We start from the raw sequence: 144,179 nt of genomic DNA, 5'->3' as shown, positions 1-144,179 counted from the left end.
TTTAGTGACCTTTAATAGTAAAGTTAAGCCTTCTTTCAGCTGATTTATATTTATTATACACTATATAAAATAACCTCCAATGCTACTTACTACACATTTAACATTCTTTTATGATCAACAGTAAGGTTTAAACATTATACACTATATAAAGTTTTTTACAAAACCTACTGAGATAGGATTGAACCCATAAACCTCTCACTATAATACTATTAGTGGTTGGTTAGATTCGAACCCGTGAACCTCTAACATAGGTTAGATTCGAACCCATGAACCTCCAATGATAGGTTAGCATTAAACCATGTTAAAATCAAACCTCCAATATTTACACACCCTGTATATAGGTACAAGGTGTCATTTACCAATATAAAACCTATACCCATAACACTGCTGTTGTAGCTCAACCAGCTAACGCATACAACTACCATTCAAAAAACCCGAGTTCGATCCTTGGTCAGGCCAACACTTTTTATCCATAATAATTTATTTAATACAAACACCTACTGACGTCACGTGGTCAGCTGTGGTTAGACCAGCTGATCATGCACAAACAGCTGAGAGTACACCTGGATCATCTCAAGGTCAATTTCTGCCCATTCCCCGGTACGCCTACTTATAACCTGTATACATAAAGTATTGAACCATCGTCCTTTGCTAAAACTTCCACTAGAAACCCGTCACAACACAGACTAACACACTCACGTCACTAGTAGAACTGGCAACGTAAATTTTAAATGTAAACATCGCATCACTGTAATATTTACACTACACACGACTCAAATGTAACTAACGAATGGACTAGAGCTTTCCAACAACAATGAATGAACTTGCAGGTCATGCGAGAAGAAGAAGAAATCATTCACAAATAATGGTGACATGATTTAACAAAAATAACATACTGTAACATGATAATTGTTGGAAAATATAATAAATTCGTTATGAATGCAAAGTGACCGCCTGATTGAAGCCGGATGATATGGTGGTGAAACCAGATGCCGAATGCCATTGAACTTCAAAAAGTCATTAAACTCTTGAGACGTGAACTGGGTACCTCCATCTGTTACCACAGTATTTGGTAAGCCGTAAGCTGCAAAACAGGTTCTTAGCTTTTCTATTACTTTAGCAGAAGTTGTAGATTTCATGTGGAATATTTCGGGCCATTTGGATCTACTATCAACGAGAATGAGAAAATCTTTCCCCTCATAGGCGGCAAAATCTAGATGTAGCCTTTGCCAGTTGCGGTTTGGCCATGACCATGGTTGTAACGGGACCACTGGCATTGATTTCCTAGTCTTCTGACAGATACTGCACTTCTTCACAAACTCTTCAATTTCAACATCAAGTTTTGGCCACCAAACGAAGCTGCGAGATATTGCCTTCATACGCGACTCACCAGGGTGTTCCGTATGTAACAATTGTAGCACTTCTTCTTGATGAACACGGGGAATTATTACTCTTGAGCCCCACAGCAAGCAGTCTTTTTCTACTGAAAGTTGCAATGCTTTATCGGAATACGGTCTTAGCTGTATATCATTCGTGTATGCAGGCCAGCCATTTCTAGTAAGGTCTAAGACCTTCGACAGGATCGGATCATACTTTGTCACAACCCCGATTTCCTTGTAGGATATAGGAAATTTCTGACTGTGGGCAAAAAAGTTTATTTCACCTTCTATCTCCTCCTCCTCTTCTCCTTTGCATGGCAGCCTAGAGAGGGCATCTGCGTTTCCATGATCCCCGTTCCCTTTTTGTACACTAAATCATATTGGTATGTTGCCAAAATTAATGCCCACCTCTGAATTCTAGCAGCTGCCAGAGTGGGTATGGCCTTGGTGGGACCAAGCAAGAATGTTAATGCTCTGTGGTCAGTCACCAGTGTGAATTTCCTCCCATATAAGAAATTATGGAACTTGCGCACAGCAAAAATGAGAGCCAGTGCTTCTTTTTCGACTTGTGCGTACTTAATCTCACTCTTGCCTAATGTCCGCGATGCGAATGCTACAGGCCTTTCAGACCCGTTGGGTAACACAAGTGCTAAGACAGCTCCTAGACCATAATGTGATGCATCGGCTGAGACTACAATGTCTAGATTTGGATCAAATGGAAGCAGAACATTGTTTTGCACTAACATGTTTTTACTTGTTGTAAAAGCCTCTTCACATGTTTGACACCATTTCCATTTAACATCTTTATTTAAAAGCTGGTACAATGGATACAATATACTAGAGAGATTTGGCAAAAATTTTCCATAATAGTTAACTAACCCCAGGAATGAGCGAAGCTGTGACACATTTTCTGGTTTGGGTGCCTTTACAATAGCTTCCGTAAGTACCTTAGAAGGATGAATACCCGCTTCATCCAACTCATGCCCTAGGAAAGTGATCCTAGTCTTGAAAAACTCACTTTAAAATACTCGTCGCCATGAAATAGTTTAGTATTCTTTAATAATTGCCTAATCATAACCTATACGATTCAGACATAACTATCCGGTCGAACACTGAATTTAACCTGACTAACGCACTATGTTCAACGTACCTTGGCATAACGTAGACTGAGACTCTCTCGTCGTTCGTCTCGTCTCTGGGGTTGGACTTTGTACTATTTGTACTTTGACCTTAGGTCCTATTGTATTTAACTTAAACTGGCTTCTTGATATATTGTAATAACGAAACTAAAATATTCTTCACTTTATAACACAAAGGAAAATTTATGGATGGAAAATTTTGGATTATGTTAAAAAATACTTTCTTAGGAATTTACATTTGCACATTTTTTTTAATGTTACTGTATTAAAAACAGCTGATATTAACAATCTGCAGTTTGATTTAATAAATAGCTGTGTAATCAACAGTAAATAGACTAAACCAAAATAAATATTTCTTCTTTTAAAATAACATTGTAGCTTTGAGCTGCAGAAGAAAGAAGTGAAGTCAGAGTTGTACTATTTCAGATTGATACCTTCCTATAATTAGGACATTACTATGACCTTTCCAAATTTCGTGCGGATCGTTTTGAACCGTTCAGGAAAAGTATTTGTCAACAAAAAGCCAGAGTGTAGAGCAAGAAATTAGCTCACTCCCGTGGATTATTATTACGTTTTATGTGCTTTCATACTATATTAAGTTCTTAACGTTATTTTAAGAAAGAATTTCCGTTCTCTAGCAGTATACTTGGTGTTATTTAAATGCCCAATAGAAAATACTATTGTTAAGCTATAGGCAAATAGTAAATGATTATAGTGAGTTAGCTTATGAGTGAAACTATGAATGTGCTAAAACCTCATGGTGGGGGATATAGTATGCATTATTTTTGTTTTTTGACTTCAAAGTGTCGCCTATATACCTGCCTAAAATATAATCATAAGGATGTATTTTACATTTTACTATTTATGAAAGTTGTGGTCGGTAAATTATTAGGAAAATACCAAAAGGTCATTATTTCTAAAACTGCGCTTTCAAAAGGAGATTGCAACCAATCAATCCCTGCCAATTAGCCTCTGATTACTGGTCAAAGCCTTTGAAAAGTCTCTGGCTTTTTGCCTACCTTCTGAAAAGACTCTTTTGTTTGAAATAGAAATCCTAATTGGATTACATCTATGGTTTTCTCCATTTAAACAAAGTTAAAACATGACAAATATCCTAAAATCAAATTCATTACAATGACCAACCATTTCACGAATATATTTCCAGAATTTATTTTTTATTTGGAAGCCTTCTTAAGATTTTGCTGTGTTTGTAGCGGGTATAACCATTGTATAACTATTATGCAAATTCTTAAATTGAAATCTCGACTTGGATTTAAACTATCCGAGACCTGAATATAAAACAGCGCACGTAAACAGCTCCAGGTTTAACATACAAAACAACCGAGAGAATCTTTTATCCCTCATTGGCTTCATCTGTCTTCCTCTGTTTTGCATGAACTCCAAGCTTACAATTTGTTTTCTCGTCTTGCAATGATGTAAACACAGTCTTTCCCTGTTTACAACCAAATGTGTTTAAAGTTCAAGACCTGTGCTGTCTAAGAATACAAATAATAGTTCAGTGTGAAGATATAAGGTTGAAAGTTACCATTGGGATTATTCACATCGTTTAAGCAATCTGTTGTTAGCGAATTTCCCATATAGGGAATAAGCTATTACCGTATTACTCATGGTGAGACCTGGGCCCGGGACCGATTTACTTTTTTCGTTTTGAGGTCCCTTGAGGCCAAAAACACCATACGTTCAAATTCATATATACAGTATACGTGTCCGCTAGCACGATAACTCGAGCAAAAATAATCTGATTTTGATTAAATTTTGTATAAACGAGTAAACCTAAAATTTATTCGAACGAGTTTGCGATCCAGCATGATCGGACTATGGGGTTGGGGGTTTATAGAGAGGGGTAAAAATTAGTTTTTCCCATTTTTGACCAAAAAAACATAAAATTTAGCAATTTCTTTTCAAACCACTTTGTAGAGCTTAAAAAACAAATTATTTAGTACATTGAAGCGTTATTATGTGCCCAATGGTTACGGAGAAAATTCCAAAAAATTGTAAATTTAAAATTCACTGTTATGAATAAGTAAACTGTTGTAGTTTGCTTGTTTTAACATACTTTGATCAAATTTGGAAAATGTATCTATTTCTTACTAAACTATTAATATTTTACAAAAAAAACACTCTTACCCTCCCTGTTGCAGCAAACCTTAGTACTCGTAAAAGTAATTATATTTAAATAAGGAATGAATGTGATATTTTTTAGGAGACATTTTAGTGTAAATCAAATCAGGCAAATTTAAATTTGCTTAGCCTGCAGGTTTGCTACAGCGAGGTATTTTTATTTTTTTCAATTCTTGCGAAGCATTCCCTATTAATTCACCTGATATTTTTGAAGAGATTATTTATGAGATTTCAAAACTTAACCTTACAGCTTGAATACACTCAAATTAATTGAACAAAATGTCGTACCGGTATTCATAAGTAGGTACAATTTATTATGTTTGAGTGTTAGGTTGATTGAAATTGTCTCCACGTTGTGGGAAGGATCAAATGATCAACGTCGTCTGACTTTGTTTTCGACATCAAAGCAGCCAGATTAATTGCCCTAGCCTGATAAAGCTCTCCCTAGGGATATTGCCAGGTCCGACTGCTCATAAATGGATCTTTCCTTTCGTCCCGGAACTTATTCACTCGGAAAGCAAACTGTTTCTAGGTTACTTACAAACCTTATTCCTTTCTTTCTCCTATACAAATTTCAGCTTCTATGAATGTTTTCATATTATACATTTTGTTAACACGTAAGATAGGGCCATAACAATTTTTCCCCTGTGACTTTTGCTTCCAGTTGCACATTATCTAAATAAAATATCTACATTGCAACTACTCTGACACTAGGTAAAAATTGAAGTTGTTTAAGTGAAATGATGTGCAAACAGTTTCCAATCAAAGGCAATTTATGCTTAAAGTAAACTTAAGTATGTTTAACAACAAACTTAAATAAACTTAACTTATATATTTTTTAAGTCAATGTATCAATGTAAAATTAGTCGTTATGTTAGCCTATATCTTATGAAGATTGATCAAATAACAGTTTTTTAGGCTTTCTCAACTCTCTTTCTAAGCTTAGATTAGGTTAGTTCGTTAACTAAAACTTTATTTTAGTTTACACATTGAAAACAAAATTATTTGAAATCGTCCTTAACTTTTAGATAGGCCCTACTAAGTTAACCTCATATCAAGTAAAATCTTAAGAGTCCTTGGAGGCTAGCGGCCATCTTGGATGGTTTCAAACAGCTGCTGAAGAGTTATTTATTGTCTAAAAATATTTTTTCACTCACCAAAGTGATCATAATAATAATAAGGGTCCATGGAAACTAGCGGCCATCTTGGATTTGTTCACCATAAGATCAATGTTAATTTCGTTAATTTCAACAGCCGCTGAAAAATTATTTACTCTCTCAAAATATTTTTGTCTAACACCAGAGTGATTGTAGATTAAATATCTAGTACTGGGTGGATACTGCGAGATTAGAAATTGTCTTTGTAGTTTTTAATTGTTTAACGAGTTAGAACGTCTAGGCTCCAAGGACTCTTAGGCCAGTTTTACTGATGTAAACTGAATATATTATTTTCTCTCTTCCTGGTTGGTTTTTTTGTTCACTTGCCCCACTGCTAGGAGACACAGCGGAGTTTACAGTTCCTGTTAGAAGTTATAAAACAACTCGAAATAAATACGAATCACAAAGCAATTAATTATAAAATATATATGGACGTCAGGTGCGTATTTTAATCAAAATACTATAGCTGTTGGCCCGTCCCAGACCCGTCATCCGCACGGGGATCAAGTATTAAGTTGGGTCTATATATAATTCAGAACAGCTGGTTTACATATCATAACAGCTGGCTTACATACAGGGTGATTGATATAAGTGTGCCAGCCGTTTTATTCGAAAACTATAAGAGATATCAAAAAAAGTTAAATGGTAAGTGCCTTAGATTTTTTATTTAAAAAATTGTAGTCACGTCAAAAAAATTATTTTAGCCACCATTTTTCTAATATGGCCGCCAACTTTGATTTTCTTATGGTACACCTTGTATTTTATGATGTATTCTGGTAGAAAATGTAATTTTAAGACAATTTTATTCTTGTGATTTTTTTCATAACCCTAACCGTTTCAAAGATAATATTGGTTAAAGTTTTGTAATTTCTGCATGAGAAAGAGTTTCGAAAAAGGCCTAAGCAAGCATGCCAGCTGTTTTATTCGAAAACCATTCAAAATTTCACAACTTAAACCATTATTATCTTTGAAACGGTTGGGTTTATGAACAAAATCACAAGAATAAAATCGTCTTAAAATTACATTTTCTACCAGAATACATCATAAAATACAGGGTGTTCCATAAGAAAAATCAAAGTTGGCGGCCATATTGGAAAAATGGCGGCTAAAACAATTTTTTCGACTTGACTACAATTTTTTAAATAAAAAGTCCAAGGCACTTACCTTTTAACTTTTTTTGATATCTCTTATGGTTCTAGAATAAAACGGCTGGCACACTTATATCAATCACCCTGTAGACTTTTTCAAGAGCTGCAGACAAATACATAACCTACTTAAAGGCTAATTCTCACAGTTTTGATGTGGAAATTCACCTTTTAAGCAAATGTCGCGTCCCGCGTGGCCACCATCCAATTATAAACTATACCGTATTCATTATAAATCCAACTATTTTACAGTATAGTAGCAATTTTGTCTATATGAAATGCCCTTGATTAACTCAATAACTCCTTTATTCAACCAAAGTAACAAAAACAGATTTGCATCGGTCATGTCAAACAAAATACATCGTTACGTCTAAAAATTGAAATAAAACCATTGTTCTTAAATCTAACAAGATTAATGAATCACAAGCCTCCTCAATCTTAACTAAACCCATCAACGACACATTCACGGACACTGTAGCAACTCTTGACCAGGAGTTATTTTTTACTTGCCTTTTGAAGCGGACCAAGTCCGGCTCCAGCTGAAGGCAGGGAGGAAGTAGATTGAGAGATGGTAATTTAAGATGTGAATTGTTACGTGGTGAATATGAATGAGTAGGCGAAGTTTCATACTGGTGCAGGTTCTTCTAGATGAGAATCAATTTTTCCAAAATGTATATTGAGGGAAATGTTAAAATTTGTGATGAAGAAAAGTACTGTCTGCAAGATGTTCTTCTATTCAAACCAAAGATTATCCTAACTGCCTTCTTCTGAAGCCGGAAGAGGATGAAAGACGTTTTCCCACTCTCGCACCCCCACACCGGCACTGCGTATATCAGGTGTGGATAATTACTCCGTTATATGCTGTAATTAAAACATCACATTTTGCCAACTTAGAAAGTTGGCAGAGTAGAAAGATTCCTGGAGAAATCCCTCTACACACAGGGTCAATATGGGCATGAAAACGCAGGTTTCTGTCGAGCACCAATCCCAAGAACTTGACATGATCAGTTGCCTCGATCTCAACATCATTCAAAAGGAAATAGTTCTTATTTTTTCAGCTGAACTTAGTGAAAAATTTACAAATTCAGTTTTTTTTTTTTATTTAAACTCAGTAACTCTTTTACAGTGCAGTGAGCTGCGTTGTTTAGATACGGTTGGAAGTTGTGTTTAGTTTAGGAACTTATGAAAAAATAAGAAAAAAATCTATCTGACGTCTTTCTTTGATAGTTTGCTAAATGTTGTTTTATGTTATCTTGTTTGTTATTATCATAACCTAAACTAAGTAGAACGTACGTAACTTAACCACCGCAGCGAAGTGTCATAAAAATCATACAATCGATATTTATGGCACGTGAAAAGTATATCTGAGTCAATATAATATCAAACTAATATTTTATCCATTAAAAGTTTCTCTTTGGAATCTGTAACCAATTATGCTAGGGTTTAAATAAGCTAATAATATGTCAACATGTTTTTATTTAGTTGATTAATCTTTTTCATCAGATGAGCCTATCCGAGAAACCCAGTAAATCTTGTACTAAGGCACTCTTGTATCTTGCACTTCCAAGGCTGCGTCACTAGTCCAATCATCTGGACAATTGACTCCACCAGGAGCGTACCGAGTAATAACAACATCTTCGTTAATACCATTAATAAAATAATTAATGTCCATTTTAAAGCGGTTTCCATCTCTTTTTTTAAACACAAGTGTAAATATTTTTATAGAATCTTTGTAAGTCTTTATTTTTCTTCTGTTGATGTATATTCCTTCAACTCCGGTCGTACAAGTGTCAAGGGATAACTTTTCCAATATTATATCTTCATCATACATTATAAATCCTACTGCTATTGTAGAATCTTCGGCCGGGATCTTGTTGTATTGTTGGCACTTGAGCTTGAGGTTTTGATCAGTTTTGAAATCGGTGAAGACAGGGTTTCCAACGGGATCACCATATAGGTGATATTCTATGACTTCATATTGGCGCGATGATAATAACTCCACTATAAAATACGGCAAATTTATTTTAATAAATTGAATAAATATATCTTTTAAAGTGTATTATAAACGTTCCCAATTATAATAACAGATCTATAGAACCCAGAAGTTTACAAGAAATATATTAAATCTGAAAAATGAAGAGCACAATTTCTCAATTATATCCTTACAACAATTGTAGATGATAAATCTAGTTTGACTAAAGGTATATTTTGTGTGAAGTTCCAGTCCAGGGCTCTGAAATCCTACTGCACTGAGGCTTTTCCAGGACTAAGTCCTATTCAGTCAGGGAAAGGATTGCGGCCATGGCAGCTACGTGTAAATAATGAAAAAGTGTAATAACAAATTGCAATTCTGCCGCAGCGGCTGATTAGGGGAAGGTAGGTTGGGTGTTGTTTTTGAGACAGCATGGTTGTGGGAGTGGTTCGAGGTTTGTCAGGTGGTTTGTTGTGGTTGGGTTTAGTGGTGTGTGTTTATTTATTAATTATGATTGGGGGAGGGGGTAGCTGGATTTATTACTATTGATACCATTCTAACTTACAAAAGACAGGGTGCTACAATACATAAATAAACAAGTAGACCGTAAACGTTATATTTGACTTCTTGCCCAAAATAGTGTTATAATTCTAATCGTAAATACTTACCACTTTCTTTATATGCTTTTATCTGAAAAAAAAAATAAAATGACAATTTTTGGTAAGAGGTAGGCTGCTGTAATATATTATATGTATAACAAAATATGTCTAAACATGATAAATTATAGGAAGTTACCCAAAGATAAGTATTGTAAACCAAACGTAGATTATTAGACCTATTCTTTGTAAAGAGGGTTGTTCGATAGTGATATTTGCGACTCTGGGCCCATTAATAGATTGTTTGACTAAGCGAACGAATCTCGTTGACATTTATGTTAAATAACTTCTTGATTAGCATTGAACGTGTTAAATTTACGGAAAGTAAATAACAGAAACGTCTTATAACACTTAAAACAAATATTTACTCTTATACAGCTACACACAAGACGGTAAATATACGGTAAATATAACCACTTACCATCTTGTTTGTAAATTTACCGTCTTGTGATAGTAACAGTATGTATAATAGTAAATACAGGGTGTTCATTTGAAAACCTTCCATATCTGTTGTGTGCAAAGGTAAGGCTTTTAACACTACTTGTTTGTTCTCATTTCCCCCTAATTTGGACATGCCAAATCCAATAAAATTATTTTAATTTTTTTTTTAATGCCCCAAAAGGGCCCAATTTGGGAAGTAGGGGTGCTTTTTGAGAAATTTTCAAATGTAAACATGGGTTGTGTGATACATCAATTTAAAGGTCTGATGATCCAAATCATTTTGGTGCAAAAATACCCCTCAAATTGAGCCCTTTTGGGGCATTTTTGAAAATTGAAAATAACTTTATTGGATTTGGCATGTCCAAATTATGGGGTAATGAGAACAAACAAGTGTAAAAAACCTTTACCTTTGCACACAACATATATGGAAAGTTTTCAAATGAACACCCTGTATATGTTTTAAGTGTTATAAGACGTTTCTTTTATTTACTTTCCGTACATTTATATTGCATTTTAGCGAATTTCCCATATAGGGAATAAGCTATTACCGTAGTACTCATGGTAAGACCTGGACCCGGGACCGATTTAATTTTTCATTTTGAGGTCCCTAGAGGCCAAAAACACCATCCGTTCAAATTCATATATATATATATATATGTGTCCGTTAGCGCGATAACTCGAGCAAAAATGATCCGATTTTGATGAAATTTGGTACAAACGTGTAAACCTACGTTTACTCGAACGAGTTCGCGATCCAGCATAATCGGACCATGGGAACGGGGGTTTGTGGGGGGTTTTATGGGGTAAAAATGGGTTTTTCCCATTTTTGACCCTAAAAACAAAAAATGTTGCAATTTCTTTCTAAACCGTTATGTAGAGCTTAAAAAAAGAAATAATTTAGTATATTGAAGCGCTGTTGTATGCCTAACGGTCACGGAGAAAATTCAAAAATAGTGTAATTTAAAATTCCCATGTTATTCTTATGGAGAAAATGAAAATTGTTGTAGTTTACTTGTTTATGGATATATATTGATAAAATTTGGCAAATTTATTTATTTCATCCTATACTATTGACGTATGGTCAAAAAACACTTTTTACCTTCTCCGTAGCAGCAAACCTAAGCACTCGTTAAATCTAATGTTATTTAAATAGTGAATAAATATGTCTTATTTATGGAAATATTTTAGTAAAAATGTAATCAGACAAGTTGAAATTCGCTTAGTCTGCAGGTTTGCTGCGGCGGGGGTATTTTAGTTATTATAGAAGACATCCCATCTATATGGATCAGCTGTCGCCAATTTTTTACTAAAAAAGAATGTAGTTGTGTGAGCCAGTCACAGATTGCGCTAGTGTCTAAAACTCTATTTATTTGTGCCTTATTTTTTGTTACCGACATAGTTGCTTGGTCACAACAGTTGCTATAGCTCATAATAAGTCATTCCATCTGACTTGGTAAAAACCATCTTGTACCTAATAGGCAGAAATCAGTAATTCAGATTAGCGCAATCTGTAGGTGGCTCACATCAACTAAGACAAATTTTATTAAAAACCTAACTACAACTTTAACATGGGGATGGAATGTCTATAGTTCGGCCACTTAGAAAGCGACCTCCTCCAGCATTGGTTTAGCATTAGCGTGCAGGTCGTTTTCTAAGCGGCCGAACTATAGTATTAATAGTCAAAGGTTATTATATTTGACATTTAACAGCTGGAGTAGTGCGCGGCTTTGCCAGTTTGGAGATTGCTGGCTATACATGGCTACAAAGCACTGGCTTGGCTATAACGCGCTTACTGAATAGAAACGAGAGTATACAAACAGTTAACAAATGACTAAATAAATTAATGCCGACTGTATTTTATAAAGGAAGAGTTTTAATAAATGAGAAATTCCATGTTTAAACATGTTTTAATGACGATTTTGAGTGTATAAAGCCTATGGGTTTTTACCGTATCATATGCAAATACTGTTGTGTGCTTTGAAGAGGACATCGGAAACTCATTGGCCACTCCCAATTGACCTGTACAGTGTCAGGATAACAAGACAAACTTACACCAACAGCTATATTTACCGATTATATATTTAATTATTAGTCACATAATATAGTGGATACATCACTATGATGCTTCCCTATAACTGCCACAAACTACTTTAACTTCTTACTCTCTCAGAAGTCCCATTTTTTTACAATCATTTTGGTTGACTGGCTTTTGGACGCTGCTATGCACTTTACAATTTAGAGAGATATCTTAACCAGCCATCTTGTCGCAATCGAACTACAGTACTGGTTTATGGCCAACTCGAGACCCGGATTAGTGTAGTTCCAATTGTCGCAATTGAACTACTGGTTTATGGCCAACTCGAGACCCGGGTTAGTGTAGTTCCAATTGTCGCAATTGAACTACTGGTTTATGGCCAACTCGAGACCCGGGTTAGTGTAGTTCCAATTGCCGCAATTGAACTACTGGTTTATGGCCAACTCGAGACCCGGGTTAGTGTAGTTCCAATTGCCACAATTGAACTACTGGTTTATGGCCAACTCGAGACCCGGGTTAGTGTAGTTCCAATTGCCGCAATTGAACTACTGGTTTATGGCCAACTCGAGACCCGGGTTAGTGTAGTTCCAATTGTCGCAATTGAACTACTGGTTTATGGCCAACTCGAGACCCGGGTTAGTGTAGTTCCAATTGTCGCAATTGAACTACTGGTTTATGGCCAACTCGAGACCCGGGTTAGTGTAGTTCCAATTGCCGCAATTGAACTACTGGTTTATGGCCAACTCGAGACCCGGGTTAGTGTAGTTCCAATTGTCGCAATTGAACTATTGGTTTATGGCCAACTCGAGACCCGGGTTAGTGTAGGTCAAATTTTCGCAATTGAACTACCACCTCTTTTACATATTCCCCTCTTACTACTTAAGTATCAGCTTTGATCAAAACTAACTATTATTAGTTTAAGTCTTACACCCTAAACCATCAGTTAACAGACTGCTCATAGGATTGACTTTGAACAGTAAAATGCAGTTACAATTTGGTATAACAGTTCGCAAAGCTGAAAAGTTATACTATAAATTACCGTTGAAGCCTCGTGGATTTATTTTAATATTAAATTAATCTAACTATAAAATTACGACAATATTCAACAAATTCCTGAATTTGATTACACCATATGGCTTGGTTAAGATATATTTTGTCACATGACGTATTAGTTTAAACTTACATACTCATCATCCCTGCAGTTCGTATATATTGCTCCTAATCTCCTTAATATGTGATAGTGAAGAGTGGTGGTAATCTCGTAAGATCTGCTATAACACCGACCACATGTCTTAGGTTTGAAGAAGAAGAATTTGCAATGTTTACCCTCCACATCAAACTTGTAGATTATGTTGAATATAAACACTTTACCTCTAAAAGTCTTGCCTACAGAAATGTTATCAACCAATTGTGCACAATGCATATTACTTTTTTCTAGCTTCAATCTATCTATGAAGTAACCTTCTGAGCCGTATACAAACGCATTAACTTCATTGTCACCTTCTACGCATTTAACAAGCAAATTTTTGCCTGTTTCGAGTTTGAAGTTTTTTTCAGTTATTCTACCATTTTTCAGTTTATTCTCTGGGTCGATGTTCTTCGGCAAGACTTGACATGAATCAAAATCCTCGGGCTCATCTCGTTGTAGAGGAAAGTCCAGAACTGAAAGATAAAAATACAGCTTTATTAAATAGTATATTTTGTACCTAGGGAATGTATAAAACCTACGTTTTTATACAACTCATTGAACCGTCATTCATTAAAAAATTCTTAAATAGGTTAAACAATGCATCTTACAACCAATAACAAATATTACATTTCTAACTTTTGTTTCAGACCCCTATTAGTCTGTTCCTTTTGATCAGTAGAACTGGTCATTAGAACTGTGACATATGTTATACTGATGTAAGGGAAATGTTAATTAAATTTAAATTATTTTAATTCACAGAATATATAATGTACATATAATATCATGATCAATGGCTAACTAGTTTGACTGTTATTACACTTCACCTTGTTGGCAGAACTGGAGAACAGCTGTTAATTAACTAAAGTCATTCTTGTAATGAGCTGTTTCTTCAAATCTTTCTTAGTTGGCTGATTCCCTTAAAAATTGTACAAACTCGTGAAAATGTAAGTAGAAAACATTTTAAAAATAAGAAATTGATTTATGTGGTATTGTATTGTTAATAATCTTGTTTGCCATGTTTTTACCTATGATTATATATATTCTTTTGATTGTCTGTCAGTTAATAACTTTGTAAATGTCAAATATTAAATACTCAACTTTCATGTTACATTTGGATGAAAAAGCACATGTTCTGAGAATATTTTATAAATTGTAAAATCACCTTAAATTAATTATGTTTGCCTCAATTATGTGAAATTAGTATTACTTTGGTTTACCTGTTATTATTTCTTTTGAAATTGTTACAGACGAGTTCAAGCATTAGGCCTACTGTACTTGAAACAGTCATAGTCCGTAGGAACTGGGAATCACAGCCTATTTAAGCCAGTCAAACCGTAGGAATTTTACCAAGTAAGACTGTTGCCATTTAATTACTGATATAGTAATATTAGGTATCATTTATAAGGAAGATTATAAAGCATTTTCATTATTTTGAAGAATAAAAGTATAATTTGTTATAACCATGCATTGGAGTAATTTGTGCAGCATCCTACCATCCGAGGGGAAACACCAAATGATAGGTTATCTCAGCAAACACCATCTTAGCTGTTAGCTTGGTGTTGAAGAATAATAATTCTAAATTAAATCTTGCCTACCTACTCTCCGGTGATTGGCCATACAGGGGTACTGGGTAGCGTAAAGAAGTGCGCGACTCTGCTATTTTATTATTAATTTCAACCCTTGCGCCTATTTAAACCAAGACATTGTGGTGAACTTTGCTAACCTCAAGTTAACTTTGCTAGCATACAAGAAAATTTTAAGAAGTGACATAACTTCTGCCATAAAATTAATTTGTTTCAGCAAAGTGATTCATAAACTGCCAAATTTATTCTGTGTAGGCCTATAATAGGCCAAATAATTTCCGACAATGGAAAAATTCAATTTAAATTATTTAAGTAAAGATGAACTTAAATATGAAATTTTAAGTAGAGGAGAAGATTCTACCTTTGACAACGTAGAAGCACTCAGAAAACAGCTCAGATCTATTTTACAGGTTCAACCAGATGTAAACCATCTTAGTGGGAAAATAGGCTTAAGTACTGAATTTCAAACCGTAGAAACTAAGGTAGATCAATTTCAGCTACTCATAGAGCAATGTGACACCCAACCAAGCAACCTGTACATAGCAAAAATGAAAGCTAAATGTACTCATCTGCTTTTTAGGATAACTAATTTAAGTGCATGTAAATTAGATCCTAGCTATTCCGGTAAGTTAGACAAATTGAAGGTCAAGTTACTAGAACTGCAAAATAAATTTGATGAAATCAAAAACCAAGTATCTTTACCTGATCTGAACCAATATGAAGAGGATTTAAATAAGTCAATCATCGATGAAGAAAACCTAGTTGAACAGTTAACTAGTCCGACAAAATCAAATAGGCCTAACCTAAATCACACTTCAACACCGGAAGAGACAAATCAAGAAAATACAACAAAACCTAAAGAGCCTACTGAAACTAACCTAAATGAAAACCCAAACATGCAAAATAATATGTTATATATGCCTACAAATCCTAATCACTCGCAAATACACACCATGCCTATATACCAGTTACCTAAGCCTAATGAAAATGCGAGCATTTTCAACAAGTTGCCTAACCCCGTTGAAGGTTATCTAAATAAATTCACTGAATGCAACGGACTTGAATTAAACCCCTTGCTTTCATTTTTGAGAGATTTAGTAACTATAAGAAATGAAACTAACCTCACCGATCAGCATTTATATGAAATATTGCCTAGCCATACTAAACCACCCTTGAGTACAAAAATATTGCAATGTAAAGCTGTAGGATTTACAATGGATAAATTACATGAATCAATCATAGAAACCTACATTCCTGTGACTTTAAAGGAAAAATTAAAACAAGACTTAGTGTATCGCCCACAAAATCCTACTGAACCGCTGTCACTGTATGTAAATGACATTAAAATAAACAATCAGATCCTAAAAACTGGATTATCCGAACCTGACTTGGTATGTTTTATTAAAAATGGCTTGAGACCTGACATCAGAAACCAAATTACCTTCCAGAACAATCCTCGATCATTTAATGATCTAGATCAGTTGTGTATCGAATTGAACAATATTAAGTACAATGATTACTTACGTGAACAGATGTATTGTGGTCAAGGACAACCTCAAATGTACCGGCTACAACAGAATTCAACTGTTACTGCGAACGTAGCACGTAGCCCTATCCATTATACCAGAAATGTATCTCAAACCAACGTACGCCACAATGCTCCACAAAATCAAAGCCACCGCAACGATGCTTATTACAACAGAACCTGCTACAATTGCAATAGAAAAGGTCACACTGCTAGACAATGCTACAGGAACCAAAAAAACTCATAGACGAGGGAGTTACTGGTCCTAATCTCAAGAACACTAGTGCTCCCGATGACGATGAGCCTACGAAACCTAACCTAACTGCTACGCAACCTCATTCACCAGAATATAAAGCTGAATTAAGACGATTAGTCAGGGATTGGAACAAATTCAAAAAGGTCAAACACAATAAAATAAAGGTTAAAATTAATAACAATTTACCTTGTATCCAAACTTGTATAAATGCAAACATTGTAGTAACAACCTTAATCGATACTGGGGCAAGTAAAAATTTTATCACGCACAAACTCTATCAGCAACTTAAGAATTTGAAAATGATTAAGGGTATTGAAAACTGGGGAGGCACTATGTTAGCCGCAAATGATAGTGAAATAACTGTGTTGGGCAAGTGCAAGTTTAAGATAAAAATTAATAACTTCTCGTGGAACGAAGAATTTTTAGTAATGACTGAAAACAAGTTTGACATGATCTTAGGTACTCCTTTTATTATGAACACAGGATTAATAATTAATTTAAAGGAAAACACATGCTATTTTAAATTTAAACCTGAGCATAAGATTAGCCTAGATAGGACTTCAGAACAAAGTCAGCCTAAAATAAATCAAATTTTCATTGGTTGTGAGGACATGACAAAGGAGGTGAACCAATTAATAGGTAAATACCCGAATGTTTTTACCGACAAAATTGGATCTGCACTCAATCTTAAGGTGAAACTACAAGTGACTGATAACACACCTGTTTGTATAAGACCATATTTTCTGAGTCCACCCAATATCAAAAAGGTTAAAGCAATCATTGATGATCTACTTCAGCAAGATATTATCGAACCATCCACCAGTCCATACTCTTCACCAGCGTTCTTAACAAAAAAGGATCGCCTAGTCATTAATTACACCGAACTCAATAAAAAACTTGTGAAAATGGACTATCCCATTGGTGACCTAAACAATCTGTATCAGCATCTGCAAGGAGCCAGATATTACTCGGTGATAGATCTAAATAAAGCTTTCTTGCAATGCCCTTTGACTGAAGAGAGCCGTCCATTAACTGCTTTTTGTACGACTTTTGGCAAGTATCAATATAAGCGAGTAAGCTTTGGTTTGCAAGTAGGTAGTAGTGTGTTAGCGAGTTACCTAGATGGAATTTTCCATGATATCAATTTTGTATACCTCATAAAATTTTTGGATGACATTGTTGTGTACAGTAAAGACAAACAAAGCCATATATCCCACTTAACTGAAGTAATCGACAGATTATCCAAGAATAACCTAACCGTCAACCCAGAAAAGGTCAAATTCTTTTGTCAAGAAATAACTTTTCTAGGCCACAGAATAAAACATGATTCAATCACAATAGACCCAGATAGGACTGCTGCTATACAACATTTCCCCATCCCGAACAATCTGAAACAGGTCAGACGCTTTGTCGGCATGTGTGGTTACTGGAGTCGTTATATCCCGAAATATGCGGATATTTGCGTGCCGCTGCATAACCTAAAGAAAAAAGGAGTAAAATTCAAATGGACTACCGAATGCCAGAACGCCTTTGAGAAGCTCAAACTAGCAATTAGCAACCCGCCGTTACTTCAACTGGCAAATTTTGAAAAATCCTTTGTGCTAGAATGTGATGCGTCAAGTACTGGCGCAGGTTCTGTGTTATTGCAGGAGAATGACGAGAAGCAGCTACTACCGATAGGTTATTATTCACACAAATTTACCGAGGCAGAACTCAGATACTCTATATATGAAAAAGAAGCTCTTAGTGTGATTTTAGGCATGGAACACTTTCATCAATACCTTGAAGTTAAGAAATTCAAGTTAATCACTGATAATCAGTCATTGGCTTTCATTTTGTCTCATAAAAGAAAATTAGGCCGTTTGTCCCGATGGATTCAACGATTATTAGTCCTAGATTATGAGGTTGAACACAGAAAATCAGAACAAAATTTAGTAGCTGATTGTCTATCACGCCTATACAGTGAACATGCTGAAGAAGAGGGAAACATCACTCAAAACCAAACAACAAACCTAGATGAAGTGAACACTATAATACAGGAACACAAAAATAAGAAGAGAGAAGAACACACGAAGCAAACTGAAAAACAAACACACTCTAAACCTAGAAATGAAAATGCCTACAATGTAAATAGTAAATCAAATGAACAATATAAATCGAAACATGAACAAACTTACTTCTGGAATTTAGTGGATGAAATACCTGTTGCTTTCACTAAACTTGAGGAACAGCAAAGAAACGATGAAGAATGCAGGAAAATATTAGATAGCATCAAGAATCAAACTAACAGTGATTGCTATTTTGTGAAAAATGAAATTTTAATGCATAGGAATTCTAAAGGAAAGTCCCACATATATTTGCCGCAACGATTGTTCAACTTGGTATTCACTTTCTACCATAATACCATTTTTGGAGGCCACTTCGGCATTGCTCGAACAACTGGAAGGATAAACGAATATTTCTATCACCCTAAGTTGAATGAATTTGTCAAACAAAAGGTGAAAGGCTGCAAGACTTGTATGATGTCTAAAAGTACACAGCGTAAATATGAAGGCAAATTAATTTCCATCCCAATTGAAACAGCTCTCGATACACTATACATGGACGTTCTTGGACCGATAACCCGTACTAAGAAAGGAAATAAATATATCTTAGCCATACTGGATGCTTATACTAGATATACTTGGCTTTATCCAATCAGGGAATGTACCTCCAAGATAATAATTGATAAACTGAAACAAACTTTTGCTAACTTCTCAATACCTAAAACCATAGTAACCGATAACGCAAGTTATTTTGTATCAAATCAATTTAAGGCCTATTTGTTCCGCCAATACATACAGCACCGAACCACACCGGCATACAAACCTTCAGGCAACCACACTGAAAGATTTTTCCGGGATCTTGGACCTCTTCTAAGAAGTTTTTACCACAATAAACAAGACCAATGGGACGCAGAAATCGATTTAGTTCAAGTCAGCCTAAATACTGCCATCAATTCATCAACGAAGACTTCCAGCTTTAAATTGATGTTTAATCATGAGCCCAGCTGTGCATTAACCAACCTATGGGACATTAAGAAGCTATTATCCAATGAACTGACGATGGAAGAACGGAAGGAAAATCTGAATAAAGCCATAAGAAACGCCAGGAATAGCGTGAAGTTCAACAGGCAACGGCTGAGATTCTCACCTACCAGGGCAAAGCATCCATTTAAGTTAAATTCCCATGTTTATATCAGAACCCACTACTTAAGCAGTAAGGCTAAGAAATTTTGTAAGAAATTAGCGCCTAGGTATGTTGGCATTTACAGAATCATTTATTGGTTTACAGATGTAACTTGTTTAGTTCAGAAGTTAGATGACACAAGTGATGTAAGGAAGATTCATATAATTGATTTGAAGTTGTATGAGGCAAATGTTTAGTTCAATGCAACCCATGAGTGTAGGCCTAGTTTGTTTGTTATTTCAGGTCATAATTTAGGTCACGGGTTTTATCATGAAAGCAAAGTTCAACTTGTAAATACTTGAATGGAATGACTAATCCAGGGATGCAACTTTAGTAGAAAGGGAAACGTTATGTTATTATTAAGATTGATGTATAATTAATTAAGATCGTAGGGACAGAAATTTTTGTTATTTTAATATTGTTAAGTTAGGCCTAGTGATTTGCAATGAAAATTTTATGGAGTTCGCTAATAAGTTATTGCACCACAGTATGATTGTATAAGTCCGTGAATGTTTGTGACACGAATGGTTAGTATGTTTGTATGATTTGAATGGTAAGTTACTTTTAGATTTAAGGCACACTTTAACTACACTAGACACTTTCACACGCAAAAAAAAAAACACAAAACTATAAATTTAAAATAAAACATCACACGACACATAAAACACAACACACTCATAGCTATTCAAAACTGAAATGGCGATTTTTCTTTAAAACAAATCACATGATGCTATTTTCCAGGTTGGCCAACACAGAGTTTTTTATTTGAGATTTTGAATGTTGATAAAACAAATGAAAAATGAGTTCTATGATCTTAATGTTATACAATTTTTTAATTGTCAGGGTATATGATTTAAATGTATCTGTAAATAGTTTGTTAGGATAAGAAACATGAACATTTTGAATTAATTAAAAAGATGATTATTGATTATCAGTAAAGATTTTTTTTTTAGAAAGTTGGCAAAACTGATGTTGACGGAATTGATTATCTTGTTTGATGCTGCCATCTATTAGCCTCTGTTGTAACTATGTTGGATAATAATAATGTGTCTGTTCTGTATAGCTATCTCGCGGTGAATTTTGGTACTAAATACTCATCGCAAAGAACACCGCATAGTTATAGAAAAGTTCACAGATGGGAAATATATATTTTTTTTTTTTTCATTTTGAGTTTGAATTGTGTAGATATAAGTGAAAATTTTGTTGTGAAGATTAGTATGTTTATTTCTTTGATTTGTATAAAGAGATTTTAGTTGGATTTTAAAATAATTCAAATTTAAAAAGAGGTAGAGGGATATTTTATACTGATGTAAGGGAAATGTTAATTAAATTTAAATTATTTTAATTCACAGAATATATAATGTACATATAATATCATGATCAATGGCTAACTAGTTTGACTGTTATTACACTTCACCTTGTTGGCAGAACTGGAGAACAGCTGTTAATTAACTAAAGTCATTCTTGTAATGAGCTGTTTCTTCAAATCTTTCTTAGTTGGCTGATTCCCTTAAAAATTGTACAAACTCGTGAAAATGTAAGTAGAAAACATTTTAAAAATAAGAAATTGATTTATGTGGTATTGTATTGTTAATAATCTTGTTTGCCATGTTTTTACCTATGATTATATATATTCTTTTGATTGTCTGTCAGTTAATAACTTTGTAAATGTCAAATATTAAATACTCAACTTTCATGTTACATTTGGATGAAAAAGCACATGTTCTGAGAATATTTTATAAATTGTAAAATCACCTTAAATTAATTATGTTTGCCTCAATTATGTGAAATTAGTATTACTTTGGTTTACCTGTTATTATTTCTTTTGAAATTGTTACAGACGAGTTCAAGCATTAGGCCTACTGTACTTGAAACAGTCATAGTCCGTAGGAACTGGGAATCACAGCCTATTTAAGCCAGTCAAACCGTAGGAATTTTACCAAGTAAGACTGTTGCCATTTAATTACTGATATAGTAATATTAGGTATCATTTATAAGGAAGATTATAAAGCATTTTCATTATTTTGAAGAATAAAAGTATAATTTGTTATAACCATGCATTGGAGTAATTTGTGCAGCATCCTACCATCCGAGGGGAAACACCAAATGATAGGTTATCTCAGCAAACACCATCTTAGCTGTTAGCTTGGTGTTGAAGAATAATAATTCTAAATTAAATCTTGCCTACCTACTCTCCGGTGATTGGCCATACAGGGGTACTGGGTAGCGTAAAATGTCACTGACATACAAACTAACCAATACATATTGAATTATGTCTTAGACATGTGGCCGAAAATGGGGTTTTGCCGGCTGGAGATAGTTTTTATGTTCGAGACTAAGTCGAGAACTTAAAACGATCAAGAGCTTCAAAACCATTTCGGTCCGTTGTACGAAAGCTATTTTTCACCACACTATACCCTATTACCATTATTCACCACAATAATAGTAGGGACAAAATAGCAGAGAGACACGACTTTGACCATTTTTTACATAAGAATAACATGGGGATCAATGTTTGGCCACTTTTTCAAAATTCCTTATCTTTGCCTACATCAATATCCCTAAATAATTGTCCAACCTTATAAATATGACGAATCCATTTATCCCCTATATATTTTCAAAACCAAGCTTAAAAAGCTAATTCTTTCATTTATTAACCCATGCAGGTGTAAATGTAAAGTAGAGCAATATGGCAATATGACGGCACTTGGGTCGTTTTCCCCATAAGAATAAAATGTTGGGCTTTTTTAGTCACTTTAAAAAAAATCCTGCCTAGGGCCAATACATCCCTATATAAATGTTCCATACTATTGTCTAACTTTATAAACATTAGAAATCGATATCCATTACCACGTATAATTTCAAAATCATGCGAGATTTGCATGAGAACTCGGGCGCGCTCACTGCCGCGGACATGGCCATACTCCCCGCTCCCTACCCATGGTCGGGCTTCTCGCTTCTCGTCCCTCAAAGCTTGTGACCCTCCATGATTGAGTTCTGGGTGGATAACCTTCCAAACTTCATCTCTTGTTGAAATTATTTATAAATTTGTTAATTTCTAGTTAACAATTTTGAAATTTAAAAAAAGTCTATATATAGAGGTGACATCAGCCCGAGACCTCATTCCTAAACATGGAAGCAGTCATGTCAACACTGCTCCGTGTCGCTCTCCAACAAAAACAAACTGATTCGCCACTACAAGTTAATACATCAAATGAAGGTGAAACTATGAACTATCATATGAAGGTACAACGTTTGTGATTTAATCTGTGATAGCAACATAGCTCTTAAATCCCAAAAAAGTCTTAAAGTCACAGGACTTGTAATTTTGTAAAACAAATTTTGTTGGTCATTTAATAAGACATATAAATGTTTACAACAATTGTCCATATACAATGATTAAATTCGTTGGTGAATCGTCTAGAACTGAAATTGAAAATACTCTTAAGTCTTGTCCTCAGCCGATAAAATGGACTTTGGTAAGGAGAATCAAATTTATGAAATATCCAACGGATCAAAATGGAAAATTAATTAATGAAAACTAATGTATTGCAGATTTATGAAGCATTACCATCCTACCATTAAGAAAAGAGATTCAAAACCTCATATTGAAAATGCTCTTTTAAAGATGACGCATCGATGCAGAAATATCAAGCCCAAGGTAGTGGATGGATGCATGACCATACTAAATATAACTTAGACAGTTGCATAGTTACAAGTATAAGCCCCTAACACCAAAGTCATACATTCCCACACCAGAAAGTATTAAATCGAAACATTCAGTTTTAAATATTAAAAAATCGGACAATAAATGCTTTCCTTTGGTTGATTTTAGCAGTTTTATATCCAAGGAACTCTAATGAACATGCTAACAGAGTCTCTAACTATGTACCCTATTAAAATCAGTTGAATATGACAAACATAAGTATCCTGTGAAAATATCTGATATAGATAAATTTGAAAGACAAAATAATTTAAGTGTTAATATATTTGGGATCGAAGATGAGAAATGCATATATCCATTTAGAATAACCAAACTAAACAGTAATACTAACTTAGATCCATTGTTATTACAACAATGTCGTAAACCACATTACTGTTTAATTCGTGATTTTGATAGGTTAATGCTACGGTCTACAAAATATGACCATAAGAAGCATTATTTGTAAGTTGTTTTTACAACATTTTTTCATAATCATAAATTAGAACGTCATATAACTTATTGTAAAATATGTGATGCCCAAGGAGTGGAAATGTCTAAACAAAATACATTACAATTTAAAATTATAAACATCAACTTAAAGCCCCATTTGTAATTTATGCAGACTTTGAATCATTTATAAACTTTAACAACCATACTCCATCTGGATTTAAATTTGTTGTAGTGAGATATTCTTTTCTGATGAGTTATACAGTGGCGAAAATGTTATGGACGTTTTTAAGAAAGATTATTTGAGACTTTCCATCCAGTAGAAGCATTTTACAGTACTCTGACTAAAGAACATATTTCTCCCAATAAATAATGTACGGTACCATATTGTTTTATTCGTCTGTATAGTTTTCCAATATTTTATTATATTAGTAGACCCCCTCTTAACCGACCTCGTATTAACCGACAATCGGATTATCCGCCTTCGATCGTAAAATAATACAGTTTGTTTTAACCGACCTTGCTTTGAGGGCAAACACGTGCGAGTGAGCTTAACCAGGGTGAAGCCTGCCTATGTGTTACCTGACAAATGTAATCATCCAACAATCAAAGAGCCACAAAATATACAATCTTCGAGCACATCCCTCAAACCTCCAAACTATACAACTCGATCTGGTTGAAATGTAAAGCTCAAGCTTCCTGGACTTCCAGTCTCTGCGGGGGGGCTGATGTGGCATCAACTTAGCCACCACTGTGATGCCTTTGGTCTTCACTTTATTTTAATATTTATTATGATACAGCTGTTGCTAGATTGTTAAAAATGTTTAGTTTTGACCATGTCATGATTCAACACTTTTCTTCATTCGTTTGTAAATAACACTTATCAAAGAATTCGTTCATATAGTGGTGATATTATTTCATTCTGATTAAACATCGCTATAGTTTAATTTGGTTTTAAGCTGGATCAGACTTACACTCAAACAAACAAACATGCATACATGTTGTTACCTAAGTTTTAAAATAACTGCTAAATTAAAGAATAATGATTAAATGAACATTGGTTTTACCATGGCCTTTGATTTCCGCCTCCTTCTCCGAAAATGATAAAATATCAGCTAAGCTTTGACTAATCTGCAACAGAATAATCCCATTTCAGATTGAACAAAATCTTTTTATCCTGATTAATTGTGTAAATGATAAACATAAACATATTGATCACAAAAATTTTGAACCAGCAAGATGGGGTCATGGCAATCTCGTGTTATGGGGTTTGAAATTAATTGACTGTGTAAAGTTGTAGTGTACTTCTGTTTGAAGTTGTAGATCACATTATATAAAAAGTATCCAGCAAATATTATGAAAAATTAGAGTTTTCATAATCTTTTAAAACATAACGATGCCAAATTTTCTTTGAAACCAGTGGGGCCCAAACAAAGTGTACAAGGAACCGTTGTTGTGTAAATAAATATAACGGAGAAAATAAAAAAATCCATGCTATTTTCATGAAGAAAAAGTAAAATGTTGTAGTTTACTTGTTTATGGACATATCTTGATTCAATTTGGCAAATTTATTTATTCAATACCAACCTACATTTCACTGAAAACACCCGTTTACCTGCTATTTAGAAGCAAACCTAATAGTCCAGTCAAGGAATGAGGTGTAGAGTAGCAGGTAACTAAGCGATTCCTTCAGAAACTTGTTCAGGGGGCTTAGGGTGTTAACATACCAAAAGTCCTAACTCCTAGGTATTGAGCCAGGGGGTGGAGGGGTGAAAGGGGGGCAAAGGTACGCATTTTGGGTTATTCGATTATATATCGAAAACTATCATCTTTGTGTATACTATACTAAATTATGAAGTTGAAGAAGATGAAATTTTCTTCAAGAAAAGTATATAAAATGTTTATTTCGGTTAAACCATTTACGAGTTATTTCTAATTTAATTAATATCTTAATAAAATACTCTTTCCATAAGAAATGCATGTAAATTAGTATGCAAAATGGGGCAAACCCTATCCACCCAAAGGAAATATAACCGATATTCTGTAAATCTTGGTAAAATATCCAGCAATTTGACACTTTAATCATAAAATTTGGTCAAAAATTAAAGCGAGGGTGAGCACTTAAAAACGGGATGATTTTAGTTTTTTTCTTTATGATTCTTAAAAAAAAAACCCAAAACACGACATTTTTGTTACCTTGCTCATGCTCTAATTTTGGATCAATTTTTATTATTAAAGTGTCAAATTACTGGAAATTTTGTCAATTTTTTAAGAATATCGGTTATATTTCTTTTGGGTGGATAGGATTTGCCCCATTTTGCATACTTATTTACATGTATTTCTTATGGAAGGAGTATTTTAATAAGATATTAATTAAATTAGTAATAACTTGTAAAGGGTTAAACCAAAGTAAATACATTATGTACTTTTCTTGTAGGAAATTTAATCTTCTTAAATTTCATAATTTAATATTATATACAAAAAAATGATTGTTTTCGAGATATAATCGAAAAACCCAAAATGCGTACCTTCCCCCCCCCTTTCCCCCCTCCTCCCCCTGGCACAACACCTAGGAGTCAGGACTTTTGGTATGTTAACAACACCCTAAGCCTCCTGAACAAGTTTCTGAAGGAATTGCTTAGTTACCTGCTCAATTCTCTACACCCACTTTTGGATCATTCATTGACTGGACTATTAGTAACCTTTAGATCTGCTGTCGTTTGAAAGGAGAATAAATATGACCAGGTGAAGGAAAAATAATCCAACCAGACAAATTGGAATTCGCTTAGTCTGCAGGTTTGCTGTGGCAGGGCTGTTTGTTACATGGTGCAGTGTCAGTGTTTAACTCAGTGTAACAAAATATTTTTCTGTTATACTTATCATAAATCCTGTATAGGCTGGTATGGATTCTCTTATGCAAAAAGCTGTGTGAACATTATTAATGCTAACATCATTGAACAGATGACTTTTTTAATAGGCCTACTTTAGATTTTTGACTAGCATTTGAGGACAGCACTGTACATTTAAATTAAAATTCAACAAGATGGGTGTTCTAAATATTTAAATAATTGTAAAATTACAAATAATCTCTGTCACATAACGTTTTTGGCTATCCTGTTTAATCGATGTTTAAAACTGAAGAATCATTTGATACCTTAGGCCTTATTGTACATAGCATTTGGATGAATATAAATAAAAATACCCCTGCCGCAGCAAACCTGCCGACTAAGCGAATTTCCATTTGTCTGAATTGAATTTTCAGTTAAATATATTTTAATAACATTAGGTTTAACGAGTACCTAGGTTTGCTGCTACAAGGAAACTAATAAAGTGTGTTTTTGAGTAAAATATTGATAGCTTAGTACAAAATAAATAAATTTGCCAAGTTTGATCAAAATATATTCATAAACAAGCAAACTACAACATTTGACAATATTCTCCATAAGAATAACATGGAAATTTTAAATTTACAACTTTTTTAATTTTCTCCGTTACTGATAATCGAACAAAAATACTTTTAAATACTAAATTATTTGTTTTTTTAAGCTCTTTAAAAAGGTCTAAAGAGAAATTGGGAAATTTTGTGTTTTGAGGGTCAAAAGTGAGAAAAACCAATTTTTACCCCATAAAACCCCCCGTAAAGCCCCGTTCCCATGGTCCGATCGTGCTGGTTCGCGAACTCATTCAAGTTTATCCCGCTTTACACCTTTAAACCAAATTTCATCAAAATCGGACAAAAATTACTCAAGTTATCGCGTTTACGGACGTATATATATATAAAAATTTGAACGAATAGTGTTTTTGGCCTCTGGGGACATCAAAATGAAAAAGTAAATCGGTCCCGGGTCTAGGTCTTACCGTGCCACCTACGGTAATAGCTACTTCCCTATAGGGAAATTCGCTAAAAGAGTTTAAGTACTAACGTGTTATACCGACCACACCTAATCTAACCTGATCGTAAGTGTAGTCAGGTTAGGTTAAAACAATGTATTGATTCGATAGACAATACAATTCAATTAGTATGTGTTATTTAAACGAATTAAAATCTTATTTGGAAGCTAATTTTTCGGTGCGGTTGGTGTATTATATAAGTACCGGAGTGTGCTTTAAGACTTAACACTACCGTTTGACTTTTTTCTAGATTTCACTTCTAAAGGTTCAGCGTTACTTAAAAAATTTGTTTCCCTCTTATAAACAGAAAATACAGCCGTTTTAAAACACTCGGTGCGGGACTGAATCAGTTCACGTGAATGACGTGACTGGTGACATGGCTGGCAACTTGGCTAGAAGCGTGACTGGTGACGTGGCTGGTGTCGTGGCTAGCGATGTGACTGGTGACGTGGCTGGTGACGTGGCTGGTGACGTGACTGGTGACGTGACTGGCGACTTGGCTAGGGATGTGACTGGTGACGTGGCTAATGTCGTGGCTAGCGATTTGACTGGTGACGTGGCTAATGTCGTTGGCTAGCGATGTGACTGGTGACGTGGCTAATGTTGTGGCTAGGGATGTGATTGGTGACGTGGCTAATGTCTTGGCTAGCGATGTGACTGGTGACGTGGCTAATGTCGTAGCTAGCGATGTGACTGGTGACGTGGCTAGTGATGTGACTGGTGACGTGGCTGGCGACTTGGCTAGGGATGTGACTGGTGACGTGACTGGTGACGTGGCTAATGTCTTGGCTAGCGATGTGACTGGTGACGTGGCTAATGTCGTAGCTAGCGATGTGACTGGTGACGTGGCTAGCGATGTGACTGGTGACGTGGCTGGCGACTTGGCTAGGGATGTGACTGGTGACGTGGCTAATGTCTTGGCTAGCGATGTGACTGGTGACGTGGCTAATGTCGTAGCTAGCGATGTGACTGGTGACGTGGCTAGCGATGTGACTGGTGACGTGGCTGGCGACTTGGCTAGGGATGTGACTGGTGACGTGGCTGGTGACGTGACTGGTGACATGGCTGGCAACTTGGCTAGAAGCGTGACTGGTGACGTGGCTAATGTCGTGGCTAGTGATATGATTGGTGACGTGGCTAAAGTCGTGGCTAGCGATGTGACTGGTGACGTGGCTTATGTCGTGGCTAGCGATGTGACTGGTGACGTGGCTGGTGACGTGACTGGTGACGTGGCTGGCAACTGGCAACTTGCCTAGGAATGTGACTGATGACGTGGCTAATGTCGTGGCTAGTGATATGATTGGTGACGTGGCTAAAGTCGTGGCTAGCGATGTGACTGGTGACGTGGCTAATGTCGTGGCTAGCGATGTGACTGGTGACGTGGCTAGCGATGTGACTGGTGACGTGGCTAGTGATATGATTGGTGACGTGGCTAAAGTCATGGCTAGCGATGTGACTGGTGACGTGGCTAATGTCGTGGATAGCGATGTGACTGGTGACGTGGCTAGCAATGTGACTGGTGACGTGGCTGGTGACTTGGCTAGGGGCGTGACTGGTGACGTGACTTATGTCGTGGCTAGCAATGTGACTGGTGACGTGGCTAATGTCGTGGCTAGCGATGTGACTGGTGACGTGGCTAATGTTGTGGCTAGCGATGTGACTGGTGACTTAGGGGCGTGGCTGGCGACCCATATAGAGTAATATAGAGGCAAAAAACTTTTTGAAAATTCATTTTTAAACAGCGTCATGATAAACCTTACAAAAAGCAAATATTATAAACTCTGCAATCAGACACTAACTATCGCCACTATTATAATGGCATTGCCAATTGAAGGGCTTAAAAGTTATTTAAAAAAACAACATTTATCATACGTTATTATTTATTCCAAAGTGACATATTAACTGTGATTAAAGAATGGGATCAATACAAAACTATATAATTTTCTCATAAAATGTTTTTTGAAAGAAGAAGGAAAAGTATATATCGGTTAATGATTTAGACCTTAACTCATGATATTAGATTATGAATCTCGATACAGACATGTAATTCGTGATATTTAATAAACAATAAAAACAACACATAAAACACATAATTTGTATTTAATCAAATGCTTAGAAATTGGGAAATGGGTAATTAAAGCAAATTAGTTCATACGGATGAAATCTTACCAGAAATGATCCAAAAACCACAGTAAATATTAGTTTCATTTTAAAGGTAGAGCGAGACGCGCACATACATTTGGATCTCTGGATGTACAGTACGTAGTTTAGTTGTAAAATTAGTTAGTGACAAATTACTAGGCACCGTTTATCTAACATATGTACGGCTATGTAACATATGTATGGCGCGAATTAATAATCATAAATATTACACATGTTTTAAACTTTGATCATAACCCTCTTACGTGCAAATATAAGAAAATGCATATTCTTAATCTTAACAAATGAAATAATACACACAAACATGGGTGGAAACGAAATTCCAGACTGTGTGAAGATTTGAAACTGGAAAATTAATTAACATTTTTTGCAATAATAAAGTGTATTAATTTTTATTTTAATACTAGCTGTACCCGCGGGCTTTGCCCCGCTTATCTTCATAAGTATTCCCATGGCTCAATCACGTCTTTGTTGAAGTTCGTTCGCTACGCTCACTCACCTTCAGGTTGGAAATCGTTGGCTGCGCTCACTTGTTTTCAGGTTAGCTCGTTCGTTACGCTTACTCGTCTCCAGGTTGATGTTCGTTCGCTACGCTCACTCACCTTTTGGTTGCATATTTGCTGTTGTCATAAATTTAAAAAAGTCATCCCTTTTATTGTTTATAATACTTTGATAAAGGTTTTTATGTTTCTAATATTTAACATTTGAGCATTTAAACGTTGTTGAGTGCATAAGTGTGCTGCGATTGGGGTTTAATACATTTTGACTTATTCAAAAGTAAAATAGTTTTCTGTGCTGCACTCTGTAGAAACACTGTGGCACTATTTCAAATCATGACTAATGCTAATACAGAAATGTTGTGATTATTCAAACCTACAAAACAGTTGATGAAAGTAAACATCTGCTTTTAAATTAAATTTATTTGTAAACATTGTAGATATAAAAGTCTAACATTGGCCCACTTAAAACCCTCTGGGGCAGAGCCCTTTTGACGGATCTGCACCAAACTTCACTCGAACCATCCTTGAAAGATGCTTAATAATGCCTGAAAGTTTCATTACAATCTGTCGAGCGGTTTTGGAGTCCATAACGTATATACACACTCACATACATACATACATACATAGTTCCTCTTTTATAGATATAGATAACCAAATAGCTTAAATTATTAACTAACTAGGAAGTACAGAAAAGATATTGAGTGGTTGTTTGGTAACCTTGTAACGGTTGTAAATATCAACCGGTCAATATCTACAACAAACAGAACAACAAGTTCTGCAAGAAACATTTCGGGCAAGGCCCCACTAGAAAAAAACAGGGCATGCTGCAGCACGGGCAGCGCAACACTACGTCACAGTAGTGGATAGTTGTACTAAATTCTCACCATTAAAAATCTTACAAACAGCCAGCTTATTTATTTACCTAAAACATATGGGAATGGCAATGGCAATGAATTTATCAATGAAATCTATCCACTAGTGTGATGTCATGGATCCTGTAGCATGGCCTGAATGGGACGAAGCATATTGTCATAGACTAACCAACACAAGTAGACTTCTCATCCCATTGTAAATTTTGAAGCACTTTTTCGTGTCTAGTTCATGTACGTGACACAAAGGCGCTAGTGTCGACGAAACTTTGTTTCTATTATTTTAGGGTTAATTTCTTGATTTGTGCTTTACTGTTTGGTTATATAACTAGGGGACAAGTTATTGTTTATGTTTAGATCGTATTATTTGGTTAAACGAGGTTTTAAATGGCTGTAATAACGGGAAACAATTTGTAAACAAAACACGACCTCTACATAAACCGTACAGAACTAACAATAAAATTTTCTTCAGCTGTTCCATAAGGATGAGAAATCTACTAAGGGAGTATGTTTTATCTATATTGTTAATCACAAGGACAAATAAATGGTATCAGCAATTTGACACATACTTTCTCCAATTAGCTTGTCAACATCAACCTTTGTAGTAAAAAAACATGTGACTTCAATTCTTTATTATTGTTTTGTTGTGTTTGTAAACAAATCCATTATAATTCAATGTAGTATTGTTCAAGTTATTAAAAACCTTTCTAAAGGTGATAAAAGTTCTTTTTCATTCATTCTTACTCTCATTACAATTTTAATAACTTGATATTGTGAAATGAATACGATCCTAAAGCCAGACAAGTTTAGTGTAAATCCAAACTCATCATCTGCAAGTAAGGAATGGACACATTGGCACAAAACGTTTCAGAATTCTGTTACCAGCATCACACCACAACCATCCGACTCCGAAAAACTCAAAATACTTATAAACTTTATTACTCCGGAAATCGACGAGTACATAAGTGAAAGCGGTACGTATAACGATGCTATATCTTTGCTAAGAAGTATCTATGTAAAACCTGTAAATGAAATATATTCCAGACATAAACTATCTGCACGTCAGCAGCAACCTGATGAGACTATTGACTAATATCTCCAGGCTTTAAAATTACTAAGTAAAGACTGACAGTTTAAAGCTGTGACAGCTGAAAAGAATAGGGATGATTATATCCGTGACACATTTATTGCAGGAATAAAATCTTCTGCAATTCACCAGCGCTTACTAGAAAATGTTTCGTTGACACTAGATCAGGCATATAGTCAAGCCAGATCCCTAGAACTTGCACATGAGCAATCATTAGCTTTTCAATCTTTCCAATCTATAGTAAATGCAACTTCGTCCCAAGATACTCAAGCGAGCAATCAGAATGTAGATGCAACTTCAAGCAGTTTAGAAAAGTGTTCTCTAGCTACTGTGACTGAAAAATGTTTCTTTTGCGGTAATCTAAGACATCCTAGGGTCAAATGTCCAGCTAAAAATACAATTTGTCATAACTGTGGTAAACAGGGGCATTTTGCTAAGGTCTGCAGGGGCAGGTAAACTACAAACCAAGCAATTGGATAAATCTAAAGAAGTAATGAACTCTATTGACCTAGCAGCTTCGCCTGGTGGGTTAACAAAGAGTACAGTACAAGCCATAGTTAATGGTAAAACTGTCTCCCATTATTTTTCATTCATTCTTACTCTACAACCTTTATCGTGGGTAAGCGATAAGAGTAACTATCTATATCTATAAAAGAGGAACTATGTATGTATGTATGTGTGTATATACGTTATGGACTCCGAAACCGCTCGACAGATTGTAATGAAACTTTCAGGCATTATTAAGCATCTTTCAAGGATGGTTCGAGTGAAGTTTGGTGCAGATCCAAAAGTATTTAAATAGTCAAATAATAGTTGAACCTAAATAATTTCCCAAATATTTACTAACCTTTAACTTGTATGGATAAAAACAGTGCCAGCTATCACAAATCAAACAATTATATACGAACAACTAAATTAAATTATTATGTACTAACTAGCTGTAACCCGCAGGCTTTGCCCCGTTTAACTTCTTAATTTTCAAGATTATCTCGTTCGCATGGTTCAATCACGTCCTGGTTGAAGTTTGTTCGCTACGCTCACTCACCTTTGGGTTGGAGCTCGTTCGCTGCGCTCACTTGCCTTCAGGTTAGCTCGTTCACTACGCTAACTTGCCTCCAGGTTGAAGTTTGTTCGCTACGCTCACTCACCTTTTGGTTGCAAATTAGCTGTTGTCATAAATGTAAAAGAAATAATAGTGCTGCACCCTGTTGGTAATCCTTGTAACTTTAATGCTATTGAACATCACAGAACAGAACCAACTTGTTTAATTGAAACAGCTGTTAAGATTCAAATAATTCCATTTCTCATAAGGTTAACATGGGAAACTCCAGAGCCACTGGGGCGGAGCTCGAAAGGATTTTTGAAATAAGAATATGCCTATATGTTAATCGGGAATGTGAGCTATCATCATGCCAAATTTCAACCCAATCTGACCAGTATTTTTCGCGTTCACTTGTCACAAACATACATCCATACATCCATCCATACATCCATACATCTAAACTTTCTCATTTATAATATTAGTAGGATGAAATCAAAACAGAGAATATCTCAATTAATCAGCACAACAATAAAAGCATGTCGTCACATGTTATCTAGACGGAGGTAGAGAGAGAAAGAAAATAATTCAACAATCAGCTGATTAGCGTATGGCTTCTGATATTGCTTAGCAACTCTCCTTCAAAGGTCAGATTGGGTTAGTTCGTTAACTAAAACTTTATTTTTTGTTTACACTATACACATTCACACATTGAATACAAAATTCTTTGAAATCGGAGAATTCTGTCATTGACTTTTGGATAGGCCCTGCTGCAAGTTAACTTAACATCATGTACAATCTTGAGTCCTTGCCTTGAAGGCTAGCGGCCATCTTGGATAATTTCAAACAGCTGCTGAAAAATTATTTATTTTCCAAAAATATTTTTTTTAATCACCAAAGTTATCTATATCTATAAAAGAGGATGTTTGTATATATATTTGTTTGTTTGTTTGTTTGGGGGTGATAAACTCGGACACCGCTGAACCGATTGCCACGAAACTTGGTACATACGTGTAGAATGTCATGGAATAGGTTTATACACCATCAATTTCGTGATCCGTCCAATAGGCTCCGCCCCAGTGGCTCTGGAGTTTCCCATGTTAACCTTATGAGAAATGGAATTAATGAATCTTAACAGCTGTTTCAATTAAACAAGTTGGTTCTGTTCTATGATGTTCAATAGCATTAAAGTTACAAGGATTACCAACAGGGTGCAGCACTATTATTTCTTTTACATTTATGACAACAGGTAATTTGCAACCAAAAAGGTGAGTGAGCGTAGCGAACGAACTAACCTGAAGGCAAGTGAGCGCAGCGAACGAGCTCCAACCTAAAGGTGAGTGAGCGTAGCGAACGAGCTCCAACCTAAAGGTGAGTGAGCGTAGCGAACGAACTTCAACCAGGACGTGATTGAGCCATGCGAACGAGATCATCTTGAAAATTAAGAAGTTAAACGGGGCAAAGCCCGCGGGTTACAGCTAGTCATAATCTAAAAGGCAAAGCCCTCACTGACTGACTGACTCACTCATCACTAATTCTCCCACTTCCCACTTACCTAGGAGGCTGAAATTTGGTACACTGATTCTTTAGGCATTAAATAGGAAAACTGAGTGGTTTTTATTCTGATCGGACTCTCGGGCTCCGCCCCAGTGGCTCTGGAGTTTCCCATGTTAACCTAATGAGTACTCATATTTAAATGGAATTAATGAATCATAACAGCTGTTTCAATTAAACAAGTTGGTTCTGTTCTGTGATGTTCAATAGCATTAAAGTTACTAGGATTACCAACAGAGTGCAGCACTATTATTTTTTTTTAATTTATGACAACAGCTAATTTGCAACCAAAAGGTGAGTGAGCGCAGCGAACGAACTTCAACCCGGAGGCGAGTTAAGCGAGCTAACCTGAAGGCAAGTGAGCGCAGCGAACGAGCTCCAACCATAAAGGTGAGTGAGCGTAGCGAATGAACTTCAACCAGGACGTGTGAGCGCAGCGAACGAGCTCCAACCTAAAGCACGGGTCACACTAGGCTGGCATCAGCGGCGAATTGAAAGAAGCCGCGACTGTCAGCTGTGACCACAAAATTCGCAGCTGGCGTCGCTAGCCGGCGAGTATTTGTCAGCGGCTGGCAAAGTTGGACATGTTCAACTTTTGGTAGCGAGGCAGCGGCGACTAGAGGTCACGTGACCATACTCGCACTCGCTGACACCAGCGAGCAGCGTAGTCTGACCACCTCTAGAAGCGTGCCAGCGGCGACGAAAGGTAATATGTGTAGATATAAAGTCAATGGTAATGTGGTAATATCCAGCTTGGTTTAACACAAAAGGACAAAAGCAACTGTCTCAATTTTTTAATTAGAGGCTTAACTTAATTCTAGTAATGCCTGGAATGTATGTGGTGACACTGGTGACATTCGAAAAACATTTTGGTATGTTTCTGATTCTTTTTTTAGTGCGTTTAAAAACGTGGTATTTTTAAAAAGTATTTTTATTTGTAAATTATTTGTAACCAAGACCTGATCCACTAACGTCTCTTCTTGCGGCTAAGCATCTTTTAATAAAATTATATCTCTTTCACACACATCCTCAATATTAAGTGCTGGATGAGGACCAAAAAAAGGACACAATGGCAACAAGAACTTAGCTTTAAACTTTAAAGTAGTATTGTAGCATAGAAATTACTGAGCTTAGGTGGTCGGGGAAGCAGGTTATTGATTTCTTATAAATTTATTCCAAAACTAAACGTGCTTGTGGTACGTTTCTTAATAGCGAAGTAAGAACATACATAAGCTAGCTTACAGTGATTTGTTACAAAACCTCAAAGCTGTTCTTTTCCTTCTCACACATCGTTAATATCGTGATCACCAGCGGCTGACAAGCAGCCTAGTGTGACCCGTGGAAAAGCCGCTGCTTGGTGATGCTGGTGCCAGCTGCTGATCACTAGCGGCTGGCGAGCAGCCTAGTGTGACCCGTGCTTAAAGGTGAGTGAGCGTAGCTAACGAACTTCAACCAGGACGTGATTGAGCCATGCGAACGAACTCACATATGAAGTTAAACGGGGCAAAGCCCGCGGGTTCAGCTAGTTATCTATATATATAAATCTCAAATACCACTGACTCACTCACTCATCACGAAATCTCAGAAACCATAAGACCTAGGAACCTGAAACTTGGCAGGCATCTTCCTTTTGGGTAGTAGACGCTCACTAAGAAAGGATTTTACCCTCCGACCTCTGGGCTCCGCCCCAGTGGCTCTGGAGTTTCCCATGTTAACCTTATGAGTACTCATATTTAAATGGAATTAATGAATTTGTTTAACGAGTTAAATGTCTACGCTCCAATGACTCTTAGGCCAGTTTTAACTTTTGATGTGTTTGACATCCGGCACTGTTGAGTAAACTGAAATTATTATTTTCTCTCTTCCTGGATGATTTTTTTGTTCATTCACCCCACTGCTAGAAGACACAGCGGAGTTTACAGTTCGATCAGAAGTTGGATAACAACTCGAAATAAATACGAATCACATGCAATTAATTATGAATGATATATGGACGCCATTTAGGTGAGTATTTTAATCAAAATGCTATAGCTGTTGGCCCGTCCCAGGCCCGTCATCCGCACGGGGATCAAGTAATTAGTTAGGACAGTTGGGTTTATATATATTTAAATAGTAACAGCTGGCTTACATAACGACTTTTTCAAGAGCTGCAGATGAAAGCATAACCTGCTTAAAGCCAAATGCTCACAGTTTTAATGTGGAAATTCACCTTGTAATCAAATGTCGCGTCCCGCGTGGCCTATGTTTACATCCAATTATAAACGACACCGTATTCATTTTAAATCCAATTTTTTTACAGTATAGCAGCAAATTTGTCCATATGAAACACCCTTGATTTGTAACAAGTTGGTTCACATTAATAATACTGACACTTGTACGGGCCTATGTGACAATGCATTGTATATTAGAGAAGCAGTGGCCGTTCTAGGACCTTCTCAAGGGGGGCCATTATCAACTTCTATAACTGTGTCTAAAAACCTGCCGTTGCATTTTTATTTTGAAATGTATGTTTAAATTGATATTTTCAGGATATTTCAAGGGGGGTTTTATGCCCTATAGCCCCCTTCCCTTGGAACCGCCACTGGCTATACATGCGCATGTTCTATGTTTTTAATGTCACATATTTTTTAGAAGTCAGTTACTTGACTTTTCGCTTACTTTTATCCTAGTCTAAATTTACATTGCAAATTATTTTTAAGCTTGAGAAATCCAAGGTTTTAATTTCAAACCCCTCTTTTTTTAAAGTGCTTTGATTTGGTAATTTAGGCTTCATGATGTTTAATCTAACCTGCTTCTGTTGTATGTGAACGAAACTCAAACAAACTGAAAAAAAACTAACTTCATGTCAGTGTCAGTGCGTGTGTTTGTTTATAGTTTATGTTAATAGTTTTCTCTGCAATATTTCGCAGTAAAGATTGTGAAAGGTAAAGAAATACAGAATTTTTCTTATAAATCAATGTACTAATGAGCGGTGGGTCGAACGATGTGAGAAAAGCGAGATTCCTAAATAAACAAGGGCTAACCTAAAACTCTGATTTGAGGAAAACAACCATTTTGGAATAGGCTCATCTTGAGTAGATGCATTAGACAACAAAGGTAAGTTAGGTAGTTAAGCATAGTACCTACTTAGCCCTATGTTAGCCTACTTAGCCATCAATAAATTTGGTTGATTTTGTATTCTTGCTTGACCTCACTCTAAATAATAAAACCAGTCCCTTCAACTTACTAGTAGGCCTAGCCTAACCACTAGTCATTAATTTCTATGGAGAGTAAATAAAAGAACCGTTTAATAACACTTAGAACATATATTTACGCTTATACTGTTACTCACAAGACGTTAAATAAGTTATAGGCTATATAAAAGATGGTAGGTAAGTGGTCCACTTAAACTTACCATCTTTTGGTATTTATTCCGTACAGGTGCCTCCAAACGAATTTTTAATTTTGATATCTTACTTTATAGTTTTTTACCTCCTGAATCCAAATATACCATTATTTTTCACCGCTAATGAATATTTCTCAAGATATCGCCGTAAAAACATACTTAACATTACAATAAACAAGATAGGATGGATAACATTTCAAGTGATTCTGTAGTCAAATAACTTAATGTTCTCTATAATAGGAATTTTGTCACATTATGGAGATATAGATGGACTGCTGGACTAATTACATGTAGTTCTTATTTAGGCACTAGCTGTAACCCGCGGGCTTTGCCCCGTTTAACTTCTTAATTTTCAAGATTATCTCGTTTGCATGGCTCAATCACGTCCTGGTTGAAGTTTGTTCGCTACGCTCACTCACCTTTTGGTTGCAAATTAGCTGTTGTCATAAATGTAAAAGAAATAATAGTGCTGCACCCTGTTGGTAATCCTTGTAACTTTAATGCTATTGAACATCATAGAACAGAACCAACTTGTTTAATTGAAACAGCTGTTAACACGTTAGCTGCCACGTCACCCCGATCGGGGTGCCACCAGTTGTCTCGTATGTGAGCACTGTCACCCCGATCGGGGCGACAGTTGTAATTTGTAAGGGTTTTTTTCTTTGCCGCTATTTGACAGTCTTTGATGTTCAACGGCAGTCAAACATTGTGGCTTATAAATACATACTCCAAGCTAACTAGATATCAATGTTACATTGCATTCTGATGTTTATAAAATGTCCAAACTTACGTCACAAAGTACTGAAATGTTGTCACCCCGATCGGGGTGACGCTATTTTTTTCAACAATTTTATCTACTCTTTATTGAAATATGTACCATAAAATGACGTACCGGTAACGTTTATCTTATTCAGTTGGTGTTTATATTTTATACGGGTTTTTTGTATTTTATGACTGAAATTATGTCCTTAACCAAAACATAAAAGTAAGTACGGTATTTCGGTTATACTGATGAAAAACAGATAAGAAAGAAAACAAACATATTTTTTTAAATCTTTTATGTCAAACTGTAAACAATATTACATTGCTAAAAAAACTAAATATATGTATAATAATGAATAAAAACATGACCATTGTTGCTGTGCTCGCTCTCTGACATTGACAGGAGGGTAGGTTGAAAGTCAGGGTCGATGTCCATTTCGTCGTCCCTGTCTGACTCATCACTGTCTTTAGCACTACCTCCCAAAAAACCATCACTCAGATCTCCAAAATCTAGTTCACTTGACATTGGTAAACCCAAAAAAACGTTTGATATTGTAACGATTTTCGTTACAATAAATCTGTTAGAAGAGTTTGATCTAGATAGGTTTAATATTTAACATTCGCAGACGGGTTTACATGTTATGTAGGTGAGCTGACGTTCAAGGACAAAAGACAAGGCAATGGTCACCTATTCATGCGACGGAGGGGGGAATTAGTTTCATGGTTTGCAGACAGATAGAGTCGCTGTAGGTGTACGCCGAAATTAAATGAGTGAGGGCAGACTACGGTAAATGCCCACATTCGTCATTGTACTGTATGTCATGTTGGTCGCATCTGGAGAAGCAGATCATCTTACATGTTATAACCCTCAGAACGAGGTAAGATTTTAAGGAAATTTTAGTTTATTTAAAAAATTACAAATTTATTCCAGGAAAGAGCGTTAATATATCGAGAAGTGCATTGTTAATTGTTTTAAGTGAATGTTTTAAGTTGCAGAGTAGTTTGAATAGACAAGTTGTAGATTGCAGGATCATACCACGTGGTGGCAAGATAGAAAATGTATAATTTTGTAATTTTAAATTCCATCTAGGCACTCAATCTTTAGTTTTAAGTAATTTGAAGTATGTATCATGGGTATATTATTAATTTCTGAGCTTAATTTGTACAGTCTGAATCATGTTAGGGTAATAGCTTCCTTTCAAAAGTATGTAACTTAATCGAAGTTTATTTAATTTAATAATAATTTGAACAAATGTGTCACAAAGTCTGAGTAATAAGTGTATTTTATAATAGAAAAATTCCCATAAAATAAAGATGACAAATTAGACGATTTTATTAAATGGCCTTGATAAATGTAGTAGACTAATTACCTTTGCACTGGAATGGTTAGATATTTGTACCTATCGTGAACTGGGAGGAGTACTGTATATATATTGTATACAGCAGTGAGTGTGATTACTGAGAATGGCGAGTTTTCACAGGGTTCACGTCTACCCCTGGATCTGAGGCATTAGGCAGGCTATTGTAATCTACGGCATCGGGAGGAAGGCCTATCATCTTTGAAGGTCTCGTCTTCAGATCACTGATTTTCTTGGATCTGCGCAGACTTCCACATATTTTCAAGTTAGATGCTCCATGGAGATCACACGTCTTCAGTCCAGGATACCACGTCGCGGGATGGAAGTGATGAGTACCATTCCAGTGCAGTTTATTTTGATTTGGGGCCTATTTTATGTAATTTTAGTTAGATTTTGAGGCGTAAAGACTTAGAGATAGTTTGTTAGAGTGTGTTTTATGAGATTTTGTGTAGGAGAGGGGAGAATTTACAGGGTACTTAATTTGTTTTTAGTAAGTGATTATTTTATTTGAACAGAGAAAAATTACTCGGAGTTTCCAAGTAAAAGAGTCAAAATTGTAATGTATTTTATGGTCATATCTAAAATTCTATAATTCTTTGTAAACATTACGAATTGTTGTAATAAAAATCTTTTCTGGAGTAAACTGTTTTATTTTGCTTCCAATCTATGTTTGGGTGCATACTGTCTCACTATTGATGGCTTTAAGCTGAAGAGTAGCATCTCTCATAATGAGTTAACTGTAGTACATAAAATATGAGGGACGTTACAATATCTTCATCACCAAGATTGTCACTCATATTGGACAAAAGCCACTATGAAACACACTATGAAAACCAACACGAAAACTAGGCTATAAATAGCTAAAAAGTACAACACAAGAAGAAGTAAACATAACACAGTCGAGTAATAAGCAGGTGTTGTTGTCTTCACACGCCGAAATGCCGCTAATGCCAACCGAACAAAATGAAATACATCCCAAATGGTCGAATTTCAGTGTCACCCCGATCGGGGTGACAGCGGTTTTTTCCAGCAAAGTTTGACTGAAACAATCACTGTCACCCGGATTGGGGTGACACTTTTTCCGCCATTTTCTTTTAGGTATTTGGACAGATAACATTATAACTAACCTAGATAAGTATAAATAACATCATATAACTAAAATATTACATGAGCATTTAGTTGGCAATGCAACAATCCCCCCCGAAAATAGCCTTGGCAGCTAACGTGTTAATATTCAATAATTCCATTTCTCATAAGGTTAACATGGGAAACTCCAGAGCCACTGGGGCGGAGCCCAAAAGAATTTTTGAAATAAGAATATGCCTATATGTTAATCGGAAATGTGAGCTATCATCATGCCATATGAGCCCAATCCGACCAGTATTTTTCGCGTTCACTTGTCACAAACATCCAAACTTTCTCATTTATAATATTGTAACGAGCCAATTTTTTCAAGATACTTTTTTCCTTCCTCCTTAAACCTTACGACTCCTTTCCGCCGTTCCCAGTCAACTTCCGCCGCACCACACCACCTTCCGCCGCCCCATATATCCTTTCGCCACGGCCCCCGCCCTTTTCCCTACCTCACGTCTCCTTTCCGCCGCCCCTAGTCAACCTCCGCCGCCCTACATCGCCTTCCGCTGCCCTACCTATCCTTCCGCCATGACCTCCGCCCATCTCCTTACCTTACGTCTCCTTTCCGCCGCTCCAATCAACTTCCGCCGCCCTACGTCGCCTTCCGCTGCCCTGCCGATCCTTCCGCCACTATCACCGCCCATCTCCCTACCTCACGTCTCCTTTCCGCCGCCCCTAGTCAACCTCCACCACCCTACATCGCCTTCCGCTGCCCTACCGATCCTTCCGCCACGATCTCCGCCCATCTCCCTACCTCACGTCTCCTTTCCGCCGCCCCTAGTCAACGTCCGCCGCCCCACATCGCCTTCCGCTGCCATACCGATCCTTCCGGCACGATCTCCGCCCATCTCCCAACCCCACGTCTCCTTTCCGCCGCCCTACATCGCCTTCCGCCGCCCTACCGATCCTTCCGCCATGACCTCCGCCCATCTCCTTACCTTAAGACTCTTTTCCGCCGCTCCACGTCTCCTTCCGCCACCCGAAACCATCGATACCAATACCATTATGCCAGTTCCTGATCCTATCCGCCGAACCTAACCTCAATTTACATCCCTATTTGTTTCTATGTTAACTTAGGAACCGTTCAGCTCTCCATGACAGCTGGGTTGCAACTGAGCAAAAACGCACTCCTGCGCATGCGCGACTTTCCCCCTCCAGGTGGACCAGATTTTCGCATAAAACCGCGGCAGCTGGGGACCTCAGTCTCTTTCGCTCCCGGGCAGTGGCCCAGGACACTTCATGGGAGGTGCACTCTCCTAAAATCCGTCCCCATTGCTAGAGCAATCCGAGCAATCCGTCCCTATTGCTAGAGAAATCCAAGCAATCCGTCCTTATTGCTAGAGAAATCCGAGCAATCCGTCCTTATTGCTAGAGCAATCCGAGCAATCCGTCCTTATTGCTAGAGCAATCCGAGCAATCCGTCCTTATTGCTAGAGCAATCCGAGCAATCCGTCCTTATTGCTAGAGCAATCCGAGCAATCCGTCCTTATTGCTAGAGCAATCCAAACAATCCGTCCTTATTGCTAGAGCAATCCGAGCAATCCGTCCTTATTACTAGAGCAATCCAAGCAATCCGTTCCTGAGTGCTAGAGCAATCCGAGCAACCCGTCCCACGTGCTATAGAAATCCCAGCAATCCAAGTTTATCCTTTGGCTATGATGAGTCAGGGCCATTTGGGAATCTGGTGATTCATTGCCAATATTCTGAGCCAATTCCAACTCCTTTTAACATCGACCCCTGGAATCAAAAACCCAGCTACGACTTAGCTATCAAGGACAAGTGTGCAAGCTGCAAATCCGCTCCGTTCCGAAAATTCATCACACATTTTGGCGCCCGAACAGGGACTCCGTGAGTCATCGATTCGTAGAAAAAGAATATCGAAAATACCTTGGAAAACAATTCGAATCTCTCGTTGGAAATGACGAAAGACAAATTGGACAACAATGATTTTCCTCCGCTCACTACAAAGGAATCCACGGCTGACATCTTAGCGGCAGTCTTTTCCCCCGGAAAAAACAATGAAGTAACCCAAGTTGAAACCTCAACTACTCAGGGGATTCCTGCCACTCTTAGCCAGGCTAGTCAACAGGACCAGCGTGTAAGTTGGGTATATCAATTGTCAAAGTCTCAAATTCAAGCTGAGCTGGAATCACGAAATTTAGACGCAAGTGGGAAGATGCAAGAGTTAAGAAGTCGCCTCGTCGAGCACATTCGAACTCCTGGTGTTACTCCAACGACGGAGAAAAATCAGTTACTTTTCCCCCCAGTGGACACGGTTGAAGGTGGGGCTTCAAACTCAAATCTGGACTCCAGCCTACTCAACAATATCATGATGATCGTTGGTTTACCCCCAAATTCTGAGGTCAACACCTTAAGAATGAGGCTCGCAGACCTCGCTGAGAAAGAAAGGTTTGTTCAGAAGGCATCGACATCCAACGCCTTTCCCGAACTTCAAAGATTTGTCAAGGAAAGAGCACCGCAAGAGTTGAAAATAAACCATCCTCCGTTTCCGGTGAAATTGAATTCAAACAACCAACCTCCCACGGATACGGCTAGTCTCTGCAATCAAGTAAGAAAGTGGAACATTCGTTTCGATGGATACACGGACCCCGTCTCATTTATGGAACGACTAAATGAACTAGTGGAAGCTTACGATATACCCCTAAATCGCATACTACAAGCGATGCCAGAAATCTTCAAAGGGAATGCCCTCCTCTGGTGGCGAAACAACAAGGAATTCTGCAGAAATTTCACTGAGTTTCAACGAGAATTTGAATTGCAGTTCCTACCTCCTGGCTATTACAAATATTTAGATAGAGAAATACAGGATAGGACTCAAGGAGAACGGGAGACTTGTCGCCAATACGTTGTTGCAATCGTCACTCTAATTCGTCGTCGAGGAGGATATACTGAGGAAGACAAATTGGAAAAGATTTATGGGAACTTAAAACCTGAATATAAGCTGTATATTCGCCGTCATGACGTCAAGACCATCTCTGAACTAATCGCTCGAGCTGAGGAATTCGAGGCAGTACTTCGATGTAGAGCAACTTATCGACCACCTCCTGCTCCTGCTCAATCATTGACCCCTGAAACAGCGTATCAGTCCAAAGGAAGAAGAAGATCGGAATCATATGAAGCCTTTAATATCGAAAACCCCCTTCCAGTGCAAGACTGACGAAAAAAGGAGAAAAAAGCAACAAAAAAATGTAGTGTAAAGTTTCATATAAAAAATGTCTGTTTAATTAAGAGAAGTCAAAAGTTTTGTTTTCATAAAACCAAAAGGTATTTGTATAGATATTTCGATTTAGGTTTTTCTTTAAAGTTAAATGTTTTTTTTATCATTGTGATACAAGGTTGTGATTTTTTCGTTTGTTATTCTGTTTTAGAATAGAAATTTTGTACGAGTTTTTAGTTTTGTTAAGAAAAGGAAAATTGTTTCGTTTGAAAAAATAAAATCGTTATTTGTTTTAAATTGTTTTGTTTTCTTTTCGTGAAGAAAGTGGTGAGTGTAACGAGCCAATTTTTTCAAGATACTTTTTTCCTTCCTCCTTAAACCTTACGACTCCTTTCCGCCGTTCCCAGTCAACTTCCGCCGCACCACACCACCTTCCGCCGCCCCATATATCCTTTCGCCACGGCCCCCGCCCTTTTCCCTACCTCACGTCTCCTTTCCGCCGCCCCTAGTCAACCTCCGCCGCCCTACATCGCCTTCCGCTGCCCTACCTATCCTTCCGCCATGACCTCCGCCCATCTCCTTACCTTACGTCTCCTTTCCGCCGCTCCAATCAACTTCCGCCGCCCTACGTCGCCTTCCGCTGCCCTGCCGATCCTTCCGCCACTATCACCGCCCATCTCCCTACCTCACGTCTCCTTTCCGCCGCCCCTAGTCAACCTCCACCACCCTACATCGCCTTCCGCTGCCCTACCGATCCTTCCGCCACGATCTCCGCCCATCTCCCTACCTCACGTCTCCTTTCCGCCGCCCCTAGTCAACGTCCGCCGCCCCACATCGCCTTCCGCTGCCATACCGATCCTTCCGGCACGATCTCCGCCCATCTCCCAACCCCACGTCTCCTTTCCGCCGCCCTACATCGCCTTCCGCCGCCCTACCGATCCTTCCGCCATGACCTCCGCCCATCTCCTTACCTTAAGACTCTTTTCCGCCGCTCCACGTCTCCTTCCGCCACCCGAAACCATCGATACCAATACCATTATGCCAGTTCCTGATCCTATCCGCCGAACCTAACCTCAATTTACATCCCTATTTGTTTCTATGTTAACTTAGGAACCGTTCAGCTCTCCATGACAGCTGGGTTGCAACTGAGCAAAAACGCACTCCTGCGCATGCGCGACTTTCCCCCTCCAGGTGGACCAGATTTTCGCATAAAACCGCGGCAGCTGGGGACCTCAGTCTCTTTCGCTCCCGGGCAGTGGCCCAGGACACTTCATGGGAGGTGCACTCTCCTAAAATCCGTCCCCATTGCTAGAGCAATCCGAGCAATCCGTCCCTATTGCTAGAGAAATCCAAGCAATCCGTCCTTATTGCTAGAGAAATCCGAGCAATCCGTCCTTATTGCTAGAGCAATCCGAGCAATCCGTCCTTATTGCTAGAGCAATCCGAGCAATCCGTCCTTATTGCTAGAGCAATCCGAGCAATCCGTCCTTATTGCTAGAGCAATCCGAGCAATCCGTCCTTATTGCTAGAGCAATCCAAACAATCCGTCCTTATTGCTAGAGCAATCCGAGCAATCCGTCCTTATTACTAGAGCAATCCAAGCAATCCGTTCCTGAGTGCTAGAGCAATCCGAGCAACCCGTCCCACGTGCTATAGAAATCCCAGCAATCCAAGTTTATCCTTTGGCTATGATGAGTCAGGGCCATTTGGGAATCTGGTGATTCATTGCCAATATTCTGAGCCAATTCCAACTCCTTTTAACATCGACCCCTGGAATAAAAAACCCAGCTACGACTTAGCTATCAAGGACAAGTGTGCAAGCTGCAAATCCGCTCCGTTCCGAAAATTCGTCACAATATTAGTAGGATGTCAGGGTGGTAGGTCATGCTTTATGTGAATTGGTGACTGCATTAAGTCCTTTGAAGTTTAACCCTTTGATTCACAGTGGTATTATCAGGATACCACTTGTAAAATAATTTTTACTGCATTGATGCATACTGGTATTGTGGAAATACCATACCAGGGGCCTAGTCAGTGCTGTAACCTAGCGTATTTTGGAGGAACTAGTAGCTTCTAGATTAATTTAGTATTAAAGTTGAAGTTTCAAAGCGTCGTTGCATGCTACAGGCTACAGGCTGTTATGCAGAGGTTTTGACTGTCTTGTATACCCTTCTATTACATATAACAAAGTAAGATATATGTTTTTATGTTGAATTAGACACTATGTAATTGTTATATTGCGTCAAAAACACTGTTTTTGTTCAAACTGAAAGTTTATTTTGCCAAATATAGGTGGTATACCTACAATACCACTATGCTACTAACACTAGACATATTTTGTTGTTGCCTTACTAAGCTAAAATATAATTTCAAGTATATTTTGTGATAATTTTCGTTATTTTTTCAGGTAAATGAATCATATAAATTTTACTTACTATATTTTAAATATTTATTTATTATTCTCCGATATCCAAAAGACATGACTGAAGACATCTTACTAACAGAAATTCTAAATGACGGTTGCTAAGATGAAATAGGTTTATCAGATAATTGACCAGATGACAGTAACTTAGTCTCTCTTCGGCAAATATACTCTTCTTCATTGATGAAAATACATAATTTATTTTTATCATTATAAATCGCCTATTGCGTTTGGAATCATAACCCAGGTGAAGCAATTCCGCATCTCCGTCACGAATGGCTTACACTCAAAATCGACGAAAGGCAAAGGAAAGGCTAAATTAAATTTGATCAAACATAAATTTAAAATGCCAGTAGAAAAGAGGCTCAAGGAGAACGTTCACATGCCCATAATATCAACATGGACGAGATGCAACTTATGCAGCACAAAAGAGAAAAAGATTTGCTCATACTGGGAATGTAACGAGCGCAAAGTGTGCTTATGCTAGACAGACAAAAAATGGTTTTTATGAGTTTCACAACTGAACTAAGAAAAAGATGAATCTTGAATCTTAAAATTGGAGAATACGATGTTGTACAATGATTCTCTGGAAACTTGTTATTTTATAACAGACCTTCAAATGTATTCATTATTGTCATACAATTGTATTTACGAGTACAGTACCTACTAATATCTTGAGATAATTCACTATTTTTCACATAGATTAGATAAGTAATCTTTTTATTACAATACATGAACAGGTAAATAATTGTTTCTCATCTGTAACATATTGGTAGGTTTTACGTTTCAAGGAAGGTTTTTAATATTTTATATGCACATTAGACTACGCACTGATACACAGTGGTATATATAGAATACCACCTCGTTTTTTATTAATAAAAATTATAAAAACAAAATTAAATTTTTTAAATTATTTTTCCTGAGCTCTGACACGGTTAAGGTTACCAAAAAACATCAATTCAGTAAAAATTGAAATAAAAAAATTTTACTGTGCATCAAAGGGTTAATTTACCTAATCTAACCTACCTTCAAAAGAACTTAATGCAGTCACCAATTCACATAAATCACGACCTATCACCCTGACATGCCTTTTCTGGCATCAAAAGGAGTTTGCTTACACATTCTAGAGGTTTGGTTAGTTTAGTTTATGTTAGAATAGCACCATTTTATTATGTAACTAGCTGTGTACCCGTTCTACGCACGGGGATCTTATAATATTCAGTTGAAACCTTCTTATATAAAGAACAGCAGTTGGTTTGCATATTTTAAGATATGCTGGCCAAACTATTATACATAGCTTCATTTTATGTTGTTTTTTGTTGTTCCGGATCGGTATGACAATCAATAAAAGGTTGAATTACCTCTGTGTCTGCCGGTCGATCCTATAACGGTAGGCTTACTTTTATTTTTACTATCTGATCTCGTTTGCATGGCTCAATCACGTCCTGGTTGAAGTTCGTTCGCTACGCTCACTCACCTGTATGTTGGAGCTCGTTCGCTGCGCTCACTTTCCTTCAGGTTAGCTCGTTCGCTACGCTCACTTGCCTTCAGGTTAGCTCGTTCGCTACGCTCACTCGCCTCCAGGTTGCAAATTAGCTGTTGTCATAAATGTAAAAGAAATAATAGTGCTAGTGCTGCACCCTGTTGGTAATCCTTGTAACTTTAATGCTATTGAACATCACAGAACAGAACCAACTTGTTTAATTGAAACAGCTGTTAAGATTCAATAATTTCATTTCTCATAAGGTTAACATGGGCTTCCAGAAATTCCACGTCAAAAATCGACAAAAACTTGATTTTCAAGGGTTTACTGTTAAATATCTAACTGTCTCATATTCGATGAAATACGTCTAAAACCATCTCATATATGTATAGTATTTGGAAAATAAGTTTCAGGCGGGACAGTGCTATAGTTATTGAGGAGTAGTTGTAATAAAGTGCGTATTTTAGCGTTACCAAGAGAATGACAGATAGACAGACAGACAGACAGACAGACAGACAGACAGAAATTGAGATAAGGTTTGATTCGGTTTCTCTGACCTATGAAATGTAAAAATAACCAAAAAGTTCATTATTCTAAGCAATGTACAGACAAAACTCTAATTTTATTTATATAGATTTCCAAACGGTGAAATATAAATCAATAAAACATTAATAAGGATAAAATACTGGTAACAATAATACATTATTAACTTATTGGTCTTAGAAAGTGAAAAGTGTAACTTAATCAGGCGATTTTCATATTGCAGAATCAGAGTTAGCTAATTAAGGTTGTCACTTCCATTTGCTTGACTATGATTGAAAACAATCAGCTGTTGGTTTACTTTTTAACCCATAGTTCTTTCCACTTGTAAATGTCATCCATCCTACCTTGTTTATTGTAGGCCTAATGTTGTATTATTACGGCGGCGATATCTTGAGAAAAATTTTCATCAGCTGTGAAAAATAATGGTATATTTGGATTCAGGAGGTAAAAAACTATAAAGTAAGATATCAAAATTAAAAATTCGTTTGGAGGCACCTATACGGAATAATTACCTTAATTTCTACTAAGTAGGCCTACATGTGATATTTGACTAGAACTTAATAAGCTAAAACAAAAATTAGGCCTACTTCTTATTGTTGGTTTCTTAGCTGTGATTATTGTTGGTTGGGTAGACTTCCGTAGGCCTATCTGTTGGCACAAACAACCGAATGAAAATATCGATCGATATATCGAATGAAACAATCGAATAATCGATACTTTCATTCGGTTGTTTGTGCCAACAGATACGGAAGTCTACCCTGTTGGTTCGTTTATTTGTCTTCTATTAATTGGCAAATGATTTCAATATAGTATCAATAATATTACAGATAATAATTTTAACTGTTGTAATTATTATCTGTGCAGTCATAAGTTAAGTAAATCGGTCCTTAGAACTGGTCAAACATTCAGTCTGTGATTTTAGGGATTGTTATCAGTTTTGTTTAATAAATCTTTAAGGTTTGAAAAAACGATTGACGATTATCAAAATGGACATAAAGACTTTAAAGAAGTATGCCTACCGTCACATGTGTAGGTCAGTGATCTTACCAGTGTCTAGATATAATCTAGTGACCTCCTGTATAGTTTTGTCTCTAATATTCCATCTTAATAGAGTGTTTTTGCTATATCTTGCCAAGTATTGGATGCTTAATTTTAAGTTCCTACTTGATCGTCAATTTTGACATCACCTAGACCTTAAAATGGTCAATTGTTTCTAGCGTAGAACATGGCTGATGTTCGTGAAATCCTCGAACTTGAGGTTCCAAGTCAAGCAGAAACAGTTACCAAAGAAGCTATCCTCGGAAATGCAGAGAAACAGAAGAAGAAGCTGCTTTTGCAGCAAAAAATGCCGAAGAGACCAGAGGGAATGCATCGAGAAGTGTTTGCTCTTTTGTATAACGACAACAAAGATGCACCACCTCTTTTCCCCACTGATACAGGTCAGTCGGAAGTTTTAATTGAGTTTCACATCCAACAGCTATTCTATGTAGGCTATGCCATAATTTTCTGTTATTCTCAAAAGACTAATTTTTAAGGAGTTAAATTTAGCCTATGATATATAAAACTTATTTCATTATAGGCTTGTCCCCAACAAATCCAAATAATGGGTATGGAGATTTAGTTAAATCAAATGTGCTTCTACGTGGTCACGATTTTATATCCATCTACTAGGCTAGTGGGTTTTTTGCTAGAAGTTAACGGGAGTTCAAACACTTTAAAGGGAAAGCGGTACAAACCCATATTAAAGTTTTGTGGATATGCTGGGAATTGAACCTGTCCCTCCTGCACCGAAGTCCGAGACGCTAACCAGTAGGGTAGCAACACACCTAACCCTAATGTGTAGGCCTACAGTTTGTTGTACAAGGACTTCTGAACTTAACTTGTCTTTGTCATTTTAAATAGGCTACCGGTATGTAAAAGGTTTGAAGATTTATTAAGCTATGAATAAATTACTGTACCCTATCTGTACCTTTTAGCTCATACCTTTTTTATGCTTTAAATTAGATTAGCCTTATTATTAGGCTATATCACGCTTGTCCAGATGTTATTTTATGAATGTTTTTTTGTAAGGCCAAGGCTACAAACAGCTAAAAGCTAAGCTGGGTATGAGAAAAGTTCGACCTTGGAAGTGGATGCCGTTCACTAATCCGGCCCGAAAAGATGGAGCTGTGTTTTACCACTGGCGAAGAGTCGCTGATGAAGGAAAAGAGTATCCATTTGCAAAGTTTAATAAGGTAAAATAACTTAAACATATGATTTAATAATGAAAGTTATTTAAAATTTGGTTTTCGTTTTCCTAAGTCAATTGCTTTTTCCTCCAAAAACCGAAATAACAGTATAGTATTTATTGTCGGGACCACGTATGTTTGCAGTTGGTGGCAGCCAATCACAAGACGAGGCTAGTGCGACGTTGCCACATCACCCATTGACAACACTAATAAAAATATACAAAGCTATATTTTCAAATCAGCTGGTATTGTTAGATTTGGCAACACCACACCGTTCTCATTGGTTCATTGAAAACCATATGGTAAATAGGCTCCTCCCTCAACTGCAAACTTATGTGGTCCCGACAATAGTGAATTTATTACTGCTAGTCTACATTAAAAACACCGTTACATTACTTAGAAATCTTACTAATATATTTGTTGTAACAGCAAGCTCCAATACCTTCGTACTCGGACGCTCAATACCAGCAACACTTGCAGTCGGAGTCATGGAGTCGTGCGGAGACCGACCATCTGTTTGACCTGGCGCGACGCTTTGACCTCAGGTTCGGCGTGATGCGAGACCGCTGGGACTCAGCGCGGTTTCCTGACCGCAACATTGAGGATTTGAAGGAACGCTACTACAACGTGTGCACTTTGCTCACCAAGGTAAAGTACCATAATGAATTGTAGCACTGTGTGTTTTACTGCTTTTAACATTTTTAAATTCAAGTATTGAAGAAAACTATGTTGGATTGTAGTTTTATAGAAGTGAACTTTATTATTTTTAGGTGCTGGATTTACTACAACTTTTCTATTTGGGCTAATACAAGGTAAGTTCGGAATGAAAGTTCCGTTTTGAAAACTATTTTTTGACATACCTCCTGCAATTTTCGAGGCATTTGTCATAGCGTGCGTGGTACAAGTTTGAGTATACCCTCCTCGTAGAATGTTGCCGCCTGTGTAGTTAACCATGAGGTAACACATTCTTTCAGCTCTTCATCGCAGATTAACCACTGACCGCCAATAAAAGACTTCAGATTGCGAAACAAATTAAAATCGCCTGGAGCGAGGTCAGGGCTATATGGAGGATGGTCAAAAACGTCCCAGCCAAAGCCCTGAAGAAGTGACTTTGTCATATTTGCAGTGTGTGGTCGAGCATTGTCATGAATGAAAACCATCTCCTTTTGTGAACACTCCTCGGCGCTTGTTCTGTATTGTGCAGTTTCCTATGTCATGCAATAAACATTGTCCACTTCATTCCTCATTATGCATATGCACTGTATCTCGCCCTTCTTTGAACTGACGAACCATCTTCTCACCACTGAATCACTCATTACATTGTCCCCACAAACCTCACAGATTTGTCGGTGAATGTCAATTGCTTAACATGTTTGCATTAAGAAAACGAATCACCGATCGAATTTCACAATCGGCGGGATTCTTAATTACCGCAGCCATTACAAACAAGCGCTACAAAGTGTACGTCAACAATATCGAGTTCAAAATGGCGTCATTTCCTTCTGGTTTACAGAGTAACTACTGTGCATGCGCTAAACTGTGATCGCAGCGCTACCCCGGAGAGTAGGGGAAACGGAACTTACTTTCCGAACGTACCTCATATGTTGAATACCTCTCCATGTATTAATGGTTTTTGAAATAACCAACTATATGCTTTACATTATGGCCTATTACAGTGATTATTTTATTAATAATCTTTAAAATCATTAGTAGCCTATACGTTTTTGTAATTCCAATCGCTAATGCTAATGTTAATTTCTAATGATATTACGTTTATTGTTTCTCTACACATGTGCTTTGCTTAGACATAGACGTCTTGTTTAGATTAAAGGTGTGACGGAAGGAAAACTTTACGTTTTTGACGCAGATCATGAGCGGAGACGGAAGGAGCAGTTGAAGCGGCTATACGAGAGAACACCAGAACAGGTGAATATGTTTAACAGCTGATTAGCCGATTGGTTCAATGTGCACACCTAGTGATATGATGTTTCGATCTTGAGAATGTTAAACCACTGTTAAAACATTTAATAAACCAATTTTATTTGTCATTGGACTTGGATATGACCGTAATTGAAGAATGTTTCCTGATTTTAGTTATAAAGCTATCACTAAAACTAAAACCTATTTACACCGCCTTGGTAAATATTTAGTACGATCTACTAAGTTGACATTAGGCAAACTTGACTTATTCTATCAAACCAGTCTATTAATTGTCCGTCAGTGTGCTTTTCTCTTAGCTTTAAATGAAAAAAGATCAAATATAAATAAGGTTATAGAAGTTTAATTTTTTTAAGTGTAGGCAACTAATCTTAATTTATTCGCTTTTACAGCCTCATATTTTTGATTGATGGTCTTCAGGCAACAACCATACTAATATCGACATAAGTGTAGGCTACTAGTTACACTTAGCCAAATTATAATTTGCTTATTTTATTTTCCAAAACACTTTACAAATACATGTCTGCACCAATTAGTCTTAAAAGCAGTTTAGTGACACGACAAATCTGTTTCCAGGTGGAGGAAGAACAGAATCTCCTGAACGAGCTGAGGAAGATCGAGGCGAGGAAGAAGGAGAGGGACAAGAAAGCGCAGGATCTGCAGAAGCTGATAACTGCGGCTGATAACCAAGGGGATCAGCGGAAGATGGAGAGGAAGATTCCGCGGAAGAAGCTGCAGCAAGCTCGACCACGTGTGGATACTACTGTAAGTGTTTACAGAACTAATAACTAACTAATAATTAGGGTTCGGCGGAATTGTACTTATAGTTTGAGTTGGATGGGGTGGGGATTATATTTCCTCCCTAATAAAACAGGAAAACATGGAAAAAAATTCTTACAAATGGTAAAATGGTAGTAAAAATGAAACTGCGGTCTTTATTGTGATGTGTTATAAAAGAGTAAAAATAGATAGGTAACAAAAACAAATTAATAAGAAAAATTACACATATTTTGTAAGTAAGTGACAAACTATTAAAATAAAAGTTGTATTTTAAGTTAAGAAACTTGTTATAAGCAATTCTTTCCACTTCTCAACACAGTAGTTAGGTAGCTAATTACAATCAGCAATATTATCTTAAACAAAGTAAGTCATTAACTTCAAATATCAGGCTATTAAGTATCATCACCTGAATAATCCCAATTTCACTGAGATAACATCATCATTGCACTATCATCGTGCAATAGTGGTGAAATCATAATCATTCCCATGATTACGGAGAAATCGTTATCACTCCTTATAGCGAGGAAATCCAATCCAAACCCTCCAACTTCTCCAATGAACGCAGAGATATCGCCATCCTTTCCTGCAATAGCGGTTAAATCTTTAACATTTTTAAGCGATCGTGGACCCACCATCTTCACTTAGGATTGTGGAGAAATCGCTGACAGTTGTAACAAATCCCGTTCTGAGAAAATCCTGATTTATTTAATCCCACCCTAAGATGGGAAATACTTTGACTCTTCTTAAATTTTGTGACTTATCTAGTCCTAATGATTTGTTGATTTATCCTTATAGCTATCCTATTCCATTTCAGACATTCCAAAGTAGAGGCGTCAACCAAATCTGCCAATCCCTTCACCTCCCTTCACCTTATCTTCCACTTTCTTCTATGAATTCCTTTCTGTCTCTTTTCCTCAATCCTATCTACTCGATTTTCCTAGGAATTCCCTCTTCCCTCGCAATCTTCCAACAACTGTTTTTGTTTCAGCTAGTTTTTTTACTCTCCCTCTCCTGCTGTTTTCAAGTGACCTGATGGTTTCTTAATCAAAACGTGTCTAAATGTTTTAATCCCCCTGGGTAGTGTATTAGAGGCATTTAGTATGCCTAACTCAAAACATGCATTTCTGAGTGATTTGCCTTTGTTTTACAGATTGTGGAGACTGCAGGTATCAAGTTCCCTGATATGAAGACCAGTGGGGTGTTTGTTCGCTCACAGAAGATGAAGCTACCAGCAAACGTGGGACAGAAGAAGATGAAGGCTATTGAACAAATGTTGCAAGACCTCAATATCGGTAGGTTTAATGATCATGTTTAAGCTTTAAAATGTATCACATTCATTTGAAAAGGAATACTTGTTAGTTGTTTCAAGGTTTCCTGACTACTGCGTTCTCCTCCATAGACCTGCATAGTTGAATGGAAAAAGTTTTCAGCAAAATTTTCAAGTTGTAGTTATGGGTGGATACATCTGTTTTAGGACCCCTGAACAAAAACAAACAAATTGTTTTTGAAGTTATGTCTGTGTGTGTTTTTGTGTATGTACAGAGCTGCACACCACACCTGTCGGGGCCAATAGCTACAATGGTATATTTTTTTTTTTTTTTTTCCATAAAATAATTTTAAAATCGTATTTCCACAATTTTAACTCCAAACAAAATGGTACTGCATCCTCCAATGCTGTAAAAATTGTGTTTCAAAAGTTATAGATTTTTTTTTTTATTTTAGGCCTACCCGTAAAATATTATAGTTACTCCGACTGCTTACCCAAGCGTTTTTGGCATGCTAATGGGAGAAAGTATGTGTCAGTTTGCTGATATGCCTATTTATTTTAATAAAATTTTGTAAATGAAAATCTTTACGTTTAATATACAAAATATAAATGTTTGTAAATGTAAATTTGTGTGTTCAATGTAAAAACAAGTAGACTGGTTTTTATTTTGACCACACCTTGTAGTAACGTTTTAGTTATTTATTTTTAACATTATCTTTTTCAGAACTGAATCCAATGCCAACTGAAAACATTTGCCACCACTTCAATGAGTTGAGGAGTGACTTGGTGTTGTTGTACGAGCTCAAATCGGCTCTTGCAACTTGCGAGTTTGAGCTGCAAACTCTACGACATCGCTACGAGGCGTTCAACCCTGGCAAGGTGAGTTTTAAAAATTGCTCCTATCCAAAGATTTTGTAGAAAGTTAAAAAATTAAAAAAGTGAGTTAGACAAAATTCCTTTAATTATATGGTCTTAAGGTGTAAACTTCACATATACCTTGGTGCTTACTAAGGAATTGTTTTGAACACTTTAAATATTTCAATTTTTACGAAAAAGCTTTCTTTGTCCTAGGGCGCTTGGCGCGAGCCCGGAATTGTTTTTCACAATACTCCAGGCTAGACTTAGGGGTTACGGCATTATCACTTAGATAAAATCCAATGGTGATTTGGCAGGGTTTGAACCCGGCCCGCGCTCTAGCCACTAGACCAGATCGCTCCCCAAAAAAGCATTAAGATTGGATTAAATAAATTAATAGCCTATAATAATTAATTAATTTAAATATTTCTAATTGTAATCCCTATAAAGTTGTCAATGTGTATTATTTAAACAGGCGGTTAGAAAAATTGTGTCGTTGACAGTCGTTAGTACCCCTCTTATCCTATCTTTAAGTTAATACATTAAAATATAACTACTACTTATGCTTAGAGTAGAAAAAAACAGCTACCGGTACTACCTAATCAATTCTGTTTTAAAAATATGTTCTTTAAGTTTTATCTTATCCCTCATTCGAATGTTTATATTTCTAATTATCTCGATCTTCCCTGTCCTGTGTAGGTTTGCATTTAATTGTTTTATCCATTTTGTAAATTTTTTATGTAGATTTGAATGTACTATGTCAGTTCCTCTGCAATAAAAACGTTGGCTCTTGCAATACATGGTAAGTAAGTCTACTGGATACAAATAAGTCTTATGTTTTAGACCCTAGTGATTCCTCCGTCTCTATTTGGGGAGTCGCAGAACAATCCGTTGGAAAGTTCCCGCAAAGCGTTGAGCTCGGAGACCATCGATGTCGTCGGGTCTCCCAATATTTCATCAAGCTTTCGCCTATCTTCTCTAGAATAGAGTTTTTGAATTGGATATTTTTGTTTAGTATAAGAGTAAAGTTTAAGTTGAATAAAAAAAAATAAACCAAGCATGTACAAAATTGTTGTGAATTGTTTTGCGATCCTATGTTTACTGGGTTAAGTTTCTAGGAATTTCTCTTCACTTTTCTAGGCCACTAACATGTTGAGGATGGCCTTTCATTGAGTAGTGTTGGCCTATTAAATTGGTTCTGACTAATAATGGTTTTATATTACCTGTCGTCAGTTCCAAATTGTAACTTTAGTCAATGCTATATGTTTCGGCGAACTGCTGTTTTAGAGCATACAGTCCAGGAATGTACATTAAAAAATTTGCTTTTAGTTTCGTTTTTGGCTTACACACACGACATATAATTAAATAATACTTTTATTTATTTATTTATTTCCCAACGGATTGCACCTTTTTACAAAATATGTGTATACAATATGAGATGGCATTTGCAATAGTACTAACTAGAAAAGTAATAACAATGGTAATAACAAAGTGATAATAGTAGTAATAGCAAGTAATAACAAATAGTGATAACAATAGTAATAACAAATATTAATAACAGAAGAATAAACTAAAAAGAGTAACAACAAAGAATTTTAGTTGGATAGGCCTATAACGGACACGAAACATTGCCGTGACACGACTCGGAACAGTCTGTCGACGGAGGGTTCAATGAGCGCTATCTAGTTGAATTTTATTCGTTATTAGATGTGGTCAGCTGTTCAGATAGGTTTCCTAGTTGGAGTGGGGCGTTACTAATAATATTTGATTTAAACTGTAGTTTATCGTTGAGGATATGGCTGTTGTGATCATCCTGGACTGTATGCTTGTAAATAGCAGCTCGCCAATGTAGCATTGACCAAAGTTACAATTTGGAACTGACGACAGGTAATATAAAACCAATATTAGTCATTATTAGTTAGTCCAGGGGCTACTACAATGAATTTTAATAAATTGGTTCAATTTCTGTTTTTGAGTGTTTTTATTCTACTCTTTGAGCAAATTGAATTTCTAAAGAAAAAAAATTAAGGACTAATATTTTTTTCTGTCATCTTAAACTTCAAAATCATTCTTAGTTTTTAACTGGTCAAATAAAGGTGTTTGTAAAAATATTTGTAAAATGAGCTCTGAAGTATCTTTGTCATACAAATTTATTTACACAATATACATTTATAACACTTAACAACATTCAATAGATTTATTATTTCTATAGCTACGATACATAGGAAATAGGTTTACACATATAGTATGTGGTTACAGTACAATAAAGTATGAAAGAAGGTTTTAAAAAAACAACAACCAACAACATACCTAATCAAATCTGGGTATTAAAACATATTTATCTTTTTCTATTCCAAATACTGTAAAACTCACATTGAATCTTTGGAATTATTATAAAAACAAAAACACTTCTGGTGCTTTTAGGCTTTAAGAATATACCCCAAATTATTTGGGGACCATACGATTGGCACACATTTTTGGACCTTCTGCCTATGGCAGTATTGCCACAATCATTTGAGCAGAATAAGTAGGGTCAACTCGCCTGCTTAGAAAAGGCACGATTGGCACAACCGCTCGACGAGGTAGATGTCATCGAACGAGGGAAACGGGAATTTTAACTCTGCACGACAGTCATTTGCCGATAATATCACATAGTTAATTTTTCCATAGAAAATTAAATGTTTAATTTAGGTGAGGTTGATTTTAGTTTTTATTTAGGAAAACTTAAACTTTGCTTACTTCAATAAGCACCACAGCAGGGAATTTGGCTGCTACTACCTGGCCGGGCTGTTTGTGCCAATCGTGCCTCTTCAAACCTTACAGGTTGACCCTTCTTAATCCCCTCTAATGATAGTGCCAGTCGTGCTATTCCAAATCGTTTAAAAATGTGTGCCAATCGTTCTATGGCCAATTATTTAGCCTTAGCTAATCTAACTAATTTTTATTCATTCTTTGGTCATTTCAGTTTGAACAGTAATCAATGTCAAAAAGAGTTCCTCGCCCTACATTTATAAATGCAAACTACAGTATACTATACAGGATAGTTTATTTACACTTCATTCAAAAGTTTTACAATCCCTCTTACAGCCCTACTTAACAAATTTCTACAATTGAGGTGTCATTTTAAAGTTTATGACATAGCGTAGGGACGAATGTTAAACGTTTAGGGTTTCGCCCCCATAGTGTTTCATGTATTTCTAGAGTTCTAGATCCTTCAGTTGGATGTTTAACCACATTAGAACTATATCTGGAAAACCAATTAAAATGTTTTGGTATATCTATATGCTATCTACTATTGATAAACATAGGCATCCCATTCCCATTTTTGTGACCAGCTTTTAAGTGAGAATGTCAGTTGAGTTGAGCCACCGATTACATTGTCAAATGCTATTTTCTTGGAAGCCATATTTTTATCCAAATGCAACTGAAAGGTCAACATTGTGTAACCGCATATGATATGCGGATAGAACTCAAATTCAACGAATCAAAAACTAGGGGACAAAATAGAACTGCAATTAAGTACACTCTGGCTCATTCGATTGTTCTATTTGCTGTTTCTAGTCCATGAAGGTGGGAATGGTAGCATGTCTACTACAGTATGCTCAATGATTCTATGCAGTTTGGAGATCATAATATTGTAGAAGAACGATTCATCTCACGTATCTGTCAGTGGATGAATCAAGTAGAAGATGATTATCCTGGAAAAAATCAATTTAAAGTTTATGGTCGATTACTTTTACCTTTGACTATTGATAAAACTTGACTTTCAATCCCAATAGATTACCGATTAGATTAGAAATATAGATTACCGATTTCTGTTGAATATTCAGTCAAACTGATAAAACGACTTCTTGTAAGCTATAACATCTATAATGCTTGTCAACTATCTTAGTAACAAAATAAGGTTTGAAATATAATTTTAGACACTAGTTCTTTGACTGTCTCACGGGACTATGTTCTAAAAAATTGGCGACAGCTCGTCCATTAAACGTTTATTTCAGTACAGTACCTTTGTAAACCAGAAAAATATTACAGAACAATTCGGTTAAGTCACCAATATGGTAAATTTAACACATTTTTAAAAAAGCATTTGAGTTTTTTAAGTAACTTTAAACCTCTTCAATACTCTTTAGACATGTTTGAACAGACACAATGTAGAGAGTAATGTATAATAATATTGTACTAATATTGAGAGTAATGTATAATATTGGAAAGGTTTCAAACTGTTGCCTCAAAAAAAATTTAAAAGGTAAACATTATTTTTTTACCTATGCAATGGACATATGGACTAGTAAATCTAAAAATCACAGTAAAGGTGTCAATGGTAATTTCAAAGTATAATTTACCTTCCTCGTCTAGGTTGAGAGAGTTGTACACAGGAAAGGACAATGTTATAAGCAGTATTTGACGATTATCCACAGAGACGGAAGTAACGAGAGCAAACTTGTAGTCAGAGCCGAGCCTCTTCCACATCTATCAATCTCCAGTTCCTGTCGGAAATCAAGTAATAAAACATAAAATACAAAGTTCATCAGCAGTTTTCATCACAGAATTTGTTGACTGGAATAAGATTAAATAACAAAAAGTTACCGGCGTGTACATACTTCAACTAATCAATGTGATATGGTATTGTGAAAACTGGAAAGGTTGTATTTTTTCCAATTTGTAAATGAACAATTTATCAAAATTCTTATGTGAACTTGTTTAAATAGCTTGCGTGAAATCAGAATCCTTAATCCAGTAAAAATATCTTTACCGTACAACGACCCAACTTCACAAAATCAAATTTGAAATTTGCCACCAGAAATATTCTTGATGTCCCAGAAAATATCTTGTTTTTGTACTTTTTTACAAGCACTCTTTACACGTTGGCACTTTGGAGTTTAATAATCCTTATGAAAATCAGTTATCAGATTTATTGGGCAGAATGGATTATCATCTACAGGATCAGGTCTTACTTGTTTTTAAGACCCAACTTGTCGGAAGTTTGGTAGGTCAGAGAAGGCTATCGTTTGTTTGACTGCAGGGTCAAAAATGTAAGATTAAATCAAAACTTTAGTCATACTGCCAAGGGGAACTACTAATCAAAATCTTCAGAAGAATTTTAGGCACATCCACATAATCCCCCCTTGATTAAAGACACTATAGACTTCAACCCACACTTTAAAGACAAAAAAATTCAAAAGATTGCAATGTTAATACTGTTAAGAGTTTAAACCTGAGGATGCTGGTTGTAACATCCCGAAAGCCTCCTTCGAGGAAGATCGTTGAGATACATCTTGACACAGCTTGGTATCTGAGGTTCTGGCTCGTCCTCGTAATGAAGTTCGGAAAACTCTGTCGTCTCATCTTTGGAACATGTAGCGTACAAAGCCTTCACAACTATCAGCAGAAGATTCGTGTGAGGGATCCGCCTAACAAAGTATGGCCTGTGAAATAAAAAACATTAACACATTTTTGAAAAGAAATTCAAGCATTTTGACAATCTGTTTATTGAGTTCAATCAAGTTATAAATATCAGTCATTGCCCCCAGAGGGGAGGTAAATGCTCCGTGTTGGTATCGGCATTTTCAAGTTGGCCACAGACATGGACGACTGGGCATTGGGTCCCAGTGACATTCCTTTATCCAGGATGGAGGGGTGTTTAGCTCTAGGAGAGATGGAAGTACATCATAATCTCTAACCTACCTGTGTCTGTGGTTCTTTGGGCATTCAGTGGGCAAATCCTCGACTTTGGAAGTAACCTTTCCTGGAGGTGAAAACGGGCAAGTACCCGCAGCTCACGGGGACACTCAAGGGCAACGTAACTTTCCGCAGTGTGAGGGCAACGGTTTGTAGGTACTTATGCAAACCAATCCCTGTCTCTGAGCACGGACGGTATGGTTATCTTGAGTGTGGGGGGTTCTTCCCGGAACCTCAATTGAGTCAAGGGTGTCGCCACCTCTGGTGGATAGGTTCATCCGGGTGGGTCCCACTTCTATACCTGCCTCCTTTTGGGAAACCCTGATGGCCTGGCAGTGATGTTGGGTCTGACGGGCAAACGAAGTAGATCGGGTGCTGGGTCCGAGCCCGCCAGGGGTATCTGGGGATCTATCGCTCTGGTTATCTCTGGTTTCCCAGCAATGGGTAAGGCCTCGATCGGGCAGAGGTGTAAATGGGAGGTTGGGGTTCCCCCCGTCAGCGTGCTGACGGTCCCCTTCCTCCTGGCTTTCGATGGCGGGTTCTGCCTGTCAGGGATTAGATAGGTCCCGAGTGTTGCTTGCACTAAATGCGTCGGGGCGCTCTACCATGGACCTCTAGGTCTCGACCTAGTGGAACCCAGGTGGAGTGACGCTTAAATAAGCAGCCGGAATCCCTGGTTAGGATCGAGGGGCAACCCTCCTTCCGAAGGGTCTGCTTCGGCAGCCGGCGAGCCTGATGACCTTAAGTCATCCGCCCATGATGTGCTAAAGGTTGATGCGTAAGCTTCGGCCTACATCATGGGGCCCGGGTATGTCCTAAAGGATAGGTACCGGGTATGCAGTCAGGGGGCTTCGGCTCTCATGACAAAACGAAATGGGAATGGAATGGAATGGAATATCAGTCATTTGCATTTTGTATAATTATTTGGAGAAATTACGGTTAAAAGCTCCAACTGCTTCTACACATACAATAAGTAAAGTCAATAAGTAAAAGTTGTATCACTTTTTATCTGAGCTATGTTTGACAATACATACCGTAGTGAGTTTTTCTCGTTATGAAATAAATAGAATCAAGCTGAGAAGGATATTGATTGCACCTTAGCTGTGAATTTTCAATTCGGCTACAGGAATTCTATGTATGTTTACAAACCGTTTTCTACACACAGAATACCCAGCTGGTTAGCTGAGTGAGTTTAGTGCTCACTGGTTCATTAGGTGGCAGGTTTGATTGTTATAATCTGTTTAACACGTTGGCCGCGCATGACAAGTCATCTCGTCACCGCTAGCGCTACTTAGTGGCGTGCGACAAGTATACTCACTCGTTAAAGTGCCTTTACAAACTATTTTGCAGTATGAGGTTAGCCTTTGTTGTAAGACATTGTTTCACTCGCTTATTGTGACAGTTTTATACTTCAATCAAGTATATTTCATTTTCAGATGCAACTATTTTATTGGTGGAGGAACGCAGTAATAGTAAATATGCCTCTCCTTTGGGGTGAAACTAAATCTAAACGTTTTCGCGCACCCAACCATGCAGCGCATTAGCGGCCGGCCATCGCGCAACCGCACTTAACATGTTAAAATACGCACTTCAGTGCGTCAGTCGTAAAAATCTAGTGTAAAATCTTGTCTAATAGGTGTCACCTGTGGCAAGGATCCTCATGGGAAGATCTGTATTTGGCCTGCTTCTCGGTGCTCTGTAGAAGATAGAGATAACCGAACTTGTCACAAGACTTGCAAGCCTTCGTAGCCTTCACCGTTCTGATGTCTATGGTCGGCATCGGCGTTGTGGTGATGTTATCTGCTTCCATATCATAGTAGTCTGAAAAAGTACATAGGAGATTTTGTACATCCATTTTGTAGAACTTACGACACTACTTTTGTGCTGAGTGGTTTAAAATATTTACCTTTTATGCCCCAAATTTTAATATGTCAGCCAGTAGGTTACGTAATTAAACCGTCAGTTAAACCTTGCCATAACACTACTGAAACAGCTAAAAACTATAACTTACACACGTGTTGCCACCGATTAGACAAACTGAGAACTATTACTCTTGTGCTTTGGGTTGACCAATGTAGTTTGTAGTAAATATTTGTTGTTTCTGATTAACGACCGAGCGGTCTAAGCCATTGTCTCCTCGCCGAGGCACTGTAAGGATTCAAATCTCGGCTTATCAGGTCTGTTGTGAACTCTGAGCTCACCAATCAGATCTAACTTGGTGGAAGACGCCCACCTAAATTGAACAGTGGTTGTTTTGGGGAAGATGTGGGATTTCTGAACTTGTGCTATGACTAAGCTTAATGAAAAGTAAGAATTTGGATTTGAATGTTCATTTGATTTGGGAATACATCACTACATTTAATAATTGAATAATTAATAGTGCTCACGGAATTAATTCATCTATCAAAATATTATTCGATACTGTAAACACTTGGAAGTGTGAGTTTTTCAAGCATTTTCATTTAAGTTAGGTAGAAACATATTTAAACTAAACTACCAGCTTAAAGAATTTTCTCTTACCATCATCAATGTCTGCCACCTCATGAGTGAATTTCGCCGCTAAAACTTCATTCCAGTTTGCTTCCACAATGAGCCAAGCAATGTGTGATAGAAACCAATGCATAATCCATTGGAAGTAGCGAATAGGCTGGAACAGTTTTCAAAACATTTTTCAACAAATTTTTTATAGTCATCACAGCAGAAATGCTGCAAAACAACTTGGAAGCTGCCAAATTTTACAGCTAATGTCCTCCACTTCTGATTATTTAACTCTCTCGACAAAAATAACTACTTTAGCCCAACTTTAAAAAACATCTGTCAAAATAGTATTTACCGTCCACAGAATGTCAGCTGCATTGTTCAAGTGTGTGACTTCAAAGCAGATAGCTTGATAGTCGAACATCGGAATCTTCCGGAAGATCTTCTTCAAGATCATATCCTCCATGATCGCTCCCTCCTTCCGGCCAAAGAACGTTCCTGTCTCCTGTCGGTTCTCCGACACCAGGATGTAGCCGTTGCCGTCAATGACGTAACAATCAGTCGTGTCAGAGGTGCACGGGTCTAGGCAGTCTTTACACTGGAATCAACACAAAAGATAGATTGTGATGTATAAAGTTTTGTACTATTAACTTGAAATTAAATTACCTAAATTAAAAATTCTTCATTTAGTCAAACAAAGTTAACCGGTCCTTTCTTACACTCAACCTGACAAACATATGCAACAAAATCAAAATAAGAAGAGACTTAATCCAATACATTTACAGACATATATTAACAATTACATTTCATTAAAAAAATTGTTAAGTTCCGTAAAGATTATCTGATTCACTATCCACATTTCAGTCTAAGGGATTTAAAATATTAGATAATGACTGTCCTTAAAACTGTTCTATACATTTTTAGTTTTCTAGTCATCTTCCAACATTACACTCCTAACTGGATTTGCGTATCTTACATTGGTCTTTGCCGTAACATCTCTGAAGCGGTCAAACAACGCAGAATGGCTGAGGTGGAAGCCCACCACAGATCCGGGCGCTTCATTGCCTCCATCTCGGCGGAAGATGGCGTAACTAGCAGTCACTGTGAGGTTGTCTACGTTGCCTGTAACAGTGAGTTGTAATAAGTTTGAGCTGTTGATGTAGTTCGTAAATTATTTGTGAAAAACAGCTTTTGCTTTAAACAGTTAATCATAAACTATGACATTACGAAAGCACTTTTCTATGACTGCACAGCTCTGAATGAGGTAAGGGAAAGCATTCTTGGAACAATGACAAGAGCACATCTTCCTCAGGAGGAGCTCATACATAGGATGCTGCAGTTCATCAAACAACTCAGGTTTGACAGACTCTGATGTACCAAGTGGGGAGCACAAAAACCCCATTTGTGGCTGACGTGCTCTGGGACAAGGCCCGCCCCGTTCCATCAACCATGTCATTACAATATACAAATAAGTTTTATTTGCATAAGTCTGGGTAGCCGAGTGTTTATGGTACTAATCAAATCTGAAGGTCTGACGCTGAGGCAAACTCCCGAGAACACAAGACAAAGAGTAGTCTCATCAGTTGCTCTGATCACAAGCAAGGTAACAAATTTGTGGAAAAGTAGGGAAACGGAGCGAGTGCCGTTCCTATTCTTTGTCGTGGGGGTCATAAACTGTCGAAACCGTCAGGTAGGCCCAAGTGCTGTACGCCTCCCTGGAGGGTAAGAGTGATTCAGGTGAGTTGTATTAGTGGAAGGGGGTGGTGTATTGGGCATGATCTAACGGAGACTGGGTACAGTTTCATAACTGGGCTACCCTAATATCAATTTGATTAGTAAACCTTAATTCAATTTTTCATAATCAGCAAGTTTGGTTAGGTTAGGTTATGATAGTTTTATCTTATCCCTCAAAGTTTTGCTCATCCTAACCGTTGCACGGTAGAACTGGTCGGATACCTGGCTGGCACGGCACTCGCACCGCCAAGCCTCAGGCTGTAAAATGGCCCTCGTCACAGTTGTTAGGCAATTGGCCTGCACTCAGAAAAGTAAATTAATTCTTTTTAGCTTATCAATAAACGATAAGTAATTTCAAACAACCATTCAATAAAACAAATACTTACAAGTAAAGGAAGGAGTTCTTTGGTAGTACTGACCTGAATCAAAAGGCACTGAGAACACAAAGTCTTCATCGTTGATGTAGTGTTGCAAAACAGCTGCTCGGTACCAAGGTTCTCCCACCGCCTTGTTGTTCGTCTCGCCAAACTCTCTGTGACAGTTTATTTATTTACTTTTGTAAGATATACAGGACTAAAAACATAGTGTTAAAGAAAAAATCTTTTGAGAAACAAAGAATTATTGAACACATTGTTTTTATTTATTTTTTTTACGCTGCGTAAGCCTTTGGATTAAAAATTGCAATATTAAATGGTTCACATTAACTTTTGCTTCAAACGATTCTTGATGTTGTTAGAATCAACTACATCTGTTTCATGCCGCTCGGGCACATCTTCAGGTTGTCAGACATTATATATTGACAATAACAAACTCATCCACGGATGAAAGCGCTTTTATCTCGACATCCTTTTATCTTTTCATCTTTGCCTTCCTGATGATTTGGCATCATGATTTAATGAATTCGCCAATTAAAAACTGGATTCTCATTTTCACAAGCTAGCAATAGACATAGACAAAACTTCATAACTACTATTTTTCCATTTAACTAAAACCAAACTTTTGTTTTCATTCTACTTACAGCTCTCCGTCCGCAAGTTCCGTAATGTGTTGCCATCTCGTAAGTCCGCTCTGGGTTGCTACAAACCTCACTGATACTCCGTACTTCTTTACCAAATCCCTCCTGAAAAACGCAGTAAGATTAAAACCTTCATAGCAACCGTTAACGATTATTTTTAGCAACCCCTAAAAATTATCCTATGACTTTTCATGAAGGCAGATCTCTCGTACTGATCTGTAATTATCACACAGTCAATTAAAACTGTAAATAAGTAAAGTTTTATTCCTTCGTTACTTCCTTGATCGCCAAAACTAAGATATACTAACATAATAATTTGGTTCCTATATTATTTTACAAGTCAAGATAGATCTTCCCACCAAATCAGTAGACGTTATGTAAGCAAGCGCTGTTTTAACATAATTTGTTATTGTTGTTAATGTATTCACCATTTTGAGTGCCAAAAGTTTTGTTTTATTCTAAATATTCTTAGGGAGGTAAAATTGATTTTTCATAACTTATTTTGGATCTAACTGTTGACTGGTTAGCAATGTGTACTTTTTATACATTTCTACAATTAGCTTGTGCATACTGAGTGAAGACTTAAATTTTATTCGTACAAGTAGTTGTTTAAATTTTGTTATGAAACTTACTCAATATTGTTGTCAGGAGTCCACACCACGTCTTTGTAAGATGAGTCGGTGCTTTTAGCATCAAACACCAGAAGTTGCATCAACTCCACGTCACCTGTGCATCAAATATTAACAACACTACTGTACTGTAGATATAGTACACCAAAGGTATTATGTCGTCCAACCTTACGTTATAACATAACATAGTTAACCAAGGGATTGAATGTTTAGATAGGTGAGTGGTTACAATTTTGCAATAGAATGACAAGTTTATGAACACTGTTTGAAATTCAGGACCAAACTACGTATATATAATGAACAGATAGTTTTATGACACAAGACAATTTTTTTTTTTTATTGGCTGTACGTCTTCAAAATAGGGGAAGTTATCAATCAAGTAATTAAAGTAAGTTAGTTGTACCATAGATAAAACATACCCCCTTGGTAGATTTCTCATCCTTATGGAACATCCGAATCCAATTATATTGTTAGTTATATCCGGTGCACTGTACTAGAGGTCTTGTTTTGTTTACAATTTGTTTCTTGTTATTTCAGTCATTTAAAACCGCTATAACCAAATGATACAATCTAATCATAAACAATAGCTCGTCCCCTAGTTATATAACCAAACAGTAAAGCACAAATCAAGAAATTAACCCTAAAATAATAGAAAGAAAATTTTGTCGACACTAGCGCCCAGTATCACTGTGTACATGAACTAGACACGAAAAACAAGCTTCAAATTTTACAATGGGAGGAGAAGTCTACTTGTGTTGATGTTGGTTAGTCTATGGATGTACTAAAACCACCTCACTTTAGCAGCACAGTGTAAGCATTGAAAACAGGGATTTTTTCTGCTGCATGCAATGGCTTACATTGTTGCACACCATAAATAGCTACATTCACTTTACAATCAAGTTTAAACAAATTTATAGTAGACCCCCTCTAAACCTACCCTAACGGGACCGAACCTAGGTCGGATAACTCAAAAGATCGGTTTAACGGGCAACCCCTATAAACGTAAAAAATGAAGTGCTATCCATTTGGAATTATATAATCTTTATTCTGAAGTCGTGCATGCATTATTTACAAAATAAAATACATTTAGGCCTATATCCTTTTTTTTAAGTACAGTACTGACTATAGAAAGGTCACAAATAAACCCAAAACCCGGTAAAGTCAAATACTTTCAGTGAAATAAATTATAGTCGTAGATAAGAGTCAATAAAATTATTGGGAGAACAGTTAAAGGCGTTTACGGTACGAGAAATTTATATATTAATGCACCTACTGATCACACTAAATTGTTAAGCTTTACCACATTCATTATTTTAAAAAGCATAATTACACTATAAAATATTTAATACATTTTTAAAATTTACTCACAGAAATATTCGTCTTCTTTCACTTTGTTAGTGTTGCATGTATCTGAAAAACACAAGTATAGTTCAAGCCAAAAAATAATAAGCAACTCTAAGCTTTATATGTTAGATTGTACGTAAATAAGAGTCCATTGAGCTGAAGAAAAACAAATTACTGTATTGGTCAGTTATCAATTTGCAGAGTACTTAAGTATAAATTTAATCCACTCTTTGCTTATCTGTTCAGCCTCAAAGTGGGTTAACTTTTGTTGTCTTGTTACATACAAGATGTATTTAGTTGTATTAAAATTCAAAAGTGTTGCAATGAATTGATATATGACGAACATAATTTTCTAGAGACTAATAATTATTATTCTGTTTTACACCCTCCATAAAGAGAGGGTCCTGGGGTAAATTTTGTGTTTTTAAATCAGTTTGGCGACTTTTTAAAACCATTATCAATCCAAAAACCTCTTGTTACATTTCTAAATGTATGTTTAAATTAATTTTTCCAGGGTCTAATGTGGGGGAAGCTTTCACCCCCGTAGACCCCCCCCCCCCCCCCAACTTGGAACCACCTCTGTTCCCAAACAAACTAACCAATATTCACATTCTACTCACAATTAAGATCTCCGTCTTTATAAGCGGGCTCTGGTGGGAATTGAACCTTCGTCTTCCATCCGTTTTGAGTCCCAAGTTTTTCATTCTGAATTTTCTTAAGAAAGTAAACCAGTTTCTCTTCATGGGTCATGTCTTTTCGAGCAATGAAATGGTCACAGTACACCCTGAAACATTCAAAACAATAAAAAATTGTTTTCGGTTTTAGCAAATTTCCCATATAGGGAATAAGCTATTACCGTAGTACTCATGGTGAGACCTGGACGCGGGACCGATTTTTATTTTAATTTTGAGGTCCCTAGAGGCCAAAAACACCATCCGTTCAAATTCATATATATATATATATGTCCGTCAGCACGATAACTCGAGCAAAAATGATCCGATTTTGATGAAATTTGGTACAAACGTGTAAACCTACGTTTATTCGATCGAGTTCGCGATCCAGCATGATCGGACCATGGAAACGGGAGTTTACGGGGGGTTTTATGGGGTAAAAATAGGTTTTTCCCATTTTTGACCCAAAATACATAAAATTTAGCAATTTCTTTCCAAACCATTTTGTAGAGCTTTAAAAAACATATAATTTAGTATATTGAAGGGTTGTTATGCGCCTAATGATTACGGAGAAAATTCCAAAAAATTGTAAATTTAAAATTCTCATGTTATTCTTATGGAGAATAAGTAAACTATTGTAGTTTGCTTGTTTATGAACATATTTTGATCAAATTTGGAAAATGTTTTTATTTCTTACTAACTATTAACATTTTACAAAAAAAAAAAAACAGTTTTACCCTCCCTGATGCAGCAAACCTACGTACTTGTTAAATTAATTCTATTCAAATTGGGAATAAATGTTATATTTTAAAGTAGACATTTCAATGTAAATCTAATTAGTCAAATGGAAATTCGCTTAGTCTGCAGGTTTGCTGCGGCGGGGGTATTGTTAATTTGTTTTGTGATTTTGCGATTAGTATAAATGAATGATGGGATATGGTGAAATCTCGTCCTACATATTAGAAGTAATTTCAATTATCCCGTCTGACTTACTTAGAAGTTAGGGCTCAACTAGAAGGTAAACTGTGGTCGTTACTTTTGTTAGAAGCAGAACACTTTTGAATTCCTCTTTTGAGTAAAATTTCCAATCCCAAAAATTTTTACTTCTTTCGTATTTTTATTTTCAAAACTGTTTTTAATTCCAAGTTTCTAGTTTGTTTTTTAGTTCCAAATACAGTAGGATAAAAGCCCAACGGTCATAAGCAGTCCCAACGGACAGCGGAGTCCAATTTTTATGTATGAAAAAGCTTCTAACTTTTCTCAGGATCGAACCTGGCAACCTTCTTATTACCAGGCTAGTACTATTTAACCATTTAGCTACCTAGCCAGCATTATTGTTGTACTGTAGTTGATAGGTTGATTTTGATCTGATAAAGAATAGTTTTGTCCTGGTTACTCCATTTGCTTTACTGATAATTGTGATAGCATTAAGAACTTACCAGTCTGGATGAACCTTCCAGTTGCCGGTGAAGTAGCTAGTGAGAGGAACACCTGTAACAAAACTGGACAACACTGTACTTACGCTCCAACAACTTATTTTTATTTTACTTTCCAACCAGATAAGTTACATAGAGTATATAAAAAGTATTGTTTTTGTCAAAATTTTTGAGGTGGACTTAAGGTGGAATATCCTCTTGAACCCAAATAAGTGTTTTGTGATGTCTGAGTGTGTGCCTGTATGTGTGTGTGTGAATGTGTATAGAGCTCCAGTCCACACCTACAGTCCGGTTTTAATAAAACTTAGTATGGGTACTGGTTAGTGGTATCAATAGTTTTTTTTCTTTAATTTTGACTTTCAATGGTGATTTTGCCATTTTTTTAAACCTGTAAAATAAGTGAAAATCTGATTTTCAAAAAATGTTGATTCAAATTTAGTTTGTTATGTTTTTTTTTTTATTTAGCTAAACAATAAAAATTACAAAGTTATTGTTACTTTTATGAAATATACTTTGGGATTATCCGCATAAAGTATATAGTTATTCTCTCCGTTTGCCCATGATAATGGTTTTTGACAAGCTAATGGGAGAAAGCATGTTTCAGATTGCTGATACCACTTGGACATTTTGTTATTTTAAAGTTTGAATACCGAGGTAGCCATAACATCTCTTAGAGGAGTAGAATGATATTAATTTGATAAATTGTCCATCCAAAATGCAGTGTTTTATTAGATGAAGTACGTTGTAGCCATTATTTGTTAAAGTATTTTCTCTACCTTCCAGTTTTGAGCGTTTTATGATGTTTCCTGCCTTGATCCAGTAGTTCCCGTAGCCCTCTGGCAGTGCCAGGCCCATGGTGAACGGAGTCCCCTCGATACCAGCAAAGTAGTAGTTCCGACTCTCAGCTCCGACTCGTTTCTGAAAAAGAGATTCATTAGTTCTCTACATAATATTATGTACAGTCACAATCGTGTTAGATGTATCAGGAGCTGTAGGAGTTCCTAGCACTGGTCTAGTCTTTGGCTTAAAGACGCTTGAGTTCACAAAAAGTGTAAAAATGCTGTTGATAATTCTGTTAGGTATAGATTCTGCTTGTAAAAGAACGAGTGTAAAATCATCTTGTGCAAACAATTTGTTTTGTACACTGATAAACATTAGGATTTTGTTCAATAAAAAATTACCCTTCTTTGGAATGTTGTAAATTTTTCTTTAAAACATGTTTCGTTAACTCAGGTGTAATTGAGGTGTTCAATTTTTGGAATGATACTTTAAATCCTGTTATTTGAGATTTAAAAATTATGTCAGTGTTCTCAATCTTAAAATTTTGGAAATCAATAATTTTATCTGCAATGAAAACATTATTATAGTTGTTAGCCTCCGGATTGCCAAATAGTATTAAAAGGGTTCAAATACCTGCTATTAGGCAATTCAATGTTGTTGTAAACGCAACTAGTTTCGGCACCTGTATTTACAAAACCATTCAAAGAAGAAAACAAAAAAAAACGTAAACGTGAAATTTATAGTGTAATAAATTAAATTAACCTTATACTCTCAGATCTACTGTATGTTTGACAAAAATTGCACCATCATCAGGCTGTACAACGAAGCAGTCTGGACTCATACTCCACTGGGTTAGCGTAGTCTGTTTTCTTAAATTATCAGTTACCATAAATATTTCGTATTTGTGTTTGTGTCGTGTTTAAATGTTTATTTATTATTTTCGTGTTAATCAATATGACGCTCTTCCTATGAAGAAAACCGTCCTTGTACAGCCTGATGATGGTGCCACAGGTGCCGAAACTAGTTGTATTTACAACATTGGATTGCCTCATAGCAGGTATTTGAATCTTTTTAATGAAACAAATAATTTTATTGTAAGATTACAAAAAAACTTCTGCTTTCTCACGTGGAACAGGTGATTGCAAATATACATCAGATGTTAAAAAAAAACATCAGAGAACTACACAGAAATTGATATTTTTAAATTTGATTTCCTTCTTCTGTTAAACAATGGAAATATGACTATTTAGCAACAATTGATTTACAGAAATTTACATCAATTTTTAAATGAAAGACAGTACTGTGTTTAAATTTTCCAGTAAGATTAGGGGGATTTTGGCATTCTCTTATGGTTTAATCCATTTGTAACATTTTTCCAGAGATAACTTAACATCAAACAACACTAAAATCATTAAATTGGTTAAAGCGTATAGAAAAGTTCTAGAAACAAAAACCATAGCAAATAAGCTTAGATTATTATAATCTAGATAACATAATTTTCCTCACCATGTCATCGTAATGAAATTTCATATTGAGATGAGGAATATTGCTAACTTGGCCTCCTGTCTTGTTGATCATAGCCTCTCGCAGCTGAAAAAAAATTGGAATATTCATCAACAATTGACTACAAACTACTAGTATAAAGTTGTTACAAGTAAATCCAATTACAGCATTCATAACGTTAAAGTCAGACATGCCTATGAAGCATTCCACAGATTGAGTAAAAATTATATACTATCATCAAAGTAAACGTTAGGTCTTCATCATAGGCCAAGATAGCTGCTGGTTGAGAGTCATAAAAATATTTTTTTGAAACAGCATTATTTCCTATCATAATCCACCTCTTTTTCTACCTTTTGGCACTGGACAAATGTGCCTTTTTAGGCCTTTCTGACTATATCCTACATGAACCATGGCGTACAAAATCGGCTGCAATTCTTCACACAAACTATAGTCAGATTTTAGTCACATTTACAGCGAGCATTCATCAACCTCGTTGCATGACTAGTTTCACCTCTAAAGAAAAGGGTAGAGTAGTAACAAGAACCTATATATATAGTCATTGTTTAACTCCTACAGGAAAAGACAGAAGTGGTCTACTATATCTACAGTAGACTCCCTCTTATCCGGACTCCTCGGGACTGAGGCCAGTCCGGATAACAGTTTTCTGCTTCAACCGACGTCCCCAAAAACTCGTTAAAACGGACCGTTTACTGTGATATTGGACTTAAATTTAAGAGAGCATTGTATTTAGACACGTGATCACTGGTCTCAAATCTTTCCCACGAGAACAGTTGTTTCAGTACCGCCCACTTCCTGCCGATCTAGTCTGGTTAAACCAATGTGCGGATAAAAATTGTCCGGTTAAAGAGATGTCATTTCCGCCGAGTGTAGTCCGGTTAAACCGATGTCCGGTTAAAAGGTGTACGGATAAGAGGGAGTCTACTGTATTTTATTTAGGATATCTCAGACCAGGGTTTGAAGGTGTCTCAAGTCATTATCACAAGGCTATTAATCCATTGCTAACTACGGGGATTTGAACATGCCCCAGCAAAGGTGCCCTGTGCTCCAACCACCAGCAAGTGTCCCTATTGGTGGGATTTCTATTTGAATTAAAATTTCTAAAATGGCTTCAACCAAATTTCCTTGGACCATCTAGAGTTAATCAATAGACTATTTGTATCATATCACTGCTTGTAGTTAGTTAGATTTAAACAAATTAGCTAAATAGAAATGAGTGCTAGATGGATTTCCTAACGTTAGACTATGGTTACAAAGATTACCTGCAATATCTTCTCGTGGGGTTGTCTCGGAGTAATCTCATCATCGTCCATCAGTTCAACCTCTGTCAAGTCCACACTGCCGTAGTTTGCTCTCAACTTGCCTTGTGACTGGACAAAAAAAAGCGCTAAAAGTTACTGGGACATGTTTATAGAAGAGGCTGAATTTGTCATACATGACAACATTTTTGTGAAAAAATGTTTGGTTAAAATATTACAAAGTATTGATGAAACATTGGCAAATTATCACCAAACACCATTTACGTTCTTTGGATAATCTACAACCACAATATAAATTGCATGGAATTTTCAATAATCTACACATTACAGTAAAAAAGTTTACCTTAAGTCTTTTAGAAGAAAATGCACTGAGCTTAAGGAAGAAGAAATGGTTACACAGCAAACTTACCTACAAATGAGTTCCAGGTATATAGTTAAAAGCACACAAAATTTTCACAACACAATAAGCTCTATATTTCGTAAGAAGTTGATTTTTTAAATATTCAACTTCTTTTTTCTGAAGAAGTATAGGTGAAATATCAAGTTTATTTTGTTGTGTGATTTGAACTACCTGGAACTCTTTTCTTAGGTAAGTTAGTTGTGTACCCATTCCTTCTTCCTTAATATACAGCTCATATTTAATCATAAAACAATCCTATATTACTAAACAAATCAAATAAGATTAAATTCATTTTCATAACTAAAATTTATTTGATTGTAAGCCCACTCTATCAGGAATCTAGGTGAGCTTCCTGCTTTTTTAATTACTCTCTTTTCATGTTTTCTAGATAAACAGCATTTCAGTATATACTTTGCAAACTTCAATGATTTTTGTTGTTATAGGGTGTTCAGGCCCTGCCCTACACTCTTGAAACTTCTATGATTAAAAGAATGCATATTGAACCAAAATCAGTGTTTATAACAGCATTTCGATTTCACTCACCACAGGTCTGAAGTCTGGGTGCATCATCATGTAACCGTTGTTTGTTATCATAAATGCATAACCATTGGCTCCAATCTGTCAACAGAACAAGTGGTTAACCATGCAGCCTGGTAGAACTTGGTTTATATAGTCATAGATTAAACATCCCCCCATTATAAATTAATCATTCTTTTGGGTCGTCAGTAGAAAATTGAAGTTCAATTACGTCTGGTTTAAGTGTAGAGGCCTTTTAGTTGTTGTTACTTGTTTCTTGTTATTTGACCAACTTTTGAACTATTTCCACTAAGTACTGTAAAACAATCTATGTTTTTGTAGCCAAAAAGTTAAATAAATCAGAAATTTTACCCTAAGAGAAAAACATTAAGTCAACCATCACCAACATAAATACACATCAAAACCCTCACACATTAATTGTAATTTTTATTTTTACAGTTCTGGTGTTTTTGTCTACTGATGCATCTTATCAGTAAACAAAGCTAAGTGATTTGTGCCAAGTGAATAAAATGACTTTAACCCTAAAACAAAACAAGAAATTTTAAATCTCTTTGTTTTTCTATTGTATAGTGAAGTTATCCTTGGGGTCTGGGATCCTATTCCTCCATAAATGAAAACATGACATATATTTGTCTTAGAAAGGTGTAGTTTATAATTTAAACACTATACCAAAAAGGTATTAAATTCCACTATTTTTTTATTCTTACTGACAGTACCTTGTAAGGTAAGGTTAGTTTCTCAATGTCCTTGATGGGGACATCAGTCCCAGCCACCCCTAAGAGCTGTGCTTCCCTAGACTGAAAAATAAATCAATTGTTTATTAATAAATTAGCTGTATCCAATCATTGAACTATAGTTCTGCCGCTTAGAAAACGACCTGCGCGCTAATGCTAAACCAATGCTGGAGGCGGTCGCTTTCTAAGCGGCCGACCTATAGCGTTAAACCTAATGCTATTTAAATAGATTTAATTGAAAATCAATTCAGACAGATGGAAATTCGCTTAGTCGCCAGGTTTGTTGCTGGGTATTGTTTTAATCTGTTTATTTGGAACCCTGGATGGTTCTATACGGTACTGCAGTGTACTAATTTTTTGTTAATTTTTACCATTTTTTTGCCGCTGTTCTTGATGTATTAGCTTAGCAGTACCCTATGTACATTTGCATTAGTCTCATCTTCAGGGGGTCTTCATATATTATCTTGTCGCATAGGTAACAAGGAAACACAAATACAAGGAAACGAAACACCTCTCGCTACCATGGCTTGGCAGTGTGTTCGTCATGGCGTTACCCATTCGGTCAGAATGTAACACCTGTGACTTAATCATGGATAAATGTTTTGCAAATATATTAGTGTGAGTTATGTAAGACATTAAGAAGAAGCCCTGAAGAATTTCCATGCCACTCAGTAACATTGGCAAAAAAGGCAATAAGTAATAAATTTAAGTCCTTGAAAATGACGAAACCAAAAAAAGTTTTAAGACTATCCAAATAACCTCACCTCATTTCCACGGTTTACTTTATGGTCAAAAGCGGGTCCTGACACCGATGTCATCAAATGGTACTCTTGCAGTTTTGGTGTAAGGTTGAATTCTTCTTCTTCGTATATTTTCTGCATCCCTTCACAGAATGTCACCTCTAGCCCACCATCTTCAGCTCCCTAAAAGTTGTTTTGAAAAATTCATCAAGTAACAATTTTTAAGTGTCAAAGTTCTTTCAAAATGCTGTATAAATAAAGACTTTTTTCAGTTTTTCGTACGTGTCAGATAAAACATAGGTAAATCTATACGTTTCATTAGAGCGATTTCAAGCTTTGCTATAAGTTTACATGAGATGCCGATAGATACATTAGCAAATGTTACTTTATAATACAACAAAAGCGTAGATTTAGGACACAAAGCTTGACCGACTGCAAATTATAATTGAACAAAGACACATAAAATAAATTAAATACTATGGGTTACTACAGGTTTTTTTTATTGAGAAGCGTTGGTTTACTAAACGCTAGGACTTTTACTGTAGAATAAAGTAGAACTAGTTAAGACAAAGAAAATTCAGTTACTTATATCTACAATTAGGTTTTGTGAGTTCTACAATTCTTGAATAGATTGATGAATAGCAGCACTTATTGTTGACTAAATTATTTTTATTATACTCAAACAATTTCATAAATCCTCAATAGTTAGGCATACCTAAACACCGAAAATCTTATAAAAAGAAAAAATCTTTAGCAACATATTTTTTGATAAGCCTTGAAAAATAAAAAAAAAATTTTTTCACCCACTTTAAACTTGCCTTTTATTTATACTTTTGGGCTTCGAGTAAATATAAAGAATATAATGTAATAATCAATATAAGACTCAAGACTAAAAAGTACCAAGAGTAAACTATGTCATAACTGTAATATTAAATGACAATAGTACTGGGATGGGATTTTAACCCATCACATTGCTATATGTATTGATACCTAGACTTTACCACAGATTTGTCAAACATATAATACTTTAAAATTTGAATCAGGCCATTTCACATGGTTATTACATGTGTTTTAATTTTAAGTACTGGTAATGTTGTAACAGGTACTGGTAATAGATTACACAACTTAAATATATTTAATAAAAATAGCAAAGGTGTTATGAAAAAATACTCCTAACAAAGGAAAATTGTCCTATCAAGAAAAGAAAAAAACACACAGACACACATGTGAAAAGCAAACCAAGCTCTACCGACAACAAACAATTAACAACAAAAACTACACATGCAAGGAAAGAGTGAGAAAGAAGCGCAAGCAATAATATTAGACATAAAATTTTAAAATAAAACCCAAAAAATACTAATCCATTAATTAATTGAAATATTTTAAAGTGTTTTGTTCAGTAATTATGTTTTGTGTACAAATGCAAATTTGAAAACCCTACAATATTTCTATTAGTTTTAACTACTTTGGTCAACATTACCTTGAAGAATTTTCCTTGTACTTTCAAGATGAAGGCATAAAAACACAATAATTAACTTATAACTAACACAAAATTATGTCGCCTGTAACACACACAGGACATTAGGAATAGATATTGTCCAACATTGTAGGTAAGGGAATAACCTGCGCTGTTATTATTCAATAAGAAAACATTGACTGTCTTTTATATAAACTTTGTAAGTGTTACTACAACTACTCTAGATGATTTGAATGTTTAAGGTTTTGCAAATGTCTAAACAAATTTTAAACGCAGATTTCCTTTTCCACTGTCAAACTGTACATGTTTAATTGTTTATTTTTGTACATTGAATTCTGTAACTTAAAGTTTTTCCGAATAAACATTCTCAACCCCATTTACAGTTTCCATGCATGAAACTGTACAATAAAAGCTATGGAGACATGCCATGCCGGGGGGCACAACATGAAAACGTCTACCTTCTTAAATCTCAGAATATACAAATTGTCTTGTTTACTCTGGGAAAAGTAGTTGTTCTGAGTTGCCGTGTGCTTAGATAGACGTTCTTCCTGTTCAGCGAACGCCATCGAATCTATCAGCCATCTCTCTACTTTGGGGTCCTGCCACAACCAATCCGAAGTACAGAAATGTCAATCTTATTTAGTACGGAAAACGAAAAAACGCCCTATCCTAGGTAAGCACAAAGTGTGGAAAACAAGGTAAAAAATATCCTTATACCTTTTAATAGTTTTATCATGCACAATGGGCGTTAGGAAGTATAATTAAAGGTTTTGTTACCCAATAGGGGGTATTTTTTTGTGTTGATAAATTGAAAATCGTTAGCAACACAAATCATTTTTATGATTTATGATTGCTACACGCTCTGACAATCTAAAAACACACCTAAAAAATTATTTCCAAACAGCATTTTAACATTAAGTATGGCACCAAGATTTAACTGTTGTAAAGTAAAATCGATATTTTAACAGTTTTATTTTAAAAAATTTGTATTTAATTTAATCTTCAACAAAAGAAATTTCTAGCTAGTTTACCAAAAATAAAATTATTTTTGATTCTTAATCGTCTTAGTGTTTAAAAGTGTTTTAGTCATCATTTTAATAAGATTTATTTGATTTAAACCATTTTAACAAAATATTCAATTAAATTCCTTACGAGTAAAGTTCAGCAATGTTTTCAGCGTCAACCACAGATCTAACTCACTCGCAGATGTTTGACCCTTCTATGAGGTGGAAGTTCGGAAACGTATACATATAGCTGGGACCTCACATTTGATGACTTATAGGTGACGCCCAAAACATCAATGGATTCTGACACCGACCACAACAGTCTACAGAGATCAAGAATCAATTTACCTTGAAGTCGATAAAAGAATGTGTCCAAGACAACGGGTGATCAACAGCTTGCAGGACTAAAGGTCTGGCGATGACTGGAATGTACTTGAGTATTTGGTCTCGTACTTCACTGTGAGCTTCTATGTGAACGTAGTAACCTGAAATCACAAGCTTTCTAGTCAGAGGCGGTTCTAGATATAGGCAAACAAGGCGATGCCTGAGGGGGCCACGTACATCCGTATTTTAGGTATTAAGACCTCTCTATTGAAAGACCTCGCCTTTGGTCCTGCAATCTCTAGGGCCGCCACTGTTTATAGTGCTACAAAATTCTAAATCTCTATTTTTCAATAGGCCTACTTAGTTTTAGGTGTCATCGTAGATTCTGTGGCTTACAGGACGTGTTTTTTAAAGCCTGGCTTACTTAAAAAGTTAGCTTATTTGACACAAATCAACGATTGACATCAATTGTCGGTAAATCTATTCAACTACGTCCATTTTGAATTAAACCAGCAACAATTTTGGGGATGAAAAGTCTAGTTATATTTATAGTCAAAGTTTTACCTAGGTAACTCATGTGGACAAACCTCGATTTAGACACGCCATCCATTGAATCTCCCTCACTTTTGTGACCTCTTTTCCGATCAGATAAGTGAACACTCTGACAGGAATCTGCGTTCTGTTCTGGAACCAGTTGTAAGTCTCGAACACCTCGGTTAAGTTTCCGGCTACGCTGTCCGTTATCAGCATGATCGCCTGGTTACATGTCTTGTCCGGACAGGTTTTTGTTTCTCGGTACTGCAAAGAAAATATTTTAACTATTAACAAAATCACACCATGGGTTGACAGCATATCTAGTGAAAAGAAACATAATCATGATCAAATAAAACGGCATGGGTTTTTTTGATTAATCAAGAATGAGTGTAAATTGTATACCTCTGTTGGAGGTAGTAGATGTGTGTACATATTCCAAAAAACTTTAAAAAAATATTTTTGCAAGAAGACTAAAAGTGATCAAATTTTAAAAAGCAAATTTAACAAAAACTTGTGCTTAAGTGAGGCAAATGAGTAAGCAAAGGGAAGCAATTTGTTTTATGTGTTTCTTACCTTCTGAAGTAATGTGAAAGCTCCGGTAAAAGCAGTAGTAAAATTGGCTTTTCCTGTCGGTTGACTCTCAAGTACATAGTCTCTAAAAGTCCTTATGTTCTCTTCTGTAGCCTGAAAATGTATATCACATTTATTCATAAAATCTGGTCTCTAATATTTGGATGTCAAATACAGTAAAATTTTTTTGAACTTTTTGATGTCCTGACTCAAATGTCAAATCAATCATTGGTTTTTTAAGTTTGGGCTACCCTATATGGGTGAGGAATGTCACCGGGAAAAGAAAGTTTTGGCAAATACTTTCTGTTTTATCAAATTAAAGGAAATACACTAAACGACAAACAAGACATCTCACACCACACAACAACACTCGCGGGAGAGAGCATTCAATTCACATTTTCTTGTCATTTAATTTTAGCGTGTTTCATGTCCTTTTCCTTTTGCTACATGCGGAAAAGGAAATGTAAAGGAAACGGACAATAACTTTCTGATTTGGATGTGGTGACCACTCAGTCGGAAATTGTTCGGCTGCTTGAAATCACACACTGTACCACACTCCATAACTAACCTAAACTCCTAAACTCCCGTCCTACTACACCACTAGGAAACCAATAGAAAATGTTAACTTGTCAGTCATTGTAGAATCAGGAATCTACATCCTACATCTAACAGTGATTAAGAACAGGGGGATTGGCTCTTTTATTTCTTACGGATTATGATACTGTTTATATTTATTGTAACGCGTAGTAATTTTATAATGTTTAAAATTATATCTTAATTTTTTCTGGCAGTTTCCTCGTTTCCTTTCCATGTCCTGTCTGTTTCCTATCTGTATTGTACCCGAACCTTTTTATCTTTGACTTTAAAGAGAGTAGGTGAGTAAAATAATTTAGTCTTAGATTGTTAGAGCTTCAAAATTCACAACCAAGAGAATTATTCAGAGGGAACATCTGAGTTAAATATAGTGAGTCACCTGAACAAGCATATCTTTTTTGAAGCAAGGAACCATGTCCAGCAGCGAGGTGTTGAAGCCGATGATGTTGATGAAGTCATTATTACTGAAGGTTGACAGAATCTGTGTGACGGCCAGTTTAGCTATAGAGTCACTCATCCCCTTCATTGATCCTGACCTGAGAAATGTTATGTTATGAATATTAAATACATAATTGTCCCTTACTGAATTGATCAATATAATTGAGGAAGAAACTATAGGATTGAAATTAATTATGTTAGACTATTGTTTGAAATGTTGGTGAAATTTTCCATTAGTGTATATTTTGAGATTAAAATATAAATTATGTATTTGTGAATTGCCATAACGTTGTGTTGTAAGTTTTAATAGAGTGTATGAGTTTGACAAAAAAAGTAAAGGGTTTCCTATAAAAACTTATAAATTATCAGCAATATGTAGTTATGTACCCAAAAAAGATAGATTACCAGTGGCGCCATTACGCAACCCCCCCCCCAGGGCACCCTTTGTTTAGATGGTATCAATTATAAGAATGGATTGTAGGGAAAGTATTGCGGGAGACAGAAAACTTCCCCCACCACTTTTCTCCTACTAGATGTGTATTGAATGAGATTTGACAGCAACCTTTGAGATGACTGTACATAATAAAATTCAATTATGTTGGGAAAGGTTTCTAATATGCATCACAACCTGCTAGATACTATAAATTATGCAATCCATACCTTACTATGAAAGAACCCCAGTACTCTCAAGAGCACTAATGATGGTAACTGTTGAAAGAACAACTTTCAAAGAAAATTAATTTCTATGGACCAACACTACTTATTAATTTCAACGCAAACTGTAGAATTTTTCTGATAACTGTAGACTACAAAAGCATACAGAGGATCATTGTGTATCCTCTATTGTCCATACCTGTCTAAGAGAATGACAACATCTTTGGAGCAAGTGGAAGCCTCTATGAACCAAGGAGATTGTCGGCAGTCGTAAACATCGTTCTCCTTCTTCCATTGGAGCGCTGTGAATAGAACTCGTTATTCCAAAGTTAGAACTTTGTATAGTACTTTGAATAGTTAGTACTTTGCATTGCAGTACCATACTTTTAAAGTGTTCAAAATGTTCGAAAGATTTACAATTTTAACCTTTTGCATGTCTCTAACTTTAGCAAGATAATGAAGTGAATTATTCTCGTTTGCAATTTATTGTACATTATATTTTTTCAATTACATATTTTGTGCTAAACCACATAGTTTTAAAGTTTATAAAAACCAAAAAACTACAAATTTTTCAGCTTCAATCCCTCTCACCCAAACCTGATGCTAAAAATGGTATTTTCACCATTATGGTAATGGTAGCACTGCTTTCCGTCTACATTTAATTAATTCTATTTGTCTAGCGAAGGGTGCAATTAGACAAAAACCTCAACACCCAAAGTGAAAGGTAACTTTTGACTCCAAACAACTGTTCAATGTTGTACCATACAACATTGAACAGTTGTTTGGAGTCAAAAGTTACCTTTTACAAAAGTTACGTAGTGCGTGCTCCTAGCGTTGGACGCCAGAACTTATGCTAACTGCAGCACTGCTGTCAGTCTAATTGTCTATGACCGTACTAATAACAATTATTATGATGATTGCACGAACAGTACCTGGGTACATCCTGAGAAAGCCGGTGCTACTGCCGAAGTACTGCCACTTCAGGGAGGGATCACTCTCGTAGTTCTGCTTAAACGATTCGTCCAGACCTTCAGACCACTTCAGAGCAGCTTGCACTGGCATTGCTGCAAATATAGCCTTGTTTAGCTCAAATATTTTTGGAAAAACATTCAAACACTGAAACCACAGTGGTGTAGTCATAAGTTTTTTAGTGTGGGTGGGACCGCTCACTAAGGTTGCGGAGGAATACGGGTCACTTACCAATATACGTTATAGATTCTTTGGATGATGCCGAGTGGGAACGCCATTTCCACACCTTCGCTTTCCCGTCCTACTACACCACTAGGAAACCAATAGAAAATTTTAACTTGTCAGTCATTGTAGAATCAGGAATCTACATCCTACATCTAACAGTGATTAAGAACAGGACGATTGGCTCTTTTATTTCTTACGGATTACGATATTGTTTATATTTATTGTAACCATGTGATCAAAATTTTACAAAATTATCTCTCATTGCTTTGGTGTAACTACATACTTGACTTTCAATTATAATAGAACACTCTACTGTGTGGGAAATATGTTTTTATCTAAGTGATGATGCTGAACCCCTAGGTCTAGCCTGAAGTAATGTGAAAAATTAATTAACCCCGGACTAGAGTCCTAGCGTCCTAGAACAAAAACCCTATGGGGAAGGCTGTAGCCTCAACAACCCCTTGATTGACCTATGTCTACTTTAGTATTTTAAAGTAATGAAACAACATAGTCATGACCCACCGTAGTCGTAAATATCAGTCGGCATATGTACAGAGCTGGTGTTAGTACTGATTGGAATCCCGAAGAAGTGCAGATCGGGAGTAACAGTGATGTTGTTGTAAAGATCTGACGGCCGCTCGTCATTGTCTTCCCGTTCACAGCTTACGAGCTCCGTCCCTGTCTCATTTCCCGTCTCCAGATCAATGAACGTAGAGCACTTGGCACTGTTGTAGTTGACGGGTTCTGTAACGTTAGTCTCCGCTTCTTCCGCTAAAGCCTCGGCAGCCTCGATGATGCACTGAAAAAATGTGAGTTAGTTTTGGAGGGTAAACACTTGGCAGGAAAACATTATGGAAGATAGAATGGATGAACTAACTAAGAAGGAGTCTAGGTTAACAGCAAAAAAAGTTATTTTGCCTCTACAAGGGGACCTCATAAGAATGAAGAGTTACTGTAATGATTGTTTGAGGTCCCTGGTTCAAATCCCACCAGATCACCAACGGATTTTATTATGTAAGTGATACTGCAATCTTTAGGTCTAGCCTGAAGTGATGTGAAAAACAATCCCTGGGCTCGAGCCTAGCATGTAGTACAAAAAAACCTGCACACTAAGTACAATATTTTTAAATTTGACTAACCATGACTGCATCCATTTTTTTCTTCAACAGTTTGCTAACATTATCAACTATGGAGCTGAGAATTGCCTCTCCATTTGTAGGCAGGACTCTGGCATTCAATGTGGAGTAGCTCTGAAAAAAAAAAACAATTGCGAAGAAATTAATAGTGACAAATATAGAATCAAAGGTTCCTAAAATTAGGGGTTCGAATTTTTTTAATTAATCGTTGCCAGCCGATTAGTTTGAGTGATTGTACTAGAAAAGTCTCATTAATTTGATTGGTAAGTCATAAGACTTACTATTGGCACAGCAGCCCCCTTCTAAAGGATAACTAAACGTCTTCATTTCCCATGCCAAATCTTAGGGAGGGATCAAGTCCATAGGTCAATATAGTATGCAATATAAAATAGAGGCCCTAAGAGAAATTTGTCCCCACCTTGCGCTCCCAATATTTATATTTACTAACTTCAATCAATTTGGTAAAAAAACAATCCTTAAGACATCTTTTACTTGATAACATTAAAAAAATTAAAATTGTAAAGAAACAAGCTTAGTGAATTAAAAGTACGACTATGATTATATTACCGATATGATGCTGTCGAACTTGGAAACATGAGTGCCAAGCTGCCAAAGCTCGTCTCCAAGCTTCCTCGCCCATATTTCAACCCTGAAAAAATTTTGTTCTACACAAAATAATCAAAATTATTAAACTATATCGCTGAGGTGTATAAGGATAATCAAAGGCTGGTTAAAATTGTTCTCTTTTGTTAGAAGGAGAATTTCAATTACTTCGACCTTAAATAAATTATCACAAGCTAAACTAATGATTAGTTTTATTATTGTTAAAACTAGTTTTGCCAGAGAAGTAGCACTATATATACATTTTCTGTTGTCAATCGTATCAAAATGGCCTGATAGAAATTATTTGTAACATCTATTGTATTTAACAGAACTTTGGCAACAATGCGAGCTTTCATTGTTTTTTTTTTACATCCATTAACCAGTTATAAGAGGATACTTATGTTTTCTCAGATGTTGATCTTTCCTTGTGAGGCTTAGCCTGTTTGACATTACCTTTTTTTATGAAAAATTTAGTTTTAAATCAATTACCGGTACATAAAAAATTGGGCCCTCATCCTAACAACAGTTTGAAAGAAATAGAAAAACTAAAGTCCCACATTCAGACAGCGACACAAATAACGGAGCTGGTAGGAACCAAAAATACAACAATCAGACGTTTTACATGGAAACTCAGAGATAGCTTATAAGTTTTGTTCCACCAATAAGGAAAAATTGTAGGAAGAGTATAATTAAGTTATTCAACTTCTTGTGTATCTAAATCAGGAAGGAGATAAAACATGTCTAATAATATAGTTTATAGCTTCAAACTCAGTTTCTGAGAATTATGCTGTAAATCTATATTTGTCCTGAGTGTCTTTGCAGAAATACCATAAAAGCTTGCATCTATTGTATTTGTAACACAGGATTTGGATAAACTTTAAAGTGATTTGTGTTTATAATCATTTTTTTATGCTTCAATACACCTCTAAATTTGATGGGCATACCACCAAAACATACCAAAATAAAGTAATAGACTCAATTTTCCATTCATCAAAAAATAGGAACCATGAGTACAAAACAAAATTGCATTAAAGTTTGTGATTTCTTTGTGAATTGATCATAAATATTTTTCACACTAACATTTTTTGTTACTGATAATATTGAACATTTTAGTGATAAAGAGCATGTATTTTATTATAACTTCATGTCTTTAACATAATGAATTATAAACATCTATTGGTAAACATAAGTCCAACTAAGGGTAAAATATCTTTTCAGAAACCAACCAACTCACAGTGGTTGCTAAAGTACTGTATTAAGTAGTATTGTATTAAGGTAGTCGCCACATATTTTTTACAATTTTGGTACTTTGTAAGAGAGGTACTTACTAGGCCAATGAAAATCAAATAGTATGGTAAAACCTTGGACAAATGGGAAGACTGTTATTCCCCAAATTGTTGGTCTAAGATTGCACATGGGTTTGAAAAACCCACTGCAAAAAATATCAAGTGAGAAATCACTGAAAGTAATTTATTTGTACTTACTTAACCTAGGTACTTACGTTTCCTCCTCCTTAGTCCCACTCCCACATCCAATATACAGGGTGAGAAGTAACCCAAAAGCCAGGACGGCCCTTGCCGTCATTTTCGGCCCAACTAAACCAAAATCCGAGATGTTGCCTTGCCTCAATCGTATTTTTAACCTGGCCCCGTGCCAGAGTCTACGGGTGTTTTGTTGTGCAGGCGTTGGTCCGTCTGACGCTCGACTTTGGTGTTTGTGTGTTGCCTAAAATACTTTGCGGGCGTTCGTAAAACGCGTTTTTAAAATTATTTTAAAACGCCATACTACTACATCTGTACAAATCCTTATATATTACCACCAACTAAAGGACTAGAAATCACCAGTCATGTTTTTGTTTATAACCACTCATTGGCACCCAAACACAGTATAATCAGCTGATTGTGTCCGGTTAAACTCATCACAGTACACAGTAGTACGTAATGAAACCCCATTTGATTAAGCTGGCGGCAAACAGCTGTTTTAAATCCATACGTAGGAAGTTCGTCAAAATAGTGTAGTTTGGCGTAAAGAATATTATATTCAACATTTCAATCAAATCGTTTGACCCATTTTGTGAAGATTCGACTTGCCATTGATTTATGGGGGTTTTATGGGAAAACTGCCATTAAAATCAAAATCAAAAACATCTGGAGGTACTTACCATGGATTCCTACCTTTTTTTTCATAATATACTTATAACAAATTTAATTAAAATCGGACCCCAGAGATGCAGTCTGTAGCTCTGTACACATCCACACTAACATACAGACACACACTGACATAGCTTTGAAACCCATATTTTGGGGTTCGGTGGGAGCAGAACACGGATATTTCCTCCCTAAAATCAAACTTGCAAATTTTGAGTTTGTGAAAAAACTGGTAAATACATTGCATTATAATCTATTAAGTATTTAACTCTGTGAACTTAACTTAACTTGAGCTAAATAGTTAAAGAATCTTCTACAGTGCATCGCCACTCTAAGTTGCATGACGGACGATGTGAAACAATCAAAAAGTTCCCTGCAATAGAAAATCCTAAGTGCATCACGGAATCAACAAGAAGGGATAAAGGAATGAAGGAAGATGCACAAAAACCAAACAAAACCGACCCAACTGGTCAGTGGTCATTCATGAATGAAGCCCCGAAGACGCGACGCACGTGGTGCAGTTCCGAATCGTCCCGCTAGGTTCTCTGCCGTTGCTTTTGTCAGTGCAGTGTGTGCATAGACTCCAACATCGGAACAACTGAGGTAGGTCCAGGCAAACCTAACCTACAACCCCTTTGAACCCACACTCATGCATTCTTTTATTTATGCTTTTACTGTACATAATATTTACTCTTGAATATTTTGTCTGGTTTGTTGCCGGCGGCGCTTATCGATTTTCACCCGGTTTGTTTTGAAATGATTGTTATCTGCATGTTTCAAGAATTTTTAGGTCGATTTTCCTATTTTAATTGTATTTGTTTGTCGTACACACAGTTCATAACACATATTTTTATTTATCATAAAAATCTTTGTTAAAACATTTTTTTCGAAAAATTAGTTTGCAAAGTTAAAAATATCAATGAAGCTTGTTACATATACCTAATATTTATGTCAATTGTGATTGTGTTCTATATTAGCGAATTTCCCATATAGGGAATATTTTTTATTTAATGCAAGTCTGTATTACCTTTTGCGAATTTAATGCGTTTTCAGCTTACTGGCCAAATACAGTTTTCAGAGAGATACGTAGGACTATATTTAATATTATTTGTCAATTTACTATGTAGTGAACACTAACATTACACTTCTTTACAAATTAAACTCTATGCCCTGTATTTATTTTTTCAACAACTAGATACTTAACAATTCGCCCATGGTCTTGTTCTGTAGAGCCCCAATGTGTCAATACAACTTTACACAATATTTATTCCGTATGTTCGCTATAATTTGTTTGATTGAACTGTTGTACTCTAGAAACTGTAATAAGGCCTATAAACTATTTTTCGATTTATTTACCTCACGTATATAATGTTTACAAAAATGTCACTTTATTTTAATAGATTTAACGTAAGATTTAACGTGTAAATTAACTGGTAGTTTTATGGTCTAAGGATATTTTCTTGACCTTTTGTTAATTTATGTTTCTCCATGCCTTTCATGTATTTTACGTTTCGGGAACGGTCAAAACCCTGGTCTTGTCTGAACTAGAAACTAGACTTTTTGTTAGAGCACATAGTACACACATTTGTAATGAATGTTTTGGTTCGTTTTTTCATCATCGATAGCAACTAAAAATGCCATCCAAATCCATAAATACTATTGCTATTGCGATAAGATCTCCGTAGTGTATTTAACATTTTATTTTAATTTCAAATATAATGTTAAACTACTTAACAACAGATTAACAAATTTAACTTAATTAATTAATTTAATTTGTTAACTAAACAAACAGAACCTTTATTGTGCATTTCCTTGCAGACAACTTAATTTCAATGGAATTAATGTCCACCTATGAAATGTTAACAACTACTCTAATTTATGATATAATTTTGTTTACCCACTTCAGGTATCAACAATTCGTTGATCTTGAAGTCGTTGTTATATCATAACACCGTTGTCAAAATCTTTTTATCAGCTAGTATAATCTTTGTAGTGATAAAGTTGAACAAGAGGATTAGTATAATTACGCTAATATAGAACTAAAAGTCTTAATATACTCACTGTGAGGTTATGTAATAAATTACTACTTTGGCGTTTTTTTTTCTTTTTTCATCTAAAAAACTATATTATAGTAATAGTGCACTACTAAAAACCTATCGTTTTACTACTCGAATACTTAAAAATGCTTTAAACTCATTTCATACCGCAACGGGTTATCTGAGGTAGAAAATTATCATACAAATCCTATACTCATGAAAAATACTTTATTAGAAAATACGTTTTTAATAAATTATTTAATGTTTGTTGTTTTATATTTCAGGGTAGATAATTGCTGTACGAAAACTATAGTGATGTTTACATTAGTTGAAAACTATAAGAAATATAGCCTTTTAGAATTTGACATAATTAAAATTAAGACCATTAAAATAGGGAACTAAAATTTATGTTCACATAACACAAGATCAAATTTGAATAGCTTTGTTTATTTACAGCTTTACCAGCTGCTAATGTAATTTTTCGTGTCTTATACTTTTCTTTGGTCTTTTACATCTAAATTGGGTTTTTGTTTTCACTTATATCTGCTAGAAGTAACATCATACAGTTTGATATAAGTAACTCTATTTTAATGTAAAAGTATGAAAAATAACATAAATAAACCTTTTAATAGATATAATGTTAAGTACTGTATTTCAGTAGCTTTTTTGCTCTTTCGTCTCGAGCTCTTCATTTCGACATTTACGTCATGTTTTGAGTCAATTTAAAACCAATTCTCCTAGAAAGTTGTCTTCCTACTTCCACCAATCGTTATCAAGGACACCGTAATTCCAATGCCCTATTTGTATTTCGAGATGTACCTTTGAATTTATGTAAGTTAGTTCCAGTAAAACAATTGGGTTGAAGGTTTAAAATCGTCGTCTTTGTTTTTGTTCATTATGGTTTATTTGTGTTTCTGTTAGTAATTAATGTTACGTTACCAGCTCCGATAACAACTAAAAAAAACGTTGGTCATTTTTTTTGGTCATTTGGTTTGGTTATTTTTAATTTTTCTCGCTCGTTTTTCTAAATGTGCTGTTTAACTTTTCCTCTAATTTCTAATATTGTATTTACTAACACATGAAGGGCATTACAATGTTTTTATAAGTTTTAGCACTTCCCATAGGGAATGAGCTATTTAGCCTTGTGAGCGATTTGGACTACACTATTTCGTATTGAGGCCCCAGAGGCAAAAAACACCATACGTTAAACTTACTGTAATTACGGTAAATTTACTTACTAGCTTAATTACTTTGATAGTAACATGTATAATCTCAAGCTAACATATTCACTCCAAGTTTAACGAAATTATCAGCAAGTCTGTTAGTAATGTAAACGTTCCAATTGCACAGATGTGAAAACATTCACATAATTAGCTGCAAGTTTTACGCTGGTGAAGGTATTCAATTATTAGCTTTGGATTCAAATACAAGTCTTAAAGGGCGCTTCTTAAATCGCGTAAAGGCATATAAGTCACAATTCAAAAAATGTGCAGTGCCAGCAGAAGAAGTATTTTTTTCTGAGTTTGTTATTATCATTATTTCAAATTTAGGACGGACGCCAAATGCTGGTGTATTTTTATTTGTTGGTAGCAGCGTTTCTAGGAACCTAGTCCTTATTACTGTCACAGAAAAAAATTCTGTAAAATATTTCTTTTCCTAGGTTTTAGTCTGGGGTTTATTTTCACATTGCTAGCTGGAACCTAGAGGGGCTGCGGCGTTATCACTTACATAAAACCAATGGTGATTGACAATATTTGAACCCGGTACCTTGGAGACCAAAGTTTCGCGCTCTACTAGACCAGCTCGAAATTGGTTGATAGAAAACATCAGCTGTTCTTTGTATAAAAAATGTACTAAGTTGAAGAATCATTACCGCTTAGCTGACTAGCTGCAGACGGGTATTATTGAAAAAAGATCCCTTTAGTAATTCTGTTCCTAAATGTAATCGTACCTTTTTCTACGAAAATATACGTAAACACCGATTATATCACACTATGAATATACACGAATTCTTACGACTTCTTAAAATCACGTGAAGTTAACGTAAATCAAGTATATCCTCGCAGTTGCAGTCACTAATCGAATTCCCTTATAGTTCCTTTGTTTCCCAGTGCGACGCCAACCAGAAAATGAAGCAATCCTGTTTTCCTCTGAATGGATTTCATCGGTGTTGCTAATTCATAAACATGATTGGTTCTAGGCTTTAGAGATTGTTTCTAGAAACTTGTGCGTTTCTTGAACTGTGAGTCATGAAAATGTCACTTAATTTTCTTTGCTCAGGTGTGAACTAACACCTGTCACACTTGACGATTTCACGCGGCGGAGCAAAAAGTCAAAACTTGTTTTAAACAAAATTGTTTCGTCGCGTAGTCGCTTCTAACAACATTTCTTTAAAACAATTAAAACCTGTCTTAAAACCGGGTGTATGCTTATTTATACACAATCATAAACTCAATATAGAATTATTATATTCAATTTTTAACATTTTTGTTGAGTTTTTATTTCATTTTGTTTTTTTTTTCTCAATAAAATGTTTTCCTATTCTTTTAGATATATCTGCCTCAATTACTCATATTTAGTATAATTTTATTAGCACAATAATTCCATTATTTAATGTTATTTCCCACAAAATGTGTTATTTAAATGATTGCTTACGTGATTTTGCATCAAAAGTGGTAAACTATTGTGATAAAATCCACGAGCAGTGATCCTAAACAATTTTCGTGCAATAAGACACCATACTAATATTTTTTCACATTGAAAGTGTAAAATGTAAACGCAAATTTACATTGATGCGGAACTATAATACGGAAGTAATTTGACATATTGTCGGTTCATGAACTGAGTGGACCTCTTGTTTGTTTGTAAACAAACGAGCCCTGTCATGCTAAACTTTGTTTGGCAATCAATAGTTCTAGGTTGATATACAGTATGATAACCTTGGTTCAAAGTAAACAGCTGTTTTGTTGACAATTCTGCATAATGATTATTGAGACAGTGTGATTCTACCGTTTTAACGATACAAAAATAATTGGTCATGATTTGTATACTGTACTGGTCGTATTTGTAGCCTTTTGAAATGTAGCAAACAAAATTAAAACGTCCCTTGTGGGAGAAAAAACTATCTCAATTGAAACTAGCTTCCATTGTTGCTTAAATTGTAGGCAAATATAATAGTAGCTTTTATTTAAGGTAAATGCACCAGTGGCTGACAGTATAAGAAACTATACGCACTTAATAATCCGTGGTTTTGAATGAATAGGAACTAAAGAGATATTACGGATTTTATGTGATTCTAAATTTAATGTAGTTTTCAAATTTGTCATACAAAAAGGGTTTTTTAAATATATTTTATAACATTTTTAAACTTAATTCAACCTTTGTACGTGTTCCAGTGGCTGACAGTGAAAAAAGTGCTTGTACCAGTAGCTGACAGTCAGTTGTCCCAGTAGCTGACACTGGAACTTAAATGTATTAGCTGCTAAACCTAAAGGTTTTATAATTTATAAGACGAATAAAATCTAACTTAATAATTAAATTATAAAATCACATAAAACGTTATTAAGAAAATTTATTTTACATATTTTAAAATAAATAATATTTACATTAAAATATATATACAGGGTGACAAAAAAGTCTGGAAACGGCTTGATATCTTTTTAACTAAATTCGTTTGAAAATTCAAACTTTTCACATCAACTTATATGTATGATAACTACTTTTTGCAAGCATTACCATTTTTTGACCTCTACCAGGGGACGACCCATGAGGAGTAGGTACATAATCTTTGATGTAAGCATAGGTTGATATGCACATCATTTTAAAGGTCTGGTCCAGTGGAGTTCATTGCCGGAAACCGCGTCAAAAAAGGTTCATCCGTTACAAAATGGCGGCTGTCCAAAGTTCTTGCGGAATATGCCTACAGAGGCCTTAGTATTGGTAAATACTCATATTATTCAACATTAGCCGGAAAATCTGAAACTCGGTAAAATTTGTTTTGAAGATTTTATAATATTAATCTATGAGCTAGTTGACTTAAAAATACAGTTTCAGCTCTCAAGCTAATGTTTAATACGAGTATTTACCAATACTAAGGCCTGTGCGGGTATATTCCACAAGAACTTTGGACAGCCGCCATTTTGTAACGGATGAACCTTTTTTGACGCAGTTTCTGGCAATGAACTCCACTTGACCAGACCTTTAAAATGATGTGCATATCAACATATGCTTACACTAAAGATTATGTACCTACTCCTCGTGGGCCGTCCCCTGGTAGAGGCAAAAAAATGATAATGCTTGGAAAAAGTAGTTTTCATACATGTAAGTTGATGTGAAAGGTTTGAATTTTCTAACGGATTTATTTAAAAAGATATTAAACCGTTTCCAGACTTGTTTGTCACCCTGTATATATTTTATATATATTTTTAAAAAATATACATTTTTTAAGATAATTTGGCTTATAAATTAAAAAATTAAAATCATTTTATAAAAATGTGAGATCACATAAATTATAAATAGCATGCAAATTTCGATGGGTGAAACCAATTTAATATTGTGCAAGTAGCAAATATCCCCTGTCAGCTATTGGAACTTGTATGGATTTTGTGTACCAATGCCTGACAGTGATATAATTTTAAATCCAAAACCCCTAACGCCCCAATTTTTTCATGAAATTGTCAACAAAGGTATAATTGATCAAAATAATGAGCCTAATCATTAATACTATTTAAGAAATTTAGCGAAATGACAAAAAACCAAACTAACTTTCTTAACAATTTCATTAAGGGAATCGACTAAATGTGATGTGTACGGACAGGGTCGCTTTCAAACCACCACCATTCCGCAAGTATGGGCTAAATTTAACTGATTTTTTTGTAAACAAATCAAGAATAAACATATGTTCTTCTAACAATGCAATCATGTGTAAATATTTTTAAGAGACCACATTATAATGTAAAGAAACTCAAACTGTCAGCTACTGGAGCACTGTCAGCCACTGGTGCATTTACCTTAGTTACCGTATTACAACAATTAAATTTTGTTGTATAATAAAATCATTTGTAATTAATTCACCTACTTTCTTTAGCAAGACTTTTATAAAGCAAACATGTTTTAAATTTATGAATATTTCAGATAAGTATATAAGTAGGCTATAAAAAGAAATTATCTGATAAAAGTCCATATTTTGAGACCAACACTACAGAGGCTACATTCAACATACTTTTAAACCGTATTTCACGAAGTCAAACCCAAATTTGCCACGGTGTATCAAATGTTGCGTAATCTATTTGCAAATCTACTCAGTAATGGCAATAATTTTCCTTTCAATGGGGGAACCCATGCGTGAACTCGGAGTACATAACAGCTGTTTTCCGTCGTGTTTTGTTTGTGTGAAAAACAGTTCCGCGGCGCAAAAGCATTCGGTGACAAGAGCTGCCGCTCGAAATATGAAATAATCTTGGAGAACTAAAATACCCCCAGCGCAGCAAACCTACCTAGCAAATTTCCCTCTGGATGGATTATCACACAAATACTTCATTAAAAATGTCTGATTTATTTTCTATTTTAATAGCATTATGTTTAACGAGCATCTAGGTTTGCTGCTACAGGGAAGTTAATAAAGTGTGTGTAAGGTAAAATATTAATAGCTAATTTATAAAATAAATAAACAAATTTGATGAATTTTATCCAAATATCCATAAAAAAGCCAACTACAACAAATAAACATGAGAGTTATTTAATTTTCTTCTCCGTAAGCAATAACCGCAAAAAAATTATTTTTAAGCTTTTTCAATTCTTTTGGAGATAAATTGGGAAATCTTATGTTTTTAGGGCCAAGAAAATTATAAAAACTAAGTTTTACCCCATAAAACCTTGTTTCCATGGCCCGAACATGCTGATTCACAAACGTGTTCGAATGTACGTAGGTCTCCAAGATTGTAGCAATTTTCATCAAAATCGAATGATTTTTGCTCGAGTTATCGTGCTAACGGACATAGATGAGTTTGAACGGATTGTGTTTTTGGTCTCTGGGGACATCGAAACGAAAAAAAATAAATCAACCTCGGATCCATGTCTTACCATGAGACCTACGGTAGTAGCTTATTACATGGAAAATTCACAAAAAAAATATTTTTAACAAGAACAGATAAACCCAATGTGCGTTGCAGAAACGAATAAATCGTGACGTCATATCACTTTACAGGCGACGTCACGAAATTTGCGTTGGACCGTCGATATTATCTCAGAGGAAATCCCTAGTGTTTTCCTTTACGTCTTTAATTGATTGCAGTTTTATTCTCATCAGCTAAAAATATGCTATTCCAAATTTGCATACTGGTCGGATGGCTAAAATGGTAAACTGTGTATTTTCCATATTGTTTTCTTGTTCGTATTTTGATTAATATTGTAAAAAAGTGATTTGTTAATGAGTAGCCTGTGATTATTTCCTTTTAGTTTAATGCATTGATTAGTGGAATAAATTAAAATAAAATTTATTTTTATGAAAAATATGATACCTATAATTTTTTTTGAAACGGGTTGTTTTACATATGCACATTCTATTGCTCTACCTCATTAAACTTAATTTTATTTCAATACGAAATATAAATCTGACATTTTAAACGTAATATTCTAGGGAAAATCAAATTAGGCAAATGAAAATTCACTTAGTCTACAGGTTTGCTGCAGCTGCGGTATTTTTCCCAACTACCAAACAAAATTCACAAAAATGCGCACTGCCTCGTTTCAACAGTTTCGCATTGCTGAAGTTTTAAGCTTCAAAAACGCAACAACCGCTTCAGAGATATTTTGGCAACAATTGGTCTTGTATAACAAAACTGATGTTTGCAACACAAGTGTGATATTTACCTAAACGAATCTTGTAACCTGCACATGTGTGGCCTTAATACGTGCTTATATTGGCAAACAACCGATCGATGGGAGAAAACTCCAAACTTCGCTCGGGCTTCACGGGGTTTGTGCCTGAAATAGTGTCTCTGGAGGAAAATAGCTAATTTCAGAAGTTTTAAAATTCCTTCTCTATAATTTTCATGGGAGGACACTTTATTAGGCTATTATTTTTTGATTGGGAAACTAAGTTATACTGTAGTTGTATCAAAATTTATTTATTTACTAGAGTACCTTGTTTATTTGATAGCTAAACTAGAAGAACAAATGTGCATTAGCGGTTCTCCACAAGTTAACATGTAAATCACTTTTTACCCTACTTGTATGGTTAAGAAATCTAATACGCTACATGAAACTTTGTGAACAATAAGGCTTTTTTGTTTTAAGATTTAACCCCACATATTATATACTAAAATTTTCGTCTAGGTGTGTAGATTTGCAAACTGACCTTATTCGAAAAAGTTCCTTGGGCTCTGTCCCAGTGGCTTTTAAAGTTCCCACGTTATCCTTATGAAGTTTGTTTGTTTACATTATGATCAGCTGGATAATTAATTGCTGCTAATATTTTAGTTGTACAGTAATTTAAGGAAACTAGAGCTACAAACATTTACTGACTTGGTTAAAATTTAATATTTACTATTTGAATTTGGGTTGGCATAAATATTAAAATGGAAAAAGGCGAGAAAGCATGGATAATTTTACATACTAAAAAACTGAATTTACACTGTACTGCATTTCTTGAGCAATCCTTGAAAGAGCCGATTCGCATAGTATGGAAATATAGAAAAGTCATAGAACACCACCAAGCAAAAGAAATAGAAATAATTTTTTTTTAGAATTTTTAATCGTTATTATGGACAACCTAATGCGGTTATGAGTGGAAAATATTTGTAGAAAACACAAAAAAACACGATCATCTTTTTTAAAAATGACGAGATATTTTCAAGAAATGTTTGTTATATCGATCTGTTATGTTCATCGTGAGTATTTCCATAATCTTCGAGTCGATTGTTCTAAAGTCATCGGTAATTATTACTGTTATTCTTTTAAAAATAACGCCTGGATTAACCCTCTAGTTTTGTTGGTTCTTCAAAAGTGCATAAACTTTTTAATTTGAACAATTAAAAGTTCGATTTAGACTTCTACTTTCAATTTTAAAACAACAAACTGTGTGTGAAAACTTAAAATTTTTCATGGCCAATGAAGGTATCCACTTCTGTGTATATTTATATTTTTAAGCATCAAGTTGTACCATAGACTAACCTGGTTTATCTATGGTTGTACTTTAAAAAAATTTTACACCGGAACTCTGTGCATGATCAATTATAGGCATCAAAGAAAATATTCTTAAATTCTCTGATGTTAAAAGGTGAAGTTTCAGAAGCAATTTGTCCCAAGCCACAAACATTTCACTGATACCAATGACACATAATGTGTGTTTACCAATATCTTCTAGAACGAGCAATTGCATAAGCACTTCTATGATTTCCTCAAATTAGGCAAAGTGAACTTTCTCAAATGCAAGAGGCTTTCTTCGTTACGACATAGTGAGTGTAATGCGGCAAAACAACCTCGGTGTTGGTAAAGTTGTTATTTCTGCGATGTAAGTTTCTCCCTTCGTGGTATCGGTATCATTGCATATTTCAATTCACCACTCATTAGTAGACCCGAAATCGCAACCTGTGGTTCTAACACATTTATTTGATCGATGTATCTTATCTGTTTTGCTAGAACACTTTAAAACAAGAGATTTTTCAATATTTTTACCCCTTGGTGACAAATACATTCGGGAAGCGAGCAGGTCGAGCCCTCCGAGCCTGAGGTCCCGGGTTCAAATCCCACCAATCACCAATGGTTTTGTATTTGATAATGCCACGACCCTCTAGGACTAGCCTGAAGTAATGTAGACCAGTTGCTGGCTAGAACTATCGCCCTCCATATGATGTGGAGGTAGGACAAAAAAATGTAGGCCTACAGTAGAACCTTGATAACAAGACTCATGGGGATTGTAAAATAAGACTTGTTATCAAGGTTGCCTTCTTATCGAGGTTTATAATAACATGTGATTAGAGGTAAAATAATTGTAAGGGGATTTGATAATTACACTTGTTATCAAGGGCGACTTGTTATCGAGGGTCTTCTTATCAAGGTTCCACCAGTAGAACCTTGTTAACAAGACTCTCATAGGGATTATAAAATAAGACTTGTTATCAAGGTTGACTTCTTATCGAGGTTTGTAATAACATGTGATTAGAGGTAAAATAATTGTAAGGGGATTTGATAATTACACTTGTTATCAAGGGTGACTTGTTATCGAGGGTCTTCTTATCAAGGTTCCACCAGTAGAACCTTGATAACAAGACTCTCATAGGGATTATAAAATAAGACTTGTTATCAAGGTTGACTTCTTATCGAGGTTTGCAATAACATGTGATTAGGGGTAAAATAATTTCAAGGGGATTTGAAAGTGATCCTTGTAATCAAGGGTGACTTGTTATCGAAATTCTACTTATGTACTCGACCGCTAGTACAAAATCGCTACGGCTGTTGTATCCATACAGGAAGAGGAAATCGACGGTTTTCCAACACTTTTCCCCCCAGTTTCCACACCATTGGACTGATCGATCAATGATTTACATACCGCAACTATCAGTTACGTGGTTAATCTTGAGCTTCGGGCGAACTTTCACTCTCAGTTCGCATTTGTAATCAACATAGATATAGTCTGTATGCTGGAACCTGTCTCCTGATTGGTCAGATCCCAGGGAGTGTCAGAAGACAAGTTCCATCGCGAAGAGTACGATGTACAATCAACATAGATATAGTCTGTATGCTGGAACCTGTCTCCTGATTGGTCAGATCCCAGGGAGTGTCAGAAGACAAGTTCCATCGCGAAGAGTACAATGTACAATCAACATAGATATAGTCTGTATGCTGGAACCTGTCTCCTGATTGGTCAGATCCCAGGGAGTGTCAGAAGACAAGTTCCATCGCGAAGAGTACAATGGCTCAACTAAGATGAACTTAAGAAGGGGGGTTTACACGGGAGGTCTGGTGGGCCTGTCCTTCCCCCGGAAAATGTTTGAAAATTAGAACTGTAATCTCGCATTTTTATGCTATTTAGAGACATATAACAGATTTTTTTACTGTAAAAAATTGCATTTTAAGGTCAAAGAGGGGGGTGGGGTGAGTTCAAACCCTCCCCCCTGGATACGCCACTGCATCTGATACGACATAAAAAGTATATTTAGTATTATTCCATTAGTTTTGGTACGAAATAAGTCTTTGAATGTATAATAAATATGTGAGTGTGTATAAATACTGTAGGGTCTGCACTAAAATAGAATTACACAAATAACAGCTCGGAAATAACAAAAGTTTATATTTTTCGAATTAAAATAATAGCCTAAATTTATCAGATAAAGCTTAAAGCACAGACAATATAATACTTTTGTCTGTGCTTGTATACCAGACACACCGTGAGGTCCTGTTACTGAAGACCGTCAAAAAGGTCCACACATGGAATACACTTTCTCCGAGCAAAGCTCGGCCCCCAGACGTTTGTTTGTTGCAGCAATTGAGACCGAATGCGCCACTGACACAGACAGTCCGACAAGTGAGTTCTGCAGCAATTAAGCCCAGCGTGGGTACTATTACTCAATTCCTGCCATTTCAATTGAACTATGCCTGACCAATTGACTATGACCACGTAGGTTATGTGAGATTGACTGTTCAACATTGATTGGATTGATTATTCATTACGAGTATTAATAATAACCGTATTGATCTCCGATATTTTTTAAGGCTATAGGGTTAGCAATTCGGATGAGGTTTGTTTGAACGTGGTGTAAATTGATTCATTTTTTTCGTGTATAGTGATAAAGCGCGGTGTTTCGATATCGAGGTCTTTGGCTCAAATCCCTCTAATCATCATTGGCTTTTATCTATGAGATAACGCCGCGACCGGTTTCGGACAAGAGTCTAGCGTTCAGGATAAGAAGGTGGAGCAAATATACGAGTTGGAATTCTAATTGGGTTTGTTTTTGTACTTAATCATTAGACAGCAACGCCAATTTTGTATTATTTTGAAAGCAAAGGGTGAGTGAAGAATGGAGTGAGATTAGATAATTTGTATGTATTTTTTACTGGAGATCAGATGTTTTAGCCTCGATCGTTTATTGGAAGCCCAATAGAATTGGAGCAAATTTCGGTACAAGTTATGAACGATAATTTTCATAAAAATACTCACATAAAATAACATACCTCAGTAAAATTAAAACTGACGAATTTCCTAATTTACTTAATATAAAAATAAAAGCAACAAGGTATAATATAGCAAACCTACATAACAACGTAGAAATAAGTAGTTCAAGTTCAAGGTTATGTTCATTGTGCAGTAAACACACACTATGAGCTAAAAACATAACAAAACTAGCTTGCGTATTTCGGTATTTCACAATTTTGTACTGTATTGTTGAACAGTAAAACAGCTGATTTCAATACATACAGTAAACAAACATTAGCGCGCGTAGCGGACAAATAAGAAATAACTAGTCGAAGTCGAGAGCAAGGGAAAATCAGCAGTCAGCTGATCGTTTTTCCTTGCTATAAATTAGTTTCTTTCTATTATTTTCTTTAGGCTACCATCAGCTTTTATCGAAAATAGCTACTGTACTTTCTGTACTGAGTTACAAAACAGCTTTATTTCGCTAAAGAGCAGACGGGGCTTTTTGCAAGCTCAGTCAGATTGTGTTTCAATTCCAAACGTTTGTCTACATAGAAAGTCAGGGGCCTAGGGGGACACTTTCACCCAAAATGTGAACACTATTCTCATATACCATTAAACATAAAGAAAAACAAAAACATATGACCAAACCTAGTTTTAATCAACCCTTAAGAAGGCAATAACCTCTTGGCTTGCCAAGCAATAAACATAACGTCAATATAAATGTTTTGGAAATTTGAGGTTATGGTTGCTAAGCAATGGCAACAATGCATCAGATAGTGAGTGTGTAAACTAAATAAATTAACAGCTGATCGATATGACAGAGTAAACACTGCTGCTTTCTTTTATCAAAGGGCTCTAAAAGCAGCTGATTAGGACCACTTAAGACCTACACCTACTAAAAATGTGTCTACCGTCAGATAATTTGTTTTCATATACATCAGAACAATACCTCAGGCATTAAGACTGCATCACAATTAAAACAAAACAAAATATCTAACAGTCCTTTGAAATATATTTTAAAATTACAATTGAATTCCTTTACAAATTGTTCTATTTTTGGTTGTAACCATTTTAATAGTTTGAATAACATGTGGACAAAGGTAAAAGACATAGGCTACTATACCCATGAAAATCTTTTAAAATTCTGTTTATTGTTCCTTCAGAAATCAAGAGTATTTAGATGTTTGATTTATGACAAAACTCCTCATATAGTTTTTTTTCTATTCTTTTCTGTCTCATCATCACATCCTAGGACGCTAATTCTAGTCCAGAATTATTTTGCACATTACTTCAGGCTACTCCTAGAGGGTTGCGGCATCATCACACAGTTAAAATCCATTGCTGATTGGCGGGATTTGAACTCGGGACCTCAGGCACCGAAGCCCCGTGCTCCAACACTAGACAAATTTGCTCCCCCACTCCTCATATAGTTTTTTTTTTTTGTCCTAGAACGCTAGGCAGGAGCTCCGGATTGTTTTTTACATTACTTCACACTAGACCTAGGGGTTGCGGCATTATCAATTAGATAAAATCCATTGCTGATTGGCAGGATTTGAATCCAGGACATCAGGCACCGAAGTCTAACCACTAGACCAGCTCGCTCCTCCTCTCCTCATATAATAGAACATCAATTCTACAAAATCCAGGAGACAGCCAAATTTGAATCAAAGGAAGTTTAAAAATCAAAAGTTTGAATCAGAGGCAAAACGTTGAAATGACAACAAATAGCACTGAATTCAAATAAACATGAAACCCATTAGTTCATGTTTTTGCGCTTTTTCAAATTTCAGAGGGTTACAGTACACGATTAATTTGGTAGAAGTCGACTTTGAATTTTAGGGGTAACATTACTATAACAGCAACAAAATCCAAATTCTAGAAGCCTATATATAAGCAGCATATTCAAATTTAAGATACTGTAGGGGATTACGAACACGAACACTTGGGATCAACGGTATATTTTATTTTTACAACTAGAGGTTTTCTAAAGGGAAAGTACGTAAGTTACGGTGGAGGGTTTTTTTTTAATTAATTAACGAGGTTCGAATTAGTGAGGTTATGCAGTGCAAAAACCAAATGAAACTTTACATGGTTTAACTGAGTAATGGAACTGAGATAGCTTTAGTTCTGCGGTTCTGCTCAGACCCTTTTGTGGACAGATCTAATGGCTATTCTTATCTTATCTGATCATATATTGTCCATAATGTTGGATTGCAAAACCTTATATAAAATAGCTGATGACGATTCTTCTGTTTACTTTGAAAGAAACATTAGCAAAAAGCTCAAACTGAATATTTTAAAAATATGTCATAATTTTGTGAATAGCTTTGATGCGTTGTTGTAGCACAAATACAATATATACAATTTTATCTTTCCCTTTTCCAGCTATTTTACAACTTTAAGCATACACAACTTATACTCATATTTTTGTTAACGACAACATTTTAAAACCGTTTTCATTTGACATAAATTTTAAAATTGTACTAAGTGGTTCAACAAGTTGAAAAGGAAAAAGAAAGTAGTACAAATTTTTAGAAAAAATTACTGAACTTAAAGTAATATTAGGAAGAAATTCAGTAATACTGAATATTATATTAGTTACAGTAAATGAAATGTCTAAAAGTTGCCTAACACATGTAATAATTCACATGACCTTGCCTAGTCAGTAATGGATGTATCAATAATGGTTTATAAAAATGAGTTTCTAAAAATAGTTTATTTAACAACACCAGAAAACTATAGTTTGTAAATTCCACTGTAACACTCAACCTCCATAATATAGTGCATTTGTTAAATACTCCATTTATCTATAAGGTTCTGTTAATTAGTGCGATTATCATTGGAACTTCACGGTTTTAAATTTCCTTGTACAAATGTAAAACCAAGCTGATTTTTGTTTTAGCTGAAAATTAAAAGTTTTTTATTGGCTCAAGTACGTCTTTACAGGAATAAGCAAGACTTACTCAACTAAAATACAATTAAACTTGCGATCTGAGTTAACTGTCTTGGTTTTAATTATCAGAGTGAACAAAGAAAACCGTTTACTAGATCCGAAGGCATCGATGTACAATTAAATCCAAATATGTATCTAGGTTTCCATCCGTGTCTTACAAGTAACAAACAATTGATACATATTTTTTACGTAACCTCAACTATTGAAGTACAATGTAGTTTGAATTGTCGCAGAGAACGGAGAAAACCGTTGACAAGAACCGAAGGCAGCCGTATGTTGTACAATTAAATCCAATCTGCCTACACAATAGATGCCTCATAACACAGTCTGACACTTCCTGCTTATGGCTTAGTCTCCGTGATTTAGTCAATAAGTGGTAAAATTGAAATCGGCTAGTTGTCGGTTGATTGGATTAAAATAGCTAGGTGAGTGGTTACGGTGCTATCCTAGTGATCAAAGTCGCTTTTTCAATCATAAGAAAAGACCTATTTAGTATTGTAAAACTGTGCCCAGCTGACATCGATTATTTGGCTTTTAATAAATCATCATGGTTAGAAGAAACAGCTGACTAAGCTAAGCTGCACACTCCATTCTACACTAACCTAGCATTCATATTCAATATAAAAATTATGTCATTATTGTCTTAAATAAGTTGTGGATCCATTACATATCAACCAACTTTACAGACTTTATTCTCACACTATGAAAACAAACACCAAAGACAAAAATACCTAACAATTAAAACAAGTACTGGGTCAACATTTAAAACAAACTAGTGTACCTGTTGCTCGAATTCGAGCAATTGCTAATAACAGTCATAAATATTTGACTCAAATATTATGAAAATACCAAAGATGTACTTAACAGATCGATATAATCAACATTGTAAATAGTATTTTCTACAAATAGCCTTACTCATAGCTGCATTAGGTTTCCAGACACATTATGTGTCCAAAATGCTAACAGCACGACTCCCTTCCCTATACCGACCCCTGAGCGATAGGGATCATTGAGATTCGCTCTAACCTTTCCTCTCCCCTTCATGGGCAAGTTTTCATCCCTTTTCTTTCTTAGTTTTTGTTTGTTTCTTTTTTAAATGTTAATGCCTGTATGTATCCCTTGTCTTTTCCTATTTCCTTAACTACTTTTCTAAACGTCTCAATTGCTTCCTTGTCACTCATCATGTTTTATTTTCTCATCTCTAGGCCTATCTTATCCTAGACTTATTCCTGACCTCTCCTATTTGTCTCCTGAAGTAAATAATTTATAAATACGTGACTCGTGGTTTTTATTTCTCCACATCTACATACTTCCTCTTCCACCATGTGAAATCTTCACAAAATCGCCTTGAAATTTTCCATGTCCTGTGACAAACTGTATTTCATATTGGCCCATCTCCCAATCTTGTTCCAGTCTCTTTCTAATATTAGGTATATATCCAAACGTTTACATTTAAAACGTTAACATAAAACACTGCTCCCAACGCATTTTTGACTCATCTAATATCCCCTCTCTTCTGTTTCCGATTTAGTCCTACCCGCCTCCTTGTCTTCCAAAATCAACAGCTTATGCAGCCATTATCCAACAATACTAAATTGAATGTGAAATCTTCAGGCGACTGTTGGAGAGCACACTAAAAGCCAACACGGAAGGGTGCTTGCCTTATTCGGCTATCAACGACAATAGTATTATTTGTATTTCGTTCGCGTCTACCAGTTAAAGTTCGTCGGCCTTCTCCTATTGGCCATCCTGATCAACGTCTTATAGTCTCCATTATGTCGACTTTTTTCAGGATTGAGCTCAGCAACCCTTTTATAAAACGTGCAAGATGCAGCCATTTCATTGAAACTCTTTTAAATATACTGACTTGTGCGTTCACAAAGTCACTGATTAAACATTTGGAAGGAAGCATTAAGAGTCTTCTTCACCCCTGCGAAAACAATAAAAACATGCCTTGGACGTCCCTCGCTCTGGGTGGAATGTGTGAAGATATAATGTTAAAACTGTTTTCCCTTACAGATTAATGTTGGTTCTAGGGCCCTCATACATGATATATCCAAGAAAATCAATAATAAAAGTACAAAAAAAAACTAAAAGTAACGTAAATTGAGTCACTTTTAGACCCTGATAAAACTAATTATTTTTTACATTTTCAACCTTTTGAGGTATAAGAGCTCTAATACAAATATTCAACTACATTGATACCAAATTAAAAAAAAAAACCTGTTGAAAAACGGCCTCCGAAACAGGGGAAGAAATTTACATGTTTTGTTGGAAGCTACTTCGCTACTAGCCTTTTACAAAAGTTGGCTCAGGCGGCAGATGAATCACCGACTTGTCGATTTAGTAGTTGTGTGCTTACGATGTTTTCAGAATGGCGCGCATAATGACCCCGCGCTACCCGCCCGCCCTCAACACATTCCCCCCAAAGTCATATCCCCAAAACGCAGGGTGATGAAGACTCTTAACTGACCAGCTTTTTTCTGTTTCTAGGAAGAAGGAGTGGCTATTGTGAGATGGTATTGCAGATAACAGCATGGCGACAGAAAATATCTTCCAAAGTCATGGACATGAACCACTACACACCGGACATGTTGGTCAAGTCCCAGGTGAGATTGTCACATTCCATAGCATGTACATAGTGAAATCATTTTGTTTTGTGAACGTAAACACTCTGGATGTAGCATGTTGTAAGATTTCTCCATCAATTTCATTCGGTGGAAGAACTTGGGGAGCTTAGGGATAGAGACAGCTGGTGTTGAAAAAATTTTGTGCCGTTTCATCAACAATGTTATAGTGTGATTGAGTCAGGGCTGCTGTAATAAATGGGCCTAGGAGCCCAAGGAAGAAAACCTACAAGGAAGAGGGGCTCAATTTATCTCAGGCACATAGCGCGACACACGCAAACTGCGGCTCTGGATTAAGTTAGCTGTGAGAGGTCAAAAGGGGTTAACCTCATAAACTTTAGTAACAACCCCTCCAATATGTTTAAGTGTCAAGGAATCTTCTGGATGATTTAACTTTTTTTATTAGTAATTTGTTAAAGCCTACCAGGGATATTATGTAGAGAATCAAAACAAATTAAATTTAAGTGCCTCAAATTTTAGTGGCTATACCAAGTCCTCCCTTTACCACCACAGGCATCAGCACACACTACTTGGTGTACGTCCTCAGGTACTTGGCTGGCCTCTTTGGCGGTGCTATGTATACCCAGAAGGAAATACGCTATTCGCTAGACTAGCAACAAGCAACACTTATATCTGTTACTTATTGCAGTGGCAGAGGACCCCAGGCATCAGCATATACTACCTGGTGTACCGTTGGGTGATTGCCAGTGTCTTCTTCAGCATCCTGCTGGCGTCTTTGGTAGAGCTGGGTAGACCCGGGGGGATGGGCGCTGTACATTACGCCAAGTGGATCATCTACCTGACTCACTGGGGGTTCACTGCCTGTACACTACAGGCTCTACTGGCAGCTTACTTGGTGACCAAGGCACACTGTAGACACCCAGGTGGGAGTTACCTCTGATTCTCCTATCATAGCCTTAAGGACTGTTCACACCGGCGTCACAAGATGTCTTACTACGTCTCCGATGTATTACATAATCACACTGCTGGCTACATCAGGTCCTGGCTACGTAGCCGGCGGGTCGCCTCTGCTATTACCCCCTCCACTTTAATAGAGCCACACTCCAACTGCTCACAGATCAAGATCAAACCTCACGCACATATTAGATCATGGAACGGTGCCCAATTCAATACCACGGTGATGGTCTTCTTGCATTTACTCTGCTGTGGATGGATATTGGTGACCACAACGTTGACGGCGGTGAGAGGATGGTATGGGGTGATACCCTAGAGTGCTAGTGCACACGGGTGTATTCAGCATCGCGTAATTAGATAACGTAGCGTCAGCGCTCCTGTTGCTCATGTAATAATACGTTGGTGTGAACTTTAAAAAAACACCAAGAACGACATCTTCTTAGATGTAGTAAGATATCCGTCAATGCCTGTGTGAACAGTCAAGAAATTCTAGCTGGGTAAAGACTTAATGTTATTTGGTAAATTTATTGATATAGAAGTTTTATTTACTTAATAATTTTATTATTTACTATGCCATTTCCATATTACAGCTGTAGTAAGTTTTAGATTTTAAATGTACATTATAGTTTAATTGAGCTATAGACAGAGTTTTCTGACAATTCATAATTTCTGTTAAATACATAATTTTTTAACTAATCCAAATTGAAAGGACTTATTGTGAGCTATTGCATCTTGAATGATTCATCATGAATGAGGAAAAGCTGGGAAGTTCCTAGAAAATACTGTTTTAAAGATACTTAGGTCAACATGAACATGTTTCAAATTCTCGTATGTTCAAAGATGAGGAAACAGATGCAATGAAGATGTGTCTCAGTTTGAAGATATACTGGATACTGCACAGTGTAGCTACTGTAGGAGCCTTCGCTATAACCGCCATCTACTGGGGATTTGTGTTCGACCCAGGTACTGTATATTCCAAGTTTTAAAGTTAATGGATAGTCAAATCCATATTGCCTGTACTAAATTATAACGGACTGAATGCAACAACTGGTTTTCTATCAGGACTTGAGACATTGTTATGAGCATTGTCAGTGATGACAGTCATCTACCCCAAATGCTTCTGTAAACAATGTTCCTGGTAGTAATTAGGAAAAAATAAAATGTTAATATTCAAATAGGAGGACCCTTATACAGGTTTTAGTTGAGGGCCTCAAATAGTCCCAATCCGGGCCCGATAAGGAAGGTTACAGACTAGTCCTTTCATTCCTTCCTTTTACTTCTTCTCTTTTAGAAAAAATGCTAATCCTATCTGATCCTTGACATTTTAACCATTCTGGATCTTCATACTATTCTCTTTGTGTGTCCTCGTCCAATGTCCTAACTAACCTTTTCCCATAAAATTTCCTTAAAATATTTTTCACTATACCATGATTAAAATTTGTTACCTTCAGTGATTGATAATGATGTTGCAGCCGAGAATAAGTTGGACACTTTGAACATTCTCGTCCACGCAGGCAACTCCGTGCTAATGTTGACTGATCTGATAATTATCGCTCACCCGATACGACTAGTCGACTTTTACTGGCCGCTTGCCTTCGCTTTGTCCTATGTTTCGTTCAACTACGTGTACTTCCTGGCTGGCGGAACTGACAGGCAAGTTATTAGGTTTAGTCACAGAGAAGTAAGGTATAGAGGAAAATTGTTTAGCGACAACCATGCACTTTCAGCTCTATGTGTCAAAAATATACTTGTGCCAAGCAAGGAAGAGCCTGAGCAGCGAGCACTGTGCGGAAATTCCTATCGCACAGGACATAAAGTCTTCCTCCACCTGTAGCGTTGTAGTACATGAGAGAGAGGGGTGGCTGTATTGGACTTTGCCCTAGACACTAGCGACTAAAGTCCGTTCACAAAATTTTGGCGGTAACAGGTAAAGGTCCCTGTGTTCCCTCTCCACTTTTTTTTAGATTAATCTATTAGCTGTTCAGCTGTCGGCTGTTTCAAAGTAGGGAGGCAGAATGGGAACAGATTGAATGTTTCCTCTGTATCTTACTTCTCTGGGGTTTGATACTCTAAACCAACATCAACTGGTTCTTGGTTTGTTTGCTTGAATTAAAGACAAAGTTACATTTTCACCTCAGGGTTGCTTGTTATGTGTGCATTAAGACTATCTTGCATCAGTAAGATGGTTATTTTTATTTAAGATTGTTGGATTTAAGATTTAAATACTAATTTGGAATTTGTGGTTGGTTTCTCAGTCCAAAATCAATCTTAAGGTTTACTATATTGTCATCCTACTGACTAATATGGTAAAAATTGTAAGACAAAAATATGTATTTTTCTTGTTACTCCTTATTTTCAAGGACAACAGTGTATAGATGCTCTTAGATCTTGGAACGCTATCATATTAACACATATTTCACTGCCAATTTTCCATTAATGTATCTAAATCTTTGACAGCTAGATCTAAAACAGCACTAAAATGTGTGCAACGTAGGTATTACAGTAGGAGTAGACTTTGTGTTTTGTTCGTTCATGTCCATGGGATATCTGTGGATATAGGTCGCAACGAGCTCCCGTCGAGGCCGATCAAATATTACAACAGCGCAGAGTTCTTAGCTTGATTTGAGACACTTTTATTCTAATCAGTTCCCACTTGCATAGGGGTTTTTTTGTCCTAAGACGCTAGGCACGAGTCCGGAATTGTTTTTCACATTACTTCAGGCTAGTCAAAGCGGTTGCGGCATTATCACTTCGATAAAATCCATTGGTAACTTGGTGGGATTTGAATTTCGGACCTCAGGGACTGAAATCCCGTGCTCTAACCACTATACCAGCTCGCTCCCCCAACATTGGCACAGGGGTGCCAGTGGCCAAAGCCTTGATTTATACAATGCAACTGTATGAATAAATGTTCTTGACTGTGACTATTTTTGCAGGAAGGGCCGTTCTTACGTTTACAAGATTCTCGACTGGAGGAAGCCTGTGACTACTCTAGTGGTAATACAGTGTTGTTTATTGTTAGTGATAATTGTTCATGTACTCGTCTCTTTTTCCTGCGTATTAAGATGCAAAATTTTCCAAGCTTTACGCAGACGCGAAGAAGAAAGACGAGAAGATCGCACAAGAAATTTGCAGGGAGCTACAAACGAAATTCCTATAAACGACTTAGTTTAATGTTCACATTCCAGTGATAAGCTTTATATTTATATTGTTACCAAGTCTCACCTATCGTACAGCACGTAATGAATTAGTTTTAGCACTCGTTAAAACACTCACTAGTTCTGTAAATATTTTTATATGGTATTCTTTTGGACCAAAAACCTACTGAGGTTTGAGTGGCCACATAGGTAAGGTATTCTTTTTTAAGAAAACTGAATTTAAATTGTATTTTTACTGTACTTAAGCTTTACGAGTGTATATTGAAAGTTAAAAGATGAAGCGTTTTTTTTAGAGGATAAGTTTTTGTTAAAAGCTTGGTTTGTATTTTTTTCTCCCGGGAAATTAACTTGAACTTTTACAATATTCACAAATCTGGCTAAACACCGCTTCTTGCATAGGCGATTTACTAATTAATATTACAGTTTAATGTACACTTCAATTTTAAACTGTAATATTATTATGTCCAATACATTTCAGAAACATGGGAATGACATGAATGGATCTCAATCGTTCTTTACTCTGTGCAGTAAGGGGAGATTTATTTTACTATAACAAAATAACAAATAATGAATGTTATCATCTCTGTTAGATTCATAAAAGTATATTTACGTATTTTACCAGTTGCTTAAACGATATTTTATAAACACTTAATTGATTACTGTAAAGTAATGTATCTTGTTTGAACATTTTTTAATAATCAGACATAGTTTAAAATACTCAATTCAGCTCCAGTAATATTTGTAAATATTCAAAATCATATCTTACTATAGTAGTAGCATTTACTATGTAATAAATGATAGTTGGTACTTCAAATTCTTATTCATTAGTGTTAATTTCTAATTTTTAAAAAAGTAGTAAAATAAGCTATCAAGCTGATCTGAAACAAGTATTATTACCTTAAAGTATTCAAAGATACATTCCAATTTAATCTTAGATGTTAGCACTGGCTATTGTTTTTACGCTTTATCATTGTTCTAGTGTAAGTTTTTATCGAGAAGACAGAAAGTATGATCCGTCCTTACGTGTTTTGCTGTGGTGAATGTTCCTAAATTAGTCTAGCAATATCCGAAAGTTGCTCAAAAGCTGTTCATTGTCAAATGCTAAGCTGTGATTATTAGCCATTTCTTACACTATCAAAATCCGTTAATGTTGTTTACATAATCACAAACGTAGCAATAAAGTAAAAAGTATCTCTAAAACCACAAAAACATGTTGTTTCATATGCCAAAAAGAAATTGGTTTTTAACTGTAGGCTGTGTTTTTAAAAGACCTTCAAATACACATTTGTGTGCCCATTAATGATGTTAGTTGATACAGTAATGAAATATGGGAAAACGGTTGTCTGCTTGGAATTCTTTGGTTTTTTATTCAAGGCCAATATTTAGGCAAAAAATCACATTGAGGATGTTTTAATTTAGTAGTAAAAGGCAGCTACAAAGTTTTGATTGTAAATTGTAAAAATCTACACAAGTAATATAGGCCTACAATTAGTAGACTTTTGCACCTGTAAATAAAACACAATGTTATTTTGCAGCATATGTTTAGAGGTTTTGTGCAGTGTTATGTATTATTTTCTTTAAAAAAAGTTTATCTTGTCACCTAGCTCCTAAAAACGTTATTTTTTATATAATTATAATTTTTTCTAAAAATAAGTGAAAGGTTGCACACCAATTGTTAGTGTATATTTGTTTAATTTCTTACTTATAATATAAATTTAGTTTTTACCAGCTTCTCTTATAATCTTATTCAATAAAATGTCTGTAAACGTTTTTCTTTGTGCACGTTTTGAAAAAACTCAATTTAATTCGAACATAAAGGTAATCAAGAGAATTTCTTAAATACAATAATTAAATGAAGTATTAATTTATACTTCAGTTATAACAATAAAGGTTATTTTTACATAATACTGTGATTTTGTTTCCTATTAACATTATCAATAGAAGGGTTTATTAAAGTTCTCCAATCAAATTGTCCATTTGGTACAAAATATGTATTGAGTAAAATGTATTTGTAAAATTTGAGTAAAGATTTTTAAAAGAACGCCACTCAAACAGAATCCATCGCTATAGAATACAACATATTTTTAGATCCATCTACTCAACTGTCTAATCAAGGATTTTATGTGGAAAATAATAACAAAATTTTAATCAATCACATTTATCATTTTTAAATTCACAAATACAAAACACTTCACGTCAACTTATGTGACAATTCTTGATCAAAGTACAATTAATTAGGTTTCTAAATAAATAAACAACTAAATATTTGTTACAATCCACCTATATACTGTATACAGTTTCAGATTATTTATCATCTTTTGTGACTATTTCAGATTAATTTATACAGGGTGTCCTGTAATTAAACAGCTAAACTCTGGAGATGGTTCTATGGGTCAATGGTGCAAAACAAAGAGAAAATTATGAATGACATTTTTTTTCAAAATCATTTCGTTAACTAATCCGCCATTTTGTATTTTGCCAAATTAATGAAATCAGCTGTTAGCCAGGAGGACCATTACGAGTCCAATAATGGTTTATAAAGATATTTATAGAGATGCACTGAGGATGCAATACTCCCTGGTGTGGATTAACGTCCGCACTAGTGAGTACTACGACTATCCGCAGTAATATCCTGATAATTAGACCAATTTGTTAATACCAAGGCAATAATGTGGTTCGGATTTCACTATTAAACTGTAAGTCCCTTAGTTGCCATTATCTGTTTGGGCTATTAATTAACAGCTTCTGTGTCTAAGGAATATGTTGGCCTTAGTCACCAACAAGACTACAAGATCGTGCCACTCCTCCTACACTCATCCTTCACTCATATTTGGGTTAAAATACGCACATAGTGGCGTCCCCATCTTAAATAATTGATAATAATAATCAAGGGAAAATGGGTCCAGTTACCAAATTTAAAAACAACTTCTTACGATTGAACCATTAACCTTTTGATTCATTCAGTATAGGTGGCTCAGAAAATCATTTAATTTCATTACTTACAATAATTTTATCATTCAGATTAAATGTCATAACAGGTCTGAAAAACATGTAAATTATTATGATTTCACAACTTATTTTACCCTAGTATGTAACCAAATATTTGAAGAAGGTAAATTAACTAAGTTTGCAAAAATAAAATGCTAATCGTTATATTTTAATAAAAAATATATATATTTTTAAAGATAGCGTAAAAACATAAGGGCTCATATTTCATGATTTAACCAAACATTACAAAAATGCCACTGGCATAGATACAAGAAAAAAAACTTAATCACTATAAAAATATTATTAAAAAAATATACAAATTATGTAATTTTACAAAATTCAGAAAATTATATTACAAGATTAATGGTAACTAATAGATTATAAGAACAAGTTGCTTAACACGTCCATTCTTGTGTTGTTTTAAAGCTTCTAAATAGTAATCAATTGGTACAGATGACTCACTCTCAATTTCAGACTTTCAACGGCCACCTTGCATAGCACTTGCAAACAGGTTTTGTTAATAGCCTTGTAAAACAAGTCACCAAGTGTTTGTCCAACTTTTTTGTTCAGATATTTTTGCTACACCCCTTTTGTAGAGTATTGGTGTTTACCATTTTTTCACACATATTTACAATGTATTTAGTAGTTTTGGTGTAAATATCTGGTAGTTTGAAAGTTTGGTAGTTTTTAAATGGGTCCAATATGAACATCAGATGTCCGAATGAAAGAGAGTCAACTGTACCTATGAGTTACAATAAAATCATGAGTTTAATCTCAATGTCACTCAATTTTCACAAACACTACATAGATCACAGTTTGAAACATGTGCAAGTTGAAGTTTATAGAGTCAGTAACGACTTACGATTATCGACTAGCGTGGCAGTGTTGGTTACTCCAGATCTCGTAGGTTGATCGTGGACTGTTCAAACTCCGAAGTTTGCTCTCTCGTAGAAGAGTCCAAGAGGAGTACTTGCAGTTCCCCCACGTTGCTCAACAGACCCCCACTCTCCTCCTGACTCGAGTATAAGTCACCTCCAGATAACTCGTCCTGCAGTTCACATTTAGTTTCATTCATCTCATACTACAGTTGACTCCCTCTTATCCAGACACCTTTTAACCTGGCATCGGTTTAACCGGACTACATTCAGCGGAAATGACATCTCTTTAATAGGACAATTGTAATCAGCACATTGGTTTAACCGGACTCTGTCGGCAGGAAGTGCGCGGTACTGAAAGGACTGTTCTCGTGGGAAAGATTTGAGACCAGTGATCACGTGTCTAAATACAACGCTCTCCTAAATTTAAGTCGAATATCATAGTACATCAGTAAACTGTCCGTTTAAAACAAGTTTTTGGGGACGTCTGTTAAACCGGAAACCCCGTTATCCGGACTGGCCTCGGTCCCGAGGAGTCCGGATAAGTGGGAGTCTACTGTATTAAAAATATGCGTGCAAGCAGTTTCATTTTCATTTTTCAATGTAAAAAGTTTAAAACACCTTAGTCTGTCTTGTGATTCCTTGGCTCGTGATTCAAGATCACAACATAGTGTGAAGGTGATTTTCACACCAAGACTAGCCTCAAAGTCAGAATGATTGACTGGGAAATACCAAAACAGAAAGTCAAGCTTTTTATCTTGCAATCCTAGAAAGAGCCTGGCAAGGTTACGCAAACGGAAATTCCAGATTTTGCCAGAGTCACAGGCGATGTTCCAGATTTTCCTCTGATCACAAAGAAACTATGATGACGGTGACTGTGGGGTATTTTTACAATGTTACTGCGTATTCCATGAACGCAGTTATTTACAATGTCTCAATTTTGCCTTACTACACAAAATGTTCACCATTCGTCACGATTGTAGGAAACGTTCACAATTTCCCCGTGATCTCATGAAACCTTTGCAATTTCACTGAGACCGCAAAGGAAGCTCCCGAGAGCACCACAACTACAAGAAATGTTTACAATTTCTTTGCGATCGCAGGAGACATAGGAAGTTTTTTAGGATAGGAAGCTTACATGAATGGGAGGTAGTCGACTCTGGCATAAGAAACACAAAACTTTACACACAACAGAATATTTCTCTATCAATTCCGGCTTTTTCAGACAATACAACTCTCCATAGTAAAGTATTGTGTATCACGTGCCAGGTTGATTTTTTCCATTCAGATAAGCCTAATACCAAATAAAAAAATTCCATAAACCAATGTTATAAAATCTTTACCCATAATCCTAGCAAAGGTGTCCAAACTGTTTTTTTGCTGCAAACTTGATAACAAAGAATTTCCAAAATACAATTTATATATTAAATCTAACAAAAAACCACTAAGTGGTAACACTTTCCCCGCCAAGTCAGCAATCCAAAAAAGTTAATAAATCATTACTTTTTCCGCCAAGAAAAACAATGTAATGTATGTAAGTTTGGCAACTTGGCGGCAGACTTTTGCTTGGTTTTTTTCATTTAAGTTACGTTCGTGGATAATTTCACAAATCAACTTCTCTAATTAATTAGTCCAACTAAGTATAATTAATGAAATATGGCACAAATAAGGTCAAATTTTGTAAAATAAGCTCTCACCTAGCAATGTACCAATGGGAGGGATACTTGCTCAATGAAACTAGTTTTATGGTATTTTTTAAAGGGATCTAGCAAAAGTCTGCCGCCAAGTTGCCAAACTTACATACATTACATTGTTTTTCTTGGCGGAAAAAGTAATGATTTATTAACTTTTTTGGATTGCTGACTTGGCGGGGAAAGTGTTACCACTTAGTGGTTTTTTGTTAGATTTTATTTATTTTTGTAGAAAATTAACAGTTAAAATAAAAATCCTCTTTTCTCTGATATATAGACCACGGCACAACTACATCTCATTTAATTTCAATAATATTGTTAATGTAGAACTAAATTCTACATTTTTGGTCTTATCTGCTTTAAACAGATTAAAAACTTTTTGACACACGTACCAAAATTACTATTTAACAAACCCACTGGGCTTAAACTCAGTTTCAAATTTCATCAATGCTCATCTTGAACAACATAAAATGTGTTGATGTTACATAAGTGTTCTAATAATTAAACCCGTTTATCTAAAGACTAGTGTAAATTGAGCCCTTATTAGAGATGTAAAAATGTAATCAAACTAATTAGGTTTGTTAGAAATAGCATAAGGCAAAACAAATATTGAATAACTCATTTGTCCTAAATTTACATATCACTTTTTAATTGCTTGTTTAACATATGTAGAGTGATTTTCCCGATCGTTTTATTTGTTTTAGTGTATCAAAACATAGAACAAACCTTAGTACTAGCGTACTAGTACTAAGTTTCAAGTTCCTAGGTTTCATATGTTTTGATAAGTAGTATTAAACTGTTAAAAATGACGAGCTGCTGTACCAGTGTACCATCGGTACACTGCATTTTTCAATGGAAAGTATCGGGGAATATCACTGCTCTAAGTAATTTTATATAGTAAGTAGTTCAAATCATTCAGTATACCTGAAAAAAATACTTTATAAAAGTATTAAAATAATTTTTCAGCTGTTCCTATTAGCCCAGGCAAATTAGACATATGCTCCCCAAAAAATCGTCTAAAGCTGGAAAGTGTTTTAATACCTTTTGGGGGTCCCAAATAATACTCCTGTGAGTTTGCGACGGATTCTGACGTCTGCTTAAGTTTTGGGAGTCGAAAAACTATGAAAATTTTGCACTTTTTTCAGTTTTTCGCTTATAACTCCTAAATAACGAATCCTAAGGAAAATGTTGTTCAAAGGTGTCTTTTAGTGCATTAAATTCCGCGTCGATTGATGTTAATTACGTCAAAATCGGCCGAGCCGTTTAGCCGCTGTAGCTTTTCAAAGTTGGGATATTTTCAATAACATGGCCAAAAGGTTGATTATTTGACCAGTTTTCGGCTTACAACTCCTAAACGACGCATGCTATACAAAAATGCACCTGTAGTTAGTTTGGAAAACACAAAATTCTGCGTATGATTTTTTTTTATTAATCAATAACGGCAATTGATTGTTACCTACTTTGTATGGTCGCCATTTCATTAAAAAAGTATTATAGTTAAAGTTGGGAAATTTTACTAAAATTGGTAACAACATACCCTGTCCTTAAATGGATTATGAATTATTAGATAGTGGTTTATTCAATGATGGTCATCCAGAGCTTTATCTAATAAGGTGTGATGAGAGTAAGACACCCTATGAAATTTTAGGTCTAATATTTTTGTCTGAGGTTCCCAAAATTCTAGGATTCATATCCCAACCACCCATTATACAGGGTGAGTTTTAATTGTTCCCCCCCAACTTTTTTCTACATTTTTTCGAATATCAATCCCAGACCACTTCCAAACATTGTTGAGTAGTAAGTACTTCATTTTGACAAGGTGGCCATTTCTGGCCGCCATCTTGGATCCGCCATATTGGATGCAAAATATTTTTTTCAAAAGTAAAGGTGGGGTTGTGACCCAATATTTCGAACTAGATTTTTACCCTGATTACAATGCCACAAACAGTTTTTAAAAACCTTGATTCATTCCAAAGTTATGGGGGCTTTTTAAAACTTTATTTTTACCCCATTTTAACATTGTGCATGTACAAACTAAGACCATAATCTCAAAAAGTGCTCAAAATGGGCCACAACACCCTCTTCACATTTAAAATAATTAATCACATTTCAAAATGGCAGATCCAAGATGGCGGCCGAAAAAAAATACATCAGTCATAACCAAGTGAAAATAGGTCGACAATGTCTGGTAGTGTATACTTATCTTTATCTAGCACTATTTTGAGATTATGGTCTTTAAATTGAGATTAAGGTTTTTAAAAACTGTTTGTGGCATTGTAATCACGGTAAAAATCTAGTTCGAAATATTGGGTCACAACCCCACCTTTACTTTTGAAAAAAATATTTTGCATCCAATATGGCGGATCCAAGATGGCGGCCAGAAATGACCACCTTGTCAAAATGAAGTACTTACTACTCAACAATGTTTGGAAGTGGTCTGGGATTGATATTCGAAAAAATGTAGAAAAAAGTTGGGGGGGAACAATTAAAACTCACCCTGTATAATGGGTGGTTGGGATATGAATCCTAGAATTTTGGGAACCTCAGACAAAAATATTAGACCTAAAATTTCATAGGGTGTCTTACTCTCATCACACCTTATTAGATAAAGCTCTGGATGACCATCATTGAATAAACCACTATCTAATAATTCATAATCCATTTAAGGACAGGGTATGTTGTTACCAATTTTAGTAAAATTTCCCAACTTTAACTATAATACTTTTTTAATGAAATGGCGACCATACAAAGTAGGTAACAATCAATTGCCGTTATTGATTAATAAAAAAAAATCATACGCAGAATTTTGTGTTTTCCAAACTAACTACAGGTGCATTTTTGTATAGCATGCGTCGTTTAGGAGTTGTAAGCCGAAAACTGGTCAAATAATCAACCTTTTGGCCATGTTATTGAAAATATCCCAACTTTGAAAAGCTACAGCGGCTAAACGGCTCGGCCGATTTTGACGTAATTAACATCAATCGACGCGGAATTTAATGCACTAAAAGACACCTTTGAACGACATTTTCCTTAGGATTCGTTATTTAGGAGTTATAAGCGAAAAACTGAAAAAAGTGCAAAATTTTCATAGTTTTTCGACTCCCAAAACTTAAGCAGACGTCAGAATCCGTCGCAAACTCACAGGAGTATTATTTGGGACCCCCAAAAGGTATTAAAACACTTTCCAGCTTTAGACGATTTTTTTTGGGCAGCACACCCTATTTTTGATCTAATTTGCCTGGACTATATGAATTTCTCTAACATTTAATTAATTAAGATTTAATCGCAGCTGGTCCTTCTTTTGTTTTGATTTTAATCCCATGTTATTTAAATGGGCCAAACTCGTACTTTGAGGGCTTGCCAAGGGTTTATGGGTCAACGCACCGACTTGAGACCCTCAAAAGGCACATCTACACGCTAAGGGCTTTCAAACAACATAAAAAACATTAAAATTGAGCCAGTGGTTTGGGCTGTAGGTCCGTCAACGTTTAAGGAGAAGAAGGAGAACACGGAAAATTTGTGAATTTTCAAACTAGTTTTTCTTGGCTCAAACACAACCGTTTTTTAAATTCTTTTTTTTAATTTTGTTGAGAATGATTGCCCCTATCCAGTAGATGAACAATTATTTTAATAGCTTTTGTTTCTTCAGAGCTATAGACGAGTAAAAAAGCCACTTTGTCACGTCATGTATATATACACTGCAGCAGCTGTGTACCGCTGGGGGACTTGGCGGGGCGGAACGCTGCCGCGTTCCTTAATCAAACTTATAAATTTATACCTGTAAGAGTAGACCCCGCTCCAGCAGACCTGATGACAACACCACATCCGAGGCGGAGTGTAGGCCTCTGCTGTGCTGCCCCGCCAATGAAGACATCTGCTTGTCCCTGAGCCCCGCCTTGTAAGGAATATCTGTGCGTGCTGAGCCAATATTCTGCGGACAGAAAAAATTTATATTTTTTTTATTGGATATGGTAATATTCAATGATAACTATGTGGATTACTTGAGTAGGCTATCCAAATAAAATCATTTTAGCTCGTGTAGTGGGTCTTGTAAATCAACATAGTATAATCAACTCAAGGAGGTCCATAAAATGATTCTCAGAATTTCTTAGGATGCGGAGAGGTTATAGACATCAGTAGCTATTTGATGTTCCGTAAATGGACCCACTTGTCCTTCAACATTTGGTTTTCAATGTAAAACCACTCATATCTGGACACTAATTTCTAAAACCTATAAAAAATGTATAATTTACAGAGTGTCCTAATATAAGTACCATAATAAGTAAACAGCTAACTCCAGGAAGTGGTTCTATGGGTCAAACGGAAAGTAAATAAAAGAAACGTCTCATAACACACTAAAACATATATTTACGCTTATACTGTTACTCACAAGACGGTAAATATACAAAAAAGATGGTTATTGATTTTGATTGGACATTCCAATCATCATCAGACCCAATAGGCAAATCATTTATTTTTTTTTTTTGTATATTTAGGCCTACCGTCTTGTGAGTAACAGTATAAGCATAAATATATGTTTTAAGTGTTATAAAACGTGTATTTTATTTACTTTCTGTAAATATAATAACACGTACAATGCTGACCAAGAAGTTATTTATTATGGGTCAAATAAAAAAGAAAGTTTTTTTTTACCTCTTTGTTAACAGGATATTCAACATTTAACATTTTGTACATCAGGCCAGTTATTTTTATCTTAACATTTTTCCAACTGTTCTTTATAAAACTTGGTATGTATGTTTAAGTACAAGATAAGTTACCTTTAAAAAAAATATTTTGCTCCAATCTATAAATTTCAAAATGGTGGCCACTTTAATTTTTATAATTGAAATTGCTCTAAAATGGCTGATTTTATGAAAATGTCAAAAATACTTTTAACACTATAATTTGAAATTTCTTATCCAGTTCCTATTCAGCCTAACGTATGAAACTTACATCGCTGCCTTAGTGAAGGGATTAAACACTTTAGCTTTCTCTTACCTCAGTTTCAGTGATGTTTAAAGGGTTTGATTCCTCCATAACTTGATTGTCACCATCCTCCATGTCATCAGTGAACACGACTTGGGTGGTGATATTGTTGGACGAGTTAGACTCGGAAAAGTCACCTGTGTAATAACATTACATTACTTAAAATAATTGTTGACTACCTTTAACCCTTTTCTAGTAAATGTTTTAGCCTTCTAATGTAATTTAGCTCGATTACCTCAGGCACATGTGAATAGTACGGTACAATTTGAATTTTTAGTAGACGTCTCATTACACTCGCAAAATAGTAAGTGGAAAGTTTGGCGATGTTAGTCTTGCAAAAATGAATGCCGTTGGAGCTTAGCTGGGTAAGCTAGCTGGCCTAGTTGTAGTGCGGCACAGTGGTCCCAGGTTCAAATCCCGTCAACCACCAATGGATTTTAAGGTGATAAGAGGGACCCCCACTAGATCTAGCCTAAAGTAATGTGGCCCAATTCTCGGCTAAAAAAGAGAGGGGGAAAATGCCCACCTTGCTCCATGACAGGTATGCATTGCACCAAATCTGACATTCCGACCAACAGTCCTTCCTGTGAGTTGAAACTGACCATTCCTGAACCTGAAACACAAGACATCACTTAACCATATTGACCTTCAGGATCCTTAGTATTTAGTATATTTTTTCGCTCTAGTTAACTAAACAAAAACAAAAAATATACTCATTCAACCAGATGTACTCGTCTTTTGGTAGTGAGTCAGGTTCAAAAGATCTTACAAACTAAAAATACAAGAACCCTACAAATTTTAGGGATTGATCATAGCAATTTAATCTAACTATTTGTACTCTATAAATGATCCCAATGACCTAGTTTTCAAAAATTGTAGAACCATCCATGGTGAAACGACGAGGGGGAGCGTGCTGGGCAAGAGGTAGAACGACTAAGTAGGAAGTAGCTCAACACGATGAACTTCTAAAAGGAATGTAGCTTATGGCTTAAAGAAATATAAAATTTTTAACCAATCGTACCTGAGGATGCACTATTTCCCGGGAGGCCGTCTAAAGCAATCAGGTTGTCATCTGAGAGCAACTGAATAGTGTCCTGCGAGTTTTCATTGTTGATTAAACCTGGAAGAAAATAACAACATAGTATTCTTGTATGTGATTATTGTAAAGCTATGGTGGTTAGCAGATTATAAATTGGAACGGCGCACATATTTGGGGACGAGTTGGTCTACGAGAGCGCTGGACTTCGGTCCTTGAGGTCCTGGGTTCAAATCCCGCCAAATCACCAATGGATTTTATATAAGTGATAATGTTGCAATGCCTAGGCCTAGCCTGAAGTCATGTGAAAAACAATCCCACCTGTGTAAAATGTATAGTGTATCATTTTCTTGGTCAGATCAACGATTAGCATCCGTATTTATCATAACGGGTAAAAATGAATCACAAAAATATCTAAAAAATGGACTGAAGCAAACAACTTTCGTAAAATACCTAAAGCAAATCATAGTTGGTCAATACTTGGAGGGCTGTGTTAGGCAAAACCAACAAATTCATAACTCCAATAGTGAATTTACTTTGGGAGTAAAAACAAGTACAACTGCTTTTAACACTGATAGAGGATTACAACAAGAACGTCAGAGTAGAAATATGAAACACAATCAACCAACACTTCCGCCAGTACTCGACATCCACCCTGCAACTGAGTCAACGGATCTACCTTCTCTAACTGAATCCTCCGAAAGTAAACAAGAATCTGAGTTGACTGTTCAATCATCTGGGGAAGAAAAAAGTGTTAATCAAAGTGATATGGGCAATATTGTGTTTTGTGAAGTGTCCCCTTACCCCACATTAAATATAAGTTCTAAAAATGTAACTAGTGAAATTAGCTTAGAAAATAGTGATATTGATTTTGAAAATGTTAACAATCAGACCTTTGCAAGCAATGTTTTAAACTCCCAAGTATGGCCAGGGTTACCTGTGAAGTAATTGAGCCTAATTCTAAAGCAACTAAGACTGTATTAACAAACATAAATAAGCAGTCTAGCATAACTGTCTTCCACCAAAACATACAATGTTTAGCTACTAGAATTGATTCATTAATTATTACTATTGAAGAACTAAAGCCGCAAATCATTATTTTAACGGAACATAAATTAAACCAAAATGAAATTATGACACTCAAAATACCTGGGTTTCAAGTGGCTACCTGGTTTGCTAGAACTGATTTTAGAGGAGGGGGCGTTTTAATACTGGTATCAACAAATATCAATTTCAAAAATGTATCATTTAATTCTTTGACATCACTTAATCAAGATAAAATATTTGAATCTTGTATAACTGAAATTAAAATTGGGAAAGAAAAATTTTTAGTTGTGGGTCTTTACAGAACCCCATCTGAAAATGCTGAAATCTATCTAGACAAATTAAATGAACTGTTGCGAATTTTAAATAAAATTAACCGTAACATTCTACTGGGGGGCGATTTTAATATTGATGTTTTGAAGGAAGACAAAAAGAAAAAAAGTTTTGTGAATATAATACAAATGCATGGTTTTCAATATACTATTAAAATACCAACTAGAGTTACTGAACATAATGAATCAGCTATTGATAATTTTATCACCAACATAGATGACAAATGTTTTAAAGTAGAAAGTTTAATCACAGCTTTGTCAGACCATGATGGACAACTCTTCAAAATTTTAAATTTAAAAAGTAAAAACAATATAAATTCTAAAATACATAAATTTGAAAGAAGATTTAAACCTGAAAACATTAAACTCTTCATTCATGATCTCTCCAAGGAGGATTGGACAAAGCTTTATAACTGTAATGTTGAAGACAAATTTACTTACTTCTATAACACACTTAAATATTATTTTGATTTACATTTTCCAAAAACTAAAATAGTCACGAGTAATGTAAATAACAGCTGGATCGATGATGAAATTATCAATGAGCACCGTCAATTAATTGCAGAGCACCAATTGTACAGGAATGATAGAAGTAACATTAAGTTAAAGAATTGTATTAAAGAACGTAAAAAAAGATATAGAAAAATTATAAAGCTTAAGAAAAAAAATCATTTTAACAATAAAATTAGGAACTCGACCAATGTTAACAAAACTGTTTGGCAGATTGTGAACTCTGAAACTAAAAGTAAAAAAGATAAGGTGCATAATAATGTTATACTAATGCAGAATGGTGCCGAAATAGAGGACCCATATGCTGTTTCAAATATATTAAATAATAATTTTGCTGATATGGTGGAACATCATGTTTTACCAAATCTGAATAAAACCCAAACTAGTTCTGAAAATTTTGCTTCAAACACTAAGTTTAAGTGCAAAACAATTGATGAACCAATTTTAATATCCATAATAGACCAATTAAAACCTAAATGGTCATCAGATTATAATGAAATTACGATTAGAATAATAAAAGAATCTAAATCTGTTTTATTAAAGCCACTTTTACACGTCATTAATACTTCACTTATAACAGGTGTTTATCCTGATAAGCTGAAAATTTCAAAAATTATCCCGGTATATAAAAAAGGAGACAAAAAAGATCCAAATAACTATCGACCATTGGCAATTCAACCAGCTCTTTCAAAATTATTTGAAAAATGCTTTCTTTTTCAGCTAGTGGATTATTTTGAAATTAATAACTTATTAGATAAAGAGCAGCATCGTTATAGAAAAAACAAATCCACCACTACAGCACTTATATCTTATATTGAAAATGTGTTGGAAAAGTTTGATGAGGACAACAAAGTAATTGGTGCCTTTTTGGATATGTCCAAGGCATTTGACAGCGTGCACCATTTAAAGTTACTAAATAAACTTAAAATGTATGGAATTGGTGGCAAAGAGTTAAGCTGGATTGAATCTTATCTGGAGGGACGCCAACAGTTTGTTAACATTGTTCATTTAAGTGGGAATAAAATGTACCATATTAAATCTGAGGTTAGGACAGTAAAATACTCAGTGCCACAAGGATCAGTGCTGGGCCCATTCTTGTTCTTGTGCTACTTGGGAGGGATGCCAAAACATTTATTTGAACATGTAGAAAATAATACTCTGTGCTTGTATGCAGATGACATAAGTATGTCGATTTATGATAAGAATATGGAGCTTCTTATAAATAAAACTCATGATTCACTCACAATAATTAAAGATTACTTGAATGAAAAAAATCTTTTACTAAATGAAAATAAAACAACGTTCATTGAGTTTGAATCTAAAAAATCTAGAAAAGAACTGTTTAACAATTTTGTTTATGAAACTAAATTTTTAGGCCTCACCTTAAATAGCACACTTAATTGGACCTCACATGTTGACAACTTATGTAATAAAATCAGCTCAAGTATTTTTGCTATTAGACGCTTATATCCATTATGCAACAGAGAAATCTTAAGAAAGGTTTACTTTGCTACTATTCACTCACATATTTCTTACGGTATAGAAATTTATGGAGGAACAAGTAAATTAAATTTAAACAAAATTTTACATTTACAAAAAGAAGCCATTAGGTGTATCTTTAATCTCGATATAAACGAATCCTGTAAAAATCATTTTAAAGAATTAGAGTTCTTTACCGTTTTCAGTCTCTATATTTATAAGACGATAATGTATGTTAAAAATCATGAATCAGAACTTCAAAGACAGAAAGACGTACATAATTATAACACTAGAAACAAACTAAACTTCATAACTAAAAAACATAAAAAAGAAAAATTTAAGGAGAGTCCTAATTATATTGGAATCAAATTCATGCATTCCCTCCCCAGCAGTATTAGAAACGAAAGTAGCGTAAATAAATTCAAAAATAAACTTAAGGGGTTTTTAATTTATAGCGAATTTTATAGTTTGGAAAGTTTTGAACACTGTAACAAAAAAACTGTATGACTAATCAAGTAGGGAAGTAGGTGAAATCATGTGAAGTAGTTTTAGGTTGATGACACATTCATGTACACTTGTTGTATGTATTGAATAAAGATTTATTGATTGATTGATTGATTGATTACAGTAAACACAAAACTAAAGAAACAATTTTTAGACCATACCAAAACCCTATGCCTGGCTAATTACGCTATTTTAAGTTCAAATCAATCGTTAAAACTCTCTTCCACAAGGATGTAATAAGTTATAGAATAATATAACTTAAATATGACTATGTCACAGTATATGCCGTGGTCAATAACTCATAGGCCTACGCACACTCTAGCAAGTTTACCTGTCAGTACATGGCAGTTCTGCATGTGTATGCGTTGATTTTCTATTGTGTTGAACAACATTTTGCAAGTGTCTATGGGGCATGGGAACGTTGTCACCGTTGTCTCGCTTATCTTGGCGTCTTGTACTCGGTGTTTCTTGAGGTGGGCGTACATTGTAGACTTGTTGGAAAACATCATCCCACAATCTGTACAAACACAACGGGTCAACTACCAAGATAGTTGGCAAGTATTGCAGGAAATAATGTAATATCACCGAATAAAATTATTTAGTCGTCAACCATAAGTGTGATATCCTACTAAGGTACGTAAACTGCTTTTTAAGCTGTTTAATTAAGCAGCTTAGTGATGGCAACTGCTTAGTTAAGTTGCTGCGAGATGAATATTCATTGTATCAAGGATTTCGTCAAAACACGGTTTGTTATATTGAGGATAGGTTTGCAGGAATTTCGCTAAGTCGAGGTTCAGAAACAGCATCGGTCAATATAGGTCAGAATTCTACCTCATTAAAACACATAGGCTACAATACTTAACAGTACAGTATTGACATTGTAAAGTAGAGCCTCGATTATCCGGGGTAAAACGGGGAGGGAGACCACGGATAGTGAAAAACCATGGTCAATCCAACATTGTGTAGAAAACATTTAACAAACTCATAAAAATACTGTAAAATGTAAACTAAATTTCCATTAATGTTGCAATTGAAATTTGTTATCAACAAAATACAATATTACACAATCATAATCATGATATTTCAAAGTCATTGACCTTAGTTCATTTTACAAACTGTAACGTTACATGAAGGCATTAAGGTTGGACTGTAAACAAACATATACCACACTCGCCACAAGAAAGTGCCGATTCAACTAGTGATTGTATGCTCAAACAAAGACATTATGTTTTTCCTTACACAGATAATTACTATTTTAAAGAATTTTGGATTGGAAGTGATTTCAAAAAAACAGTAGCAGACTTACCACGGATAGAACACAGGAACGATCTTTTAACAAAATGCTTCAGGCTATGATCCTTCAAGTGTTCAGAACGTAGAAATGACTTATTACAAACTTTACAAATGTGTTTTCTAGTCTGTGTGTGCTTTCGTTGGTGTCTTCGTAACTTGCTGGAGGTTGTGAAAGCCCATGGACAATTCTGCAATGTGACAAATGTCATTTTAGATGGATTAGAAGGTACTGAAATACTTTACAATACTTAGATAGGAGAAGGTATTTAAGTATACTTGTATTAATACCTTACATTGTTGCACCTCGAGGAAAATTGTTTTAAATCTATAACCGAACGCCTTACCTGTAGATATGGAGTGTTAGTAAAGAATCAATGATCATCAAACAATTTGTCTCTCCCACACTGCAAGATTAAAAACTCAAATCAAAGGTGTTCTAGTTCCAAAGAGACAAGGAAACCCCAAAATACAAGGAAAACTTAAAAGTACAAGAAATTTGTTGATTTTTGATAACATGTAATTCCATGCCAAATCATCCAATTTCACCATATGAATTGAATCCTAACCTGTCTCAGATTTGGCTGAAATTTTTGTGAAATATTCACCCACCGACACCAGTTCAAATCTCAAATTTTACATTTTTCTGACTTTTGGTTTTTGAGTTTTGAAAGTTTAAAAATAAAAAAGTGACTATTATTTACGATTGTTTAAAAATACTGTAACTCAAAAACCATACCAACTAAAGAGCTCAAACTTGCACCATTTTGTTTCTTTTAAAATTCCATTAAATTTGATATGCAGCATGACCTTGTTACACAAAATACCCTTTTTTTTAATTCCCATAAAAGGGTTTTCATACAAAGTTAAAAATTTTTTTTAAATAAACATTATATGCATTATCGGGACTAACTGACAGTATGAGTGCAAAACTTCAAGCTCACCTCCCAATTAATTTTAAAACAATTTGAACCACCATTAGACAAGCGAAAAATGAAAATGCTAATTTTTAGTCAATAACTCGAAAACTAAAAGAGAAAGAGATACAGGTTAAGTTAAGGCAAACCTTTTTTAGGATTATTTAAAAATTTACAGTTTGTTTGTGTGGCATGGAACAACCAAGACCGAGAGTTCATGATAGTTGATTCAAATATTTTCTGTTGAAATAAAACAAGTAAAAGAGCCAAATTGTGAAAAAAAACCCAAATACTTCTGACAAATTTGATAACACTCAGACACTGATGTAATCAGTGGGATTCACCCAGTAAACATTTTACTTACAAATTGAAGAGGTGAAAAATAAATTCAAAGACAACCTCATAGTTAACCATGCTGCCACCCACAACAAAGATTTCAACAGCTGCTTCAATACTACAGTCACTAAAGCCCTTCCCTAACTTGCATCTTATCAGGATTAAGAAGATGGTGACTTTTCCCACCAACGGGTAGCCAAATTCAGAGAACCACCCCGAACTAAACCTAAGATAATAATCACCAAAGCAGCAGGTTTTGTAAACATTTTCATGGGTATTTTCTAGCCCGCAAATGTTTTAGACATTACTTCAGACTAGTCCTGGAGAGTTGCAGCATTATTACATAGATAAAATCCATTGGTGATTGGCGGGATTTGAACCCAGGGCCTTAGGCACTGAAGCCCTAAGCCGAAGTATAATTCTAGTTTATAATTAATAGTGAGTAGTGAGCAAAAACTATGGCCTAGACTAAATTAGACTGAGTAGGTATTTTTATTCCTCACAGCCTACAAGAACATGAAAGATTCTACTACTGAAGGAGCTAGTATATCTCAAAATTCTGTGTGTTATGTGTTTGTGATTTTGCATCTATTTTTGTCTGCTGGTGAACCTATCTATACCTATCAATACCTATCTATTACAAAATCCTTAAATATCCTGGCCTAAAGCCATCTACCAAAACATACTTACAAATTGGTATGGGAGGCAGGTTTTTCAAGATAACCCACAAGCTACACCGACAACAATCTACAAACTCTCGTTCAATAAAAGAGCAATGTGTATTATTGACTTCAAGTTATTTGGTAAAATATTTACTTCCTTTCACTATGATTAGTACGATTGATCTCTAAATGTTTCAATCAGACAACATTGAGTTGGTAAATAATTCATATGACAATAAAACAATTTCGTTTATTGGATAACTATTTGTATTACACTTTCACTTGAGTTGTCCATTTTGATAGAGTAGACTATTAAATTAATTAAAGGAAAGGTATTGGGAATTTAAAAAGTATAAGTTAAATTTTATCAACATTGAACAAGAACTAGAAAATTTTATTGACTTTATACGTATATTTTATGGTTCACTATGAAAAAATATGAAAAAAATGGCGCTAGTACTATAAAAATTATATATTTTTTCATTGTAAATGTAAAAAAATTATGGAAGTCTTCCCTTCCTAAATATCCTTCTTCAGATTATTTTATTTTATTTTTATGCATTGTTAGGTTATGCAATTTAGGATTTAGAAACTGAATCAGGTCTGTACAAAGAAATAACCCCTCAATAAATCTTTTTCTCTCAGTTCTAACCTATTGAACTGTACAAAATTAAACCACATTTTTTTGGATAGCCGAGTTGTTTATTACCAATAAATTGAGATGGGGACCCCACCTAGGTGTGTATTTTAGCCCAAATATGAGTGAAGGATTCGAAAAAAGTGCAATGATCCGTATAGCTTTGTCACTAAGATCAGCTGTTTCATTAGCGAATCATTTATTTAAAGCCCAATGATTGGTTTCATGCCTTCAACAAGAGCTACTGACTTTTTTTTATTGAACTGATGACCTTTTGATTGACCACTAAGCTACCCAGCCAGTCAATCGTTATAGTGTTTGTCTTCAAATATAAAGATCGCTTGCTTGATTCCAAGCAAGATCGAATCCGACCCAGATAGATCTTATCAATTATTCATACCAACAAAATTCAACGCTAGCAACAACACTAGGGTTTGGGCAAAAATCTTTCCCTTAAAAAAACTTAAAATATGCAGTGACGTGAAAATAATTAAATAAGTGTGGCTTAGCTCACCTCAAAGTCGCAGACGTACGGTTTAAAGCCCAAGTGTGTGTTCATGTGTGCCTTTAGTCGACAAGGCTGCTCAAATCGTTTCTCACAATATGAGCATTTCAGTTCCTCCTCGGGATGCTGGTGAATACGTAGGTGGGAGTTGAGGGAGTTAATGGTGAAATACTTCTTGCCGCAACCCTCAATAGAACACCTACAACACAAATTACTCGGGTCATTAATTTCACGTCAAGTTTGACTTGATCATTTCAGATTAATGAGATTTGCATTAACACCCCTACCTGAATTGGGTATTTGACAGGAATCACAATGAACAACACACAAAGATGACTTTTAGATCAAATAAAATATTTACAGAGTAAAAGACACTAAAGTGAAAATTACTTTCTTTGAAAATAATCTGTAACAGATTTCTGTCTTTAATCAAAGTCTACTTTTATGTTTATTGCAAACATATTGGGAGGGATAAGTCTAGTAATTATTTTGTAAGTTAATAGGGGCCTTGTTGGATTACTAAGTATGTCCAATAACTTTGTTTGAATAGGGAAGCACCCAGACCTCAGTTAAAAGTAAAACATAATGTATGCCAAAAAATACTTATCCTAGAAATATTACCATAATAATCTCTTGGGTAAACCCAGATGGGTAAATATGAGGGTAAATAAGTACACTGGATTTGTTCTAAAAATAGCAAAAGGTCTGTACCGCTGCAGACAAGTAAGGTAGGACAGACGAAACATGCTTATGGGATGCGCTTTAAACTCTAGTAAGTTGTGCGTACGTGTCCGTACGCGCTAGGGTCGGTATAATTGTGTCAAGCAAGGAAGAGCCCTAGCAGCGAACAGGGCAGAAGTTCCTTTAGGGTACAGGGTCTCCGTCCAGTATGAGTGTAGTATGCGATGGCAAGGAGAAAAGGAGTGCAAGAAGAGTTAGAAGAAGTGACTAGTGCTAGACACCAGCGGCTAGTGCTAGACACCAGTGGCTAGTGCTAGACACCAGCTGCTAGTGCTAGACACCACTTAAGTTCACAATTGAATGTTTCCTCTGTCCCTCACTTCTCAGTTCTCTATGGGGCTATTTAGTTAGACGCATACTTAAATAAAATAAACATTTTCAATAGTATATCAAAGTTTCAAAATAAGATGTACAGTTAGACTTACACATAAGGAGCGTACTGGATGCCATGGTCCTTCAGATGTTTTTCGTAGCCGCGTCTCGTTTGGAACGCTCGGTCACATCCGTTTATTTGGCAGGTAACCATGATCGGTCGCTCGTGTAACTTCATGTGTGTATTAACGTTGTAGGCAGTCGTAAATCTCCTTCCGCACCCTCCTACAGGACACTGAATCCAAAGAAATGAACAATTAGTTTAATCTTGGATGAAAAAGAGCAACCTGGTCTAGTGGTAGATCACGGGACTTCAGTCTCCGGCGTTCAAATCCCGCCAACTAACTATGGATTCATCATAAAGATATGCCGCAACATGAGGGTTCCAAACAAGAGCCTAGCATCGTAGGATGGTGGGGGGAAAACTCATGTATGAAAGTTAACAATTTTATAAAAATATGTCCTTAATTTCTAAATAACAATAGAGGGTCTGAAAGATTCATACTCACTGATAAAACCATTAGTCTGTGCGTGTGGCTCAGACCCCCTTCCTACTGGATACAACCAGTATTATCCACCCCCCTCTCTTCCTGCGCCATAGTGCACAGACTAATGGTTCTAACTACAGACTGGTAGGCCTACATTTTCCCCTATTGTAACACTTTAATCTTTATTTTTAAGTTTCTCCTTGGTTAAGATTTATTACCATAATTTGCTTGGGATAAGATAGCATGTCATGTAGGCTACAACCTTGTGTTCAAAGATTCCTCCTTAATCCTAAATTTGTATTATTTTTTAAACTAGATGTCTCTGCGTACTGAAGTTTGGTTCGAGGAAGTCAACAAAAGATTTTACCTAAATCAAAAGCTACATATGTATCTTTGATAAAACTCTGATAGGATCATGTCGTTGTATGAACTTACTTGGAATTCTTTCTTCTTAGGCCCTCTTGAGTGGATCCCTTGATGCCTTTTCAAACGAAAATTTGTGTAAAATGCCCAAGTGCAGCCTGGATAGTTGCACTGAAAAAAAACAAGTCACTTATGATGAATCATTTTGTGAATTTTATGTCAACTTTTTTGTACACTGCCTAAAATTTTGTATGGTAAAATTACAAGGAGACTGGCATTTCCGTCTTCATAAGTCTGGAAGTGGTCTGGAAAAAGTTTGAACCAGTATTTTTTTAAAGGTATTTTAGAAACTAATTGGCTTCATCAAAGATAAGTTTTTATTCATCTTATTTATTTTATTTTATTTATTTTATTTATCAGGATATGTGGTGTGTTTGTTTGCACAGCTGGCAAGCCTGAAACAATGTTTTCAGCAACCTGGACAAAGAAGGTATTGAAGTCATCTGGTGTTCTATGAACCACAGGACTAGGTCTGGACTTTCTATGCTCATTTATTATCTCTGATGCTGCCTTGCATGTATTTGGTGAGTTTTTTATTCTCTCTACATTACTTGCCTTCTTTGTCTCTGCGACCTTTTTACCATAGTCTCTCTTAGATCTCTAAAAGGCAAAGAGAGACTATGGTAAAAAGGTCGCAGAGACAAAGAAGGCAAGTAATGTAGAGAGAATAAAAAACTCACCAAATACATGCAAGGCAGCATCAGAGATAATAAATGAGCATAGAAAGTCCAGACCTAGTCCTGTGGTTCATAGAACACCAGATGACTTCAATACCTTCTTTGTCCAGGTTGCTGAAAACATTGTTTCAGGCTTGCCAGCTGTGCAAACAAACACACCACATATCCGGATGGATAGAGATCCAACCTTAGAACTTTGTAGCTGGTCGGAGGTGAGTACTCAGGAAATTTTAAGTATTGTACACAATTTCAAAAATTCAAAAATTCCAGAAGCCAAGATGTTCATGGCATGTCCTGTGAGATCCTAAAAGCTATTGTGGATATACTAGTAGATCCAATCACTAAGCTAGTTAACGCTTGCCTCGCTAATGGAGTTTTTCCCGATTGCCTTAAAACAGCTAGAACAGTTCCTATCTTTAAGAAGGGTGACCCTACAAATTTGGCAAACTACCGGACTATATCAATCCTCCCTACCTTCTCTAAGATATTTGAAACTGTTATGAAAAGGCAACTTGTAGAATGGCTGGAGGCAAACACCCTTTTGAGCAACGCACAACATGGCTTCAGAAGAGGGCGCTCCACCACTTCGGCTCTAATCAACCTAGCGAACATAATCACAGACGCTTTTGAAAACAATGAGTCTGTTCACTTGAATCTGTGTGACCTCAGCAAAGCGTTTGACGTTGTGTCACATAGCATACTTTTGGACAAGCTGAGACTCTACGGTATTGGAGGGAGTGTTCTTGATACACTTTTGAGCTATCTGCAGGGGAGAGCACAGATCGTCTCATTGTATGGCGCATCTTCTAGTTTGAGGAGTGTTAAACATGGTGTCCCCCAAGGGTCTATTTTGGGCCCACTTCTCTTCACCATCATGATAAATGATCTGTGGTTAAATGGTCGAACACTTTTGTTTGCGGACGACACAACCCTTATATCCACAGGTCGAGACATAACTCAGCTTAAACTTGAGGCCGAACACCTGCTATCCCAGGCTAAGGACTGGTTTAATGCTAACCAGCTTAAAATCAATGAGGAGAAAACTCAATCTCTGATATGTAGCCTAAAAACTGTGGAGGAGGAAGAACCAGTAAAACTGCTCGGCTTTTGGATAGACTCCAAATGTAGCTGGAATTCCCATATTGAAAAGGTGTGTGTGAAGCTTTCCCGTGTGGTTTATCTTCTGAGAAAACTAAGATCAGAAATCACTCTACCTTATCTGATGACTGTTTATCATGCCCTCTTTCACAGTCATATTACATATGGCTTGGTCCTGTGGGGGCACTGTTCAGCTGCGCAACAGGTACTACTACTGCAAAAGATGGCACTTCGGGTGATCACATTTGCGGGATATTACGACCACTGTCGCCCGATTTTTGAAGAACGGCAGGTACTAACTGTGTTCAGCATGTGTACAACATCCTTGGTCTCCTGAAGGAAAAGGAAACTGACTTTGACAGAAGGAGTGACCAGCATACTTATGGGACACGGAATGCAGTGGACCTTGATATGCCCCGATGTCGTCTAAGCAGATCTCTTAAATGCTACCCACGGTACGCTATCAGGATTTTTAACACGCTTCCTAAAACTGTTAGAGACTTGAAGATTAAACCTTCAAAAAGACCCTCCTCAAAGCACTGGTGAAAAGGCCGTTGTACTCGTTGGCCGAGCTTGAAGAGCCACTCTTTCCATCCTGATTTTGACATATAACTAGACCTAATTAATCCAAATCGCCATGCCACAAATTTTGTAGTGTTTGTAAATATTAGTTTTGTATAAATTGTATATATTAAATAAATTGACGCAATCTATCCGATAATGTCGGTCAAAGATGAAGATATCAAGTATCAAGACATCAAGTATAGAGTATCAAGTAGGCCTAAGCCAACTTACCTTGAATGGCCGAATTTTATAATGTTGGAGAATGTGCACTTTCATCACTGGACCTTTCATGGTGGAGTAATTGCAATCGTCAATAGGACAATTCAAGGGGCCTTGGGAAAGTGCATCATAGTCCTCTAGAGTATTCAGATCCATGCCACACACTTTACTTATCAATTGTTCTACCTGAGCAGAATCTGGAACAGATTAAAATCCCAATCAGGCCTACTCAATGTAAATCAATAGCTGTCAATGTGTAACAACAAATATTGTACGTACACTAGGCCTATAGCAATTATATTTAAAGTGTTAAAGTGATGAGATCAAATCAAAGTAGGCCTAGGCCTTAAAATCAAATGGTATGAATCAGGTTTAATTTCACACAGGGTTCAACATGTAACTTAGCCTAATCATTATTTCATTTAAGAGTTTGAAACATTATTGTTAGGTTAACATAACAGCTAACTATGCAACAAATCTTTTCTTCTGACGGTTCATTGTAATTTTAAGTTGTTTATGATTTAGTGGCAGTTTGTTCCAGGCATAAATAATTACACATATGGATGCCTAATTATGTAATTTGCAAGTAAACTAAAATAACAAACATCTTTGAAAGTAAATTTCACACCGTAAGTTATTTTATAAATGTAGACAACGTTCTGAAACTACTGGTAACAAACGCCATTTGAGATAAGACGAATGCCCTTAAAAAACTGTTTTATGTGGCTTTGTACATTAAATGACTTGGGTAGTTGTATAACGCCACAATACGGAGTTATAGGCTAATGGAAATAACAATTTACGTTAGTTAGGAACCATTCTGTATGACATACATCTAGGCTACCGGTACTGAATTTGTAGGCTACATAAGGCATGACTTATCTTAAGTTTTTTACTAAGAGACTGATGGAATTTATTTGAAAAATCAATCGGACGGAAGAAGTCTATTCAGCAGATAACTTCAGATAGGTAACAAAAAACATAATTTAAAGGTGTAAAACGACATTGAATTACCGCAACAAACATAATGAAATGTTAAAAATTTGACCATTGTCAGTACCGTAGCTAAGGTTTGCAGTAAATTAAGGTTTCCATCCACGGTACCGTACCTCCCGTCGCAGCAACTAAGCTACCGTAGTTCAAATCTAAGACTAAGATTGTTTTCTTTACATTATAACCTGGCTTTACTTAACTTGGGCTATTTTAGCTGGTTCCATTGGAACCATCAGATTGTTTTCCGGTCCTGACAAAAGCCTAAAACGTTTTGATGGTTCAGAACTCAACTCATTCCATGATTCATGCTTTGCTCAAAATATGTCTAACTTATGCAGTGTAGGCCTAAGTTAGGCAAAATACAATATAGGTAGGTTTAACTTACTCTAAGATAACAGCATTTCATCTTAAGTTATTAAGTTATGTCTGCCTAGTCAAAGTTTATAGGCCTAATGGCTTACCATGTTCCGTGTTATACGTCTTGGATTGTTTGTCCTTCTTTTGTGATAACTTAACTTTAACCTTCATTTTTGAACTAGTTGCTTTCATGATGTCACTGGTTTTTCCTTTGAAAACGTTCTCACCATCTTCAGTTTTTATAATGATTTCAGTTGTATCATTACCCTTATTTGTCGATATTGCTACTAAAGCTAATGGATTCGAATTTTTGGTATTCAAAGTCTCTGAAGGCGGGGTTTCACAAATTTTTGTAGCTAGATCAGTAGGTAATTCAACACTTTTATTGGAGACACTGCTTTTTAATATGCTCCGAGAGTTCGAAGGCTTAATGGCCAGGGATTTGTTTTTCTTAGGCTTGGATGACTCCACTGGAACTGCAACATTGATGTTTGTTTCACCCATGTTAACATTGGATTTGTAGTGGTGTTGTTGTATCTTAGTGAGTTTTGTACCATAAAGTTGTCCTTTATCAATCACAGTAAACTTACTGGTTAGAGTAGTATCAACGGTTTTATTTACATCAGGTATAATATCTACACTAAGCCCCAGTGCTTGGCTTGCATTAGTAATGTCTGAATTAAAATTTGTTGGGCTTTTTAAAAATGAAATAGGTCTATTACCAGAAAGCAGAGAAATGTCCCCTTTACCAAGGATTTTGCCTTTCATCAAACAGTTTCTTGGAATCTTAATGAAAGGTAAACTTGTACTGATACACTTGACTTTGGTTCTCTCATTAGCTTTGTGTGTTGTATTTTCAGAGGATATGTGTTTGATCTTTAGTTTGAGTTCAGAGCCAAATGAAGTTGATTGTTTTTCACAAATTTTTGTAAGTGGTAGCTGGACATTTTGCGGTCTGGAAGACACATTCAGGTATACATCAGATACAATAGCTTTAGGTAATTCAAGATCACATTCAGATTTTGCCTGTGAGCTTAAAAGTGAAGGATTATTTTTGGCTATTAAGACCCCACTATCCGAATCTAAAACCAAGTCATCCCAACTGTTGATATAGGCACCATCTTCTATAATTGAATTGCTGTTTGAGACAAGAGGTGAAATTGTTCTTTCAGCTAGGCCTGCATTATTGCTTTCACTGATACCATCACTATTAAAACATAAATTATCAGTCCTGATGCTATCATAATCTAAATCGGTCCTATGTCCAAACCACTCCTCAACACTTCTCATAATAATAGATTCTCCAATTTGTTTACATGAGAAACTCGCTGGTTCCATATCACCCGTAACACTTTCAGTTGAATAACCCAAAAGAACCAAAGAACCATTATCGTTATCACTATTATTATCAACTATCATATTATCTTCACAGAATCCAACTTTGATTTCCCCGCTATTTTGTTCAGAATTGTTTAGAGCCCCTTCGAGAGACATTTGTTAACCAGAAATAAACGTAGGGGTCTACACAACTTTAAACCAGTCCGTATTAACCTCATTTCCATTCCAGCGGACCAGCAATACGAAATACGAAATATACGAAACGTCAAGTCAGGAAAAAAGCACAAAAGTCAACAGCTGAAACCCGCAAAACCCCTAATTCAGGCTAGGAAACAGTAGATGAATAATTTATGAAAACAAATTGGAGGGATAGTATTATAACTATTACTCTTTTGATTGTTATTGTTTTTATAATTGTCTAAACTTTAAAATAATGTTTGCAATCTGATCTCTGAGTGCTGTCAGCATATGACGAGAATAGCACACCTGTAGCCAGGCATAGTAGGCCACGCTCCTGTAGATAGCAATGAAATAGTCAAAGACATACGGTCTCCCGATATCAACCTTTCAACCTGGCAACCTCTTACACCAGAGGGCCTTGTCACCATGGTAGGCCATTTTAAGACCTCTCACAGCCCCGACATATATGGATTGACTACTGTCATCCTAAAGCACACTATAAACATTGTTGCCATACCTCTTTGCCAGGTCCTAAACTCCTGCCTAAGTGCTGGAATATTTCCTAGAATCCTAAGGATGTCTAGAACTGTCCCCATTTACAAAAAAGGTGATCCAGCAAGTGTACAGAGCTATATACCTTATACCAACTTTCGCTAAGGCCTTTGAAACTGCCATTAAATTCCAGCTAGTCTCTTATCTTGAACACAATAACCTGCTGTCCAATCTGCAACGCGGCTTCCGTAAAGACAGATCATCTGTCACTGCCGTCTCTGAGCTCATACATCGCGTTCAAATTAGCCTTTGAGGACACCAACACTGTTGCCTTGACATTATGTGACTTGGCAAGGCATTCGATTGCGTCTCACATGACATTCTCCTTGCCAAATTAAATAAATATGGGCTGTGCGGTGTAGTTTACGACACCTTTGTCACATATTTGGGGAACCAACAGCAGGTCGTCTCAATAGCCGGAGCTAAGTCCCGAGCTCTCAATGTTCCTCACGGGGTGCCTCAGGGATCGGTTGTGGGACCTGTCCTCTTTCTGATAGCCATAAACGACCTTGAACTAGGTGGCAATGCACTCAGGTTTGCTGATGACACTACCCTAATTTCTGTTGGTGACAATCCAGGAACAGCTTCAGAAAGAGCTGAAGTGATGCTTAGGGCAGCAAAAGATTGGTTTGAGACAAACAAATTAAAACTCAACCAAGACAAGACACAAAAAATCCTGTGTTCACTTCAGTCAAACTTGGCTCAGGACGTTGATAGGGTAAATCTACTGGGCTTTACGATAGACCCAAAGCTGAGTTGGAAAGATCATGTGGATAACACGTGGCAAAGAAATTATCAAGAGTAACACATCTTCTCAGGAAACTAACAAGACTAGTTGATAAAGCTTACCTAGTTGTGGTTTACCACGCGTTATTCCATAGTCACGTCACTTGGTCTTCAGCTATGGGGTCATGCATCCAATGTCTCCAGAATCCTTAAACTGCAGAAGAAAGCTCTGAGAATCATGACTGGCAGTGGGCGACAGGAACATTGCAAGCCTATTTTTGTTGACTTGGGCATACTTACCATACACAGCAACTACATACTTCAATATATCAGCTACGTACACTCCAATGTGCATACCTTCACCACCAGGCAGCAGGTGCATGCGCACAACACCAGGCGCAAATACCACATTGATGTACCCTAGCCCTATTGCAGGCTCAGTAGGACAAAGGATGCTTTCCCGGTCATGGCCCTCAGACTGACCAATAAGTTGCCGGTTGCAGTTAGGGATTTAAACAAAAATCAGTTTCAAGCCAGGTTAAAGTGTTGGCTAAAAGCTAGGCTATATTTTTACCTCCTTTACCACTCGCTTAAGGAGTTCTTTGAGGACGACCTCACGGGACTTTAAATCCACCGCCATTAAGTTTAATTTGACTAAATGGAAGTCTGTAAATATTGTAAATATTAGTTTTTATTCTTATGCAAATAGTTGACGCAGCCCAACCAGCCTATGCTGGTATCAAGCCAAGGAGGAGGTAATAAGGTAATAGGTATGTATTTTCCTTCCACCATGATAAGTTTTTTTAGTGTGGCCTTGTGAACTACTACGCTGGGTCACAACAGTTGCTATAGCTCATAATAAAATCATGCTATCAGTTTGACTTGGTAAAAACCACATGGATCATAAACATAAACAAATGACGTTTTTGGCCCGAAAATAAACATTATTTAACATTGCTTAAATGGAACTGCCAAATCATATGTTCAATGCTATTATGCGACGAGATTTTCTGCACTGGAAAAATATTACAAGTAAAAGTGCAGTGCAGTCGCAACCGTTTGCCGGGGATAGCTCAGCCTACAATGGCTGGGTAAAGTTCCAGGGTCTGCGATAAGGTCAGGGAAACCACTAGGCCAAAAGCCGGGTCTAACCGGTATAGGACTGGCTCATACACGGGCACTGTGAACAAGTCAAAAACAAGTCACCAAAAACAAACGTGCAATAATCACTACCAGGCCTACGCCGATTCTCCACTCTCCTAGGGGGTCGTTGCTGACTACGCAACTCGGGCTTCGTCCTAACTATCCAATAGTTAAGCCCAGAGTGCCTAAAACACGGTGAGTTACACGACGACTTGCCAATAAAAACCACAACGCGTGTTATCACCAGGCGGGGTCTACTAGGCCACTATAATCCAATACACAACTCTAATGCCCAAGCTAAGAATCAAACAGTTCACTTTAATAATCGTACCACATAATAATATACAAGTACACTACAGGTAGAGTGACTACACCACTAGTAGCTGGTCTCAATAAATACCAAGCCAAACAAGCAAAACTAAATGGCGATTGCACTATTAAAATGTTGAGCTACTTAGTAGCAGATAAATAAATATTAACTACGTTCCAAACACTAGATAAATATATTATCTGATAGCCGGTACTCCGCTATCCAAGCTACCAAGCTAACGTGTTGGATTAAGCAAGCTGTTCAGGTTAAATTAAAATAATTAAATGATTAATCAATACCAACCCTACTGCTACTACCACTACTGCTACTATATCAACGTTATATTGCTTAGCCGGGCTTCTGTTAAGAGGCCAATAAAACTAGCTACTAGCCTACTGGCCTCGTGCTTCCAACTACGCACGCTAAATCGTGCAGCCTAGGTTTGTCGGGCCTCAGAGTTATTAGTAATATAACTAACTCTAGGTACAACGCAAAATAATATCTACTACAGTCAATAAATTATATTATTTGCGCTCTAGCACCTGCCCAGAACCATCAGGAATATACTTTTATTCCTGACACCTGTAAATAAATCTTAACTACCGTCAGGCTTTGACCAGCACGGTTACAACTCTAACTCTCTAACTCTCTTAAACCAAAATATAATAAAACGTCGTCCACTCACCACAAGTGGGTCACTGTCTCACTACCCAACTTGAATGCCGACACTCACTCCTTGAGCACCAATCTCACACGACACCGATGTCACCAAAACACTCCACGTCTCACTCGACAAACGCTCGCTCTTCACTGCCCGGGATCCACGACTAGAATGTCCCTGTCCTAGACTGTCCTGAGAAACTAGGATATCCCAGGCTTATCGGCACTGATAAGCCGGGTCAAAGGGCGCTCGCTAGCTTCGCCGCCGCCGCCGCTTGCTGATGCCAGCAATAGGTGCGCGGTCAAATAGCAAATATTTACCCCCCTAGGAAAAATAACTCGTTACAATTAGTATAGGATTCGCGGGCCAACAACGTCATTTGTTTATGTTTATGATCCATACCGGTATTTTTCTAGTAATCGTGGTAAAAACCATCATGTAATCGGCAGAAATCAGTAATTTAGATCAGCGCAATCTGTAGGTGGCTCACACCAACTAAGACAAATTTTTATTAAAAACCTGGCTACAACTTTAACATGGGGGTCTATACTACATAAAATCAAACAAATAACAAGAATAATTTACTATAAAAATCATAAATAAAATAATTTACATGGGCTTTTAGTTTTTTTTTTTTTTTTTACTTGGGAGACAGCCTAGATTAATGCAATACAGAGGCAGTGAATATAGAATCTAACATTCTTGTATTTTGTATTAGAACTTATATTGGAGATGTTGACAAATTTAATGTAACTAGTTGCTCTGCCCGTGCTTCGCTACGGGGTGAGAATGCAGAAAAGAATAATTCGGTTTTACTTATAAGATAATATAATATACTATGAGAAACAGTTACAACACACTTACCAGGAAACATATAGGCAAAAGCTCAATCCTGCTTTATTGATTATTTAAATTAGGATCTCTTAATTTATTACAGTACTATCATTTTATATAATGTATAGCATTTAAAATATATGCAAAAGTATAATTCATTTACCACATGGCACCAAGAAACAGTTATCTTTATAAACAAATTAAATTAAATGGCAGAACAGCATTTCTGACAACAGCTGTAGTTTCAAAACAATGTTTTTTCCATGTTAATCGTATGGAGAAATACGAAACTTTAAACGGTCCCCATGCCTCACTCTCTAATTATTTCCCTAAAAAGAAAGTTTCCTGCACAACTTCACGTTACGCTCTTTCCAATGACACCAAAAACACGTCAATCGGTTCAGTAGTTTCAGAGGAGTAATTGTCACAAAAAACCTGCTTGCGTATTAAATAAGTACTAGAGGTCGTCCAGTGGTCGAAACTCGACCAAAAATATATAATGTACAGACTTCTCTATTTTCACCCCACACTGTAAATAAAACATGTGATTGGCATTTCTTCTATTTGTTTTGATTTTCTGTTTATATTTCGTTGTTATTTTGTCACCAGCATGACAACCCATAAAGCCTATGTTAATTTTATTAAAATTTCAAATTCATGTTTTGTGCTTATTTCTGAGCCTATTTTAATTTTTAAAGGGTTTCTGCACACCTACAGAAAAATATCTTTCTAACCGTATGCGTAGATTTTCTCTGCGATGCACACGAGCTGAGAAAAAAGGTTTTAAAGAAACATGCTTGCCTATTAATATATAGATAGATAGATAGATGCTAAAATTGAAGGTACAAAAAGGCCAATATATATGTTTTTAATTATTATATTATTGGCGGTGCACCTTAAGATTTAGTATTGAACTTCCTTTGTATCATCAATTATTTTTCTTAAGGCTGCAATAGAGACCAATCAATATTTAACTGATAACTTTGAATGCCCATGGAGTAAGAGTCCTTGGTCAGTATTGAAGCAGGAATAATCCTCATAATATATTCCTTATAGCCCAGTCAATCTAGGTAAAAAATCATGGAAACCCGGAAATGCGAGATATAAAGCTGAATTTTGGCACAGATGTTCTTTATGATATCCTTGACCATATCCTAAAAGTCCCCTACCGTCCCCTATGTGCTTCTTCCGGTATAAAGAAAAAAGGGGGAAAGGCGAATCTTATATTTAAAAAACTTGGGTTTTCTTTTCAGAGTTCGTTTGGCTCTTTTACCGGACCGTTTTTCATGATTGAGGTCTCAAATTGAAGGTGTGCACGCACAGACTTGCCATCAAACATCGGCATTTATATTTATTCATTAACCAACTCGGCGTATACGTGTAAACGAAATCTGCTCCCCATGTATTTCTTATGGGAGTTAAATTTGGGTTTTCTTTTCCGAGTTCGTTTGGCTCTTCTACCCGACCGATTTTCATGATTGAGGTCTCAAATTGAAGGTATGCATGCACAGATTTGCCATCAAGCAGCGGCATATATTTATCTATAAACCCAATCGGCGTATACGTAAACGAAATTGGCTCCCCATGTACCTATTTCTTATGGGAATTAAATTTGGGTTTTCTTTTACGAGTTCGTTTGGCTCTTCTACCCGACCGATTTTTTTATTGAGGTCTCAAATTGAAGGTATGCCCGCACAAATTCGCCATCAAGCATCGGCATATATTTATCTATAAACCCACTCGGCGTATACGTAAACAAAATTGGCTCCCCATGTATTTCTTATGGGAGTTAAATTTGTGTTTTCTTTTCCGAGTTCGTA

General features: G+C 35.9%; 6 protein-coding genes across 6 annotated transcripts; 2 read left to right on the top strand and 4 right to left on the bottom strand.

Moving 5' to 3' along the window:
- Positions 1-8,420: 8,420 nt before the first annotated feature.
- LOC128997663 (uncharacterized) lies at positions 8,421-26,202 on the bottom strand. The gene is made up of 5 exons (XM_054423302.1): positions 26,194-26,202; positions 25,065-25,128; positions 13,250-13,728; positions 9,603-9,624; positions 8,421-8,963 (listed from the first exon to the last, which is right to left on the bottom strand). Exons 1-5 carry the CDS (start codon positions 26,200-26,202, stop codon positions 8,500-8,502), a joined length of 1,038 nt encoding a protein of 345 aa, XP_054279277.1. The 3' UTR covers positions 8,421-8,499.
- A 2,032-nt stretch (positions 26,203-28,234) lies between these two features.
- On the bottom strand, positions 28,235-28,951 carry LOC128997662 (mucin-1-like). The gene has a single exon (XM_054423301.1). It carries the CDS (start codon positions 28,949-28,951, stop codon positions 28,235-28,237), a length of 717 nt encoding a protein of 238 aa, XP_054279276.1.
- Positions 28,952-37,937: 8,986 nt separating this feature from the next.
- Positions 37,938-57,478, top strand: LOC128997158 (DNA methyltransferase 1-associated protein 1-like). The gene is made up of 9 exons (XM_054422745.1): positions 37,938-38,193; positions 50,580-50,801; positions 51,433-51,596; positions 52,020-52,238; positions 53,415-53,516; positions 54,105-54,293; positions 55,459-55,600; positions 56,300-56,454; positions 57,274-57,478. Exons 2-9 carry the CDS (start codon positions 50,588-50,590, stop codon positions 57,415-57,417), a joined length of 1,329 nt encoding a protein of 442 aa, XP_054278720.1. The 5' UTR covers positions 37,938-38,193; positions 50,580-50,587; the 3' UTR covers positions 57,418-57,478.
- A 1,134-nt stretch (positions 57,479-58,612) lies between these two features.
- Positions 58,613-87,513, bottom strand: LOC128997174 (voltage-dependent calcium channel unc-36-like). The gene is made up of 30 exons (XM_054422768.1): positions 87,420-87,513; positions 85,883-85,964; positions 85,319-85,429; positions 84,702-84,978; positions 83,918-84,049; positions 83,185-83,287; positions 82,273-82,429; positions 81,303-81,413; positions 80,783-80,993; positions 80,220-80,356; positions 79,326-79,466; positions 77,415-77,573; positions 76,633-76,713; positions 75,923-75,997; positions 74,983-75,090; positions 73,706-73,789; positions 72,196-72,337; positions 71,423-71,474; positions 69,933-70,096; positions 69,337-69,378; positions 67,972-68,065; positions 67,343-67,444; positions 66,744-66,856; positions 65,567-65,712; positions 64,946-65,188; positions 64,633-64,759; positions 63,756-63,933; positions 61,649-61,859; positions 60,777-60,920; positions 58,613-60,128 (listed from the first exon to the last, which is right to left on the bottom strand). Exons 1-29 carry the CDS (start codon positions 87,500-87,502, stop codon positions 60,822-60,824), a joined length of 3,765 nt encoding a protein of 1,254 aa, XP_054278743.1. The 5' UTR covers positions 87,503-87,513; the 3' UTR covers positions 58,613-60,128; positions 60,777-60,821.
- A 1,117-nt stretch (positions 87,514-88,630) lies between these two features.
- Positions 88,631-112,725, top strand: LOC128997274 (protein rolling stone-like). The gene is made up of 6 exons (XM_054422892.1): positions 88,631-88,668; positions 106,685-106,800; positions 107,468-107,702; positions 108,574-108,696; positions 109,206-109,386; positions 110,670-112,725. The coding sequence occupies exons 2-6, from the start codon at positions 106,708-106,710 to the stop codon at positions 110,905-110,907; spliced, it is 870 nt and encodes a 289-aa protein (XP_054278867.1). The 5' UTR covers positions 88,631-88,668; positions 106,685-106,707; the 3' UTR covers positions 110,908-112,725.
- Positions 112,726-113,077: 352 nt separating this feature from the next.
- Positions 113,078-138,113, bottom strand: LOC128996862 (protein suppressor of hairy wing-like). The gene is made up of 12 exons (XM_054422376.1): positions 136,720-138,113; positions 135,278-135,462; positions 132,720-132,818; positions 131,850-132,031; positions 130,693-130,882; positions 127,643-127,817; positions 126,668-126,853; positions 122,453-122,551; positions 121,958-122,044; positions 121,444-121,568; positions 120,224-120,376; positions 113,078-114,927 (listed from the first exon to the last, which is right to left on the bottom strand). Exons 1-12 carry the CDS (start codon positions 138,107-138,109, stop codon positions 114,769-114,771), a joined length of 3,030 nt encoding a protein of 1,009 aa, XP_054278351.1. The 5' UTR covers positions 138,110-138,113; the 3' UTR covers positions 113,078-114,768.
- Positions 138,114-144,179: the final 6,066 nt, after the last annotated feature.

Source organism: Macrosteles quadrilineatus, unplaced genomic scaffold (assembly GCF_028750875.1).
Source record: "Macrosteles quadrilineatus isolate MER2022 unplaced genomic scaffold, UCM_ALF_1.0 Scaffold_6__1_contigs__length_79288215, whole genome shotgun sequence".
In the NCBI taxonomy this organism is placed as follows: domain Eukaryota; kingdom Metazoa; phylum Arthropoda; class Insecta; order Hemiptera; family Cicadellidae; genus Macrosteles; species Macrosteles quadrilineatus.
This window is presented reverse-complemented; position numbering and strand designations above follow the sequence as displayed.

What these genes read in the sequence shown, in the direction of transcription:
- LOC128997663 (XM_054423302.1), bottom strand. An exon ending in ACTGCAGGGATGATGAGTAT is followed by an intron (nt 9,625 to 13,249) that starts GTAAGTTTAAAC and finishes TTTTTTTTTCAG; the next exon opens with ATAAAAGCATATAAAGAAAG. An exon ending in AAAAGCATATAAAGAAAGTG is followed by an intron (nt 8,964 to 9,602) that starts GTAAGTATTTAC and finishes CGTATTTTATAG; the next exon opens with TGGAGTTATTATCATCGCGC.
- LOC128997662 (XM_054423301.1), bottom strand. Translation starts at nt 28,951, where the DNA reads ATGTCACCAGTCACGTCACCAGCCACGTCACCAGTCACATCCCTAGCC.
- LOC128997158 (XM_054422745.1), top strand. Translation starts at nt 50,588, where the DNA reads ATGGCTGATGTTCGTGAAATCCTCGAACTTGAGGTTCCAAGTCAAGCA. An exon ending in CATTTGCAAAGTTTAATAAG is followed by an intron (nt 51,597 to 52,019) that starts GTAAAATAACTT and finishes TTGTTGTAACAG; the next exon opens with CAAGCTCCAATACCTTCGTA. An exon ending in TGTGCACTTTGCTCACCAAG is followed by an intron (nt 52,239 to 53,414) that starts GTAAAGTACCAT and finishes CGTCTTGTTTAG; the next exon opens with ATTAAAGGTGTGACGGAAGG.
- LOC128997174 (XM_054422768.1), bottom strand. Translation starts at nt 87,502, where the DNA reads ATGACGGCAAGGGCCGTCCTGGCTTTTGGGTTACTTCTCACCCTGTAT. An exon ending in ATATTCTGAGATTTAAGAAG is followed by an intron (nt 77,574 to 79,325) that starts GTAGACGTTTTC and finishes AACAACTTTTAG; the next exon opens with GGAGCTGAAGATGGTGGGCT. An exon ending in GAAAGAAGACGAATATTTCT is followed by an intron (nt 68,066 to 69,336) that starts GTGAGTAAATTT and finishes TTTGATGCACAG; the next exon opens with GTGACGTGGAGTTGATGCAA.
- LOC128997274 (XM_054422892.1), top strand. Translation starts at nt 106,708, where the DNA reads ATGGTATTGCAGATAACAGCATGGCGACAGAAAATATCTTCCAAAGTC. An exon ending in ACATGTTGGTCAAGTCCCAG is followed by an intron (nt 106,801 to 107,467) that starts GTGAGATTGTCA and finishes TACTTATTGCAG; the next exon opens with TGGCAGAGGACCCCAGGCAT. An exon ending in GGCACACTGTAGACACCCAG is followed by an intron (nt 107,703 to 108,573) that starts GTGGGAGTTACC and finishes GTATGTTCAAAG; the next exon opens with ATGAGGAAACAGATGCAATG.
- LOC128996862 (XM_054422376.1), bottom strand. Translation starts at nt 138,109, where the DNA reads ATGTCTCTCGAAGGGGCTCTAAACAATTCTGAACAAAATAGCGGGGAA. An exon ending in ATCCAGTACGCTCCTTATGT is followed by an intron (nt 130,883 to 131,849) that starts GTAAGTCTAACT and finishes TTTGTGTTGTAG; the next exon opens with GTGTTCTATTGAGGGTTGCG. An exon ending in GGGAAATAGTGCATCCTCAG is followed by an intron (nt 122,045 to 122,452) that starts GTACGATTGGTT and finishes CTTGTGTTTCAG; the next exon opens with GTTCAGGAATGGTCAGTTTC.